The sequence below is a fragment of the Engystomops pustulosus genome, chromosome 1 (assembly GCF_040894005.1).
Source record: "Engystomops pustulosus chromosome 1, aEngPut4.maternal, whole genome shotgun sequence".
Lineage (NCBI taxonomy): Eukaryota > Metazoa > Chordata > Amphibia > Anura > Leptodactylidae > Engystomops > Engystomops pustulosus.
The window spans coordinates 19,305,839-19,416,530 of NC_092411.1; the positions used below are offsets into that span (position 1 = coordinate 19,305,839).

The 110,692-nt window shown below is 45.2% G+C and overlaps 6 protein-coding genes across 14 annotated transcripts; 3 read left to right on the plus strand and 3 right to left on the minus strand.

The window, feature by feature from the left end:
* Positions 1 to 1,747: 1,747 nt before the first annotated feature.
* TTC23L (tetratricopeptide repeat domain 23 like) lies at positions 1,748 to 15,205 on the plus strand. 5 transcript variants are annotated; one of them, XM_072134635.1, is made up of 13 exons: positions 1,763 to 2,252; positions 2,331 to 2,386; positions 2,915 to 2,993; positions 3,884 to 4,064; positions 4,203 to 4,326; positions 5,411 to 5,567; positions 7,026 to 7,151; positions 8,537 to 8,714; positions 8,887 to 8,995; positions 9,496 to 9,623; positions 9,726 to 9,863; positions 12,079 to 12,161; positions 12,975 to 15,205. In XM_072134635.1, exons 3-13 carry the CDS (start codon positions 2,926 to 2,928, stop codon positions 12,994 to 12,996), a joined length of 1,314 nt encoding a protein of 437 aa, XP_071990736.1. In that variant the 5' UTR covers positions 1,763 to 2,252; positions 2,331 to 2,386; positions 2,915 to 2,925; the 3' UTR covers positions 12,997 to 15,205. The 5 variants fall into 5 exon arrangements, 4 of the variants coding, with proteins under 4 accessions (XP_071990760.1, XP_071990755.1, XP_071990736.1 ...); XM_072134645.1 differs by having other exon boundaries at positions 2,344 to 2,386; XR_011853069.1 differs by lacking the exon at positions 12,975 to 15,205 and having other exon boundaries at positions 1,748 to 2,252; positions 9,710 to 9,863.
* Positions 13,071 to 40,833, plus strand: LOC140117673 (tyrosinase-like). 2 transcript variants are annotated; one of them, XM_072134622.1, is made up of 6 exons: positions 13,080 to 13,146; positions 23,837 to 23,944; positions 29,864 to 30,696; positions 35,214 to 35,424; positions 37,223 to 37,364; positions 40,320 to 40,833. In XM_072134622.1, exons 3-6 carry the CDS (start codon positions 29,926 to 29,928, stop codon positions 40,540 to 40,542), a joined length of 1,347 nt encoding a protein of 448 aa, XP_071990723.1. In that variant the 5' UTR covers positions 13,080 to 13,146; positions 23,837 to 23,944; positions 29,864 to 29,925; the 3' UTR covers positions 40,543 to 40,833. The 2 variants fall into 2 exon arrangements, with proteins under 2 accessions (XP_071990716.1, XP_071990723.1); XM_072134615.1 differs by lacking the exon at positions 23,837 to 23,944 and having other exon boundaries at positions 13,071 to 13,146.
* Positions 40,834 to 49,674: 8,841 nt separating this feature from the next.
* BRIX1 (biogenesis of ribosomes BRX1) lies at positions 49,675 to 57,446 on the minus strand. The gene is made up of 10 exons (XM_072134677.1): positions 57,224 to 57,446; positions 56,982 to 57,093; positions 56,780 to 56,823; positions 56,297 to 56,367; positions 54,668 to 54,717; positions 52,434 to 52,507; positions 52,277 to 52,327; positions 52,094 to 52,195; positions 50,922 to 51,050; positions 49,675 to 49,995 (listed from the first exon to the last, which is right to left on the minus strand). Exons 1-10 carry the CDS (start codon positions 57,365 to 57,367, stop codon positions 49,750 to 49,752), a joined length of 1,023 nt encoding a protein of 340 aa, XP_071990778.1. The 5' UTR covers positions 57,368 to 57,446; the 3' UTR covers positions 49,675 to 49,749.
* A 734-nt stretch (positions 57,447 to 58,180) lies between these two features.
* Positions 58,181 to 63,636, minus strand: RAD1 (RAD1 checkpoint DNA exonuclease). Of its 3 annotated transcripts, none has more exons than XM_072134730.1 (6): positions 63,562 to 63,636; positions 62,642 to 62,845; positions 62,011 to 62,119; positions 61,587 to 61,845; positions 60,893 to 60,991; positions 58,181 to 58,926 (listed from the first exon to the last, which is right to left on the minus strand). In XM_072134730.1, the coding sequence occupies exons 2-6, from the start codon at positions 62,834 to 62,836 to the stop codon at positions 58,743 to 58,745; spliced, it is 846 nt and encodes a 281-aa protein (XP_071990831.1). In that variant the 5' UTR covers positions 62,837 to 62,845; positions 63,562 to 63,636; the 3' UTR covers positions 58,181 to 58,742. The 3 variants fall into 3 exon arrangements, with proteins under 3 accessions (XP_071990831.1, XP_071990813.1, XP_071990822.1); XM_072134712.1 differs by having other exon boundaries at positions 63,469 to 63,623; XM_072134721.1 differs by lacking the exon at positions 63,562 to 63,636 and adding an exon at positions 63,379 to 63,464.
* A 130-nt stretch (positions 63,637 to 63,766) lies between these two features.
* Positions 63,767 to 79,918, plus strand: DNAJC21 (DnaJ heat shock protein family (Hsp40) member C21). 2 transcript variants are annotated; one of them, XM_072134691.1, is made up of 14 exons: positions 63,768 to 63,953; positions 64,636 to 64,729; positions 64,815 to 64,938; positions 66,183 to 66,305; positions 67,275 to 67,579; positions 67,917 to 68,059; positions 70,735 to 70,825; positions 71,299 to 71,484; positions 72,187 to 72,226; positions 73,973 to 74,124; positions 74,320 to 74,362; positions 75,921 to 76,072; positions 76,641 to 76,722; positions 78,275 to 79,918. In XM_072134691.1, the coding sequence occupies exons 1-14, from the start codon at positions 63,857 to 63,859 to the stop codon at positions 78,440 to 78,442; spliced, it is 1,800 nt and encodes a 599-aa protein (XP_071990792.1). In that variant the 5' UTR covers positions 63,768 to 63,856; the 3' UTR covers positions 78,443 to 79,918. The 2 variants fall into 2 exon arrangements, with proteins under 2 accessions (XP_071990800.1, XP_071990792.1); XM_072134699.1 differs by lacking the exons at positions 74,320 to 74,362; positions 75,921 to 76,072 and having other exon boundaries at positions 63,767 to 63,953.
* A 388-nt stretch (positions 79,919 to 80,306) lies between these two features.
* AGXT2 (alanine--glyoxylate aminotransferase 2) lies at positions 80,307 to 99,000 on the minus strand. The gene is made up of 14 exons (XM_072112493.1): positions 98,873 to 99,000; positions 94,775 to 94,845; positions 90,712 to 90,896; positions 89,973 to 90,096; positions 87,265 to 87,359; positions 86,903 to 86,996; positions 85,389 to 85,482; positions 84,709 to 84,809; positions 83,132 to 83,224; positions 82,906 to 83,038; positions 82,621 to 82,709; positions 81,686 to 81,835; positions 81,392 to 81,490; positions 80,307 to 80,414 (listed from the first exon to the last, which is right to left on the minus strand). The coding sequence occupies exons 1-14, from the start codon at positions 98,946 to 98,948 to the stop codon at positions 80,307 to 80,309; spliced, it is 1,512 nt and encodes a 503-aa protein (XP_071968594.1). The 5' UTR covers positions 98,949 to 99,000.
* Positions 99,001 to 110,692: the final 11,692 nt, after the last annotated feature.

The following is a 110,692-nucleotide window of genomic DNA, read 5'->3' on the forward strand; positions in this document are numbered from 1 at the left end:
AAACCCCCTTTAAGTCATTAAAAGGGATTGTCCAGCCAGATCACAATTTCCCCTATACACAGAATGAGAGAACTTGCCTATGGGTGGGGGGCCCCCAATTGTGGGACCCCCCCCCCCCCCACACACACACACACTGATGACGTCTGTGCCGTAGACAGTGAATGGAGCAGCAATGCGGATGTCCAACCTGCCTCTCCGTTTCGTTGGGATATAACTGACCCCCATACTTAAAGGGAACCTGTCAGGCCAATTTGGGACACTAAACCACCCACAGGTCCTTCTGGTTTAGTGTTCTGAATGGCCCTGTATGAGTTGCAGGGTGGGGGCAGTAAAACAAATAAACATACGTGATACCGCCAGAGAGTGCCACCGTGTGAGGACGCCCCACCCCACCCCAGTATCCTTAGACAAGCTACAATCCTGGAATATAATTACATATTACACAGTCCTGCTGCAACTATCCCACACAGAGGTATGATCACACATCTCTCCAGGGACGATACCTAACACTGCCAGCACAGAGCACAGCAGTGTGAGGACACACCCCCAAGTGCATTTTATTTTTCTAATGCAATTCTTTCTGATTTATCATCTATTCATACAACCTCACAGTTCACAATATTTGGCTTATACAATGAAAATCCTGCTGTCCGTGCCCTGTGTGCAACTGTAACTCCATATATTACACGGTACAAGAGCTGACCATCAGTCTGCGTCTATGCTGTATATCCTGTGTCTCCCCACTATATGTGCACATCATTGTTGGGGGGCTGCTCCCCAGTCCTCAAAACGTAAGCTAAAGTCCATAAACCTCATGGTCCGTCGTCCTCTATGTTGTCTGATTTATCTGTTCTGTCTAGAAAAGTCTGATGTGTTGTATGGAAATCTATGTCCCAATGTTACAACAAAATTGCTTTGTCAGAAGCTGCTTTTGTGTATGAACAGTGTCAAATAATAAAAATCTGCAAAAGTGTTTGTAGCTTATGGCTTTTTATTTTTTAAAGAAATTTGAAGGCTGTAGATGGTGTTTTTTAAGTTGTAGTGTCTGTGCCGCTCCTGTATATAGCCGACTGTGCTGCTGCTGCTTGTGATGTAGATCTGATCAGGCCGCACTCCTGCCATCCGAAACTTCAGAGAGGGCAGATGACGGGACACCCATACACAGAGGCCCACATAGTCTGTGTATGAGTATAGTGAGAGCGTCCCCTGGAGGAGGAGGGAGGGTATAACTTCAGTATCCATAGTAGGGATCAGGATGAAGTTGTGATGATGCAGGAATGTTGGTGGGGGCAGCAGCATCCTAGTCACACAGATTTCATATACATCGCTGAGCAGGACATAGCAGTGAAGCCTGTACATGGGGGGGGGGGGGGGTCTGCTATTAATGACCTACAAGGGGGAGGGCCGTGCAACAGTAGGGATGGGAGCTACTGACAAGGGGGAGGGGCATGCTACAAAACAGAAGGGAGCTTATCTGCTTATGGCGTCATCTGTATTGTAAAGATGGTGATCAGTGGGGTCGCCCTGTTATAAATTAGGCTATTAAAGGGGTAATACACACATTTTCCTGTATACACAGGATGAAAGAACTTTTCTATGGGGGGGGGGGGGGACTTCAGATGTGAGTCTGATGTGCCTCATCTGACTTGCATCTAGGTAACTACTGTATATATGGGGTTTTTTTTACCTCGCCCACATGCCGAGAGCTCATAAAGGCTGTTTTGGGTCCATGCGCACCTGTATTTGGTTTAGGGTCCCAAAACTGGTGACAGGTCCCCTCTGTCTGCAGGGGTCCCTCACAGATCAGAATCTTGTGGATAGGGGAATGACTTGTTGTGACTGGACAACCCCTTTAATGATTTTCTGTTAGAAAAGCTCTTTAATGAAGACATTACATCAGGATCCTGAAACTTTGTGAACATGAAAATCATCATGGAGCCGGAGCTGTGCTCAATTCTCCATCAACAAGCCACGAACAAGGCTCCCGGCCGCCTCCGCAGGTTTCTCCCGCTCTGCCTCTAAACCTATTCCTGGCAGAGGCCTCACGAAAGATGGAGGACAAGGAACCAGTTCCCACAATGCCCTGAGGCTGTAGCCCCACCCCTGTTGTCATGATGCTCATTCTACCCATCCATAGCAACAAACAGCAAGTGTAAACAAACCAAGGCCACAGAAACACTGCAACGAAGATCAGCTGTGAGGTATAAGGCTCATTGTATCATATCAGGATCCTTAACCCTTTACTGGCGCAGGTATTTGTTTCATATTTTCATTTTGAACGTTTTGAAATTCATAACTTTATCCTTGAAAGACGACGCAATTTGCTTTAGTTTTATTTTGCAGGACGAGTGGTATTGGGGATCTGTTTTTGCAATTATCTTGATTCGTGAGTATTATTTTATTTATTTTTTTCCATGTTTTGCACAATAAAAAATATTTGATTTTACGGAACGTTTTTTTTTTGTCCCACTTCATTTCAGGAGCTGGAACTTTAGAAGTTCCCTTTTCATGAATTTTTTTTTTTTTTTTTTGTTTCTACCATTTTGTGAAAGACTTAAATTATTTTTTTTTTTGGAGTTGTGAATAAAAACATACATTTTTGACTGAAGTGTAGTTTTATATGTGTTTTAACTACTTTTCCTTTAATTGTATCATTTATTATATTTTTTACATTTTTTTTTTTTTTTTTACTTTGATTTTACAAATTTGTGTCTAATTTTTTTTTTGTTGAAGGTTTTTTTTTTCCTTTTAAAGGGATTTGTTGCTTACATTCTGTAATAGACATCAATATGTATTTTGCGTTCCCGTGTTTTCGCCCACCACATACATGACATGACAGACCTAGGGGGTGGGGTCTTCTTTAGGGATAAGAAAAAAACATTCTTGAAATAACGGAGCAATGTTTTTATTTCAGGTTTGTGGGAGATGATGTCGGCCGTCCCTATACGTATCCCTACTGATTCCACCTTTGAAGATTTGGGATCATTGTGCACGTACGTACCTAATATGCTATCAAGGGTAGTAGTTCTCCTAATACAGTTTCAAGATATACACTGTGCAAAGAAATTATATGTCCAAAAATAGCCCCACCCCCTGCACCCCTATAGCCACCAATGCAGGTCCCGATCAGAGGCATAGAGGGGGTTTTCCAGGAAAGTGTAATTACCCTGTGTTACCTCTTCCAGTCTTCCTCCACATCACTCCGGAGGTAAGAAGAGACCTCCTGTGGTTCATGGAGGGCACTTTTTGACCAAAGTGGTTACCCTGACCAGAAGTGGATTATAATATAGGTGGTTTGGGTGGTAGCCCGGGGGCGAGTGGCCACCCAAACCACCCATTAAATTTTAGACTGAGAAGAACCTTCACCCATGAAATCTTTATACATCTGTTCCTGCTCTCAATACACATGTACACAAGAGCCATTTCAGGACCTTTAAAGGTCCTGAAACCACAGATTAAAATCGGGCAGGAGGGACTCATCCTCCATTCCCCAAGAAGCTGATTCTAGTAGCAGATGTAGGAAGTGATCCCAGACTTGTAGGGGCTATAATATTCATACAGCCCAGGAGCCATGGGGGTCTTAATCCTCTCATGACCCCCACCCCTGGCACTGACGTCTCAGCCGGAAGACCAAAATTTACAGATAGCAGAGCAGGGTAATTAGACTTTCCAGGAAAACCTCTTAAAGGGGGTGTAAAGGGTGCTCTTCCTCATATGATGAGACCGATTTTGAATTTGATACATTATAGTTGGGGATCCAGTTTCAGATTCTAAAGACTGGGGTGGCGTCTTGATGGCGGCCATGTTGGTCGTCGCTCAGCGTTCCTATACAACAGGACAGAAGATAAGATTGTGACTCCTCATGTATTTAATGGCTGTACAGGACCCCGAAGACCATCCCTTCCATACATGAAGACGAGGAACGTGGCAGCCTATTGGACTATACAGAGAGGTCATGTGACAGCCAAGAAGCTCCACCCCAAGGCCTGAAGAATCGGGCACTTCCTGTGGATAAATTATCCAGGGCTCAGAGGATGGCGGATCAGTACATCACACACAACGAGGTAACTGTGGGTCCCCCATCACCTGCCGGGTCAGATCAGGGTCCTTCTCTTGTCACAGACGAAGCGGATTTCTCAATATAGTTTATATATGAATTTTAGAAAAAACTATTTAATCTTTTTTGTAACTTTTCTTGGCAGCCGCTCAAGGCGCACAGAGAGTTAATCCGCTGCGTGGCCCTAAGTCGCGTAATCCATGGCGACGGCCACTGGGGGCTCGCTAAGGCCTTCGCTGACCTTGGATACAGTTACCTGACAGTGAGAGGTCAGTAAGTTAATCTGTCACATAGTTACAACTTTCTCTACTGTTTTGGTAGTTTGTTACTATGTATCAGTGAAGGTAAAAACTCATCGAACTAGTAGTCTACATTATGGGGCTCATTTACTAAGGGTCCGTCGGATGCACTTTCGTCGGGTTTCCCGACTATTTCTGTTTTACGCCGAATTGCCCCGGGATTTTGGCGCACATGATCGGATTGTGTCGTATCGGCGCCAGCTTTCACGCGACAGAAATCAGGGGGCGTGGCCATCGGACAACCCGACGGATTTGGAAAAACCGCAGATTTTAAAAAAAATATTTTGTGTCGCAAGATCAGCACTCACATGCACCAGGAAGAAGCAGGTGAACTCCGGCGGACTTCGGCGCAGCAGCGACACCTGCTGGATATCGGGCGCACAACCGTAGTGAATCCCGGCAGACCCGAATCCTCGTCGGACAACGCGCTGTGGGATCGCGACTGGACCGGGTAAGTAAATGTGACCCCATTATCTCTATATACCTTTACATCTGTGCTCATTGTAACCAATGTGGAATATAAATCCATATATCACAGTCCTGCTGCTACTAATATGCACCAGGAAACTGGCATAGAAGCCCTGGAATAATAGCAATGTCTTTGCCTTTATACCACATCCACAACAAAGGGGAAGTGGAGCAGATGGCATCATTTTTGCCACCAATGCAATAACCCACCAGATACTTCAGGAGGCTTCAGCCCCTTGATGTATCCGGTGGTGATGGAGGGCCGGGGCTTCCGTCATATGCCTACGCACAATAAATCTCCCCCCTTGTGTCCATCTACTGAGACCCCTAGGCCCCTCCTGTGATATCCATGTTCCAAGCTTTACAGATGGACAGTGGTTGTCCAGGATGGATAGACCCCTATAACTGCATAGACCACCAGGGATACCATTCCTTTACCTCTTGACCACCAGGACATAGTCAGTATTGCTAAGGGGAATGATCCTAGTGTAAGAAACACAAAAAGGCAAAATACAAATTTAGACGTGCGCAGTCTATGGGGATGTTGGAGTGTTGTGTATTATATACCTTACATTGGTGTCTCTAGGATTACCACTACAAGCCAGACAACATGCCGAATCTGCCAAGAACATCCTGCTGCGAGGGGTGGACATGTCAAAATCTGTGGAAGAGAAGAGAGAAGTCCTGGGAACCCTGGTGACCATTTACTATACCCTGGGGGTGTCCCATCTGCTGCAAAACAAATATCCTTACAGAAAAAGCGAGACGGCCTGGGCAGGACCTTCCCATGGTTTCCCTGGATAAAGGATCACAAATACTTATTGTTATGTTCAGAGGTGTAGAGGGAAGCTCCTGGACCCACATGCAAAATCTGTGTCTGACCCCTAAGAGGCAGAGGGATTATTGGGCCCATCAATGGACACTAGGAAGGTCCAAAGGGTTTGGAGAATATGGGGAATGGGAGGTATGGAGGCACTTGGGAGGTATCGCTGGGACAGGACACATGGCTCAGCAGGTGGTCCAGCCTAAAGGGGTTCCAAGTTCAAATAATTAGATCTTTAGCAGCCTATCCAGAACCAGTGTTTTATTTTAAGAGAAATAGCCCTACTTCAAAGATAACCCTTAACTTTTAAAATAATACCAATGAACCTGAGATGCTCTGGGGGACGTAACCAGAGCCCCTCTATGCTGCCGATACAGAGGCTTCCCCCCTCCCACTGTGTGTCATGAGAGCAGGCATAGGGGGAAGGGGGAGAAAGTGTAACAGTCTGCGAAACTGTGGCATGGAGGGGCTCTGTTAACTTTCCCCAGATTTGTAACTCATTAGCATAATTTAAAAAGATGATTTTAGAAGGAAGGATTTTCTTTTAAAGCAAACTTGTCACCAGGAATGTCACTTTTTGCTAGTGACAATATCCTGTGCTATGCTACCATTATGTTGTCAAGCAGCTGAACAGCTTCTAGATCATGTTTGTTTCATGTCCCAGTGTGGTGGCCTCATCCAGAAAATCCAACTTTGAAGTAAAGTGTTAATTGGTTGTATAAAGTCAGAGAGGAGGAGCATTTAACACTTAGTCAAGCTCTCCCCGCCTCTGAACACTTCCAATTCAACATCTTTCACCATCTCCAGGAGATTTGGTCAATGATGTCCTTGGCTACGGGACCATCAATTACAGTTAAGGCAGAGAACGCTTGACTTCAATGTTAAACTCTCCGCCTCCTTGACTTCATAAAACCATGTAATATCTCACTTCAAAGTTGATTTTCTGAGTAATGCCACCGCGCTGGACCATGCAAGAAACATCACGTAGAAGCTACTAATAAGTGGTTTATTAAGCCACTTTCTGATGACAGGTGCCCTTTAATTTCATATTACCCGGCTCCCTGCCAGCAATGTGTGGTGAGTCCTGGGGGTGGGGACAGCTGCAGCCTGTGTGTGCCTGTGTCTCCTCATACATTCGTCTTCTCCTCCAGCATCCTCCACCATCCCCCTCCCTGCTCAATGCATATGTCAGCTAAAAATGACATTCCTGGTGACAGGTTCCCTTGAAGGTCTTTAACCCTTTAGGCGGGGGACATGGCATTTCTATAGTCCCAGGCACCATGCAGGTCATTGTGCTAACATGGGGAATTGTGGCAAATGACAAAATCTGCCCTACTACATCAAGTTATTCTTTTAACATTCTCCTTAATGTTTATACTGGAAGGGAATCTTATCTCAGTTTGCAGAAAGTGGAAAAAATTGTAGAAGAACTGGAAGAACTTCAGGAGAAGACGTCTGTCCTTGGCAAAATATCCGACAAAGACATAGCCCTGGCGCTGGGGAGGTGAGTACTGCTGTATAGAGCTGCTGATCACTGTATGGCTCACATCTTCATAATTACCAGCTTCTGCTTGTTGTCAATGAATGAGAACTATCTAGTTTCCATTCAGAGGCAGTATCCAGTCTAGACAATGCTCTGTGAGCAAAACAGCCTGGACTGCAGACTGATACATTGGGGGTCATTTACTAAGGGCCCGATTCGCGTTTTTGCAACGGGTTAACCAAAATTTTCCGTTTTGCGACGATTTTCCCTGAATTGCCCCGGGATTTCAGCGCACGCGATCGGATTGTGGCGCATCGGCGCCGGCATGCACGCGACGGAAATCGGGGGCGTGGCCGTAAAAAAACCCGATGGATTCGGAAAAACCGCCGCATTTTTTTAAAAAAAGTGTCGCTTACCTTCACCCACGATGGCTCGGTGAACTTCAGTGCATTCAGCGCAGCAGCGACACCTGGTGGACGTCGGAGGAACTACCTTAGTGAATTCCGGCCGGACCCGAATCCACCGCAGAGAACGCGCCGCTGGATCGCGAATGGACCGGGTAAGTAAATCTGCCCCATTGTAACAAACCAACAGAGAGATCTGTGCAGCTGCTGCTCATGTGTTTAGCTCACAGAGCATTGTCTAGACTGGTTAAAATCGTCTCTACTCTGAGGCGGTGACCCTGTACATAGCTAGTCCTGCTCTCAGCTGAGTAGTGGAGACAATGGGGCACATTTACTTACCCGGCCCATTCGCGATCCAGCGGCGCATTCTCTGCACAGGATTCGGGTCCGGCCGGGATTTGTGAAGGTAGTTCCTCCGCCGTCCACCAGGTGGCGCTGCTGCGCTGAAAATCATCTCAACGCGCCGGAATGCACCACCTCGGACCAGGTGAAGGTAAGCGCTTCCCGAGCGACACTTTTTCGGTTTTTAAATGCGGCGGTTTTTCCGAATACGTCGGGTTTTCGTTCGGCCACGCCCCCCGATTTCCGTCGCGCGCATGCCGGCGCCGATGCGCCACAATCCGATCGCGTGCGCCAAAAACCTGGGGCAATTCAGGTACAATCGGCGCAAATCGGAAATATTCGGGTAACACGTCGGGAAAACGCGAATCGGGCCCTTAGTAAATGACCCCCAATGTATCCAGTCTAGACAATGCTCTGTGAGCTAAACAGCCTGGACTACAGACTGATAGATTGTAATGAACCAGCAGAGATGTGTGCAACTGTGGCTGATGTGTTGAGCTCACAGAGCATTGCATAGACTGGTTAAAATTCTCTCCACTCAGAGGCAGTGACCCTGTACATAGCTAGTGCTGCTCTCAGCTGAGCAATGGAGACAATTGTATCTATTTTTCTAAGTGTCCAAAAGTTTGGCCTCAGTTCCCCTCCCCTTTCCTCTTTTAGGGCCTGTGTGTTGCAGGACAAGCTGAGCTTAGCTATGAATTTCTTTGAACAAGCTGTAAGGATTGTCATCTCCTGTGATGGGGACAGCTCTGCCGAACTGATAAACATCTACCGGGACATGGCCCGGACTGAGCAAATGAAGAAGAGACACGACCAGGCCATTCACTACCTACTGCAGGTCTGTTACCACACCTCACTGCTGCCACTAGGGGCTGCTACTGTATTTGTACAGTAAAATGTAAATTGACTGCATGGAGCTCCCCCTAGTGGTGACTGCATGGAGCCTGAATTCTATCATTGAGCTCCATATCGGAGGTATAGATTTCTCTTATGGTGTTCTGTCTCTATAGGCCCATTCTATATGTCAGGCAGTATATAAAAACCTGAGCGAAGAAGCTGCTCACACGGGGCTGCTCCTGGCTAAGGCGTACGCAGCTGCCGGACAGTCTGATTACAATGGTAAGTGAATATTCTTAGATTATATACTGTATTATAATTTAGTTTGGGTAAAGGATTTGACATTAATACTTTATGAAAGGTGTAATAGCTGAGATAAGGGGAACACAAGGACTGTAGCTTTTCTGAGTGCGCTGAGGATATGTCCTCACACTGCTGTGCTCTTTGCAGCCAGTGTTGGGTATTGTTCCTGGAGAAGTGTGGTTTCTCATTTTGTAAAGATACACCTCACGGGCCCTCTAAGCTTCTTGGGCCCGGTCGTGGCCACACCTTGTTTGATACTGCAGCCACCAATCATATCTGGTAGAAGACGCTGTAGAGTAGTTCAATGCAGAGAGCTAAGAGAACAGCAGTGTGAGGACACGCCCCCAGTACTGCATAATCACAGCTCCTGACAGATTTAATAACCAGAATTGGGGTGTTCCTGGAGTAAATTAGGGTTTGCCTCTTTTTTTTGGAATGTATCCCCATTTGTATAACATTAACCCTTTTCTAATTTCTAGAAAATGCTGATAAGTATTTCACGGAGAGTCTGAATGTTTACCAGGTGGTGCTCGGCCCCGATGACCCTCAGACACTGAACACGTGTGTGGAGTTCAGCAAATGGCTCATACAGATCGGTAAAACTCAGGTACATTGACTCATTGGCCAAACCCTGACAGGGTATATCCCTTTAAGTAATGTGATATATTTTAATCGGATCTTGTACTGTAATAGATCTCTGCTCCTCTAGGAGGCGCACAAGATGTTACAGGATGCAGTGGGCTCAGAGACGGAGTACAGCGAGATAGTGGCCGAAATGCTTAGTATCATGGGCAGCATAAACCTGGCAGACGGGAAGATACAGAAGGGCTACCGCCTGCTGAAAAAGGTGATGATTCTTTAAAAAACAGACAAAGACACAGATGTGTGTATATATAGTAATCTCCTGAGCTCCCCCTAGTGGTGGTGTATATACAGTATGTAGTAATCTCCTGAGCTCCTCCTAGTGGTGGTGTATATACAGTATGTAGTAATCTCCTGAGCTCCCCCTAGTGGTGGTGTATATACAGTATGTAGTAATCTCCTGAGCTCCCCCTAGTGGTGGCTGTATATACAGTATGTAGTAATCTCCTGAGCTCCCCCTAGTGGTGGGTGTATATTCAGTATATAGTAATCTCCTGAGCTCCCCCTAGTGGTGGCTGTATATGCAGTATGTAGTAATCTCCTGAGCTCCCCCTAGTGGTGGCTGTATATACAGTATGTAGTAATCTCCTGAGCTCCTCCTAGTGGTGGCTGTATATACAGTATGTAGTAATCTCCTGAGCTCCTCCTAGTGGTGGTGTATATACAGTATATAGTAATCTCCTGAGCTCCCCCTAGTGGTGGGTGTATATACAGTATGTAGTAATCTCCTGAGCTCCCCCTAGTGGTGGCTGTATATACAGTATGTAGTAATCTCCTGAGCTCCCCCTAGTGGTGGGTGTATATACAGTATATAGTAATCTCCTGAGCTCCCCCTAGTGGTGGCTGTATATACAGTATGTAGTAATCTCCTGAGCTCCCCCTAGTGGTGGCTGTATATACAGTATGTAGTAATCTCCTGACCTCCCCCTAGTGGTGATGTATATACAGTATGTAGTAATCTCCTGAGCTCCCCCTAGTGGTGGGTGTATATACAGTATGTAGTAATCCCCTGAGCTCCCTCTAGTGGTGGTGTATATACAGTATGTAGTAATCTCCTGACCTCCCCCTAGTGGTGATGTATATACAGTATGTAGTAATCTCCTTAGCTCCCCCTAGTGATGGCTGTATATACAGTATGTAGTAATCCCCTGAGCTCCCTCTAGTGGTGGTGTATATACAGTATGTAGTAATCCCCTGAGCTCCCCCTAGTGGTGGTGTATATACAGTATGTAGTAATCCCCTGAGCTCCCTCTAGTGGTGGTGTATATACAGTATGTAGTAATCCCCTGAGCTCCCCCTAGTGGTGGTGTATATACATTATGTAGTAATCCCCTGAGCTCCCCCTAGTGGTGGTGTGTATACATTATGTAGTAATCTCCTGAGCTCCCCCTAGTGGTGGCTGTATATACAGTATGTAGTAATCTCCTGAGCTCCCCCTAGTGGTGGCTGTATATACAGTATGTAGTAATCTCCGCAGCTCCTCCTAGTGGTGGCTGTATATGCAGTATGTAGTAATCTCCTGAGCTCCTCCTAGTGGTGGTGTATATACAGTATGTAGTGATCTCCTGAGCTCCCCCTAGTGGTGGCTGTATATACAGTATGTAGTAATCTCCTGATCTCCTCCTAGTGGTGGTGTATATACAGTATGTAGTAATCTCCTGATCTCCTCCTAGTGGTGGTGTATATACAGTATGTAGTAATCTCCTGAGCTCCTCCTAGTGGTGGTGTATATACAGTATGTAGTAATCTCCTGAGCTCCTCCTAGTGGTGGTGTATATACAGTATGTAGTAATCTCCTGAGCTCCTCCTAGTGGTGGTGTATATACAGTATGTAGTAATCTCCTGAGCTCCTCCTAGTGGTGACTGTCTATACAGTATGTAGTAATCTCCTGAGCTCCCCCTAGTGGTGGTTATATATACAGTATGTAGTATTCTCCGGGGCTCCCCCTAGTGGTGACTGTATATACAGTATGTAGTAATCTTCTGAGCCCCCTACTTGTGGCTGTATATACAGTATGTAGTAATCTCTTGAGCTCCCCCTAGTGGTGGTGTATATACAATATGTAGTAATCTCTTGAGCTCCCCCTAGTGGTGGCTGTATATACAGTAAGTAGTAATCTCCTGAGCTCCCCCTAGCGGTGGTGTATATACAGTATGTAGTAATCTCCTGAGCTCCTCCTAGTGGTGGCTGTATATACAGTATGTAGTAATCTCCTGAGCTCCTCCTGGTGGTGGTGCATATACAGTATATAGTAATCTCCTGAGCTCCCCCTAGTGGTGGCTGTATATACAGTATGTAGTAATCTCCTGAGCTCCCCCTAGTGATGGATGTATATACAGTAAGTAGTTATCTCGGTTCTGTATCAATCCTGTATCTGTATAATGGCGGTGGGGTGATAGTTCTTCTTCCTTTCTTGCAGTGTCTGGAGATCCAGACTGTGGTGTACGGCTCTCAGCACCAGAAGAGCAGAGAAACCCAGAATCTCCTGACCACACTGCAGAGGTAAGTGTTGTTCTCCTATATAAGTGAAGCAAATAATAGCCTTGGATTTGCATTTCTGGGGCCACATGTAAAAGTGTCTGGGGGCCCCAACTGTACAGCTACAGGTCTGCAAAAGCTCCAAGCTGTATTGGCGTCCTGAGGCTGCAGATACAGTGTGTCGGCCTTCTGTTTCTTTAGAGTTTCCTGACCCGGCTGCTTCTCAGCGCTGTGTTAGGCTCATGGTCCCTTGCAGTGGAGTGAGATTTGCTATTGGCAAAACCACTTTTGGGTACAACATGGGGTCTAAGATTATAGAATCTCCCCCCGAGTGTTGAACCCGTAGAACTTGTGTCAAGCCTTAGACTCAAGTCTCCTGACGAAATTGGCTCATAACTAAAACTCAATCACACCTCACTACGCAGCGATCACAAAGACGTCTACTCATATTTATTATCTTACGTCTTGCTACAAGACAACTGGCTGCAGCAGGACCCCCCTCGCACTGTGCTGTCTTAAACTGCTGAAATATTGGTGAGCTATTTTTGGGATAAGTCCAACACTTGGCAACCCGACCTATCATCAGCTCTGGGAATGGTGACTTCATGTCCATCATGGTTTGTAATTCAATTCCCTTTAAAACAATGGGGCTAAGCTGCAATTCCAGCAACAGCCACTATACAAAGTACAGCGCTGTTCATGGTAGACTGTTCGAGTGATTGCCAAAGCTGATGGGAGAGGGTTTTGGACCCCCACTGATCTGATATTGATGTATCTTGGTAGTATGGATGTCTCTGCTGTGTAGTATATGTGTAATGTACCACCTCCCTGTTGCAGGTCTGGAGCAAGTGGGGAATAAAGATATAACTGCACCCAGGATCTACTCAGATCTACGTCCTACAAGAGACTAAAGAATCTCTGACGTCTCCAGGATCCTTACAATATAAAAGAGACGTACAGAGAGGTCCCCGGGGTCTACACCATCCTGTATCCTCCATACCCCAGGATTGTAAGTGACCACAAGAAGAGGACACAACCTATAACCCCGACCATAAATCTTCACCCTACACAGCAGCAGTGATGTATAGATGTCCTCCTAGAGCAGGGGTAGGGAACATGGCTCGGGAGCCATGTGGCTCTTTCTATGGCAGCATCTGGCTCACACACAGACACACACAGCAATGACCACTGGATGTAGACCAGGATGTTACCACTGCCGGCATCCTTTGTGTGACCAAGGTGCAATCGCCACACCATTGCATAGGTGACAGCCCCTGTGTTATAATGCAGAGCAGCATCCACTTCTCTTTATGACCCAGGTGCCATTCCCTAAGCAACAATGGCAGCGGTTCCTGGGTCATAGAGAAGAGCGTGGGAATGATGAGAAGCCGCTGAAGGGAGAGCAGATAGGTAGTCAGAGAAAAGGGAATACTCACCTATCTACTGGGGGCATGTGCTGGAACTACCTATCTACTGGGGCCTGGGGGCATGTGATGGGGCTACCTATCTATATTGGGCATGTGCTGTTACTACCTATATATTGGGGAGCCTGTGCTATGGCTACCTATCTACTGGAAATCATTTACTGTGACTACTTATCTACTGGGGAGCGTGTGCTGTGGCTAACTATCTACTGGGGAGCATGTGCTGTGGCTACCTATCTACTGGGGAGCATGTGCTGTGGCTAACTATCTACTGGGGGAATGTGCTTTGACTACCTATCTAATGGGGGGCATGTGCCGTGATTACCAATATACTGGGGGCATGTTCTGTGGCTACCTATCTACTTGGGGGCATGTGCTGTCTATTTGGGTGCATGTGCTGTGGCTACCTATCTACTGGGGGCATGTACTGGGGCTACCTATCTACTGGAGGGTATGTGCGGTGGCTACCTAGTTACTTGGGGCTGTGAGTTGTGGCTACCTATCTACTGGGGTACCTACTGGGGCAACCTATCTACTGGTAGTATGTTCTGTGGCTACCTATCTACTTGGGGGCATGTGCTGGGGATAGCTGTCTATTTGGGTGCATGTGCTATGGCTACCTATCTACTGGGGGCATGTACTGGGGCTAACTATCTACTGGAGGGTATGTGCGGTGGCTACCTAGTTACTGGGGGCCATGAGATGTGGCTACTTATCTACTGGGGTACCTACTGGGACAACCTATCTACTGGCAGCATGTTCTGTGGCTACCTATTTACTGGGGGGCATGTCCTTAGGTCACCTATCTACTGGGGGGCATGTGCCATGGCTACTTATTTACTTGGGGCCATGTACAAGGGCTATCTATCTACTAAAGGGGAAGTGCTGTGACTACCTATCTACTGGAAGGCATGTGCATATTGTATGGCTCTCACAGAATTACATTTTAAAATATGTTGTGTTCATGGCTCTTTCAGCCCAAAAGGTTCCTGACCCCTGTCCTAGAGGAAGACCACCAGACAACCAGCAGCTGTGGTCACATGCAAAACTGTGGTGTCACTGGGATCATATGGTACCATATGGACACGTTGGGTCATCTCTATGGCACCATTGTTGTAGCTCCCTGTCCCTGGCCAGTTTAAATAACTCTATATACTAAATATTAAAGGACTTGTTGGAAGAGGGATGGGGGAAAAACGGTACTTGCTTCTCTGCGACTCCCCATTCCTGGAGCATTATCCTTGGGTGCCTTATTGACACCACAGTTTTGGCCACAGGTGTCAGTGATCATGTGACTGCTCCGGCCAATCCGTGTCTGCACTGGTCACAGAAGTGGGAAAGGTCCTTCACTGATTTCCCTTCTCATTGGCTGTGGTGGTCACATGATCACAACGCTTCTGGCCCAGTCGGATGTATCAAGACCCCCGAGGAGTGCGGCACAGTACTCTTTCCTTCCTTCCACCATTCCTGTTGGCCAGGGGGTTTTCCTAGATTGCTGCAAACACCTTTAACTATCCAATGGGTGTTACCGTATATCTTTTTATGTATATTTTGTTACAATAATGAATGGGATTGCTTGCATTTTGCTGTATTTCTTTTATTATTTCATTATTTATGTTTTTCTGCCCATTAAAATGGCAGAATGTACATGTTAATTTTTTTTTTTAATAAATTTTGGCTTTTTGCTTATTTTAGACTCTCAATTTTGTAGCAGGACACTCCCGGGCTGTATTTGTTGTCACTTGCCTCACCATTGGGTTCAGAGACACTGATGGGGTAGCGCCAGCATGAAGCTGTACCAGGGTGTACCCGCTAAATACTAACAATGTGCAGATGATGCGTCTCTGTTGCGGCCGGAGCACGGCCCCCTTGGAGGTCTATGGCACCCGGTCACCATGTGCTCACTGCACCGTGACCGAGCCTGGCAGCCACCGTTCAAAATGTACAACATATATATTGTCGTATCACAGCGTGCGGACATTCAGCTTTAAATGGGGAGGGGTGAGAAGTGCGTTACAGCCCAGGCGATCATATGTACGTGTGCATGAGACTTAAATGTGAGGAATAAATAGTGATTTTAAGTTGCATCAGCGTTTGCTGGATCTCCTACTATTTCACCTACGTCGCTACTGTCCCGGCATGGATTTCTTCTATCTTTCCGTGCACCACTGACACCTGGGACCATTGTGTGCTCTTCAACACTGTTCATGCCATGCTTTTGTTGAGCTACTGTTATGCAGGATCAGAAAACAGATCTTAGGCCCTGAGACCAAACCTCCTTTCCAGATTTCCCTGCCTAAGTGCTAGGAGACAACTGGTCGATGTTCCCTTCCTTCACCAAAATGCAGACAGAGAGACAAAGATAAGGCCATGCAATAGGGAGGGTTGTCACCAAATTCAGACCCAAGAAAACAATGCAGTACAAAATCACTAGGCAAATGGATAGTCAGAGAATCAGGCAAAATGGTCAAAGATACCAGAATACAGAAAGAATCCTTGTTAGCCAAGTAAAAAACTATAGCAAGCAAAGAGCCCTAGTCCACAAAACCTTACATGAGATGCCAGAGCCCCGGTCCAGAAGACGATTGGATCCGTTATATGTCACCAGAAAGGTCCGAAATGTGAGATTCAATCACAGATGATTAACTTTTAGTGAACCAGAGCAGAGTTTGCAGGAGACAGATGGGTGTGGCTGAAATCAATCAAACCTGTTAGGAAAGGAATACACCAATGTTCAGACTAACAAAGACAGGACAAAATCTGAAGTCTCTAATGTAATGCACATCACAATACAACAATATCACAGGAATAGGAGAAACTTTGTTTTCTTGATCTGAACACGATTCAACAAATGGTCTTTCACATTTCTCTGTTTACGACGGTAATACAGAACGGGAGTCCTGAAACTGACAAAATCCCCCCAGTAATCCATGACAAACATGTACAATCCAAATAACAGGAAGTTACCACACCAGGAACAAGAAACATAATCCCCAACACCAGAATTACAAGTAGCCGTTCATCTTTCTGTTTGCTTTCTTACACAAGATCAATATACTTAACTTTGTTCCTTCTAAGAGGTTTGATCTATACAATAAATACATCCATCCATCAGAAAACTTACCTTAACCCTTACAAACCATAAAGGTATAGTATGTTGTGGTGCTGTAGTGGCAGGGGTGCACCATCTATGAGGGGAGTTGAGCCTCTTGCCTCAGGCAGCACCACCTGCAGCAAGATGGGGGCAGTCACCTGCTATACAGGAGCAGGACCTGATACCAGAGCCAGATTAAAGGGGTTTTCCCACGAAAGAAAATTCGCACATCTCAATCCCCTAGTGATGTTTACCCAACAAAGATTATTTAAATTCCTAACTTTACAATTTTAGTCACTGTAATTGCTGTTTTAGCTCCTATCACTCTCTAGGCTGCTCAGTGCAAAGGGTTTTGGCGTGGCCTCTCTTAGCAGACACATTATGATCCATCTAGTTCTATGGAGTGACAATGTGGTTAGATTATCAGGGTCCAGGTGTATATACACTTTCATCTGGCTACTGACATTGTAGCGATGATGAGATGACTATTACACAGAGGCTGACAGACTTTTACACTGTCAGCTCTGCTACATCTCTGTTCTCACAGATATGTGCCTGCCTCCTCCTTACCCCGGATCACTTATCTGTTTTTAGTTTGCAGCTTCTCTTTCCTTACAATGGGGCACTTTTGCATGTCTCGCTTCCCCGCTCAGGTCCGCCGGAGTTCACCATCTTCTTCCTGACACAATTTTAATCTTACATTCCGCGCTCAGTCCGAATTGGTCGGATCGTCCGACGGCACGCCCCCTCCATTTCTGTCACATGAAAGCCGGCGCCACTGCGCCAAAATCCGATCACATGCGACACAATCCCCTTCTTAATACCTGTCAAAGCGGCGCAAATCCCAAAAATGTTGGGAAGTCAGATGGAAATGTGACCCGCGGACCCTTAGTAAATAAGCCCCAATGTGCTGTTTGCTGGCAGGAAGTGATTGAGTGTTTGTGAGTTCCATCCTGATCTGCAGGGGGACGGGTCTAGAGACACAGAGCAGATAGAGAGAATCTCAGCACCACGGCTGTCACAGAGGGATCCAAGATGGCGGCCACCCGACCCCAAGTCAGAAGTTACAGGGTCGTGTCTAGGGGCAACTGAAATTGTCTACAGCAGGACTGATATAGATAGGTTAGAATTATATCTGTAAAAAGATGTATTTTTGTTAATAACAGTGAATTAGAGAATATGTTAGAGAATGTGTTATTTTGTTATACTGAGTATATTTAAGAAACTTGTGGGAATACTCCTTTATAGTTGGTGGGGGCCCTCACTGAATGTAGCATAAAACATACTAAATCTTTATGCAGGACTTATAGTTGACTAACCTGGCAATAATTTCTGATGAGCCAGACTGACTCTGCTGCATCAGCAACAAAGTAGCAATACAGTAGGGGTCATTTACTAAGGGCCCGAATCACGTTTTTCCAGCAGGTTATCCGAAAATTTCCGATTTGCACCGATTTTCCCTGAATTGCCCCGGGATTTTGGCGCAAGCGATCGGATTGTGGTGCATCGGCGCCGGTATGCATGCAATGGAAATCGGGGGGCATGGCAGAACGAAAACCTGACGGATTCAGAAAAACCGCCGTATTTTTAAAAAAAAAGTGTCGCTCGACACGCGCTTACCTGCACCCACGATAGGACGGTGAACTTCAGTGCATTCTGATGAACTTCAGCGCAGCAGCGACACCTGGTGGACGTCGGAGGAACTACCTTAGTGAATCCCGGCAGAACCCGAATCCTCCGCAGAGAACGCGCCGCTGGATCGCGAATGGACCGGGTAAGTAAATCTTCCCCAATATGTAGTTCAGAGCATCATCTCAGAAAAGAGACTTGCTCAAGAGAGGCCACATTCAAAAGGCCAAGAACTCATAAGCTTATACTGAAAGACTTTCTAAGTTCTGGAATGTACTGGGGAAGAAGCCAATCATAGCCTGTAAGTCCTCAAGAAAGATACAAAATGATAAAAATATAATATAAATACAATTAACCCTGTCAGGTTGCATACACTGACACTCAAATAATGTACAATGTAATCTCACCAATGTAATCAAAGTATTGTAACCACTTGGTGGTGTTGTAATATGAACTAGGGCAAAGGACCTGGATATCTGAGTTGGAGGGAACCACAGAAAGGTGCCCGGGACTGCTAGCGTGGGCAGCTTGTAATTACTGGAAATTGTAGATGGAGAATGGCTGTTTATCAATTGGAGTCTATTGTGGAGACTATGGACTGTGGGTGCAGTAATGGGTGCAAGGGCCCCCCTGATATACCACAGAACATGGGACATTACCACTTTATAACAGGCCAATGGCTGCTCATGAAGGGTTCGATGGACAGGGCCCATAGGCTGAGCTCTGTATTTTACAAGCAGACCCCACCGCTAACTGCCAGGGGAAGTGCAGGCACCTATTACGGCAGATAACCTGAGGCAGCGGCAAAGGGGCCCTGATTGAGTCTCATGACAGCTGAGAGTCTGTAGGAGTCTCAAATAGCTGTCATTCTGCACCATCCATACAGTTGTATTGCAGAAAATTATATAGGAGATCAGACCCCCTAGGGTTCAAGCACACTAGGGGACATAAAGTTATAGCACATACCAAAATTGTGGATACATGGAGTGATAAAAAAAGGCAGTTTGTTACAATATTTTTAAATAATTATGTTGGAGAAGCGGGCGTGGGGGAAATAAAGGCAGAGAAGTTATGGGAGTATCACAGAAACTGTATATTGAGAGGTGATTTTTGTTATATTAACCCCTTCACACTGCAGCCTTTCCGAGTGCCAATATTTAATATTCCATGCAGTTGCGCCTGTGCAGCTCCAGGCTTTATATTTATGGGTTTCATTGGGGGTCATTTACTAAGGGCCCCATTCGTGTTTTCCCGACGTGTTACCCGAATATTTTCGATTTGCGCCAATTTTCCCTGTATTGCCCCGAGATTTTGGCGCACGCGATCGGATTGTGGCGCATCGGCGATGGCATGCACGCAACGGAAGTCCGGGGGCGTGGCCGAATAAAAACCCGACGGATTCGGAAAAAACGCCGCATTTAACAAAAAAAAAAAAGTGTCTCGCGAGACTCGCGCTTACCTTCACCAGGTATAGGCCGGTGAATTTCAGTGCATTTCGGCGGACTTCAGAGCAGCAGCGGCACCTGGTGGACATCGGAGGAACTACCTTAGTGAATCCCGCCGGACCTGAATCCACCGCAGAGAACGCGCCGCTGGATCGCGAATGGACCGGGTAATTAAATCTGCCCCATTGTGTGCTCCAACCCCTCTATTCTTTGGTTCTATGATGGAGATTCCAGATTTCTATAGAATTTATTATGTTTTAATAGCTTTACAAAAATGTAAATCTTAAAAAAAAAATTGGCATATTCTTACCCCAATAATCTTTTCATACTGTACGGATCTGTGTAAGGTGTCATTTTTAGGGGGATGAGCTGACATTTTCATTGCTACCATTTTGGGATCTATACAACCTTTTGTATTAAAATTTTGGTTAGTGACAAAATGACAGAATCTTTGGAATTTTTTTTCCCCTATTAGCGTTCTGTACAGCGTTCACTATATGGGATAATTATTCTTATGTTAAAACATTTTAGGACGCAGGAATACATCATATTACAACATGTTTAATTTTAATTTTGGTTCTGGGGAAAGGGACTATATTTGAAATTTTCGGTTTATTGTTTAGGTAGCTTATTTCATTTTTTACTATGCGTTTAGGCCTCCAAGGGTGTTTGAACCCTCGCGTAAATCTATTACAGTTCATTCTATGACTGCTATGGGAGATTCAGAGAGATATGCAACAGAAATCGGGGGGCGGGCCGACACATGCAGGATATCGGGCGCACAATCTTAGTGAATCGCGGCACAGGGCATTATACACGGACAATGCACTTTCGGGGAACGCGTCAGGACAGGTGAGTAAATGTGTCTCATTGTCAAAGATTCTACACAATGGATGCAATGTGGTAGCGCGGAGAACTAAAATCATCGGTAATTATGTCTCATCCAATGGGGCACATTTACTTACCCATCCGGAGGAGTTCACAGTAAGTGCATTGTCCGTGTATAATGCACTGTGCCGTGATTCACTAAGATCGTGCGCCCGATATCCTGCATGTGTCGCTTCCCCGCTCAGGTCCCCGGAGTTCACTCTCTTCTTCCTGGTGCATGTAAGTGCATTGTCTTGCGACACAATTTGAATCCTAAATCTCACGCTCAGTCCGAATCAGTCGGATCGTTTGACAGCACGGCCCCCGATTTCTGTCGCATGGAAGCCACACAATCCCAGAGCAAACCCCTGTTAGATACCTGCCAAAGCTGCACAAATCCGGAAAACCATGAATAACCGGACGAAAGTGCAGCACGCGACCCTTAGTTAATAAGAAGTGAAGAAAAAACAGTGACCGTAATTGGTTACAACAGAAGGGATTTTTCAAATGCAATACTTACCTATGCAAATCCTGCACTTTGTTCCACCCTTGAAAACTTTTTCCAGTAATACGGATTTGAATCTTTTTTTTTTTTTAAAGAGATTTTTAAACTGCAAAAGTGATGATGTGGTTTATCAGATGAGACGTAGTAGCTGTTGTAAAACCTATATTGGTAGCAACATATGTAAGTTTAAACAATTGTTATTGGGACATTAGGGACATTACCGATTGGTTTAAAATTAGTCCAGTAGAACAACAAGCAAAAAGAAAAAACTTATCAGGGGTGGCACGACATTTCATTGAACATCATCAGAGCCGGCTAGCATCACTATCGGCCATGGCAATAGAACAGGTTCGCCCACTGATTAGAGCTGGTGATCGAACAAAAATCCTGCACTACCAAGAAGCATATTGGATATTTTGTTTAAACAGTAGATTTCCGGCGGGGATGGACTATAGACATTAAATTATGTTTCCAGGGGCGTAACTAGGAGAGATTGGGCCGCATAGCAGATTTCTGCATGGGGCCCCCCTTCCCCATAAAAAAATATGGCACGTCTGGCGTGCTGGAGAGGAGGAGAGGTGATCGCGGCTCACCCCTCCCTTCATAGAGAACAGAGCCGCATGGTCGTGCTATCTCTTTTGCGGCCACGGCTCGAAACAGTGGGGCACATTTACTAACCCAGTCCAGTCGCGATCCAGCGGCGCGTTCTCCGATGAGGATTCGGGTCTGCCGGCATTCACTAAGGTCGTGCGCCCGATATCCAGCAGGTGTCGCTGCTGCGCTGAGGTCCGCCAGAGTTCACCTTCTTCTTCCCAGTGCATGTGAGTGCTTGATCTTGCAACACAAAACGTTTTTAAAATTCCGTGGTTTTTCAGAATCCGACGGCCACGCCCCCCGATTTCTGTCACGTGAAAGACGGCAGCGATGTGCCAAAATCCGATCGAGTGCCCCAAAATCCCGGGCCAATTTGATGCAGATCGGAAATCGTCGGGAAACCTGACGAAAATGCGCGATTCGGATCGTTAGTAAATGAGCCCCAGTGAGTACTCGTTGTGCTCACCTTACCGAGGCACTATAGACGCCTATGAGGGATGTCTATCCGTCAGCAAATTTGCAGCCAGATATACGTCCCCCATATATTCTTGTGAATGTACAGACATGTTTATACAATTACACACATTTATACACTGATATATACACACCTTTATATACTTATATTCACACACATAAAGTTCCCATACCCATATACATCCATATACATACAAGTATACACTTATACACACACACATTTATACACTAATACACAGAGTATATACAAACTCATAAAGTATATACACACATACAGTATATACACATCACACATACTGCATACACATACAATATATACTGTATATATATATATATATATATATGTATATATACACACATACACTGACCATATATACACATACATGCAGTATAAAAACACTGTATACATACATGTAGTATATACATACAGAATATACACACATACAGCAAATACACACATTCAGTATATACAGCATATACACACACACATGCTTGTTCGGGCGGGCGGGGGCGGGGTCTGGCGGGTGCATGTGCGGGCGGGTGGGTGAGGTCTGGTGGATGCTTGTTTGGGTGGGCAGGGCTGGACGGGGTCAGGCTGGTGCTTGTTCAGGCGCGGGGGGGGGGGGGGCTTGTCTGGCAGGTGATTGTTCAGGCGGAGGGTTGTCGACTTTGCCGTAGGGTGGGGAGGAGGGTCGTGTGGCCTCCCGTGCCACTGTGCAAGGGGATGGGCGAGCGGGCTGTCATCTGTCCCGGGGGGTGGGCGGCTCATGGAGGTGGCGTGGCGGTCACCTGTGCCGGGGGGTGGGTCAGGGAGGTGGTACGGAGGTCACCTGTTGGCCAGGCTTAGGAGTGGGGGCACGATTCAGCAGGCACCCTGGACCACTTACCACAGGACCATGGCAAAGCACCATGGCATCCCTGGGCCCCTAAACCCCACGGGCCCCTTAGCAGCCGCTAAGGCGGTAGTTACGCCACTGCATGTTTCATTACTGATAGATGGTGCGATTTGCATCAGGTCTGTACATACCTTTATTTCCGCTTGCTTCCTTAGCCGCATACAGTTTGGTTATGTGTTTCCTAGTGACTCTGGAGCATGCGCAGTAAAGACATGGTTACGGAATCCATGTGATCCTCTTTAGTGCCTTCGATTGTGCCTGAGGGGTACAAATCGCGATGTTCACACTAACAAAGACAGCCATGACTAAGGGTGCCGCGTGCCCCTGAAACAAGTAGGGTTTTTCCTCTCTATGGTCTAAGGGATAGGCCGAGTATATTTTAAAGAATGTCTCACTAAAGTCTGGACGGACAACACATTCTTACCCCACCACTGGTGCGGAGACCTCTTTCTTCCTTTTTGTTTATGGACATATCACAGCATTTGTGTGAACACATGTGAGCAGTTGGATCAGTGAGCAGTACAATTTTTTCCTATTTTGACCTAACTGGTGGACCTGCTATGGTCAATAGACTTGAGCCATGCTACACTGCAGATGATTCTAATTAGTCCCTTCTTTTGACCCCATTACAGATCCAAGTCCAGATAAGTTATGGCATAAACATGAGGTGATCTACTTGGCCATCCAATATTTGCTCTGTAGTCCGATGCATTGCTTCACCTACAGAAACATGCCAAAGTGATGAGGTCCACTTCCACTTGTTATTGTCAGGAATCGGGGGTCAAAGAACTTTTATCTGATGAACCTTCACAATATATATATGATCAGTGGGAAGTGAAGGTTCTCCAGACGCCTTCATCTTTACTTCTCTGGAATAAGGTAATGGTTGTACATGTTACCTATAGTTGATAACTATAGATAATAAGTATGGTATATCTATAGCGCTGTATTTGAGATGGGGTGTGTGCACATATATTAGACATAAATAGGAGTAGCATCTAGCAAAGATCTGCTCCTTCTGGCACAGAATTTCATAGCGACTTCTCCCAGCTGGGATTTATTGCTGCTAAATTTTTCCCCAGGTGTCTTCAGTTCCCAGAAGCACAATTCCACACTGCATCCCTAAAATTACCCCAGTAACTTGTCACTATGTCTCACACTGAACTGTACAGTGTCCATTTTAGGACATGGTCAGAAGTTAGAGTCATAGATCATATAATGGCATATTTGATACCTAACACCTGAGACTGACAGCTGAGTCTGACAGCTGAGGCTGAGACTAACGGCTGAGTCTGACACCTGAGACTAAAAACGGTGGCTTAGACCTACTGTCTGCCTAGCAAACCTGCTCAAATGATGTGCGAGGCGGATATGTGACAGTCTTCAAACCTCACAGCTCCATGTCAGAGGCTTATACGGCTTATAACACTGCATATACTTCCTGCCTAGCAAACATGCTCAATGGATGTTTGGTATCACTGACCGTGCCCTCTCCTCGATCTTCTCAAACCTTTCCAACCGGACGTTCAGTGTCTATCACTCACACACCACCTCTTCACCTCACCCTCTCTCTGTTGGCGTCCCTCAGGGCATTGTCCTGGGCCCCCTGCTCTTCACCCTCTACACCTCTGGCCTGGGACACCTAATTAAGTCCCATGGCTTCCAATACCATTCATATGCAGATGACACACAGATCTATATTTCAGGTCCAGATATCTCCTCTCTTCTAGCCAGAATTCCAGAGTGTCTGTCACCATATCCTCCTTTTTCTCTTCCCGTTTTCTAAAACTTAACATGGACAAAACAGAACTCATAATCTTCCCTCCACCTAACACGTCCCTCCCACCAGAACTAACCATCACAATTCATGGCTCCACACTCCCCTCCTGAAAGTTCGTTGCCTTGGAGCCACTTTTGACTCAGCCTTATCCTTCAAGCCTCACATCCAGGCCCTTACTACAACCTGCCACCTCCATCTCAAGAACATCTCTCACATTCGACCCTTCCTCAGTCCACAGTCTACAAAATTACTAGTCCCTGCCCTCATCGTCTCTCGCTTGGACTACTGCAACACTCTTCTCTGCGGTCTCCCATATAACTCTCCAATCTATCCTAATCTCTGCTGTCCGGCTAATCCATCAGTCTCCTCGCTCCTCCTCTGCCTCTCCTCTCTGTCTGACTCTCCACTGGTTTCCCATTGCACAGCGAATTCAATTTACAATACTAACCATGAAATACAAAGCCGTCCACAACCTGTCCCCTCCAAATATCTCTGAACTCCTCAGGCAATACCTTCCCATACCTAATCTCTGTTCCTCACAGGACCTTCAGCTTCACTCTATTACCATCCGCTCTTCTCACAATCATCTCCAGGACTTTTCCTGTGCATCTCCTCTACTATGGAACTCTCTACCCAAATGTGTCAGACTGCTCCCCACCTTTCTAATGTGTCAGACTGCTCCCCACCTTCCTAATGTGTCAGACTGCTCCCCACCTTTCTAATGTGTCAGACTGCTCCCCACCTTACTAACCTTCAAACGTAACCTGAAAACCCACCTGTTCAGGAATCATTGCACTGCTCCCTCACCGCATGTCTCAATCTCTTGTCTCCTGATCACTGTAGTTTTGTATTTTTTTTACTTGCACCTGTTTTTGTCTTAATGTACCAAAACTGACCACAATGTGCTATCACATATATCATATATACCCCTCACACCACAGCTCACCACACTGTGCCCCCCCCCACATATATCATATATACCCCTCACACCACAACTGACCACACTGTCCCCCACATATATCATATATACCCCTCACACCACAACTGACCACACTGTGCCCCCACATATATCATATATGCCCCTCACACCACAACTGACCACACTGTACCCCCACATATATCATATACACCCCTCACACCACAACTGACCACACTGTGCCCCCACATATATCATATATACCCCTCACACCACAACTGACCCCACTGTGCCCCCACATATATCATATATACCCCTCAAACCACAACTGACCACAGTGTGCCCCCCACATATATAATATATACTCCTCACATCCCAACTGACCACACTGTGCCCCCCACATATATCATATATACCCCTCACACCACAGCTGACCACACTGTGCCCCCACATATATCATATATGCCCCTCACACCACAACTGACCACACTGTGCCCCCCCCACATATATCATATATACCCCTCACACCACAACTGACCACACTGTGCCCCCACATATATCATATATGCCCCTCACACCACAACTGACCACACTGTACCCCCACATATATCATATATACCCCTCACACCACAACTGACCACACTGTGCCCACACATATATCATATACACCCCTCACACCACAACTGATCACACTGTGGCCCCACATATATCATATATACCCCTCACACCACAACTGACCACACTGTGGCCCCACATATATCATATACACCCCTCACACCACAACTGATCACACTGTGGCCCCACATATATCATATATACCCCTCACACCACAACTGACCACACTGTGGCCCCACATATATCATATATACCCCTCACACCACAACAGACCACACTGTGCCCCCACATATATCATATATACCCCTCACACCACAACTGTCCACACTGTGCCCCACATATATCAAATATACCCCTCACACCACAGCTTACCACACTGTGCTCCCACATATATCATATATACCCCTCACACCACAACTGACCACACTGTGCCCCCACATATATCATATATACCCCTCACACCACACCTGATCACACTGTACCCCCACATATATCATATATACCCCTCACACCACAACTGACCTAACTGTGCCCCCACATATATCATATATACCCCTCACACCACAACTGACCACACTGTGCCCCCACATATATCATATATACCCCTCACACCACAACTGACCACACTGTGCCCCCACATATATCATATATACCCCTCACACCACAACTGACCACACTGTGCCCCACATATATCAAATATCCCCTTCACACCACAACTGACCACACTGTGCCCCCACATATATCATATATACCCCTCACACTACAACTGACCACACTGTGCCCCCACATATATCATATATACCCCTCACACCACAACTGACCACACTGTGCCCCACATATATCAAATATACCCCTCACACCACAACTGACCACACTGTGCCCCCACATATATCATATATACCCCTCACACCACAACTGACCACACTGTACCCCCACATATATCATATATACCCCTCACACCACAACTGACCTAACTGTGCCCCCACATATATCATATATACCCCTCACACCACAACTGACCACACTGTACCCCCACATATATCATATATACCCCTCACACCACAACTGACCTAATTGTGCCCCCACATATATCATATATACCCCTCACACCACAACTGACCACACTGTGCCCCCACATATATCATATATACCCCTCACACCACAACTGACCACACTGTGCCCCCACATATATCATATATACCCCTCACACCACAACTGACCACACTGTGCCCCACATATATCAAATATCCCCTTCACACCACAACTGACCACACTGTGCCCCCACATATATCATATATACCCCTCACACTACAACTGACCACACTGTGCCCCCACATATATCATATATACCCCTCACACCACAACTGACCACACTGTACCCCCACATATATCATATATACCCCTCACACCACAACTGACCACACTGTGCCCCACATATATCAAATATCCCCTTCACACCACAACTGACCACACTGTGCCCCACATATATCAAATATCCCCTTCACACCACAACTGACCACACTGTGCCCCCACATATATCATATATACCCCTCACACTACAACTGACCACACTGTGCCCCCACATATATCATATATACCCCTCACACCACAACTGACCACACTGTGCCCCACATATATCAAATATACCCCTCACACCACAACTGACCACACTGTACCCCCACATATATCATATATACCCCTCACACCACAACTGACCTAACTGTGCCCCCACATATATCATATATACCCCTCACACCACAACTGACCACACTGTACCCCCACATATATCATATATACCCCTCACACCACAACTGACCTAATTGTGCCCCCACATATATCATATATACCCCTCACACCACAACTGACCACACTGTGCCCCCACATATATCATATATACCCCTCACACCACAACTGACCACACTGTGCCCCCACATATATCATATATACCCCTCACACCACAACTGACCACACTGTGCCCCACATATATCAAATATCCCCTTCACACCACAACTGACCACACTGTGCCCCCACATATATCATATATACACCTCCCATCACAACTGACCACACTGTGCCCCCACAAATATCAAATATACCCCTCACACCACAACTGTCCACACTGTGCTCCCACATATATTATATATACCCCTCACACCACAACTGACCTACCTGTGCCACAACATATATCATATATACCCTTCACACCACAACTGACCACACTGTGCCCCCACATATATCATATATACCCCTCACACCACAACTGACCACACTGTGCCCCCACATATATCATATATACCCCTCACACCACAACTGACCACACTGTGCCCCACATATATCAAATATCCCCTTCACACCACAACTGACCACACTGTGCCCCCACATATATCATATATACCCCTCACACTACAACTGACCACACTGTGCCCCCACATATATCATATATACCCCTCACACTACAACTGACCACACTGTGCCCCCACATATATCAAATATACCCCTCACACTACACCTCACCACACCCTGCCCCCACATATATCATATATACACCTCCCATCACAACTGACCACACTGTGCCCCCACAAATATCAAATATACCCCTCACACCACAACTGTCCACACTGTGCTCCCACATATATTATATATACCCCTCACACCACAACTGACCTACCTGTGCCACAACATATATCATATATACCCTTCACACCACAACTGACCACACTGTGCCCCCACATATATCATATATACCCCTCACACCACAACTGACCACACTGTACCCCCACATATATCATATATACCCCTCACACCACAACTGATCACACTGTACCCCCACATATATCATATATACCCCTCACACCACAACTGACCACACTGTACCCCACATATATCATATATACCCCTCACACCACAACTGTCCACACTGTGCCCCACATATATCAAATATACCCCTCACATCACAGCTTACCACACTGTGCCCCCACATATATCATATATACCCCTCACACCACAACTGACCTAACTGTGCCCCCACATATATCATATATACTCCTCACACCACAGCTCACCACACTGTGCTCCCACATATATCATATATATCCCTCACACTACAACTGACCACACTGTGCCCCCCACATATATCATATATACCCCTCACACCACAACTGACCACACTGTACCCCACATATATCATATATACCCCTCACACCACAACTGTCCACACTGTGCTCCCACATATATCGTATATACCCCTCACACCACAGCTAACCACACTGAGCTCCTAAAATATTATATGTACACTATGGGTTACATGTGTTGTGATGGCTTTGTGCTCCTGGCTTTTGTTTCCTTTTCAGCTTTTCTGCTGGTCAGATGTGTCTTGGAAGTTTTCCCTTTTTAATCCAAGAAATTTGACATGTAGAAGATTTACACTGTGAAGACAGACACAGACACTCCATATTTACTCAATATTTAATGTTTTTTTTCCCAACAGGCACATCACCAGAAGCCAAATCCACAGAGGACAAGTCTACTGAACCCCTATTCACAGAAGTCATGCTTCTCCCCCTTCTAATATTGGCTGTTGCCATCGGAGACACCCACGGGCAGTTCCCCCGTGTGTGTATGACCAAGGATGTGTTACCAACAAAACAATGTTGTCCTTTATGGAAGGGAAGCCCCTGTGGTAAACATGCCGGTCGTGGGGTGTGCAAAACACGGCACCAGCTGGAGCTCATAGAAAATGATGACCGCCTGCAGTGGCCACAATATTATTTTATGTCGATCTGTGAGTGTAATTGTAACTTTAGTGGATTTAACTGCGGGAGGTGCAAGTCTGGACACTACGGTGAAAACTGTGAGAAAAGTAAAGTGGTGGTCAGAAAAGAGATTCAGGAAATGTCCCCCCAGGAGAGAAGGAGGGTCTTCAGTTACTTGAATCTGGCCAAATACACCATGAGTAAAGACTTTGTCATCCTGGTCACTGGTGACCGACACCACCGTGACACGTACCGATTTATCAACGCCACCATCTACGACGTCTTCGCTTGGATCCATTATTATTCCATGAAGCCGTTATTGCTGAACAACGATTTTGTCAAAAAAACCAGCTATGCCCACCAGGGACCGGCCTTCCCCGGGTGGCATCGGAGGCTGCTCCTCTTCCTGGAGGAGGAGATCCAGGAGTTGATGGGAGATGAGTTATTCGGTCTTCCATATTATGACTGGAGTCATGACAATACATGCAGCGTCTGCACCGAGGACTTCATGGGAAGTAATGACCTACAAGGAAATATCGATAAGTCATCGTACTTCGCTTCCTGGGGGGTAAGTCAGAGATGTTGCTAACACCTCTGCCCTCATATAGTAGCCTCTGGTCTACCTCCATCTCCCCTCATATTGTGACCTACTGTCCTCCTCCATCTTCCCTCATCTAGTGCCCTCTGGTCCAGCTCCATCTCCTCTCATATTGGGGCCTCCTGTTCTCCTCCATCTCCCCTCTTATAGTGCCCTTCGGTCCACCTCCATCTCCCTTCATAAAGTGTCCTCCTGTCCTCCTTCTTTTCTCCTAATATAGCGGCCTTCTGTCATCCTTCATCTCCCCTCATATAGTGGACTCTGATCCTCCTCCATCTCCCCTTATATTGTGACCCTCTGTCGTCCTTCATCTGCCTTCATATAGTGGCCTCCTGTCCTCCTCCTTTTCTCCTCATATAGCGGCCTTCTGACATCCTTCATCTCTCCTCATATAGTGGCGTCATGTCCTTCTACATCTCCTCTCATATAGTGGCTCCTATTCTCCTCCTTTTACCCTCATATAGTGGCCTCCTGTCCTCCTCCATTTCACCTCATATAGTGTCCTCCTGTCCTCTATCTCCCTTCATATAATAGTGTCTTGTCCTCCTCCATATCCCCTCATATAGTGGCCTCCTGTCCTCCTCCATCTCCCCTCATATAGTGACCTCCTGTCCTCCTCCATCTCCCCTCATATAGTGGCCCCCTGTCCTCCTCCATCTCCCCTCATATAGTGTCCTCCTGTCCTCCTCCATCTCCCCTCATATAGTGACCTCCTGTCCTCCTCCATCTCCCCTCATATAGTGGCCCCCTGTCCTCCTCCATCTCCCCTCATATAGTGACCTCCTGTCCTCCTCCATCTCCCCTCATATAGTGTCCTCCTGTCCTCCTCCATCTCCCCTCATATAGTGACCTCCTGTCCTCCTCTATCTCCCCTCATATAGTGGCCTCCTGTCCTCCTCCATCTCCCCTCATATAGCGGCCTCCTGTCCTCCTCCATCTCCCCTCATATAGTGACCTCCTATCCTCCTCCATCTCCCCTCATATAGTGACCTCCTGTCCTCCTCCATCTCCCCTCATATAGTGACCTCCTGTCCTCCTCCATCTCCCCTCATATAGTGGCCTCCTGTCCTCCTCCATCTCCCCTCATATAGTGACCTCCTGTCCTCCTCCATCTCCCCTCATATAGTGACCTCCTGTCCTCCTCTATCTCCCCTCATATAGTGGCCTCCTGTCCTCCTCCATCTCCCCTCATATAGTGGCCCCCTGTCCTCCTCCATCTCCCCTCATATAGTGTCCTCCTGTCCTCCTCCATTTCCCCTCATATAGTGACCTCCTGTCCTCCTCCATCTCCCCTCATATAGCGGCCTCCTGTCCTCCTCCATCTCCCCTCATATAGTGACCTCCTGTCCTCCTCCATCTCCCCTCATATAGTGACCTCCTGTCCTCCTCCATCTCCCCTCATATAGTGGCCTCCTGTCCTCCTCCATCTCTCCTCATATAGTGGCCTCCTGTCCTCCTCCATCTCCCCTCATATAGTGACCTCCTGTCCTCCTCCATCTCCCCTCATATAGTGTCCTCCTGTCCTCCTCCATCTCCCCTCATATAGTGACCTCCTGTCCTCCTCCATCTCCCCTCATATAGTGTCCTCCTGTCCTCCTCCATCTCCCCTCATATAGTGGCCTCCTGTCCTCCTCCATCTCCCCTCATATAGTGTCCTCCTGTCCTCCTCCATCTCCCCTCATATAGTGTCCTCCTGTCCTCCTCCATCTCCCCTCATATAGTGACCTCCTGTCCTCCTCCATCTCTCCTCATATAGTGGCCTCCTGTCCTCCTCCATCTCCCCTCATATAGTGTCCTCCTGTCCTCCTCCATCTCCCCTCATATAGTGTCCTCCTGTCCTCCTCCATCTCTCCTCATATAGTGTCCTCCTGTCCTCCTCCATCTCCCCTCATATAGTGTCCTCCTGTCCTCCTCCATCTCCCCTCATATAGTGTCCTCCTGTCCTCCTCCATCTCCCCTCATATAGTGTCCTCCTGTCCTCCTCCATCTCCCCTCATATAGTGACCTCCTGTCCTCCTCCATCTCTCCTCATATAGTGGCCTCCTGTCCTCCTCCATCTCCCCTCATATAGTGACCTCCTGTCCTCCTCCATCTCCCCTCATATAGTGACCTCCTGTCCTCCTCCATCACCACTCATATAGTGACCTCCTGTCCTCCTCCATCTCCCCTCATATAGTGGCCTCCTGTCCTCCTCCATCTCCCCTCATATAGTGGCCTCCTGCCCTCCTCCATCTCCCCTCATATAGTGACCTCCTGTCCTCCTCCATCTCCCCTCATATAGTGACCTCCTGTCCTCCTCCATCACCACTCATATAGTGACCTCCTGTCCTCCTCCATCTCCCCTCATATAGTGGCCTCCTGTCCTCCTCCATCTCCCCTCATATAGTGGCCTCCTGTCTTCCTCTATCTTCCCTCATATAGCGGCCTCCTGTCCTCCTCCATCTCCCCTCATATAGTGGCCTCCTGTCCTCCTCCATCTCCCCTCATATAGTGGCCTCTTGTCCTCCTCCATCTCCCCTCATATAGTGGCCTCCTGTCCTCCTCCATCTCTCCTCATATAGTGGCCTCATGTCCTCCTCCATCTCCCCTCATATAGTGACCTCCTGTCCTCCTCCATCTCCCCTCATATAGTGTCCACCTGTCCTCCTCCATCTCTCCTCATATAGTGGCCTCCTGTCCTCCTCCATCTCCCCTCATATAGTGGCCTCCTGTACTCCTCCATCTCCACTCATATAGTGGCCTCCTGTCCTCCTCCATCACCACTCATATAGTGGCCTCCTGTCCTCCTCCATCGCCCCTCATATAGTGGCCTCCTGTCCTCCTCCATCTCCCCTCATATAGTGGCCTCCTGTCCTCCTCCATCGCCCCTCATATAGTGGCCTCCTGTCCTCCTCCATCTCCCCTCATACAGTGACCTCCTGTCCTCCATCGCCCCTCATATAGTGGCCTCCTGTCCTCCTCCATCTCCCCTCATATAGTGACCTCCTGTCCTCCTCCATCTCCCCTCATATAGTGTCCTCCTCCATCTCCCCTCATATAGTGGCCCCCTGTCCTCCTCCATCTCCCCTCATATAGTGGCCTCCTGTCCTCCTCCATCTCCCCTCATATAGTGGCCTCCTGTCCTCCTCCATCTCCCCTCATATAGTGGCCTCCTGTCCTCCTCCATCTCCCCTCATATAGTGGCCTCCTGTCCTCCTCCATCTCCCCTCATATAGTGACCTCCTGTCCTCCTCCATCTCCCCTCATATAGTGGCCTCCTGTCCTCCTCCATCTCCCTTCATATAGTGACCTCCTGTCCTCCTCCATCTCCACTCATATAGTGGCCTCCTGTCCTCCTCCATCTCCCTTCATATAGTGACCTCCTGTCCTCCTCCATCTCCCCTCATATAGTGACCTCCTGTCCTCCTCCATCTCCCCTCATATAGTGACCTCCTGTCCTCCTCCATCTCCTCTCATATAGTGGCCTCCTGTCCTCCTCCATCTCCCCTCATATAGTGACCTCCTGTCCTCCTCCATCTCTCCTCATATAGTGGCCTCCTGTCCTCCTCCATCTCCCCTCATATAGTGACCTCCTGTCCTCCTCCATCTCCTCTCATATAGTGGCCTCCTGTCCTCCTCCATCTCCCCTCATATAGTGACCTCCTGTCCTCCTCCATCTCCCCTCATATAGTGACCTCCTGTCCTCCTCCATCTCCTCTCATATAGTGGCCTCCTCCATCTCCCCTCATATAGTGACCTTGTGTCTTCTCATGAAGTGCCCTCCTGTCCTCCTCCATCTCCTCTCATATTTTAGCCCCCTGTTCTCCCCTGTTCCTGGGTATTTACCAAAAGAAAAACGTTACCACTTTGCCCTGTTCCCGTGCAGTCCAGTTTTCTCCTCTTCTAGCCTTTGAGATGACGGAGGAGGAGGCAGGGCCAGCCAGAGGAGGATCTACCTCCACACATCACTGCTATAGAGCATTACAGAGATGTGTAGAGGGAGCAGGAGCTGTTCCCACCTCCTGGTTCCTGCTCTGCAGCTCTATTGTGTTGGGGCAGGGACCAGGAGGCGGGACAACCCAGCCAGGACTGCCCCGATGAATCTGGGATGGTTGGGAGCTATGGCTCTGTCCACCTACCTAAGTGTGCCCGGCCACACGAAAGTTATTGGAGCAGAGCTTCCATGGCCCTTTAAAAGCCTCCCCAGCCGACCTGATATATTTTTGTAATAGTCTGACAACCCCTTTAACGTACAAACTGGCTGTTTCTTGAAGGGGTTAATAAAACTGACCTCTGAACAGATTATAAAAAGAATACATACCCCAGACCAGTCAGTAATCCATAACACATGAGACCATATGCAATAAAACTCTCCATTATTAACAATGTCCCCCAGATCGTACCCCCCCCCCCCGTGCTGTCCACCCATCAGTGACTAAAGCACAATGATCATCTCTGTACATAGTGGTTCCTATACTCACCTCCTTATTCCTTATGTGATCCTGCAGGCAATCTGTAGTGGCTACTTCTACAATGACGCCTACTGCCGCAGTGCCGGGAGGGGTTACCACGTAGAAAACCTGCTCAGAAAACCAGGACGGGACCCGCTCACTCGTATCCCCAACTATCAAGATGTAATGGACACTTTAAAATGGGAGAAGTTTGACACAGAACCATTTGACAAAACATCCAACCACAGTTTCCGGAATGTACTGGAAGGTGAAGATCCAACATGATTGTCCTCCGGGTTTGGGTTGGGGATGGTTTCACTCTGTGGTAGACGCTGTAGAACAGTGATTTTCAACCTTTTTTTTAGCCGCGGCACACTTTTTATACTTAGAAAATCCTGGGGCACACCACCAACCAAAATAGCACAATATGACACTAAAACAGTCATATTATACATATAGTTAATAATATAGATTCTAAATTTATTTTACTCAATCAGTATGAACCCTGGGCCTGTTTCGATAAACACCAAAGGGAAATCCTGGCAGGAATGGTGGAAAGACACACACGAAGCTCTTCCTCAACAGTTCTCAGTTTCTCCCTGAGAAGTACTATGGCCATGAGGCCAGAGTACAAGTGCCGGCTCGTATACTCAGCATATGGGCTGGTACTTGTAGTACTCCAGCCTCATGACTATAGTATTTCTCATTTTACATTTCTCATTGTTATATGCAGTATACTGCTGGAGTACTATAAGTACCAGCTCATATGCTGAGTATTCTGCCAACAGTTCATATACTCAGGCAAAAGCTCATATAGTCAGCATTATTGGTGGGCATTACCTTGGCGGTGGGCAAATGCGAGAGTCTCTCCGCTCTCAGGATGATGCGCCGGCCTTGGTGATGTCATTTTGTTGCGCGAGGTTCAAAGCTTGCGCATGTGTTATTGTACACGTCTCCTACATTGTAAGAAGCCGCGACTGCGCATCGCTGCGCATTGCCAGGAAACAAAACACAGGGGGCACCATAGTTTGGGGAACTTTCCCTGCGGCACACCCGACCATGTGTCGTGGCACACTAGTGTGCACGGCACACTGGTTGAAAATCACTGCTGTAGAACATCTAGGGCCACATGTATCACTTGTTTTTTCTGTTGTTTTTGTGCCTTTTCATTCAGGCGCACCGTTTTTGCGCCATTTTTGCGATTAAACGCCAAACTAGCCACGCAGCAAAAATAAGCAGCTTTCCCTCATCTATCTTACCAATCCAGATGTTTTGCTGCGCCTAATGATATTCATCACTTGCAACGTTTTCATTTAGGCGCAAAAACGGGCACAAAAACACTCCAGCCCGAAGGTGGCGTTATCTGAGAAGAAAGCACTGAGCCCCTCTGCAGAAGAGCTCATTTCTAGCAGCAGAGCTCAGCCAGACACTAGAACATATAATACAGACATGAGATACTCTGCAGACAGGAGCTGCAGACTCTATTTACAGTTCATCACCTTCTATTTACAAAACATTCTGCAGAATCCTGATCACAGCAAGAGCAAGAGAGAAGAGAACTTTGCAGAAGTTTGCAGAATGTTGCAGAAACTAGTGTCCCCCATGTAATTCTGCACAGTATCACCAGTATATCTGAGGGGGATACTGTGCAGAATTACAGGGGTGCAGCAGGAGACCAGCACTGGGGGATCCCCTCCAGAAGAAGCCCCTGCTGAGGAGGTCACTGGGTGCTGGGTGTCACACACCTGGTTGCTGCTGTGAGTGTTATCTTCATTCTGGGCTGTGGGAGAAGCAGAGAGGAGCTTGTAGCAGGATGACATGTAAGTGCCCGAATGTAACATTGTGCCTAAACTGTTTTAAAGTAATGTGATTAATAAGAGGCAGAAAATTACCTTTTCACAGATGGTTGTAGCTTGTGATAATTCTGCCAAAACAGTGCGCCAGAATTTAGGCGCAACTACTACACTTAGGCGCACAAAAGTGATAAATGTGGCCCATAGTGTGATAGTGGATGGGACTATCATATACAAGGTTTCTAATATTACACATCTGCTCTTTCCTTTTAGGATTCAAAAACCCACATAATGGGGAGGATGACGATGAGAACATGCACAATATGTTCCACGATTATATAGGCGGCACGATGGGGCAGGTGCCAATATCTGCCAATGACCCCTTGTTTATACTACATCATGCCTACATCGATAAGTAAGTCACTTGTAGACAGATATTTCCTCAACTCACTTCTTTCTTACTCCTGACCACCAGATATGAAGGTTCTAATCTCTTGGTACATCCTCTCTGTATCTTCATCAGATCTTTACATCACACCGAGATCCTTTTCCATCGTCTCCTCTTTATAGACTGGAAATCAATATTAGAAAACTATGAATCACTTGATTCTTTCAAAAATAATGTAATCTCCATTGATTAAAATTTGATGGATTTTTGTAAGGGGTCTCCATGCCCCTTGAACAGTGGCCCACATTTATCAAAACTAGCACGTTTTTCATGAATGTGGCACGCCCTGCACTGCTCGCGAATTGTGCATGCAGAATTGTGGCTAAGTAGTAACAGCCCCTATAGGTGCACATTTTTTCTGTCTTGTTGGACACAGGGCAGCAGCAACACAAAACTGGCGCAGACACTTTATAAATACATGTACAGGCAGTCTGCACATTCTTTCTAGTGCAAAGTCAGACAGAAAACTGGCGCAAGTACTTTACTAAATGTGCGCCACTGCGGGTCATTTACTAAGGGCCCGATTCGAGTTTTTCCGACGTTTTACCCGATTATTTCCGATTTGCGCCGATTTCCCCGGGATTTTGGCTTACGGGATCGGATTGTGGCGCATCGGCGCTGGCATGCACGCTACGGAAATTGGGGGGCGTGGCCGAACGAAAACCCGACGGATTCGGAAAAACTGCCGCATTTAAAACAAAAAATCTGTCGCGGAACTTGCACTTACCTTCACTGCACTCCAGCGCGTTCTGATGCTTTTCAGCGCAGCAGCGCCATCTGATGGACGGTGGAGGAACTACCTTAATGAATCCTGGCTGGACCCGAATCCAGTGCAGAGAACGCGCCGTTGGATCGCGAATGGACCGAGTAAGTAAATCTGCCCCAATGTGTTGTCTAATTTTGATCTCCAGTGTATCTTCCACAAGAGGACTTCTCTGCAGTCTTTCCTCTCCCCCTCTTTATTATCTCTTCCCATCTGCCATCATCATCTTTTCACATCCTCCCATTAAAAAATACTTAGGGCTGGGCTGGGGTGGGATAGTTAAACATAATAAACATGTACTTACCTCCTCCGGCGCCGCCGATGTCCCGCGCCGCGGTACGTTTGATCCATCCCCCTGTTTGTTTACAGGGGCACAGAAGCCGCGCACAAGGAGCTTCCTGTCCGCGCTGTGGCCGGCTCCTCCCATCTGTCCCTATCTCTCAACATTGTAAGCGCTGGGAGATGGTGTCGGATGAAAGTGTCCGGCCGGCCAGAAGCTCCCTGTGCGCCCCTGTATACAAACAGGCGCACAGAGGAGACGTGACCGCGGCGCGGGACATCGGCAGCACCAGACGAGGTAAGTACATGTTTATTATGTTTAACTAGCCGTCCCCAGCCCGGCCCTCAGTAATTTTTAACACCCGGATAACCCCTTTAAAGGAAATCTACAACAAAAATCCATCCTGATAAACCAGGGACATTACTCATAGATCCAGGCACAGGGACTGTGGTAATCTTCTTATATTTGTTATCCATGGCCTCTTTCCTACTTAATAATATAATTTTTAATTATGGTAATGAGCCAGAATGGCTCCTGTGGGTGTTACCAGAGCTCCTCTTTGCTGCAGCTTCACAGGCTGTTACACAGGCTCCTCCTCCCTGCTGTAATTTCACACAGTGGGAGGGGGAAGTGCTCTCACAGACTGTGAATCTGCAGCCCTTCTGGCTCATAAGCATAATTTTTAAATTTGATTTTAGAAGGAAGTAGGCCATGGATAACAAATATAAGAAGATACCACAGTCCGGGTGCCTGGATCTATGAGTAATGTCCCTGGTTTATCATAATGGATTCTGATAGATTTCCTTTAATCCTTCCCCCTTCTTCATCATCTCTGTATCCTCCACTTGAGAACTTATATTCCTTTCTCCATTATTCCTCTTCCCCTCCAAACCTCTCCTCTGCCTTCATCATCTATATAACCCATTCTCCAGGACTTCTCTTATTCCTCTTCTTCATGATCTCCCTATCCTTTCCATTATCTTCTATGATTACCTTTTGTCCTCCATAATGCAGCTCTGCTAATAAAAATGGCTGTGCCTCCTCGGGACTACAAGCCCCATCATCCTTTGCATGTTTCCCATAAGCTACCGTGTCCATGATGCACGTTGCTGGAGAAGAGCAGGAGGGCGGGCGAGCGGGCATGTACACAGAGCGCCTCCCCTCCCTCCCTCCCTGTGCACCATCAGAAGTGTTTGCAGGAAATGCAGGTGAACGATTGGCCCCGCAGCACATAGTGAATTATTGCGCATGCGCCACTAGAGCAGGAGAAGACCTACAGGTCGTTACCTACGGGACCTATGAAGAAACTAAAACTAAGATTTGTTCATTGGTTTAAATTAACCATTTAACAAATGTTAAAAGATATAGCTTATTAGGGAATCATAATGGCCGGAGGACCCCTCTAAGTCTCTCCCCTTCTTTATTATCTCCTTTCCTCTTTACCTCAAGAACTTCTCCTGTCTTCATCATGTCTTTAAATTCTCTCCCCTTCCTTCCTTCCCATCTCTTCTCCTCTATAATGTGGCTTCCTCATCTCCTCACATCCTTCCCTTTAGGACTTCTCCTGCACTTTTATTACCATTTCACATCTTCCATGCCACAACTCCTCTCCTTTTCTTCATTGTATCTTCACCTCCAGAACCTCTTCTCTGCATTCATCATGTCTTCACATCATCCTCTCCATGACTTCTCCTCTTCATATCCTGCTGTCCTGGATTTCTCCTGTGCCTTTCCTCTACCTTCATTGCCCTCTTCTCTTCCTCCATCTTTTTCACGTCTCACAGTTTGCCATTCATGGTACTACCATGTGCATCTTACCAGAAATTATTACCATTTTATTTTTCTTTTAACAACCCAATGTCCACATTCTCCTCTCCAGGTTATATGAAGTATGGATACAGAAGTACAAAGCAACTCCGGAGACGTATCCAGTAAACCAGCACCTGGGGCATGGACCTAGAGAGTGCGCCATGCCCTTCTTCCCCTGTGTAAAGAATAGGGATCTGCTGCAGACGTCTACAGCCTTTGGATACAAGTACTCACAGATGGATCCGTATCTCCACCCCCAGGAGCAGGCGGCTTCCTCCGAAGACACACAATAAAACAATATAAAATGTAATTACAGACACACCGCCATACTTACCTGCGCTACCCATCACTAGGCACGATCTCCCTTATTTCCTCTTTTGAAAACTAAATCTGATGGAGGTCAATTCACCGCTGAAACATCACTATTTCTTGGATGTTTGCTGTGAATTTACAATAAAATATTAACTTACACAGCAAAAGTGAACTGGATTAAACTTCATATATAAATTGTAAGGGATTGGATCCCTTTCCAGAGCACCCGTGAACTTAATGGAGTGTGCAGTGAAAACTCTACCGACACAATAAAATTAGTCCATATGCAAAAACAGAATTGCATTTTTTCTTTTACCTTTTCTTAAAATGGATAAAACTGGATCCTGGAAGTCTCATGGTGTGACAATATGTATGGTTATAGGGGGATTCACTAGAGCAAGCCATGCCTGGAGACTTAGACCCACAATCCTGACAACTGACATATGTGACCATATTTCCCTAATTAATGGAAGGGCAGGTGGAGTTTGCTCTATTCATTCTCATAGGGCTTATTCAGATGACCATGGTGGGTCCATGACTTACTCACCATGCAGTAGCCGGATATCAATGAATCAATCACAGGTTGGGACTCCAAAAATATATGATGCAAGGAGAATCTGTTTCCCAATGTTCCACTGACCCGGAGATACAGACCATGCAACAAGTTTGCCCGTTAAGGTTCAGCCCGTTTTTTTTAAATCTGACTTTGTGTCATAATAACTTTTTAACACTTTAACTGAGTTTGTTTTCTCGTGACACATTAGGACACATTTACATACCCGTCCGGAGGAGCTCACCGAAAGTGCATTGTCGGACGATAATGCACTGTGTCGCGATTCACTAAGATCGTGCACCCGATATCCTGCATGTGTCGCTTCCCCGCTCAGGTCCGACAGAGTTCACCTTCTTCTTCATTGGATTGTGACATAATTTGACTGTTAAATCCCGCGCTCAGTCCGAAATAGTCAGACCGTCTGACAGCACGCCCCTCGATTTCTGTTTTATGGAAGCCAGAGCAGCAACGACACAATCCCCTGCTAAATACCTGTCACGCCGCGCAGTCCCCGAAAATGTTGGAAAATCCGATGAAAGTGCATTCGTGGACCCTTGGTAAATAAGCCTCATCGTAGTTTATATTAGTATAATTTTGCTGATTGGTCAGGTTTTTTGGGGGGTAAAAATTCAACATTCAACATTTTAGGAAAAATGGGAAAAAAAGTTACAATTTTCTAACTTTCAAATGTTCTATTTTTTAGACAAAAAGTCATCCCCTTATTTTTTTTTTTTTTGTAGAAAACCATTTGTCTTCTTTCTATTTCCATAATTTTTTTACATTTGCTTATTTTTTAAGAATTTTAGAAGTTTTATAGTTTTAGTAGCAAATTTTCAAATTGCATGCACAACTACCTCCTCCGCACACCACATGCACTACTACATCTTCCGCACACGGTGTGCACTACTACCACCTCCACAAACGGCGTGCACCATTACCACCTCCACTCCTGCACTACTCCTACTTCTACTATAACAACATACTTACAAGTGCGGTTGGGGATAAGAGAAAACGGATAATGGGGGAATAACATAAGGCAAAACGGGCGGTGCTGGGAATAACGCAAGGAAAAATGGATGATGGGGAGGTGTAATAGTGATTGTGCAACAGTACCTAAAGGACAGATCTCTCCAACACCACCAAATGCAGAATGGTGGCAGGCGTTGGAAAGTGGCGGATCTCTCCTGACTTACATATGACGTAATACACATCAGTCAGTCATGACAGAGATTAGCATCACTGGTCCGTCTGCAATGACTGGGCAGTGGCAGCGATCAGCATCGCAGGACCAATCAAATCAGTCCTGTGATGTCAGCGGGTGGTTGTCGCTTTGTAATCCCGCCCTGTCGCGAGACAGGGTGACATCACGGAAGCAGGACACTTTCGCGTCCGGTATCGGATGTTGAGCGCTAAGTCCCTGCGCTCAGCATCCAATGTATTGGACGCTGAGCGTGAAAGGGTAAACACCTTCCTTCTGATGCCCCTTTTTTGTTTTTGTGCTGCCAATTTTTGATGGACCACCGCGGACAATGATACAGTCCGACACCTGGGACCGGAATCTAAGTGGCACCCGGTTTTCACCAGAGCCTGCCGCAAAGCAGATTGGACTTGCTGCGGCGTGGTACCACCAGGTCTTTTCACGATCAGTACAGAGTTGGAAGGCAAGTTCGTGGGCGGGGACAGCCAGGAGGCCAAGACAGGCGGCAAAGGTTCAGGGTCAGAGGCAGAGCAAATGTCAGGGTGGGCCTCGGAGCAGCGTAAATGGGAACAAGTCCGTGGTTACAACAGGGAATCCAATCACAGGCACAAGACAAAGTTTTATCGACGGCATAGAGCACGAAGATCTGGCAGGGAATGCTGGGAAGAGCCGGCTTTTATCTAATTCAGGGAAGTGACCAGTGCCAATCAACGGTGTTCTGGCCCTTTAAATTTGTGAGCGCCGATGCACGTGCATCCTTGGATCCAGGTTGGGACGGGTGCAGGAGTGTGGAGAGGTGAGTGAAGCATGGGTGTGCCTGTGACCCGGGATGTGGCTTGCAGGAGCATCCGTGACAATACAACCCCCCCTTCGGCCTCCCCCTCTTCTTGGTCTGCTTGCCTCTCACTGTCTTCGGAGAGGGGCATGGGTGCGTCTGTGACCTGGGATGTGAGTCGCAGGAGCATCCGTGACAGTACCCCACCCTTAGGCCTCCCCCTCTTCTTGGTCTGCTTACCTCTCACTGTCTTCATGTCCAGAACCTCCTTTACCACGAAGACGTCAGTGAAGTCAGCCTCAGGAGCAGGAGGAGAAGGTTGCCAAGAGAAGCGGTTCAAGATGAAAGGTTTCAGGAGGGAGACATGGAAGGAGTTTGGGATACGCATTGGGGAAAGGAAGATGGAGTTTATACTCCACAGGATTTATGCCTTTCATTACCTCGAAAGGCCCCAGAAAAACGTGGTCCAAGCTTGTAGCTAGGGATTTTCAGCCGGACCTATCGGGATGACAGCCACACCTTGTCACCAGGAGAGAAGACTGGCGGAGAGCTACGTTTCTTATCGGCCTGGGACTTGGTGTGGGCAGAGGCCCGAAGTAGAGACTGACAAGTTTGTTCCTAAATTGATTTTAGGTCCTGCACCAACTCTTCTACCGTAGGAGCTTCCAAGGGAACTGACATAGGAAGAGGTGGGCGTGGAATTCGGGCCGTAGACAACAAAGAACGGGGCTGCCCCCCCAGCAGACTCAGAGTCAAGGGAGTTATAGGAGAACTCCGCCCTTGGCAACAGATTGGACCAGTCATCCTGATGGCAGAGATAACAACCCAAAGTTTGGTTCACCCTCTCCACTTGACCCTTCGACTGCGGGTAATAAGCAGAAGAAAAGTCCAGATTCACTTGCAGCTGGTTACACAAGGATCGGCAGAACTTAGAAACAAACTGAACCCCTCGATCAGAAACGATATGCAGAGGAAGTCCATGAAGCTGGAAGATGTGATGAAATAACAGACTGGCAAGGCGGGGAGCAGACGGAAGACCTAAAAGAGGAACAAAGTTGGGCATCTTGAAAAACCGGTTATTCATCACCCAGATGATGGTATTGCTAGAGGAATGCGGAAGGTCCTTGATGAAGTCCATTGCCACGTGCGACCACGGGCGGCTGGGTACCGGTAACGGCAGTAGCAGACCAGCTGGTTTAAGGCGAGATGGCTTATTACGGGCACAGGAAGTGCAGGAACCCGCAAAGTCCCGAACATCTTTGACCAGGTCAGGCCACCAATAGAATCGGGAAATGAGGGCCACAGAGCATTGCACCCCAGGGTCAATATCAAGTCAATATCCTCTTCCGAAGTGCAGGTCAGACATATGTATTGCCAGGTGGAAGCTGCCGAAGATCCACCGGAGCAGCAACAACCAGTTGTTCAGGAGAAATAATAAGCTGAGGAGCCGGCTCTTCTCCAATGACATCAGAGGCACGGGAAAGGGCATCAGTCTTAATATTCTTCTCCGCAGGACGGAAGTGGATCAGGAGATTGAAATGAGAAAAGAAGAGTGACCAACGGGCTTATGATCTGTATATACCCAGACTGGATGTTGAGCTCCCTCCACAATATAATGCAAGTCTTTCAGGGCAAGTTTGATGGCCAGAAGTTCTCTATCTACTATGGAGTAATTCCTCTCTGTGGTGGAAAAAGTCTTAGCGAAAAAGCCGCAAAGGAGAGTTCGGCTTTCAGGCCCTTTTCTGGTAGAGCACCGCCCCTGCTCCAAGAGGATGTGTCAACTTCCAGAAAAGGCGGTTTTCAACCTTGAGAAGGCTTCTTCAGCCGCAGAAGACCAAAGATGGGGATTGGCGCCGTTCTTGGTGAGCACCACAATGGGGGATAAACTGCCGGTAATAGTTTGCAAAATCCAGGAATCTCTGAATTTCACATAGACCTTCCAGACATGGCCATTGAAGAGCCACAGACAGCTTGGCAGGATCTATCTGGAGGCCTCTGTTGAAGATAATATAGATGAGGAAGGAAGGCTCCGCTGGTAAAATTGACATTTCTTGAGTTTGGCGTAGAGGAGATTGGTCCTGAGGCGACCAAGAACTTGCCGTACGTGGGACTGGTGACACTAAAGATGCGGGGAGAACACCAGAATGTCGTCAAGATAGACCACGACACAGGTATATAACAGATCCCTGAAGATGTCGTTGACGAATTCTTGAAAAACGGCATTACCAAAATCTGGATAATATTGTAGGCCCCAAGAAGGTCCAGCTTGGAGAAGACCTTGGAGCCACTCAGCCGGTCAAAGAGCTCCTTAATCAGAGGCAACAGATTGTCTTTTTAACCGTGACTTTATTAACACCACGATAGTCAATGCAAGGACGGAGTGATCCATCCTTCTTGGTCACGAAGAGGATTTATGTATAAACCCCCTCTGCAGATTCTCCCGGATATACTCCAACATAGCTGCAGTCCCAGGTACAGAGAGAGGATACAGCCGACCCCGGGGTGGAGAAGAACCCGGCAGCAGATCAGCAGGGCAGTCGTAGAGGCAGTGCAGAGGCAAAGTCACTGCTTGTTTCTTGGAGAAAAAGTCCTGATAACAAGTTGGTAGGCCCTCCAGAGACTTGGGAACTACGGAGGAGTCCAAGACAGATACTGGAAGATTAACTTTTATTTGTATAATAAAAAGGAAACTACTGAACCGACCAAAACCAAAAAATGTTTAAAATTTCTCAGACAGTTCTAAACCACAGCTTCAAGCAGTATTTGGAAGGGGATAGTCGGAGACAGATCAGTCTGTGATTATGTCCCACAACGGTGTGTGGTGTGAGCGCTCTAACTATGGTGATCGATTGGGGCTCACACACATTACATTAGGGGTGGCCACTTGATTTCACTCCAGCTTTAATAGCTTAAAGGCCCCATATCACACATCCTCGTCACCCGATGCTCGCACCGCATACAGTCAGTATGGACACACATATCCGCTAACACTGGAACTAAGCGTGCTAAGGGGAGGAGGGAAAGGGGGGAAGGGAGGATTCCTTCACACTTGCCCTTAAGACTAAACACCCACTTCAGATACACAAACAAAAATCAGGCATTTTTAATTTTTATGCTTTTTTTTAATTTATTTATTTTTTTAACCTTTTTTTCTATTATTATTATTTTTCAGACCGCCCTAGGGTACTTTAACCCTAAGTTGTCTGATTGATCCTACCATATACTGTCATACTACAGTGGGGATTTTCCACATCATCTATAACGGGACAGCCTTTGGTCTTTGTGTGACCCGAGGCTGCCATAGCAAGAGATCACCGCTCCCCCATGACATTACAGGAAGTGATGATCTTAGCCAACATGGTGGTGTTCACACATCGCCGGCTTTTCAATGCCGTCAGCAGCTTTGCTGTCGGCAATCGCAGAGTTGTAGGAATCACATATATACACAGACAAACTTAGCCATGGAGGGGGTCAGAAGGGCAGACGTGTAGCTGTGGGCACACAGGGAGCTGGCATACTGTTTTACCATTGTATGCTGTCCCTTTCTGAGCAGTGCAGTCTTCTTCTATGACCCAGCCATGAAGCAACCATGCTCCTTCTCCCTTCTCCATGTTGTCGGAAGACTCTGTAGTCCAAGCACCTACTGGACACAATAATCATCTCTCCTCCAAATCAGAGAAGAGATAATCATTGGAGATTTTGGACAGTCCTTCCCACGGCAGTACACAACCTCCTGCAGGACATGTGCTGAATAGATGGGCCCCTCCTGGCTCACAGGCCCGGTAGCAGATGCTATGGCTGCTGCAGAGGGAGGTACGCCCCTAGTTTCAGTCACTTTGGAATGGCAAAAATTTTTGCAAAGTCAGGGTTATAATTTATTTTTTTTGGTGCACTTAGTTACTGCGGAATATGTGCCACAATCATGCAGCATGAACAAAGCAGTAACAGCCCATATAGGTGCACATTTTTCTGTCTTATCGGACACAGAGCAGCAGTCACACAAAACTGACACAGACACTTTATAAATACATGTATTAGCTGTCTGCACGTTGCTAGAGCCTCTCTTTGCTGCAGCTTCACGGGCTGTTAAACTGTTTCCCTGCTGTAATCTCACAGTAGGAGGGGGAAGTGTTCTTGCACAGTGTTACAGTTTGTGAATCTGCAGCATGAAGGGGCTCTGATAACATCCCCAAGAGCACTCTGGGCTCATTAGCATAATTTTTTAATGTGGATTTTAGCAGGCAGGAGGCTGTGGATAACAAGTATAAGAAGATACCACAGCCTGGATCTATGAGTAATGTCCCTGGTTTATCAGGATGGATTGTAATAGATTTTCTTTAATCCTCTCCATCATCTTTGTACTCACAGATGGACCCGTATCACCACCAAGAGCAGGCGGCCTCCTCCGCAGACAAAAATAGAATTGCAATTTTTCTTTTGCATCTGTAAAAAAAGGAAGAAAACTGGATCCAGGCAGAGTCTTACAGTGTGACAATATTCACTAGGGCGAGCCATGACCCACACTACTGAGAACTCCCGTATGTGGCCATATTCCTTTAAAGGGGTTTTTCCCACAAACAAAAGTTAAGCCCTAACCAAAGGATAAGGCCTAACTTGCTGCTCAGTGGGGTTCTCAGTGCCGAGACCCCCACAGATCACAAAAACGAGGGGTCAGATGGGGTCCACGTACCTCTGTCGGACCCCTCGCCGCTCTAATGACTAACTCGTCAGACTAATGGAGCAGACGGCCGCGCATGACTGTCCTGCCCCATTAACCTCTATGGAGCTGATGGAAATTGTTGAGCACTGAGTTCTCGTGATCTGTGGGGGTCTCATCACTGAGACCCCCACTGATCAGCAAGTTAAGCCTATCCCATGGGAAAACCCCTTTAATTAATGAAAGGGAAGGTGGAGTTTGCCTTAGCAGCTCTATTCATTCTCTAAGGGCTTAATCAGATGACCACGGTCAGTTCGTGAATCACTCACTATGCAGTAGACAGATATGGATCAACCACAGGTTGGGACTCCAAACATCATAGTGATATATGATGTGAGGAGACTGCTTCCCCACGTTCCATTGACTCAGAGATACAGACAGTTAAAGACAAAGCTGGCGTTTTTTTTTTTTTATCCTGCCTGTCTCACTGGTTCCATAGCTCACAGAACCACAATCCTGATGTGGTCTGAAATATTAAATTCTTTTCTTTAATACAACATCAGAAGCAGATTTCTAGGTGCTATAGGCATAAGATAGGGGCATATGAAGTGACAATCCCCCTGCAGCCTCTAAGCTTGTCTAAGCACTGGTAATGGAGTCAGTTTCCAATATTGGAGCTATAGGTTTTCTGTGTAACAAATTGTCCTATATTAAACATGTTTAGGATTTTTAGGTCAAAGGTGATTTTGGGGAAAGGGGAATGATTGTAACTTTTATGTGGTATGGTACTTCAACTCTAGGGGGTCTGATTGCTGCTCCTACCATGAACTGCAATATTGCACTATATGGTGGATTTGCTCATGATCTGTAACAATGTGCCACCGGCACACTGTTACAGCTTTGGAGAAATGAGCATTCAGCAAACAACCAGTATGGTTAAAGAGGGTTCAGACAAGTAATCAATATCAGATTACTAGGGGTCTGAAAACGCCACCTCCAGGTGGAGACTGCTGGTACTGGATCACTGTTGTCCCTGCACTATATAACAAGCACAGTGCCATACATTTCAGAGTGGCAGCACACAGGATAGCAGCTCAGACTTCATTAGTTTCAATGCCATGTGATAAATCAGCAGCGTATGGGCCGCTTTCATTATTGCTTCCGTCAAATAACTGGTCTATTTTACATCGAAGCCCTACCCCACTGAGTAATTTCTTCAATAGTATTTAACACGAAGGCCTGCTGCTCCTTTTGCTCAGAGTTACTGTGGTACAGCTTAATGCAGAGCACAGCAGTGTGAGGACAAGCCCCCTTGCACAAAGAGAAGCTACAATCCTGGAACACAAGTCAATATATCACAATCGTGCTGCTACTAACAAAATATACAAAAGGTGTGATTACACGTCTCTGCAGGGACAATACCTAACACTGGCTGCAGAAAGCGCAACAGTGTGAGGACATAACCCCATTTCACAAAGAGAAGCTACAATCCTGGAACATACGTTAATATATCACAATCCTGCTGCTACTAACAAAATACACAAAAGGGGTGATTACACACCTCTGCAGGGACAATACCTGAACACTAGCTGCAAAATGCACAGCAGTGTGAGGACATAAACCCAAGTGTAATTGAAGCTACAAACTGTTAGCAGAAGCAGGACTGTGAAATACGAAGGTATGGATTACACAACTCTTCAGGAACAAGATCTAGCACTGGCTGCAATCTATATGATCAATCCCTCGAAGGGAAGACTGCACTGAGAGATTCTGGTAGAGTATACCTGTGGATGAAAACCACCATTAACATCATCTACATTTCAATTGGTCTTCAGGCCTAGAATGTAAAATTCACGGCTTTTTCATTCGTTCTTCTGGTATAAACCTGTGTGGAAGTGGATTTTGATGATAAAGACTGAAGCAAAGACTCTTCCTTTCTCCATTTAATGTATAAAACGGACCCCCGAGCCTCGTACACATGTTCCCCCTGCCGGACCCCCAGAGTTCATACACGATTTTTGGCCTGTCTATGGCGTTTGTACATTTTTTTCTCTTTCAGTTTCTTCTTTGGTTTGTGTACGGGCGGCTCCATCTCAACCTCCACAGGCTTCTCCTCAGCCGGGGTGGCGAACACATCCGCCGTGGGGTCGTGGGGGGTGATCTGCGCCTTCTCCTTTGTTTTTTGAAGTTCCTTCACTTGCTGCTTCTCCCGAACTTTTGCCGCCGTGGCCAATCGGATCAAGCGCCGGTGCTGGAAGGAAAAAAAACGTCATTAACCAATGGTACTAGAAGTCAAGGGCAACACATTGCGGGGGAGCTGAAGGATGAATTGGCCCCATGTCTACTAAGGATGGAGCATACTGTACAAATAAACTGCATCGGTCGCCGTAGGTCATATGTGACCCGAAAGCTGAAAAGGTGCCTTTAAATAGAATCTGTCACCAGACTTTACTCAAATAAACTTACAGCTCCCTCAGGTAGGTTATAAAATGTCCTTTCTAGAAGTCACACTAATTTGAAAACCTCCTGCAAAGTCATATGCAAATGAGCAGAAAAGAGTCATATTTTGCCTGAGACGAGACAAGTTTATGGGCTGCAGGGTGAGGGTCTCTTCAGAAACCCCTATCTTCAGTTTTTATAGGATCTAAGAATCTCATCTTTCAGATTGCATCAGGTTTGTAGTTCTGGGAGCTACAGAACCTAAGATACAGACAGTTAAAGACATGATTGGAAATGTTAGCTGCAGATAAAAGATCTGGTTCCTGCTTATGTCTTTTACTGTCTGTATCTCTAGTTCTGTAGATAATAGAACCACAATGATCTGAAAAAAATGAGGTTCAGATCTTTAATATGACACCAGCAGCGGGTTTCTGGGTGCTATAGAACACTAGATAGGGGCGTCTGAAGTGATCCTGCCACTACAACCTATAAACTTGACTCCTCTCAGGCAAAATCTGGCGCTTCTCTGCTCACTGTCCCATGACTTTGGAGTGAGGGGGTTAGGAGTAAATTCTGGTGACTGGTTCCCTGTATAAGAAACACTAAGGGCAAAACATATTTTATGCACCGTGCATGGTCTGACATGTGCCCCGGCCCTTGCACCGAGCAGAACACAGAACAGCAGATTTACTAGCAGTGAGGGATAATAACGCGATGAGGTAATGGCAGGGAACCTACCATATTTGGAGACTGATAGTAGGGGTTCTCGTACAGTGTTGGGCCCCCAAAACTGCCTTTGAACATCTTTATGAGATTTAGCACAAAGCGAGGTCCGATTTCCACCAGAGACGCGTCCTCCTCTATAATCTATGGAGGAAACAGCAAACAGCATTAATTTCTCTCTCCTGTCCTGATATTTTGTTACAATGTATCAGCCCGGAGTCCAGATCCATTGATAATGTCTTGACAAGAGGGGGCAGACATGACATACAATCCGTAGATTAGTAAGAAGTACTGAGCGGCTGGGAGGATGTGAATGCAGGATCTGACTACACAGGGTTTGGTTTGTAGTCTGTTACCATAGACACGCCTAAGAGCTGTAGACACAAATTAAAGACTTGCAAAGCTGGTAGCAAAGGTAGATGTAAGGATCAGGGCACACACTAGTCTTAGAGGGATTGTCCACTATCAGCAAATAATTGATATTGTTTGTGTTATAAAGAGTTATACATTTTTCCAATACTTCATACTTTCTGTATGAATTGTTTCATTGTTTACTTCCTGTGCATAAACTCCGGACCCCGGTCATGTGATGTCTCACAGGTGCACGGCTCGTTATATCCCTGGTCACGTGATGTCACACAGGTGCACGGCTCGTTATATCCCTGATTATGTGATGTCACACAGATGCACGGCTCGTTATACCCCTGGTCATGTGATGTCACACAGGTGCATGCCTCGTTATATCCCTGATTATGTGATGTCACACAGATGCATGGCTCGTTATATCCCTGGTCATGTGATGTCACACAGGTGCATGGCTCGTTATATCCCTGGTCATGTGATGTCACACAGGTGCATGGCTCGTTATATCCCTGATCATGTGATGTCACACAGATGCACGGCTCGTTAAATCCCTAGTCATGTAATGTCACACAGGTGCATGGCTCGTTACATCCCTGGTCATGTAATGTCACACAGGTGCACGGCTCGTTACATCCCTGGTCATGTGATGTCACACAGATGCACGGCTCGTTATATCCCTGGACATGATGACACACAGGTGCAGAGCTAGATATATTGCTGGTCATGTGATGTCACACAGGTGCACAGCTCGTTACATCCTTGGACATGACGACACACAGATGCACAGTGGATCAAGGAAAACCTCAATACGTTGAGCTACTGACCTGATAGTTCCTAAACCAGATCCGATTGTCCGCTACGGAGAAGGTAAACACATGATCCACAAAGGGCTGGCTCCTGGGGTGATATCTGGGGGTGCCAAATGTCTATAACAGAGAGCAGCAGGTTACAGTGAAGTCTGAACAGAGACGTATCCTGTTATGTGCATGCGCGGACGCTGCCATTACCTGTATGAAGAGCTCCTTTAACACGGAGAGGTAGGGGTCCTGATCAAACACCTGCAGAGGGGACATAATAGGTCAATGCAATGTTACCACAGGGTCAGGTGACTCACACAGGATGCTGGGAGTTGTAGTTACAGATAGAAGTTTCTTTAATACCCACCGGATCAAAGGAGAGCAGCGGGCGGGAGCCCTTCAGGCAGTTCCCCGTCATCTTCAGCTCCGCCAGAGTGTGAACTAGAACAAGAGAACAAAACTCATCTGGTCTCTGGCTGTGATATACTAAAGAGTAAAACTAAGGGACAAGAGTTTAAGTGTAATGATAACATCGAGCATGTTAGTATCTGCAGGACTGTGAAATATGGATTGTAGATTTTCCAAGTGCACTGGGTTGTGTCCGCACACTGCTGTGCTCTTTGCTCTCTGCTGTGAGTGTTATGCATTGTCCCTGGAGAGATGTGCAAGCATCCTGTCTGTCTATACTATTAGTAGCAGCAGGACTGTGATATATGGATTGTAGATTTTCCATGTGCACTGGGGTGTGTCCTTAAACTGTGCACAATCTATTGCCCTATTTGAGGGGATTAACCCCTCATCTCCACACTTCCACCGTAATGCCCAGGGTATTTTCAGTTTTTACGTCTTTAATGCCTTTTTTATTTTTGGATTACCATAGCTGAATGGGGTCTTGTTTTTTTTTTTTTTTTGGGATGATATGTAGTTAATAAAAAGCTGAATTTTGGGTTTCATATGTCCTACCGACAAACTTATTAACCCCTTCTGTGCAGTATATTAAAGGAAACCTACCACATGATATGGTCGGTGTAAGCTGTAAATACCGAGCGCCAGCTCAGGGTGAGCTGGTGCCGGAGCTTACTTTCGTTATTGTCCTAAACCGCTGTATCGCGGTTTAAACACTTTTTAATGTTTATATCTGAAGCTGCTTCGGCACACGGTGGTATGCGCTCAGAGCACGCCTACAAAGGAGATACCGGAGACATCACGCAGCACGGAAGCAGCTTCAGATATAAACATTAAAAAAACGGTCAGGTCCCGCTGCATAAAGAGGGCTCACGGGCACCGATCACGGGTGTTATTACAGCGATCGCTGCCGGCAGCCTCAAAAAGATGGCACCGCAATCTGGCCTAGGATCGTCGCTCCTCATGACGTCATTGGGGAGCGGCGCTCCATCGCCATGGTAGCCTCAGGTCATGATAGGATCGATCAGACAACCTAGGGTTAGAGTACCCTAGGAAGTCTGAAAAATAGAAAAAGAAAAAAGTTTAAAAAAAAAATTATAATAAAAAACCTAAAAATTCTAATCACCCTAGAACAGACATAAGTATAAATAAACAGCAAAAATCATAAACACATGCGTCCGGAAAATGCCCGATCAAAATATGATAACGGTTTTTCAATGCGTTTAACCCCGTAACAGAAAATAGCGCCCAAATTCGAAAATGGCACTTTTTTGCGATTTAAAAAAAAAAAATCTATAAAAATGTACAGTCCTAAAAATGATATCATTGAAAATATTATCAAATGTCACAAAAAATGACACCACCCACAGCTCCGTACACCAAAGTATAAAAAAGTTATTAGCGCCAGAAGATGGCAAAAATATAAAAAAAATTTGTACAGGAGGTTTTAATTTTTGTAAGTGTATGAAAACATTATAAAACCTGTATAAATTTGGTATCCCCATAATCGTACCGACCCAAAGAATAAAGTAGACCTTTCATTTGGGGCGCTCAGTGAAAGACGTAATATCCAAGCCCACAAGAAAATGGCGCAAATGCGGTTTTTCACCATTTTCATTACATTTGGAATTTTTTTCCCGCTTCCGAGTACACGGCATGGAATATTCAATACCATCATTATGAAGTGCAATTTGTTACGCAGAAAACAAGCCGTCACACAGCTCTTTATGTGTAAAAATAAAAAAGTTATAGATTTTTGAAGGTGGGGAGTGAAAAATGGACATGAAAAAACAGGAAAGGGCCCGGTCCTTAACCGGTTAAGGGGTTTATATATACAGGGGGTCCCCTACTTAAGAAAACCTGATTTACAGAGGTCCCCTAGTTACAAACGGACCACAGGTGTCTGTAATTAAGCTTTATTGTTAATTCTGGTTCTTATGACAATCCAAGATTTTTAAAATCCAATTGTCACAGAGACCAAAAAAAAAAAAAATTTGTCTGGGGTTACAATTATAAAATATACAGTTCCGACTTACATACAAATTCTACTTAATAACAAACCTACAGAACCTATCCTGTACGTAACCTGGGGACTGTCTGTATACAAAATCCCCCTAGAGGCCTCATTGCTCGAGAGATCGTCTGTCACTTGTACAACTACAGGCAACACAACGCAGCAGAGGGGTCGTCACTTACTGTTCTGAACCAGGAACTTTGCAGAGGGCCCAGCAGGGGAATTTGATATCCTAAAATATAAGAATACATGGGAAGTTACCAGATATTGATACAAACAAAGATTAAAGTAACCCCCCACCCCCACCCCAAACACTAATCAAAATGCATATACGCTGCACGAAAAGATAAAGGGAACATTTACACAGCACAATATAACTCAAAGTCAAACTTCTGTAAAATCAAACTGTCAACTTAGGAAGCCGCACTGATTGATAATCAATACCATAGGCAATTAGCAAGACACACATGTGAAGCCTCCATGTGCCTGTATGACCTCCCTACATCGCTCTGGATGGTCTCCTGAGGGATCTACTCCCAGACCAGGACTGAAGCATCCGCCAACTCCTGGACAGTGCTCAATCGGATTCAGGTCTGGGGAGCGATCGGCCAGTCCATAGCTTCAGTGTCTTCATCTTGCAGGAACTGCTGACACTCCAGCCACATGAGGTCTAGCATTGTCCTGCATTAGGGGGAACCCAGGGCCAAACACACAAGTATATGGTCTCACAAGGGTCTAAGGATCTTATCTCTGTACCAAATGGCAGTCAGGCTACCTTAGTGGGCTGTACGGACCGAACCCACACCATTACTGACCCACTGCTGGTCATGCTGAAGGATGTTGCAGGCAGCAGATCGCTCTCCACATCGTCTCCAGACTCTGTCACGTGCTCAGTAAGAACCTACTTTCATCTGTGAATTCTGGTGGCGAATTTGCCAATCCAATTCTCTGGAAAAAGCCAAGCATCTTGCATGGTGTTAGGCTGTGGATGTTGGGCCCTCTTACCATCGTCATGGAGTCGGTTTCTAACCATTTGTGTAGACACCTGCACATTTGTGGCTGCGGGAGGTTTTTGCAGGGCTCTGGCAGTGCTCTCCTGTTCCTCCTTGCACAATGGTGAAGGTAGCGGTCATGCTGCTGGGTTGTTTCCATCCTACGGCCCCCTCCATGTTTCCTGGTGTACCGAGTTGTCTCCTGGTAGCACCTCCCTGGACACTACCCTGACAGACGCAGCAAACCTTCTGGCCACAGCTCACATTGATGTGCCATCCTGGATGAGCTGCACTACCCGAGCCACTTGTGTGGGTTGTAGAGTCCTTCTCGTGCTACCATGAGTGTGAAAGCTTCCCCACTATTTAACATCAGCCAGAAAGCCTCGGTATGGGAAAGTTGTCTGTGGTCCCCACCTGCAGAACCACTCCAATATTAAGTGCATCAAAGTTGAATCAGCCTGAAGTGTGTTTTTCCACTTTAATTTCAGAATCCAGGTCTCCAACGGTTAATAAATTTGGTTTTCATTGATGCTTTTTTTTTTGCAATTTTGTTGTCAGTACATTCAACTTTGTACAGAACAAAAATATTCAATGAGTATTTCATTCATTCAGATACAGGACGTGTCATTTGAGTGTTCCCTTTATTTTTTTGAGCAGTGTCGATTCCCTGTATTGTAATACTCCAATTCCCTTGCAGGGGGCATTGCGGGGAAGTTGGGAGAATCGGCAGAACACCTTCTAAAAAGCTCAGAAACTTCTAACAGATAGGGATTGTCCAAATCAGAGCGCCCCCTATAGTCAATGAGAGGAATCACGTACCACATATATAGATCCTTTTTCTTCTTTGCTTCAAAATAAACGCATTTGTTACAGTTTTTCATTTCACAGAGCTGCAAAATAAGCCAAAACGTTACATTCAATATGGATTTTTTTTAAAACACAAAACTAATACACATAGGATGGAAGAGGAAACAAACAGCGCCGTCTGCTGTGTGTAGCTCGGTTTCCAATCAAATGAATAGGAGCTGACATGCAGGGACTTGATCTGACCACTATACAGAGAATGGCGCTGTCTGCTTCCTGTTCCATTTTTGTGAATAGCAGCACCTCTCTGCTAAGGATCTGACCATAGGGACCCCAAACAATAAATAGAAGGGGGTCCTGCAAGGAGGGCGTGAATGAACACTGCACCTGTGTTCTGGACTGGCAGGACCCCTCTCGTTGGTTGGGGTCCCAGCAGCAGATTTATCTCCTTTCCTAAAGCATCTCCAGAGGAAAATCCCCTTTAAGATGTGGACGTACCTCGTTGATGACCAGAAGTTTATCTTTCCGATCCATTTTTGTATCTGTAAATATAAGAAAAAAGATAAAGGATCCATTATTAGCGATGGAGGATAGTGCCACCCTAATCACCAGGCTGTGTGTGGTACTGCAGCTCAACTCCATTCACTTTGGTGGAACCAACCAGCAGAACCACTTATTCCATCACTATGGGGGCACTTACCGGCTTTGGAGTGAGGCATCAGCCTTCTCAAGTCTTGCATCAAATGTCTGGTGCGGAAATTAATTCCCCGGGAGGAGAAGATGAGGACCCGCTCCTTGTTCGTCCACTTACCCTACAGCAACAGGAGAAAGAGTGGGACATTATATAGCAGCAGTGCACGATGATAACACGGGGGGTTATGTACTCCTCAGGCACAGGACTGCTCCCTAAAATAAGGAAGGGGGGCAGCAGAGGCTCCTTACCCCGGATACCGGGGGCGGGATGGTGAACTCGTCTCCCGCATCGGCGGCGCCTTCTTTTTCCTCCTCATTCTTCTGTAATTTCGGTTTTTTGCTCTTGTTGGAAGTCTCAGCGCTCAAGCCACGTTTTCTCCGGTACGCGGCCATGTTGCTTTCAAACCGGAAGTTACTGTCTGCGCAGCCTGAACAACTCTATGGTAGTGTAAGCCCTCTGCTGGAGACTGCCGGAAGCGCAGCTGGATGTGTACAGCGCAGGCGCGCCCTCTGCTGGAGACTGTATTAACATCAGCCAGAACTTTGCAGACGTTTCACATTCTGCTTCCTGCTGAAACTTTTGTCTTAATAATAATTCTTTATTTATATAGCGCATACAGATTACGCAGCGCTGTAAAAAGCATGGCAAATTGTTTCCTGTGCCCATGGGGCTCACAATCTAAACAACCTACCTACCTGTTTTGGAGTATGGGAGGAAACCGGTGGACCCGGAGGAAACCCATGCCAACATGAGAGAACATACAAACTCTTTGCAGATGTTGACCTAGGTGGGATCCGAACCCAGCGCTGCAAGGCAGAAGTGCTACCCACTCAGCCACCGTGCTGCCCATTATTGGAAAAATATCCATGTGATCTGTAAGGCTCTTACACACTTTGTGTATCATTCAGACAATGGGGATGTTGGAGGGCTCTGGTGCATTATCTGTGACTACAATCTTCAAAAATTAGTCATGTAACCGTAGCATTTAATGACTAATCAGATGACCCCCAACAGCACTACAGCCCCTTATTGTCAGGATTGGTGGGGTCCCGAAGGAGCTGCAGTGTAAAGCATGGTGGAGGTACAAAGCAGTAAATAGGACATGGATGAATGTGTAAAATAAAAATAATAGAACATAATTATATGATAAATATTTATTGAAAAATACATTTTTGTACTTATTTTTTGTATACAGTCCCGGGTATAACATCAAAATAGCAAAAAAGGAAAATAAAGTTTGTTAGAGAATAAAATAAATTTACATGGATTAAAGAGGTTATCCAAGACTAGATAGTGACTGCCAATTCATGGGATAAGTCATCAATATTAGGTCAGTGGGAGATGAGTGCACCTGATGTTCCCGTTCAGTCTGGAATTGGTCTGCCAGATTTGGACATTTTTACGGATTGGCGGGCGAACAGTTAATCTGGCAAATTGACGCCTCTAGCTACTGGCCATGGCTATGATTGGTCAGGAGGACACAGCTCATCTCTAGTCATGTGCAGTGTACAGCACTGGAAGGAGACAGCGCCATATGCTGTGTAGTGGCCGTGTCGAGTACTGCATCTCAGATATCACAAGTGTCTTCCAATGATCCGATGCTGATGACCTCACCTCAATATCTAATCCAAGACAACCCCGTTAAAGGGCATCTTCTATAGGTGTTAGTGGAGCCTGGAGCCCCTCAGGCTAATCTGCATACAGTCTTTCATCCTGGTGGAAGATGCCCTTTAAGTCCTATTTACATATTAATATGGATAAGAGAGTCTAGGAGTCTCCGTCCTCTACATCCTCGTCTGGGCAGCAGTAATACTCCACAAAGCAGATCTGTCCGTCCTCGTTCCTGACCATGTATTGCAGCGAGAGGAAGCCCCTGTTGTCAGTCCGGATGGACACCTTGCAGGACAGCGCCAGCGCCTTGGTGGACGGCTTCAGCAGGGAGATTTTATATCTGCAATGGAAAAGCATAAAAACCCCATAAATGACCAGAATTCTTTCCATGATATGTAAATACCAGCAACGCTAGTAGTTAACCCCTTCACGCTCCGTGACGGATATATCCGCCACGGAGCTGTGAAGGTTGTATGAAGAAGGCTCACGGGCTGAGCCTTCTTCATACAGTGATGGGCTTTGCTGCATATCGCAGCAAAGACCCATCGCTATCACCCGCGGTCGGTGCTTGCACCGATCGCGGGTGTTAACCTCTTCTTTGCCGCCGGCAAAGTCGCCGGCGGCACTTTAAATTTGGCGGCGCGTGGGCGCCGCCATCTTACCTCCGATCGCCGCTCCCCCGAACGTCATCGGGGGGGCGGCGATCGGTTGCCATGGTAGCCTCGGGTCTTCGTTTGACCCGAGGATACATGGCTTCTGCACATGCATTACAATGAGCCTGTGGCTCATTGTAATGTATAGTGTGCAGAAATGCCATATACTGCGATACAGTAGTATTGCAGTATATGGCAGGAGCGATCAGACCATCTAGGGTTAATGTACCCTAGAGGGTCTAAGAAACAGTGGAAAAAAAGAGAAAAAAAAAAGTTTAAAAAATGTAAAAAAAATAATAAAATATTAAAAGTTCAAATCACCCCCCTTTCCCTAGAACTGATATAAAATATAATAAATAGTAAAAATCACAGACACATTAGGTATCGCCGCGTCCCAAAATGCCCGATCTATCAAAATATAAAAACGGTTACAGCCGGCGGTGACCTCCGGAACGGCAAATGGCGCCCAAATGTCCAAAATGCGACTTTTACACCTTTTTAGATGACATAAAAAATGTAATAAAAAATGATCCAAATGTCGCACAGACCTCAAAATGGTAGCAATGAGAACGTCGGCTCATTTCGCAAAAAATGACCCCTCACACATCTCCATGCGCCAAAGTATGAAAAAGTTATTAGCGTCAGAAGATGGCAAAAAAATTTTTTTCTTTTTTGTACACATTCGTTTAATTTTTGAAAATTTATTAAAACGCAATAAAACCTATATAAATTTGGTATCACCGCGATCGCACCGAACCAAAGAATAAAGTAGGCATGTTATTTGGAGCGCAGAGTGAAAGTCGTAAAAACTGAGCCCACAAGAACATGACGCACATGCAGTTTTTTTCAATTTTTCCACATTTGGAATTTTTTTGCGGCTTCCCACTACATGGCATGGAATAATAAATAACATCATGGGAAAGTAAAATTTGTTACGCACAAAATAAGCCCTCACACAGGTCTGTACACGTAAAAATGAAAAAGTTATGGATTTTTGAAGATGGAGAGCGAGAAATCAGCGAAAATACCCTGCGTCCTTAAGGGGTTAAAGGGGTTGTATTGGACCTGTATTGGACCAATACCAGCACAAACCACAGTCAGCAGAGACGCTGTTTATAGAAGAAGAGACTACATTTTTCAAATCCCAGACTATCCCTTTAAGAGGTTAAAGAGCAGTCCCCCAGGTTCCCGGGAAGTAACAACTACATTTTAACATTGTTAGAAAGAGGGATAAAAAGTATCAATATAAATTCTAGGTTCTAGTTTTGCTTCTGGCAGCCGCAACACTGGGACACGGAGCGGGAACAGGAGGAATTATCATTTGTTTCTTTTCTTACACCTACCTGTCCCAGAAAACCCTTTACATCTGAGTCCTAAAGATCTACAAAAGTTTTGATGCAGTTTTTGATTTTACTGGTCAAACAAGTTAAAAGAAAGAGTCAAATTTGGTAACTGTACAAAAAACCCAAAACAAAACTAAATAAAACACATACATTAAAATCATAATGCAGGTCTAGTGATGCATGTAAATCTGCGCTGTGTGAACGCACTCTAAGAAAAAGCAGAATCCCTGGTCCTGATTTGGAGATCTATGATCCGGATGTCGATGGAGGGGACACATTGTTACTGAGGCCCCCAACACTATCCTATTACCTGTTAGTCTGCGTCTGGGTGCAGTGAAACGCTTCTATCAGATCCGAGTCTTTGGGATAATCCAGGTGGGCGCTTCCCGCGTTTCCAAATGTGGACAATCTGTATCACAGAGACAAAGTGGAAATAGTGTCATACAGAGGAGTAACATACACATGAGAGTGAGAGATGCAAGATATTTATCTTGGGGTTCCCACTAATGTCCCCAGGACAGGCCTGTCCTCTGCATGCAGAAATATTTTGGAAAACCCCAAATCAGATGTATAAGCAGTGAAATACAAACTGTATGTCATCCATATTTTATAGACCGTAAACTGTGTGGGGACTCACAAAATCATAGTTATATATAATGCAGGGAGTCGCTGTCTCCCCTGTGGGTCCACTATTCCCTGTTGCCTTCATGAAACCCTATTTGAAACTTTTGCTGATTCATGTAAACAATGCTTAAAACGCTTGTCCTAAGTGTAAAAGTTATTCCCTATTCAGGACCGGCTGATAATTTTCCTGTCCAGCCCCCACAGTTTTTGAGATATTAGTCCCAGTATCTGACCATTATAATCCTCTCTACTATCAGAGAGGAGGTTCTGGAGCAGAGAAGGGGGCGTGTGTTATTCTAACCTTCCTATATAGTGCAGGAACATGACTGTACTAAAAATATAAAAAATCAAATCAATAAATGAACGCCTGGTGTCGGTACCTCAGATACGGCTTGTCCGGAGACATGGTGATCTGCAGATAGTCACTGCTCATATCCAGTTCTGAGAAAGCCTCCCGGAGCCCTTCTGACTGCAGGATGATCTTATTCAGGACATTGGTGCTGCAGAAATCAAAGTCCAGGGTCTCCTCCGGTTCCTGGGTGTGAATCTTGCACTCGGTCACCACCCCTCCTTCCTCTAGGAATAAGGCGAGGGGGTGGCCGTAGCCCTGGTAACACATCTTCAAGGCAGTGCAAGTAGCTGCAAAAAAGATGTGTATGATTAACCAAGAAGAAGAAGTAGCGGTACTGGCGTTGTATTAATGAATCAGGAGGAGAACAAAGTATAGCGAAGCTGCTTCATTCCTCCTGCTGAGCCCGGGTTTTTAAAAAAGTCAAACACAGTGTCTTCACTGAGTGTAATTACCTGGAACAGCACTTGCCCCAAAAATAGTCAGACAGTCAAGAAGAACGGTCAGATTGATGCGAAACATGACAGAATCCTCACGAATGGTGAATTCCTGAAATATCCCGGCCTGCGAGAGAAGAGTTATATATATATATTCATATCTATCACCATCAGAAGTGGAGAAAATTGTATCCAGTTTACACACTGCTCTGTGAGCTAAACTGCCTGGACTCCAGACTGGTACATTGTAACAAACCAGCAGAGAGATCTGTGCAGCAGCTGCTGATGTGTTTAGCTCACAGAGCATTGTATAGACTGGATACTATTGTCTCCTATTCTCAGCTGAGAGCAGGACTAGCGATGTACAGGGTCACTGCCTCTGAATGGAGACAATTATATCCAGTCTAGACAATGCTCTGTGAGCTAAACACATCAGAAGCAGCTGCACAGATCTCTCTGCTGGTTTGTTACAATATATCAGTTTGAAGTCCAGAATATTTAGCACACAGAGCATTGTCTAGACTGGATACAATTGTATTGAAAGGAGGGTTCTCATTCAGCGACAGCAAGCATAGATATGGAAAAGAATTGAAACATAGAATGTTGTATAACACAGTGGTCATCACACTCACAGCCTAGAAGCTTGTACCTGAATGAATGCGTTGGCCTGTAAACACTTGGCATTTTCCACTGTGACCTTGAGTCCATTGCTGGTGGCGAAGCAGGACGCGTGGTCTTTGAAGTGAATGGCCTTCAGGATGTTGGAGAGGTTGCGGACGTTGTCCAGGCTGCAGGTGAAGACGTACTGCTCCTCGTCCACCTCGGGCTGTGACAAGAACGACATGCTGGAGACCTGAGTGTAAGATAATACGGGCAAACTGATCACTGCGGGGGGGGGGGGGGGGGGGGGGGGGGGACAGCATTGTGGTAATTGCCCTTCCATTCGCTTTGCCATCTCCATCACTCTCAAAGATACTGAACGGAGGCAGGTTTGTTTATGCCTACAGACAGCGCCACCATTGTCACATGGCTGTGGGTGGTACTGCAGTTTAGTCACATCTACTTCTCAGGAGCTGAACCCATGGACAGGGCTGGTGCTGATCCTCAAAAGGACTGCCCCTTTAATCTTTAGGAAACCCCTTTAAGAGCTAATACTTTTTTCTGGGTAACTTTCCTTTAAATAATATCACCTTTTATCAGGCACCGAATATGGAGGCCACAGTTACTACACCACTTTTACATCAATTTGAGGGGCAATAAAGGGACCACCTATGGCCTAATGGGGGGTCACAAACTTTTTGCAATACTTTTTGGGGCTAAGGGCTACTAAATGACAATAGTATAATGGACACAGTACTAATACTGTTGCAGTGTTGGGTCACCTACATAAGTTTACATTAGCTGCACTACAAGTCCCAGCAAACTCTATGTGCACATGCTATAACGTCCTATCTCTACAATACAAGCAGTACTAACCCTTCACTGCTTCCTCCCGCAACACCTTTCAAGTCACCCGCCCTTAATCAGCCACAGAGAGCTCCACAAACTCGGCCGCGGCTGAGCATCTACCTAAACAATCGAGTTATCGTGGTCGGCCATTTTCAAGAAGACCGAATCACTAGAATGAATCGCTATCGGACGCAGCAAACATGGCGCCTAAAGTAAGGACACTATTGTGTATCAGGAATTTCTCCCACGTGATGTGATTGAGCACTGACGCCGCGCAGGCGCATAGGCTACCAGGCGCGCGGTATGCTGGGTAGTCTACGCCTGCTGCCAGTAAGGGGGCGGAGCTACGGTCTTCCATTTCCGGGTTACAGGCACACGTGGGTTGCCGGGGGTCAGCCGGCAAGTTGTGATCGCGATGCGGTGTCACTATGAGGTGCTCGGGCTCCGCAGAGACTGTACCGACGATGACCTGAAGAAAGCTTACAGGAAGCTCGCCCTAAAATGGCACCCGGGTGAGGCTCACAGCGCTGGCTGTTTTTAGTTCTCCTCTGTTATAGGACAGCCTTAAGACTCCTTAAAGGGGCGCTCCATTCATCATAAATTAGCTAAATTTCCCCCTGGAAATAACTTTTTCTATTAAATTATTCCTATTCTTAAGTTTTTACCTCTTTTTGCTGCTATTTTTATATCTTTTGTCGTTGATCTCACCACCTCCTCATCTGTTGAGGTCTTTCTTGTAATCATGTGGCTGTTTGGAATGTCATGTGACGTCACCAAGCTTAAAATATGGCGGCCACCAGCATTGGGAAGCCGCAGGGTCACTAACTGTAGTCAGTGCAGACTGGGATTGATCTTGTCATGTGACTTGAAGGGAGTTGTATGGAGATTTTAAAGGGTTGGTGTAGGTTTGTCATGACAATTAGAGGGGTTCACCTGCTAATGGTCAAGCTCTGGCCGTTGGGACCCCACAGATCACCAAATCTGGGGTCTCTTGGGAATTTCACTGCTGTGGGATCCTGGTTTCCTTCTTTTGGGATTACACAACCCCTGTCCCATCCAGGGACCAGGTCTCTTAGTCCTGCTCCAGCCGTGCAGCGCTGATGCCCATGATCCATGGATTCTTGTGGTGCCCAGATCCGGGTCATGTGTCGTATACGCAGGTGTCACAGTCCTGATCATTCTCTTCTCTTACAGATAAAAACTTGGATAACTCAGAGGAAGCGGCCGAACAGTTCAAGGTGATCCAGGCCGCCTATGATGTCATCAGTGACCCCCAGGAGAGGGCGTGGTGAGTGACCTATAAACCTAGCAATGTACTGGCCACTTACCTACCTGATTATACATGGACCTGACCTTCCTGTATTGTACTCCAGGTACGACAACCACAGAGACGCCCTGCTGAAGGGAGGTGTGGATGGCGAGTACCAGGACGACAGCTTGGATCTGGTCCAGTATTTCACAGTCACTTGTTACTCCGGTTATGGAGATGATGAAGAGGTAAGACTGGGGCAGTATAAATAATACCGTCATATGCTGTAATGACAGGATAAATATAGGTGTTTATTTTTATCAGTGTCATATTTGTATCTCATCAGTTTTGATCATTGCGTACATCCTCATGTTCAAGGTTCCGTCTGGTATCAATAGATACTTTAAGCTCAATCCTTACGTTCTCGTATCAATGTCATGTTGTATCTGTGACCAGTCATAGATTATAGTAGGAGCAGCGCTGGATTGGAGGAGAGGACAGAGCTAAATTTTAGGCTATATGCACATTACATTTTACTCCTCCGTTGTAAGGATATGCCATGAAGATTTCCAAAGTGTCCTTACACGGAGGTTTAAGACATATCCCAGTGTATGCACATATGTTCTGTTCCTCCCCTTCTGCCCTAAATGTGGAAGAACGAGTGAAAAATCGGCAGCAGCCAGTGATTCGCCATTGTCAATGTTCAAGGTGTCCCTATATTTGGACAGTTACATCCCTGGGATCCTCCCGCAGTGGAGGTGTGAGATGGATGTAATAAAGCTGCATCCGTCTCCAGTCGCCCAGCATCTGCTGAGTGTATAGTATTCAAAGTTGCCTTTGTCCTCCAGTATATGTCTATGTACACGTCTAGTGTATATTTTATGGCGTACACCTTGAATGTATCCAAAAACACAATGTGAATAAGTTCTTTTTAAGAGCATGATAGAAAAATTTATCCCAGACAACCCCTTTGGTTAATCTGAGTCATTCATGCCTCCTCCAACCCATCTATTTGAGACCTCCCATCAGTGCTCAAGATGGGAATACAGGCGGCCCCCTACTTAAGAACACCCAACTTACAGACGACCCCTAGTTACAAACGGGCCTCTGGATGTTGGTAATTTATTGTACTTTAGTCCTAGGCTACAATAATCAGCTATAACAGTTATCACAGGTGTCTGTAATGAAGCTTTAGTGTTAATCCCGGTTCTTATGACAATCCAACATTTTTAAAATCCAATTGTCAAAGACCAAACAAAAATTTGCCTAGGGTTACAATTATAAAGTATACAGTTCCAACTTGCATACAAATTCAACTTAAGAACAAACCTACAGAACCTATCCTGTACATAAACTGGGGAACGCCTGTATATCATATGGTTTGAAATTTAGGAAAACAGACTGTGGTCCTGTGTACAATCAGCACAGCTGATGTATTTTAGGACTAATGTGTATTCCAGGCTTATTCATATTTCATGCTCTCGTGTTTCAGGGTTTCTACGCCGTGTACAGACGCATCTTCCAATTGATTGTTAAAGAAGAAATGGAAAGTAAGATAAATGACGAAGGAGAGGAATATCCAACATTCGGAGACTCTCAGAGTGACTATGACACGGTACGAAATACAACATCCATGCATTGCTGACTATTGTCCCTGTACCTTCAGTGGGTTACACTTTGCACCGTTTATATAGGAAACGCTGAGACTCTCATTACTTGGAATTGGATTAGTGTCCCATTGCTCATGGAGTAGACTACTAGTAACACGGCAAATAGATCCTATCCCTTTAAGGAAAACCTACCATGTTAGGAACTTCTCCCCTATCTACAGGATAGGTTACAAAAAGATTTTATTTGATGGACTGACTGTTTCGAGCAATGAGAGCAACGAGAACGGGAGCCCCAGCAATCATTAGAATTGGGGATCCTGGTCTCATTAATGGTTGGAGCAGCAGGTAATACATCTGTTCTGTTGCTCAGTAGTATGGGAGTGTTGGAAATTGCCATGCACAGCGCTCTGCTATTTCTGGCATTTCTGATGGATGCTGGAGATGCTGTGCCCTGTGCTTTGGCGCTCACATAGTATTCTTTGGAGGAGCAGGACTTGTGTTTGACCTTCTACTTCACCCATTAGTGAGAATGGGATCCCCATTGTCCAGATTCTCAGAGATCTTGTTCTCGTGATCAGTAGGGATCCCATGAGTTGGACCCTCACCTTGTTATCCCCTATCCTGTGCATAGGGCATACCTTCCTAGCTACATTCACTTTATGACATGGGAGGTTGTGGTTCTATGAGGGCAGCGCTGACATAATTTTCCCCTAAAAGGATCAATAGGAAAATAAAATCAGACTGCAGCTGCCTTTAGATACTTGTATTTAAGTCATTCGCTAATAGTATTGTGAGAACCTCTTGATATTGTGCTGTGATTTCCTGCTGGGATAGGGGAAGGTAGAGCTGTTCTATATCCGCATTATTTCATAACTGTAACATGGGTATTTCATTGTAAACAGAGGGAGGGTATACCCCATGATGTCTATCATCCTGTAGTCTATGTGTGACTTTGGTTGTGTGGACGCCTGCAGGTGGTGCACCCGTTCTACGCCTACTGGCAGAGCTTCTGCACGGTCAAGAACTTTGCCTGGAAGGAAGAGTACGACACCAGGCAAGCGTCCAACCGCTGGGAGAAGAGAGCCATGGAGAAGGAGAACAAGAAAACCCGAGACAAGGCGCGAAAAGAGCGCAATGAGCTGGTGAGGGAGCTGGTGGCCTTCATCAGGAAGAGAGACAAGAGAGTGCAGGCGCATAGGAAGATGGTGGAGGAGCAGAACGCAGAGAAAGCCAAGAAGGTGGAGGAGCTGCGGAGGCAGCAGAAGCTGCAGAATGCCAAGTACGTTCCTTAGATAGACTAGAATCATTGGCTCCCTGACCCCCGGGGACCCTCATGGGGTCATGTCGCTCGTCTAGCACTGTGACCCCTGGTAACCTAAATTTATACAAAACATGACTTCAGCTCTGCTGCAGGTCACTGCTTTACTGCTGTGCAGGGAAATTCTATGGGGTCCTAGAGGTCACATCCAAAATAATAATGGTCGTGATGGCTCGGCCTCTCCTCTATAGTGTCCTTGGGCAGCAGAAATCCCCTTAGTTCATGTATTTTAGGTCCCTATATAATTCCTTATTTTGTAATGAAAATGCAATCGCTAATATAAGATGATGTTTTCCAGGCTGGCCGAGCAGTACAAGGAGCAGAGCTGGATGGCCATGTCTGAGCTGGAGAAGGAGCTGCAGCAGATGGAGGCTCAGTATGACAAGGAATTCGGAGACGGCTTAGAGGATGGCGAGGAGGAGGGAGAAGAACAGCAGGATGGTAGGTAACAAGGGATCAAGATACTGGGTCCTCTCTGCAAAAACACTGGGGCAGATGACCTGGTAGTCTTAACCCCTTAACGCCGAAGCCACTTTTCACCTTCCTGACACGGCCCATTTTTTCAAATCTGCCCTGTGTCACTATAAGTGGTTATAACTTTGGAACGCTTTAACATAGACAAGTGATTTTAAAATTGTTTTCTCGTGACACTTTGTACTTCATGTTAGTTGAAAAATTTTGGTGGTATGTTTTGCATTTATTGAGAAAATCAGATATTTGGTGAAAATTTGGAAAAATTCTCAATTTTCGAACTTCAAAATGTTCTACTTTTTCCATACATAGTCATAACAGCAAAAAAACTTAATAACTAACATTAACTGAATGTCTACTTTATGTGCACATGGTTTTTTATGCATACTCTCATTTTTGTAGGATGTTATGGGGCTTTGAACGTTAGGTGCGATTTTTCACATTTTCATAAAAACCGCAAAATCCTGCTATGGAGGGACCTGCTCTGGTTTCAAATCACTTTGAGAGACCTAAATAAAAGTAAACCCCATAAATTACCCCATTATAGAAACTACGCCCCTCAACGTACATAAAACAACTTTTATGAAGTTTGTTAACCCTTTAATTGTTTTACAGGGGTTAAAACAAAATCGGATACAATTTTGAAAGTACATTTTTTTTGGCTAAATGAATGTGTTTTTCAAAAAATTTACAAATTTTCAGTGGATAAAATACCAAAACGCTCCACAAAATTTGATACCCAACCTCTCCTTTGTATAACAATACCCCATATGTGGTGGTAACCTGCTGTATGGGCACACGCCAGGGCATCGAAGGGGAGCTGCGCCATTCAGAGCAGATTATGCATTGTCACTTTTTATTGGCTACACAATCTTTATTTTTTTGGCAATTTGGACATATAAGGGCTTATTTTTTGCGACATGAGATGCACTTTACAAATACTTCATTTTAGTGGGTCATTAGCTTATTGATTTTATTAACTCTTGAATGTATGAGTGAAAAGAAAATTGTCAATTTTGGTTTCCTTTCTTTTTGTATCTTTTTGGGGGTCATACACCGTACACTAAAAATACTATATTATCTTCATTCTATAGATCACTACGATTACGGTGATACCTCATTTATATAGTTTTTCATTTATTTTTACAATTTTACTGGAAAAAAAACGAATATAGAGGAAATCTCATTTGTTTTTGCATCGCCATCTTTTTGGAGACGTAACTTTAATATTTTTTTGTTGACAGAGCTAGTTTAGGGCTTATTTTTTACGTGTTGAGTTGTTCTTTCAATTGATACCATTTTGGCGCACATAACATCGGGTTTTGTTTTTACGGCGTTCACCAAGCGGGCCCAATAATGTTTCTGAGTTATTGTACGGATTGTTACGGATGCGACAATACCAAATATGTGGGTTTTTTTTTTTGCGATTTTGTGTTTTTCTCCCTTTATTGCATGAGTATAGGGAATATTTGTGTTTAGGGGACTTTAACTTTTTATTTAATTCTTTTTATTAAAAAATGTTTTTATTAAATGTTTTTAACTGTGTTTTATCACTTTTACAGGTAAGCTTGAACAAGCTATCCACTGATCACTTGTTCAAGCTCTTCTTCACATTACACAGTGTAATACAGATGTATTACACTGTGTAATGTAACATGCTGCGCATGCTCAGTGTGTTACAGCCGGGTTCTGCCAGAAGGCAGGACCCGGCTCGTGGAGGAGGATCGCGCAGCCCCGGGCACTGGCAGTCCCGGGGCTGCGATCGGAACCACGGACCCCCCCGGTAAGCGCCGCGGGGGGTCCGATTCTTGTGAAATGCCCCTAACACGCCGCGGTCTTGGGGGTTAACACCCGCGATCGGAGTAATCTCCGATCGCGGGTGTTAGAGGCGGGTGTCAGCTATAATATATAGCCGATACCCGCAGCTCAGGAGCCGGGGCCAGAAGCTTGACGTAATAGTACTCCCGCCATGCAGTATTATTACGTCAAATGTCGGGAAGGGGTTAAAATCCAGTTTTTAGACCAGTATTTGTGTGCAATCCTATCCACTGACTTCGGAAGGTTTTTCATTATAAGTTCTCCATACTGATGGGCTCTGGGATAGGTCTTGACTATTGGATTCTTAGTGGATGAGACCAGATGACTCTTCTTCATCCCAAACTGCTGAAAATCCATCATGATAAACCATGTGTACTTACTCATAGATCCAGGCACTGTGACTGCGGTAATCTTCTTCTAGATGATATCTATGGTTTCCTTCCTTCTAAAATTAACTTTTAACATTATGCTAATGAGTCAGAAGAGTTACCAGTGCCCCTCCATGCTGCAGATTTGCAGGCTGTTAGGAGGATGAAAAAATCCTGCATGTGTAACGGCCTGTGAAGCTACAGCACAGAGGGGCTCTGGTAAATTGATTTAAGAAAAGATCACAAATATAAGAAGATACCACAGTCCCGGTGCCTGGATCTATGAGTAATGTCCCTGATGAATCGTGATGGATTTATCATAACAGATTTTTAATTTAGAGACAAGGCGCCCACATCTGGTAGTGACTGGTATTGCATCTAGTCACTTGAAAATGAATGAGACTGAGAACTGTGACTCTTATCATATGGTAAAACTTTATGCCATTTGTTTTCCCACAGGGCGAGCGAGCGATGAGGGGGACGAGGAAGAATTATTGTATGACGACCTTTACTGTCCAGCGTGTGACAAAGTGTGTCAGTCCGAAAAAGCGTAAGTGTAAACTTATGTTATAGTATTATATATTGAAAGGAGTATAAGCCAATCCTAACAAGTCAACTTTGACAACTTCAAGTCGTAGAAGGAATTCTAGAGGGAGAGGATCCCCTAGAGGCTTCCAGTTGACCCTAAATTGGGCCCCAGGTGCCATAACAAGCTATTGTTGCCTTGCAAAGGGCCAGTGGAGCTCACATAGATTCTGCAGTTGATATTGACCAAAGCATCTGAGGGGTCAGGATAAGATTTTATCCCATTACAACATGAGCAGCGCCAACACTACAGATTTCTAGCACTGGGTTCTTAGTCCTTGGGGTATGTGACATAACTGAAGTCCCCAAGGGGTTAAAGTGGAAGCTGAATTCATACTGATGTTAGATTGGATTTCGGCAAAGCTTTTTCCCTATTACCAGAAACATTAGATTTACAATTATGTAACCAGTTTCCGTTTTTTTGTCTCATTGAACCAGGATGAGGAATCACGAGAAGTCTAAGAAGCACCGGGAGATGGTGGCGCTCCTGCGGCAGCAGCTGGAGGCCGAGGAGGAAGAGTTCAACAACTCTGTAGGAGAAGAAACCAGCGCCATGGAGGACGAAGACCAAATACTGTCTGAGGAAGAAGATGAGGAGTTACAAGAGGAAACCCCAAAACCAAAGTAACTACACATATAGGGAGCAGACTGCTGGCACTTGTACCGTGTCACTGGTCCAAAACACATTTTGTAACATCCATCTTTACAGATAAAAGCTTTCTCCTCTTATCCGGCTCTTTCTACTCTTTTCCCCCATCCTAATGTGACATTCACTTTTACATTACTGCTAAGTCAGCAGTTCTCACTGTCGGCTCACAGAGGGGTGAGATTACTGCTCTCCATAGAAGTCTCTGGAGAGGGAAGGGGGAAGAGACCAGGGCACAAACTTGCTCCAGCAGCTACGGGTTTTGTATTGGTACCGCTCAGTGCTTTTCTGTGATGTGCCGTGTGTCAGACATATGGGACAGAATCTCCTCCTGTGTGCAGTTTATGGGATACAACTCAGAATTATAGAGAACCCGCGCAGTGGGAAAACTCATATGGTGTTTGTCCCCATAGAAAGACTTAAAGGAACACTCCTCCAATCAAAGCTAATTCATTGGATAATACTTGGTTGCAGGGCCTAAAGGCAGGAGCAAGACTCATTTTCATTGTATTCCCAGAACTTTGCTAGAACCTGAAGTCCTGCTCCTCCCTCCAGGCCCTGCACCAGGTGTAATACACTGGATCAGCTGTGACTGCTGTCTTCTATGTATATAGATATGTTACATTATGATGTTTCATTTGATTTTTCCCCTCTTTTTAAAATTTACAATCTTCTTGCAGGCTCAGTAAAAAGCAAAAGAAGAAGCAAAAATCTTCAAAGGTGAGTGATTCTTAATCGTTGTGTTCTTGCAGAATGTGTAGTTAACCCCTTTAGGCTCCGTGACGGATATATCCGCCACTGAGCTATGAAAGGTGTATGAAGAGGGCTGAGTTCTCTTCATACAGAGATGGGCTGCATATCGCAGCAAAGACCCATCGCTAACACGCGCGGTTGGTGCTTGCGAAGTCGCATGGGCGCTGCCATCTTACCTCGATACAGAAGTATGGCAGTATATAGTAGGAACGGTCAGACCATCTAGGGTTAATGTACCCCAGATGGTCTAAGAAATAGTGAAAAAAAAAAAAAAAAAAAAGTTTAAAAAATGTAAAAAATAAATAAATAAAAAAATCACCCCCCTTTCCCTAGAACTGAAATAAAACATAATAAACAGTAAAAAATTACAGACACATTAGGTATCGCTGCGTCCCAAAATGCCCGATCTATCAAAATATAAAAACGGTTATTGACGGTGGTGACCTCCGGAACGGCAAACAGCACCCAAATGTCCGGAACGCGACTTTTACACCTTTTTACATGACATAAAAAATGTAATTAAAAAATGATCAAAATGTCGCACACTCCTCAAAATGGTAGCAATGAAAACATTGGCTCATTTTGCAAAAAATGACACCTCACACGGCTCCGTACACAAGTATGAAAAAGTTATTAGCGTCAGAAGATGACGAAAATATTTTTTTTTCTTTTTTTGTACACATTCGTTTAATTTTTGAAAATGTATTAAAATGCAATAAAACCTGTATAAATTTGGTAGCACCGCGATCGCACCGAACCAAAGAATAAAGTAGAGGTGTTATTTGGAGCGAAGAGTGAAAGTCGTAAAAACTGAGCCCACAAAAACGTGACGCACACGCGTTTGTTTTTTTTTTTTTATTTTTCCATATTTGGAATTTTTTTTCCAGCTTCCCAGTACACGGCATGTTAAAATAAATAACATTACGGGAAAGTAAAATAAGCCCTCACACAGCTCTGTACACAGAAAAATGAAAAAGTTATGGATTTTTGAAGATGGAGAGCGAGAAATGAGCGAAAATACCCTGCGTCCTTAAGGGGTTAATGGCAGTGAGCAACTCATGAAGGTCGTACTGATGCTGTCCACTATTTTTGATCTGGGACTGAGAGAACAACTTCTGATTTCTCCTGTTTATTTTGATCTCATTCTGGGTGCAGTTCCAAGCACAACCACTGTATAATACATGGCGCTGTGCTTGGTAGAGTCAAGATTAGTCATGTGGTCTCTTCCCTTAGTTGTGTCACGCAAACCCTTTAAAGGTTCTGGTACATTCGGTTTTGCCTGCATCGGGCCAGAAGTTTGAGGGGTCACGTGACCCACTTTGTTTTTCTTTTTCTCCTTTTTATTCCTCCTTTTTTTTTTTTTTTTTGTTCTTTATTTTTCTCTATGGCTCTCGCTTTCTCGCACGCACTTTCTCTTTTGGAAAAAAATATACTTAATACAAACTTTATCCTCTGAAGTAAACGGCCTGCGCTGATACATTGTTACAAACTTCTCTGGACAGAGGAGCAAGTTTTGTTGCAGTCTAGACTGGAAACTCTCAGCTATGAGATCCAAAAACTTGATATGAGGAGATTTATTAAAAACTATATTGTACTTTGTGCATGAAATCCGAGATCCCCTTTAACTTTGGTGTCCAGAATCTACTATGGATTGTAGCACATGATGTGGAAAGTTCTAAACTTTTTTTTTTTTTTCCTTGCTTTTCCCCTTAGTCGCCTGAGGAAAGTCACGCAGTGGAGAGCGATAGGGAAACGAGTGCAGCCGCAGAACCCAAAGCGAACGAAGCCAAGCTGAACGGAGTCACAGAGCAGCAGGAAGACCCCGCACCAGAAGCGGAGGACACAACAACAGCTGAGACAAAACCGTAAGTCTCCCCTTCCCAGTACGGAAAGTTCCATCCTGTGGGTAATGGAAGCTGGATGTCACTGTAGATGATTCTTATTATTGACTGTTGTGTTCCTTTACAGGGGGCGGCTCTATATATATATAGATATGTTACATTATGTTGTGATGTTTCATTTGATTTTCCCCTCTTTTAACATTTACAATCTTCTTACAGGCTCAGTAAAAAGCAAAAGAAGAAGAAGCAAAAGTCTTCAAAGGTGAGTGATTCTTGATCGTTGTGTAGTTAATGGCAGTCGGCGACTCATGAAGTTCTTACTGATGGCGTCCACTCCTGTTTTTGATCTGGAGACTAAGAGAACAACTTCTGATCTCTCCTCTGTTTATCTAGATCTCATTCTGGGTGCAGTTTCAAGCACAACCACTGTATAATGCATGGCGCTGTGCTTGGTAGAGTCACAAGACTACAGTCATGTGGTCTCTTCTCTCAGTTGTTTTGCTTTCTCTGTTTTGCCCCCCGCGCTTTCTCTCTGTTTTGCCCCCCGCGCTTTCTCTCTGTTTTGCCCCCCGCGCTTTCTCTCTGTTTTGCCCCCCGCGCTTTCTCTCTGTTTTGCCCCCCGCGCTTTCTCTCTGTTTTGCCCCCCGCGCTTTCTCTCTGTTTTGCCCCCCGCGCTTTCTCTCTGTTTTGCCCCCCGCGCTTTCTCTCTGTTTTGCCCCCCGCGCTTTCTCTCTGTTTTGCCCCCCGCGCTTTCTCTCTGTTTTGCCCCCCGCGCTTTCTCTCTGTTTTGCCCCCCGCGCTTTCTCTCTGTTTTGCCCCCCGCGCTTTCTCTCTGTTTTGCCCCCCGCGCTTTCTCTCTGTTTTGCCCCCCGCGCTTTCTCTCTGTTTTGCCCCCCGCGCTTTCTCTCTGTTTTGCCCCCCGCGCTTTCTCTCTGTTTTGCCCCCCGCGCTTTCTCTCTGTTTTGCCCCCCGCGCTTTCTCTCTGTTTTGCCCCCCGCGCTTTCTCTCTGTTTTGCCCCCCGCGCTTTCTCTCTGTTTTGCCCCCCGCGCTTTCTCTCTGTTTTGCCCCCCGCGCTTTCTCTCTGTTTTGCCCCCCGCGCTTTCTCTCTGTTTTGCCCCCCGCGCTTTCTCTCTGTTTTGCCCCCCGCGCTTTCTCTCTGTTTTGCCCCCCGCGCTTTCTCTCTGTTTTGCCCCCCGCGCTTTCTCTCTGTTTTGCCCCCCGCGCTTTCTCTCTGTTTTGCCCCCCGCGCTTTCTCTCTGTTTTGCCCCCCGCGCTTTCTCTCTGTTTTGCCCCCCGCGCTTTCTCTCTGTTTTGCCCCCCGCGCTTTCTCTCTGTTTTGCCCCCCGCGCTTTCTCTCTGTTTTGCCCCCCGCGCTTTCTCTCTGTTTTGCCCCCCGCGCTTTCTCTCTGTTTTGCCCCCCGCGCTTTCTCTCTGTTTTGCCCCCCGCGCTTTCTCTCTGTTTTGCCCCCCGCGCTTTCTCTCTGTTTTGCCCCCCGCGCTTTCTCTCTGTTTTGCCCCCCGCGCTTTCTTTTTTCTTTGTCTCTGCCTCCGTCTCTCTCGCACCCCCTGATGTAAGCGACCTGAGCTGATACATTGTAACAAACCTGTCTGGACATGGCAGCAAGTTTTGTTGCAGTCTAGACTGGAAACCCTCAGCCATGAGATCTGAGAACTTAATATGAGAAGAATTACTAAAAACTATATTATACTTTGAACATGAAATCCGAGATCCCCTTTAACTTTGGTGCCCAGAATCTACTATGGATTGTAGCAAATGATATATAAGTTCTAAACCTTTTTTTTCTGCTTTTCCCCTTAGTCGCCTGAGGAAAGTCACGCAGTGGAGAGCGATAGGGAAACGAGTGCAGCCGCAGAACCCAAAGCGAATGAAGCCGAGCTGAACGGAGTCACAGAGCAGCAGGAAGACCCCGAACCAGAAGCGGAGGACACAACGGCAGCTGAGACAAAACCGTAAGTCTCCCCTTCCCAGTACAGATTATCCTGTGGGATAATGGAAGCTGGATGTCACTGTAGATGATTCTTATTAGAATATTTCCCTAATAATGAGCTGGTCATAAAGAGAAGAAGGAGGAGGGTTCTGCAGCAGGAGACTCTACAATAGGTGCTCAGGATTCCTGCAGTGCCCCCACAGGGAGAATGAAGCGATACACTTGCTAGGTCCACCATAATAAGAGACTTTGTCTGTAGACACTCCCCAAACTTTTCATCCACTGCATCAAAATATGTGTCATGTGCGCACGTTACGTATTACGTGCGGATTTACTGCATTGCAATTCTGCAGGGTAATACACTCGCAGAGAAGTGTGTGGGATTTATCAGAATCTTATACCAATAATGTGGAAAGCGCTTGGCTCTCGACCATTGTCTGGTGTCTGCGGTTGCAGAGTTGCTTCGGGGTTATCTGTGGGGTAAATCGTGCAAACGTGTGCTGGTTATAAACCTCACCCCATGCTTTTAGTCCTGTCAGTGCTGCTGTTATCCTCCAGTTGTGATTTGACTGATTTTTGGTTTCTTACAGAACAGCAAAGTTGAAGGGAAAGAAGGCAAAAGAGTTAAAGAAAGCCGCAAAGATGGCCGCCGCGGAGGAGAATCCAGAGCAGGTAATAAGACGATTGCTGTGTGATGAGCCATCGATGCCTCCCAGGGCACTTGTCTTGGGTCTTGTGAGCACAACCCAACATCTATGATGGAAGGCTCCGGCATAAGGCAGGGCACGGTTCTGCGGACACTGTGTGTGGATATATAGATATAATATATATATCTATACAGGCAGTTTGTTCTTAAGTTGAATTTGTATGCAAGTCGAAATCGTATATATATTAGAATTGTAGCTCCAGACAAAATACTTTTTTTGTATTTTGCTAATTTTTTTGCTGTAATGGAACCAAGGATTATTAATAATTTCATTGCATACGCCTTACAGCTGATCATTGCAGTCGGGGGACTAAAGTAAAGCATCCAGAGACCTTTACCAGAGGTCATAGTGGGCAGAGAGGTCCTGTAATTGCTCATCGCTAGGGTGTAGGTTGTACACATTCATAATGTACTGTAGTCTCCCATGGGATGTCAAAGGCTCTTTGCTAGTAGTGATCACATAAGTCTGTGGAATGTGTTTTTTAGGGTTTGTGCACCAAAATTTTGGTGCACAAATTCTGACATAATTGCAATTACTGGCAAACCTTCAGGATCTGCGATTATTTCCCCTTTTTATGAAGGTGGCGCGGGGCATAAACGCCTGGACTCTCGCTGGTAATAAAGCAATTCTACACCAGGGCCTGGCTGTATTGTAGACCGGGGCATGCTGTGCCAGAGTGTGATAAATGTCCCCCTATGTCCTTATCTGTAGCGACTATAGCCGACAGATCTTTCCTTCTTGGTCTGGTCCTTGGGTCTGAAGACCCAAGACCCCTTTTTATCTTGAATCCGTTTTTTATATCCCTCTTCATTGACTTTGAATGCTGAGTCAACCTTTTGAAAATGTGGACAGAGAATTGTTAAAACCCATAGAAACCTAAAAACTTTCCAGCCTCTTGTTACATGGTCTCTATCCCTTTAAAGGAAACCTATTATTTGCTTTGATACATTATGAAGCAAACATACCTTGAGAATGCTGTAGCTACACTGATGCAGGATCATATCCTGGTTAATCCTGAGCTGAGTGGTTTTGCTAAAAAAAAATTATAACATTCAGGACCTTGGGAAAGCTGGGTCAGGCTGGCTGCCTACATAAACAATTTACACGGAGCTTGTAATTACAAATGGAGGTTAGTCAAGACATGAGTAATCATCCCCAGTTGGATCACTCATACGCAGCAGCTGGGGGATGGTGCAGCAATTGATTATTCTGCCTTCAGGCACAACCCAGGGATTACATCATCCTCTCCTGCAGTGAATAACTAGTGTGCTAGGAGAAGCGCTGAAACAGCCATAGAAGTGACAGAGCTTCATTATCATAATGTTATATCTATTTTATCAGCAAAACCACTCATGCAGGATCATATCTTGGTTATTCCCTGAGCTAAGTGTAGCTTCAGCAGTCTCAAGGTATGTTTGCTTCATAATGCTTCACATCAAATGATAGGATTCCTGTAACGGAGGGTATAGTAGACGTCAGCGTTATGAGTGACATGTTATTTGGCTTTCTCATTGCAGGACGCAGAAGCCTCCCTGAGGTGTAACACCTGTGGGAACGAGTTCCCAACCCGCAATAAACTATTCACGCACCTGAAGAACACGGGGCATGCGCTGGCGGTCTCTAACCCATCTGCAAACACGGGCACAGCGTCCAAGTCCAAGAAGGAGCGGCGGAAAAATAAATGACCTGGAATAAGGGGACTCTGCCGAATTGGTGACTGTGGAGTGGAGCTGTGTACCGGGAACGACATGACACTAAATACCACTGCACGGGCTCCAGACTTGTCCGCTGGTGCATGAGATTTTATAGGGTGCTCCTCCCATATTCATCAGGGTGATGTCTTTGAAGCTTTGCCTATAGGAGAAATGGAGTGGACTACTCCACCCAACATCAGTCATGGTAACCTGTGGCTCCAGCTATTTCATACCTCATAGATGGAGGTAGATCTTCATATGCACAGAACTTATATTACACAGGGGATGCGTCATCAGATGTGACCAGGCAGTCAGTGTCCGGTATTGTCCCTGGGGAGATGTGTAATCAGACCTTTGTGTATGTTGTTACAAGCAGCAGGACTGTGATAAATGGATTTATATGGAAGGATTGTAGTAAGGAGACATGTCCTCACACTGCTGTGCTCTCTCCGTTATGCACTGACCTGCTCTCGGGCCTTTCCTTTGTACCGAGTGAATGCTGTACTTGGAATCTGGCTAAAGACTTCAGGAGTAACTCATCTTCTAGAAGGGAGAAGCTGTGGAGCAGCTGAATGCACTAAATTTGGAGCCCAGCAGTGTGAGGACACGCCCCCAGTACAGTCCTGCTGCTAGTAGAGCATAGCAGAGCGAGGACACGCCCCCAGTACAGTCCTGCTTCTAGTAGAGCACAGCCGAGTGAGGACACGCCCCCAGTACAGTCCTGCTTCTAGTAGAGCACAGCAGTGTGAGGACACGCCCCCAGTACAGTCCTGCTGCTTGTAGAGCACAGCCGAGTGAGGACACGCCCCCAGTACAGTCCTGCTTCTAGTAGAGCACATCCGAGTGAGGACACGCCCCCAGTACAGTCCTGCTGCTAGTAGAGCACAGCCGAGTGAGGACACGCCCCCAGTACAGTCCTGCTGCTAGTAGAGCACAGCCGAGTGAGGACACGCCCCCAGTACAGTCCTGCTGCTAGTAGAGCACAGCCGAGTGAGGACACGCCCCCAGTACAGTCCTGCTGCTAGTAGAGCACAGCAGAGCGAGGACACGCCCCCAGTACAGTCCTGCTGCTAGTAGAGCACAGCAGAGTGAGGACACGCCCCCAGTACAGTCCTGCTGCTAGTAGAGCACAGCAGTGTGAGGACACGCCCCCAGTACAGTCCTGCTGCTACTAATAACATACTCAAAGATATGATTACACATCTCTCCAGGGACATGTGTGGCCCCCATGCCCTGCTGTAGGTGGCTCACACCCTGGCTGTGTAGTGTGGGCTCTCTGCTGGAGGTAAGTGCACCCTCGTCCCAGGATTATTTTGTCTCCTCCTGGCCGCTCCTGCTCTTACAATCCTGGAAGGATCGTGTATAATCCGCATCATCTCTTGTGATCTGCGTCGTGTTCCGATAAATTGCAGAATGATGCTGATTCCGGCCTTGTACAGCCAAAAATAAATTATTTTATTAAAACAATGAACTTTTACTTTTTCTTCGTAATCATCTGATATGACTAAACTCAATTTTTCAATGCATCAGGACACTGTTTGGGAACTTTCCAGAAGTTTAATTGACTTGTCATTCTGCGAATGACCGTGTTAAACGGAGGAATTATAAAAAGTGAAGAACCAAAATCAATGCTAAGTAATATACAGTTCAGGTTTCATTTGGGGGGAGGGGGGGTTATTTACCTTTTTGTATTCCAGTTTTTTTTGGGTTTTTTTTTTTCAAATAACTTGAGACATTTTGTGTGACATTTGTAACAAATGTCTCAAAAAGAGATTTGGAAAAAAAAGTGAGATTGATAAATTGCCCAAGTAGGAGACAGACAAAAGACAAAGGCAAAACAGAGATGAGATAAATTTTATTTGTTCACCTCATCCAGGTATTTGGTTATTGCAGCGTCCAGCACCGCCACCGTGAAATCTGCGTCTTCTTTCCGGATGCACATGGGGGGTTTGATACGGAAAACCTGTAGGGAAGAAAAACGGGAGGTTAATTTTCCTGAAATTCTGATGTTTCTCCTCATTTTGCTGAGCCGTCACTTTTGTGTCACTTTTCAGCTATGCTGTGCACACAGGGGGTGGGGTCAGCTCATTACCAGTGGGCGGGGTTGTGATTAAAGGTGACGCCTCTATTGTACAGCTGGGGGCAGATAACACAGGATCCATTGCTGTCTGGTGGTGCTGGGGGGCAGCTAAGCTCCTCCTACTTACTGTCCAGGTTACGGGGGCCGCACTTAGTCACAGGGTGGAGCTTTCTATTCATTTTAGGATTTTTTTTTTTTTTTTTACTATTTCTTTACATTTTTGTAATTACAGAAAGGGAATCTGGGATGATAGAAAGTTGGGGGTTGGCAAAGTAAATTTTGGTGCAGCCGGTCCCTGGTCACAAAAAGGTTAGAGACCACTGATCTACTGTCTCAGTGCAAGGGGCTGAACTCAGTCAATGTTCTACATGGTAAAGGACCTTTGATGATGTCATTATTGGAGAAGGGTAAAGGTCCTGCTCATGCTCTCCTGACAGCAGGAGAACAAATTTTGAAAACATTGCATCCGGTACATCTGGTGGCTGCACATCTTTATAGATACTTGTAACAATGTATGGGACATTACATGGGTCAGAGCAGGACTCCTTGTACAGGGCTCTAGCATACGAGATAGGATCCCTTTCTGTCCCTACAGTACCATGTTCTGTATTCTGTACGCAGCTGAAGCTCCCCCTGGTGGCCACCACTAGATGACTCCTTTTTAAAAAAAATTTAAACAATCTAACATGACCCCCAAAATTAGTAAATTAATCAAAATTTATTAAATAGCAGTTTTTTTTTTTTGTTTTTTTTTATCAGTCCCCATGTGGCAGCAGAGGCTCCTGGGGATGTTTAGTGTACGCATTAAGAGTCTAAATCTAAGATAAGGATCAGGTGTATCAGAGCAATGTGGCGCTTACGTTATTGTAGAGCCCCCCTTTGCCTAAGAGCAGCCCGTGCTCCTTGCACTGCTCCCATATAACGTTCATGTCCTCCGCAGGAAACGGGCGCCTCGTTTTCTGTAAAAGTAAAAAAAAATATATAAAAAACCCACAAAATTGGTATCATAAGCCCATTTTCCACTGCATGATGGAGTGCCCAATATAAGGGATCAATTCTAGTGTATACAGTATATAAGATACATTGTAGTAGGGGCTAGGCATGGATTTTGCATTAGGGCCCCATTGACAAGTTACACCCCTGGTTCCTATTACCTTATCAGTCACCATCTCCACCCCAATCATTAACCCTTTCCCTCGAACATCTCCGACAATTTCAAATTTGTCCCGGAGCTTGGAAAGTTCCAGCAACAGATGTGTTCCCACAGTTTTACAGTTGTCCTGTAGACCGTCCTCTTCAATCACCTGGGGAGAGGGGCGAGAGGACATCTCAAATCCCAATACAAGAAAATTATAACCACAGAAAGGAATTTGTAATATACTTTCTGTATAAATTCCTCACTATTTTCTAGATCTCTAGTCCTAGTCATGTGATGTCATACAGGCGCATGGATAATTATATCCCTGGTCATGTGATGTCACACAGGTGCACGGCTCGTTTTATCCTTGGTCATGTGATGTCACACAGGTGCACGGCTCTTTATATCCCTGGTCATGTGATGTCACACAGGTGCACAGCTCGTTTTATCCCTGGTCATGTGATGTCACACAGGTGCACGGCTCGTTTTATCCTTGGTCATGTGATGTCACACAGGTGCATGGCTCATTATATCCCTGGTCATGTGATGTCACGCAGGTGCACAGCTCGTTATATATCCCTGGTCATGTGATGTCACACAGGTGCACGGCTCGTTATATATCCCTGGGTCATGTGATGTCACACAGGTGCACGGCTCGTTATATCCCTGGTCATGTGATATCACACAGGTGCACGGTTCGTTATATCCCTGGTCATGTGATGTCACATCTCTATGGAGCAGAGGGAGATCGCTGAGCGCAGTGATCACCGATCTCCGTCAGCTCCATAGAGATTAATGGAGCAAAATGGTCATGTGCGTCTGTCTGCTCCATTACTCTGACGGAGCAACGAGGGATCCGACAGAGGTACGTGGGACCCCATCGGACCCCTCGTTTTAGTGATCTGTGGATGGGGCCTAAGTTTTATTCGTGGGAAACACCCTTTAACTTACATCTAGAACAGCTGATCCGATCGTACACGCGATGGGGTTCCCACCGAAGGTGTTGAAGTGTAGCGCTCGAGCAAAAGAGTTGGCGATCTCTGAAATAAGAATGAATTTTCATCAGTCACTATAGAGGACAGTGAGATGAAATGATCCTCAGGGGTGTGGCTTATGCAAATGTGGAAAAAGTGGGCGTTTCTTGGAGGAACCATGGACAACTCCTGGAGGAGCTTTATTAGAAGCAATAATAGAGTCCACCCAGTGACCCTGGGACCGGATGTGCTGGACAATTACCTTCAGTGGTCACCACAGCGGCCATTGGAAATCCATTACCGATTCCTTTCGCCATGGTCACGATATCAGGCATGACCTCATGGGTCTGAAACCCCCAAAAATGACTCCCAGTTCTTCCAAAACCGGTCTGGACCTGTAGATATAGAGGTGTTATCTTGGCAGTGTATGGCAGTATAAGGTAGGTAGAAGATCTGTCTGGCTCTACTCTACGAGGAGAGAGACTTACCTCATCCGCTATACATAACCCTCCTCTTTCTCGCACAACCTCGTACGCGGCTTTTAGGAATCCTTTGGGATACTGGACAACTCCCCCCACACCCTGGAAGAGAAGGGAAACTGTGATACTGCAATACACAGGCGCCATGTTCCCCCTAAAGGAAATCCATCCTGATAAACCAGGGACTGTGGTATCTTCTTATATTTGGCCTCCTTTCTTCTAAAATCAACATTTAAAATTATGCTGCCTGAAGGGCTCTGGAAAAACGTGTTACCAGAGCCCCTCCGTGCTGTAGCTTCATCAACGTCTCCCCAGTCCCTGCTCCCTCAGCACTTCCCCATCCCTCTGTCTGATGTAATCACTCACAGTGGCAGAGTAGAAGTGCTCCTGCACAATGTAACAGCCTGTGAAGCTGTTGCATGGAGGGGCTCTGGTAACGCGTAATTTTAAAAATGTATTTTAGAAATACGGAGACCCTGAATAACAAATATATGAAGATTATCACAGTCCTGGTGCCTGGATCTATGAGTTATGTCCCTGGTTTATCACGATGGATTTTTTTATGGTAGATTTCCTTTAAAGAGGTTTTCATATTTTATGTAAATTATTCCAAATCAAATGAAAAAGTTCTGCAACTTTCTAACAGACTTCATGTATTTACACTTCAGTTGTATTCTAGAGCTCTGCTTGCTGTCAGTGAATGAGAACTCTTCTGTCTCTGTGCAGAGGCAGTGACCCTGTACATAGCGAGTCCTGATCTCAGCTGAGAAGTGGAGACAATTGTATCCAGTCTAGACAATGCTCTGTGAGCTAAACAGCCTGGACCCCAGACTGATACATTGTAACAAACCAATAGAGACATCTGTGCAGCTGCTGTTGATGTGTTTAGCTCACAGAGCATTGTCTAGACTGGATACAATCGTCTCCACTTCTCAGCTGAGAGCAGGACTAGCTATGTACAGGGTCACTGCCTCTGAATGGAGACAATTGTATCCAGACTAGACAATGCTCTGTGAGCTAAACACATCAGCAGCAGCTGCACAGATCTCTCTACTGGTTTGTTACAATGTATCAGTCTGGAGTCCAGGCTGTTTAGCTCACAGAGCATTGTCCAGACTGGATACAAATGTCTCCACTTCTCAGCTGAGAGCAGGACTCACTATGTACAGGGTAACTGCCTCTGAATGGAGACAATTGTATCCAGTCTAGACAATGCTCTGTGAGCTAAACAGCCTGGACTCCAGACTGATACACAGAAATATGTGCCATGTGCTTTTAATTTGTAGAGTGAGACTTTAGTGTTGTTCAGGAACTATGGTAATTTACATCTAAAAACAGCACCTCCCCACTCCACAGGTTGTGAGTGGTATTACACCTCAGTCCCATTGCTATACGTTAATGAAAATAAAGCTGCAATACCACATACAACCTGCGGACTTATGTGGTGCCGTTTCTGACAGAAAGCTATTATGTTTTGTAATCCTGGATCTACCCTTTAACCCTTTGTGCTCCCTTATGGGGTGAATGGTACTATCTAACATTTACATCAATCTGTAATTGTCTGACAATATCTGTAATCTTTTTACCATGATGGGTTCAGCTATAAACGCGGCTATGCTCCTGGCGGCGCTCGTCTCCAATGTCTCCTTTAACTGCTCGATATATTTGTCTTTAGCTTCACAGGAACCTGGAAAAATAGTGATTTTTTTTTTACATTGATGAGTGGAACAGCGACACCTAGTGACCACAATTGAAACAGGTTTTCTTTAATTAAGGGCATTGTCCAGGATCAGAAAAATTGTCTGCTTCCTCTTAAAAGGTTTATGTGATGTTGTAGCGGAGCTGCAATTCCATCTCCAACCAGTGGACACGTGTAGCGCTGTTACCGGACGTTTTTCTCTGGACAACACCTTTAAGATATTAGATCTATCATGTGGATTTCGCTTATGTGGGGTCTCGGCTAACAGACCCCTACTCATTACATATCGGTAGACCCTTAAAGGGGCGGTATGTTTTAGCCGGTCCCATTTTATTTAAAGGGTCTCTATAAATAAGTTGATCAGGAACTACCTGCAGCAATCAGGTTCAATCTGTTGGCGAGCCCAACTGCAGCGCCACCACTGGAGAAGTTGAGTATTGAATAGTACAATGGTATCATTGTAATGCACTGACATCCCGGGTCCTCCAGGTTTGTAGACTTGGATATATTGGGGGGAGGGGGTCCTGATTATTATAAATTATAATATAGTCTGGGAGCAGGTCCTACCAGGAGAACAGGAGCAGGTGCGTGAGGTCTGCACAGGGGAGTCTCTGCAATGACTTCCCCCCCAGATGCCTCGAAAGACGTCAGGACACATCGTCTAGAAAGGAGAAATTACAAAAATTATACAATTTAAAAAGATAAACCAAGAAGCCCCACAATTTCCCACCATCCAACAAGAGGCATAAATTCACCATCAAGATCCATCCTGATAAACCAGGGACATTACTCCTAGATCCAGGCACCGGGACTGTGGTATCTTCTTATATTTGTTATCCATGGCCTCCTTCCTTCTAAAATCAACTTTTATAATTATAAAAAAGCCAGAAGGGCTCTGGGGGTGTTACCAGAGCCGCTCCATGCTGTGCAGGAGCACTTCCCTCTTCCCACTGTGTGAGAATACATCAGGCTGAGGGAGCAGGATGGAGATGTGAAAACTGTAAAGCGTAACAGCCTATGAAGCTACAGCACGGAGGGGCTTTGGTCACGCACTCCAAAATCCTTCTGGCTAATTAACATAATTCTAAAAGTTGATTTTAGAAGGAAAGAGGTAATTGATCACAAGTATAAGAAGATTACCACAGTCCCTGTGCCTGGATCTATGAGTAATGTCCCTGGTTTATCATGAAATTAGTCCGGGGAAGCGCATTCCAGAGAATTGGTGCATTCCAGGAGAAGTCCTGGAGACGTGCATGAGAGGTTCGGATTAAGGTAGAGATTAATCTAATATCACTGGCAGATGGAAGAGCACGAGAAGGGCGATAGACTGAGATTAGAGAGGAGATGTAGGGAGGTGCAGCATTATGCAGAGTTTTGTGGATGAGGGTGATTATTTTAAACTGTATTCAGAAGGAGACGGAAAACCGGTGCAGTGACTGGCGCAGACTGGAGGCATCCGTGTAGCGTTTGGTCTGAAAGACGAGCCTGGCTGCTGCATTAAGAATAGATTGTAGAGGATAGAGTTTAGCTAGTGGAAGATGATTAGTGGGGAGTTACAGGAGTCTAGTCGAGAGTGAATCAGAGCAACAATTAGCATTTTAATTGTAAGATATTGGGGACTCCAGAGATGTTTCCGAGATACATACAAGTCAAGCTGTTCTATTAACATTGAATATGGGACCCCATTCTCGTGATTGGTGGTGACCACAGCAGTTGAACCCCCACAGATCAGTGGACATGAGTTAGCAATTATACTTGGAGACCTCTCCTATACTTCTTTATATACATCTGGTTTTTGTAGTTAGCTGTAGTCTTTATAGGACTGGTTTCTATGTATGGGGATGAGATGCCTCATGGGCCTCCCTAGGGTTCATGGACCGGGTGTACCCACACCGTCACTTACTACAGCCCCCAATACCTCCTCTGCCTCTGATGCCCCCTTTAGGAGCACAATCTTTATGGCTCTATGTTATGGGATGACTTGGGAAACACATGAGAAGATTTGGGTGTAAGAACATGCACATATTTAAAAGTTTTGTTTTTTTTAACATCGGTGATACAGTGTGTAAGTGACATGTTACCGTATGACATCCCAAACCATTGGCCACTCCGGGTTTATAGGCAGAGACTGCAGTCATCCCCAAGGCGTAGGGACTGGCACCGTGATAGCCACTTCTGTAGAGGGAGAAGACATGGAGTTAGTATAGCAAATCCCAGTGTCCCTCGAAACAGGCTGCAAAGTGGGCGGGGCTTTCCGGTCTATTTTGTGGGCGTTCCCAGGCAGGCAAGGGTGGGGTTAAGATTTGTTAGCAGGTAATAATCTGGGAAACCAGAATTGATGGTTTGGGCTCTGACCACAACATCTCTGAATGAAGGGTCTGGTGCACTCACACTCCCCCCATGTATGTAGTGTGGTGTCAGTGCATGTACAGTAGTGACTTACCGTAAACTGATGACATCATAGTTGCCGGTGTATATTCTCGCCATATATAAAGCCAAGTCATTTGCTTCTGATCCGCTGTTGGTCATATAGAGGACCTGCAGTGAGAATGATACAATCTGTGATGTCTATATACAATGGAGATCAGAATTAGAGAACAATCGCTTAGTTTTTTTCATCGGGCACATTTAACGAGGCCCTTGGGTGAGTTTTTTGTCGGACTTTGCATGTTCTTTTAGGTGCAAACTGCTTGGACAGGTATATAAGAAGTGTCTGGGCTACATTTGTGTCGCATGTGACCATTTTGTGCCAAAGCTGCACTAGTCATCATGCGGAAAACAAATTAGGGGGCGTTCCGGGGCTCAGTCGGACCGTGCCCCGGATTTAACATGTAAAGTCAGAATTGTGTTGCACGCCCCATGTTAAAGCTGCACCAAAAAATGTTAGTCGGAGCAGTGCAGGGGGCGCCAGATCATGCACCAGAAATCTTGGATTTGGCGCCCCCTGCACACTACGCAGGTAACTACACATAGTACACACTGCACTGCTCTTAGTAAATGTGCCCCAATGTGACATTTTGGCACAGATGACATTTGTCAAACTGAAAAAGGCAAAAATAATGTGATAATATGCACATGTATACAAATATACAAAGTTGTAGGAGGAAAGTAAAGGTTCAAGTGTAAGCAAAGGAACTAGGGGGCGTCATACAATATTCTGCCATAGAGTAATAAGCTTTTTGTGTTACACATATGCACATATAGGTAGCAAAGAAACCATGAAGGAACATACGTAGTATGTGCAATGATCACTGCATGAATACATGAAGCTTATTACCCTATGGCAGAATATTATATGACGTATGACGACACTTGATCCTTTGCTGTTCTCCTACAACTTTGTATATTTGTACATATTATCACACAATCTATTTTGGCTTTTTCAGTTTGACAAAGGACGACTGTGCCAAAATGTCACGTTATGTTTGCCGTGTCACTTGAATAAAAATAACCTTCAGCATCTACTTAACCCCTTAAGGACGGAGGGTTTTTCTGCTCATTTCTCGCTCTCCAACTTCAAAAATCCATAACTTTTTCATTTTTACGTGTACAGACCTGTGTGAGGGCTTATTTTGTGCGTAACAAATTTTACTTTCCCGTAATGTTATTTATTTTAACATGCCGTGTACTGCGAAGCTGCAAAAAAAATTCCAAATGTGGAAAAATTTAAACGTTCTTGTGGGCTCAGTTTTTTCGACTTTGACTGTGTACTCAAAATAACACGCCTACTTTATTCTTTGGTTCGGTGCGATCGCGGTGATACCGGATTTATAGGTTTTATTGTGTTTTAATACATTTTCAAAAATTAAACGAATGTGTACAAAAAAGAAAAAAAAAATTTTGCCATCTTCTGAAGCTAATAACTTTTTCATACTTTGGTGCACAGAGCTGTATGAGGTGTCATTTTTGGCGAAATGAGGCGACTTTTTCATTGCTACCATTTTGAGGTCTGTGTGACATTTTGATAATCTTTTATTTAATTTTTTATGTGATGTAAAAAGGTGTAAAAGTCGCATTTTGGACATTTGGGCGCCATTTCCCGCCTCGGAGGTCACCGCCGGCCGTAACCGTTTTTATATTTTGATAGATTAGGCATTTTGGGATGCGGCGATACGTAATATGTTTGTGATTTTTACTGTTTATTATGTTTTATATCCGTTCTAGGGAAAGGGGGGTGATTTGAATTTTTAATATTTTATTAATTTTTTTAATTTTTTAAACTTTTTTTTTTCTTTTTTCTTTTTTTTCCCACTATTTCTCAGACCATCTAGGGCACATTAACCCTAGATGGTCAGATCGCTCCTACCATATACTGCAATACTTCTGTATTGCAATATATGGCATTTTTGCAGGTCATTCATTACAATGAGCCACTGGCTCATTGTAACGAATCTCCAGAAGCCATGTAGCCTCATGTCAAACGAAGACCCGAGGCTACCATGGCAACTGAACGCCGCCCCCCCGATGACTTCGGGGGTGCGGCGATCGTAAAAAAGATGGCGGCGCGCGGGCGCCGCCGTCTTTTAAAAGCTGCCGGTGGCAATGACAGGGTTAATAGCCGCGATCGGTGCAAGCACTGACCGCGGTTATTAGCGGTGGGGGTTTTCTGCAAAATGCAAAAACCCCCACCTTTGTATGAAGAGGACTCAGCCCGTGAGCCCTCTTCATACACTCCTTATACCTCTGAAGGTCCCACCAGTCCCGATCAGTAGGGAGTGCACAGGACCTTGCTTTGAGTGACATCTGGTCTGGGGGGGGTCTGTATTTTTTAAGGTCTGGTCTGGGATTTCTATCTATTTACAGGTCTTTTCTGAAGTCTAGATGTATGTGGGGGTCTGATCTGAGGTCTGTATTCTTGTAGGGGGTCTATACTAACCTAGAGGGTCTGTATTTATCTAAGGGGCAAGGGATCTGTATTTATGTAGAGGGCATATATTTACCTAGGAGTCTGTATTTATCTAAGGGGTCTGGGGTCTGTATTTATGGGGGAGGGTCTTTAGTTATCTAGGGGTACTGGGGGAATATATTTATTTAGTTATGTAGGGGTCTTTATTTACTAAGGGGATATGGTCTGGGGTCTCCTAAGGGAATTTTACCAGAAAATAATCAGGGGGGTCAGATAGTTGGGGGGCTATAACTAAGCCATGATACCTTCAGCTTCCCTGGCAGCCGGCTTGTCAGCTTCTCCGCATATTCATGGATTGGAGAATGGAGGTAAATGTTGGTTGTGTGCCACAGACGATCCAGCTGCTTCTTTGCTGCTTCTGTAACCTTCCTGTATAAAAACAGACAGGGTCAGCTTTCGGTATCAGTAGGCCCCTGGACGACGGACCTTCAGTGGGCCCCTTTGCAGTGAACTCACATGGCAGCATTAAAAATTCTGAAGCTAAAACTGTCTCCTGTTCATTGCAAACAGCCCTTATGGATTCAGTATGTGGGCCCCCCAAGCAGCTCTGGGCCCTGGCACTTGCCCAGGTATGGCCAGTGCTGGCACCGTCCCTGAAAATAGATATAAAACCAATGATCGCTGATCCTAAATCACTGATGGGATCCTCCACCCCCACCCTTCATTATGGTACAGGCCTTACCACCCAGGACCTGATATTTATTTCCCTCTTCATACTTCTTTACTTCATCTACTTGTATGTCCCATATTGTTCCTCTGAGGAGGGGTGTTCTGGACAGGTTTTCCCACCCAATAGTGTCCCTCCCTATCCTTCAGAGGAGGGTCTCTCTTACTATTGAGGACTTAAAATATTTGTGCATTACATCACTATCTACTACCTGTAATTCTTCATTTCTCCTGTGGAGGCGCTGCATACAAACTGAACTTTTCTCTTAGCTTCATGATCGGTGGACCAATGAATGACCTATAGTATAGGAAACTTACGGGTGACAATGACCAACGCTAACAGTGACAATCCCTCCAAACATGTCCAGGTAGCGCTGTCCCTCCTGATCGAATAACCACTGCATGTGTCCCTGGTGCAGCAGGAGGGGCTTCTTGTAATAGGTGGAGAGCGCTGCCGAGAGGTTCTTCCTGCGGACCTCCAGTACATGTTCATAGGGAAGAGACTGAGGAGCAAGAGTCACAATGTGAGGAGCAGGTCTAGCCACAAGAATGAAAGTACATTTACAAATCCTTAAATTTACACAGACCCCAGACCAGACCCCTTTAAATAAAAACAGACTAAATTACACACCTCTAAATATTATATCCCTATGTGACAAAGAAAAGAATCACAAATCTAAATAAATACAGACCCCAGACCACCACAAAATAAATAAGGACCCCAGACCAAACCCCCTATGCAGTGTCGGACTGGCCCACCAGAGTACCAGAGGATCCTCCGGTGGGCCCTGGCTCAATCCCAATATTGGACCCCAAAGGTCCATCAAAAAACACCACAATTTGAAGGTTGCTAGAGTCTATTTCCTGGGGAATAATGAAGAGTGGGCCCCCAAACTGATTTTTTTCTGGTGGGCCTAAGGAAACCCAGTCTGACACTGTAAATAAAAAAAAAGCCCAGACCATAACCCCCTATGTAAATATAAAACCCCTAAATATACAGACCCCAGACCATAACCCTCTATGTAAATTAAAAAAAAACTAAAAATACAGACCCCAGACCATAACCCCTGATGTAAAAATAAACCCCCCAAAAAATAGACCCCAGACCACAACCCCCTATGTTATAGACCTCACACCAAACAACTCTAAATAAATTTAGACTAAATTACAGACCCCATAAATACATACAGACCCCACAGACCCTGGCAATAAATGCATAATCCAGACCATACCCTCTATGTAAATACAAAGTCCACAGACTAGACCCCCTACGTAAAAATTGACCCTGCCTAAATAAATACAGACCCCAGACCATTCGTCCTATATAAATATAAGACCAGATCTTTGAATAGAAGAACAGTCAGCCCTGTTACATCTATATGGTAAGTTATTATGGAGATGTTCAGGGTCATAGCCCCGGCCCACTCTATAAACCTTCTACAAACACTGTACATGTTAATAAGTAAGCTGGATATCTGTATATTTACCATTTACCAAAAGTGTTGCTACCCTTTCAACCTAAAAATACAGGCCAGGTTTACAAGGGTTAAAAGGGGTGTTGTTTAGGGTGGGGGTCATGGCTGGGGTCTGTATGATCTGTTGTCTTTTTAGGGGTATGTTTTAATTATTGTCTGGATCTTGGGTCTTTATTACAGGCGGTCCCCTACTTAAGAACACTCGACTTACATACGACCCCTAGTTACAAACGGACCTCTGGATGTTGGTAATTTATTGTACTTTAGTCCTAGGCTACAATAATCAGCAGTAACAGTTATCACAGGTGTCTATAATGAAGCTTTAGTGTTAATATTTATTCTTATGACAATCCAACATTTTTAAAATCCAATTGTCACAGAGACCAAAAAAGTTCTGGCTGGGATTACAATGATAAAATATACAGTTCCGACTTACATACAAATTCAACTTAAGAACAAACCTATCTTGTATGTAACCCGGGGACTGCCTGTATTCCATGATCTTGGGTCTGGATAATTAATTCATTATTTATTGTTTGGCCTGTGATCTGTATTATTAGTCATCGTGCAGATATTTAGGGGGTTCTATTTGATTATATATTGATTTTTGCCTGGACTGGAGTACTGAGGTTTGTGTAATTTCTCATTTGGTCTGGGTTATATATTGGGGCACATTTACTTACCTGGTCCCTGCGCGATCCCTGAGGTGCGTTGCTCGCCGGAATGCCCATCTGATGAGATTCATGAAGATCGTGCGCCCGATATCCTCCATGTGTTGCTTCCCCAATCAGGTCCGCCAGAGTTCACCTTCTTCCTCCCGGTGCATGTAAGTGCATTGGATGTGGCACAAATTGATTTGTTACATCCCGTGCGTTGTCTGAATCCGTCGGATCGTCCATCCGCCCGCCCCCGATGTGTGTCACGTGAAAGCCGGCGCAATTGCATCACAATCCAATCACGTGCGACGCAATCCCCCAAAACATCGGAAAACCCGACAGAAATGTTTGGTTTTCGATTGGTATTATTTATTGTGTGGTCTGGGATCTGTATACGGTACTTCAGTCCTATCTGAAATGTATTGTTTGATGTGTTACTTATATATTTTTTTCAGCATGTGTAGGTAAGGTCTGGGATCTGTATTATATTATTATTTGTTCTGGTCTCTGTGTAATTACTAACTGTAATTACTGATCTTGGCTTTTATTGACTGTATGGTCTGAGGTCTGTATTATTTATTGTTTGGTCTGAGGTCTGTATTATTTATTGTTGGGTCTGAGGTCTGTATTTATTGTTGGGTCTGAGGTCTGTATTATTTATTGTTGGGTCTGAGGTCTGTATTATTTATTGTCAGGTCTAGGGTCTGTATTATTTATTGTTGGGTCTGAGGTCTGTATTATTTATTGTCAGGTCTAGGGTCTGTACTATTTATTGTTGGGTCTAATGTCTATATTATTTAATGTTGGGTCTGAGGTCTTTATTATTTATTGTTGGGTCTGAGGTCTGTATTATCCATTGTTGGGTCTGTTGTCTGTATTATTTAATGTTGGGTCTGAGATCTGTATTATTTAATTTTGGGTCTCAGGTCTGTATTTATTGTTGGGTCTGAGGTCTGTATTATTTATTGTTGGGTCTGAGACCAGTATTCATTGTTGGGTTTGAGGTCTGTATTATGCACTGTTGGGTCTGTTGTCTGTATTATTTATTGTTGGGTCTGTTGTTTGTATTATTTATTGTTGGGTCTGCTGTCTGTATTATTTAATGTTGGGTCTGAGGTCTGTATTTATTGTTGGGTCTGAGGTCTGTATTTATTGTTGGGTCTGAGGTCTGTATTTATTGTTGGGTCTGAGGTCTGTATTATTTATTGTTGGGTCTGTTGTCTGTATTATTTATTGTCGGGTGTGAGGTCTGAAATTATTGTCTAGTCCAGGGTCTATCATTTCAAATGTCTAGTATGGGCTGTGCATTAATTATGGTCTGGTTTTAGTTCTTCATTATCTATTTTCTGCCCTGGTGACATTCTAACATTTTTGATAAGGGTCTGTATTATTTATTGCCTAATCCAAAACCTGCATAATGTTTTTGTACTGTTTGGTGTGTAGATTATTTACTGATCCCCTGGTGTGAGGTTTAATTCTCTGGCAGCTGTACTTTTTATTATCTGTCCATATCCTATATTTCTATTTAATGTCAGCTTTTAAGGTTTGTATCATCTCTTGCATAGTATGGGCTCTGTATATTAATTTGTTATGTTTTCTGTTTTATTACATTGTGTGGTCTGAGGATCTGTATTAATATGTTTTGCCTATTTTGGGGTGTGTATTATTATTTAATGTCTTGGCTCTATAATTTCAAATGTTGTTTGGTTTGTGTATTACCTATTGTAGTGTTGGATTTTGTATTAGCTACTGTCTTGTTGGTTTGAGTTATAACCTGTCTGTGAGGGATCTGAATTACTGACTGTCTTGTATGGAGTCTAGATTATTTACTGGTCTTGGTATTATTGTATTACTTACTGCCTGCTCTGGGATCTGTATTTTTGATTGTGTGGTCTGAGTTGTCTTTTACTTCATTGTTCCAGAGACCTTTCTCAAGGATCACAAGACTTACCTCAGGTCCGACGCCAGCACTGGGAATACCCGGTCAAGTGCCAGGGCCCAGAGCCGCTGGGGGGGGGCCCTCATAAGGCTGCACATAATGAATCCATGTGGTTGAGGGGGGCTGTATCTAAAGAATCCATAGGGGGTGAGGGGGCTGTGTATAAAATAACATGAGGGGGCCGTTTGGGATGATAAACTTGGGAATATTTAAGGTAATAGGGGACTGTTTTAGTTTATGAATTTTTAATGCCGCCACGTAAGGTTCACTGCAACGGTGCCCACTGAAACCTGAAGCCGACCAAGACTTACCTCATATTTTTCTGGTACAAAGGCACAGGGGGGCATCCTCAGCGCATTGCTTGATAAACATCTGCAAGACACTACAAGGTTTCATAATCAGTATCTCCAGGGGCGTACCTTGAGGGGGTGCAGAGGGTGCGGTCGCAACTGGGCCCAAGGGGCCTTGGGGGCCCATAAGTTCTCACTTTCCCATATGAGAAGACTAGTACTATAAACCATACATTATAGTGGGGGCCTGGCACAAACTTTGCACTGATCTATCTATCTCTCTCTAATATCTATCTATCTCATATCTATCTCATATCTATCTCTCTAATATCTATCTATCTCATATCTATCTCATATCTATCTACTGGCCATGGAGCCCGGGCAGCACAGATAGATGTACGTGCCCAGGGAGAGCAGACTGTGCCAACAGTGCCTGACCAGGAGGCCACCGAGGATGAGGTCCACTTCCTGCTACACTGCTCCAAATACTCAGCAGTGAGGGACAATCCCTTCAGGAGACTCTCAGATCTCCTCCCAGGCTCCCCCCCCCCCCCCCATCCTGCTGGGGGGGGGGGGGGGGGAACCACAATGGCCACACAATGGGGCTTATTTACTAAGGGTCCGCGGAGCACATTTTCATCCGTTTTCCCAACAATTTACGTTTTGTGCCGAATTGCCCCGGGATTTTGGCACACGCGATCGAAATTTTGCACAGAAATCGGTGGGTGTGTCCATTGGACAACCCGACGGATTCGGACAAAGGGCCCCAATACGTCACTGCCTGCCATAGACTGAGAGACATGTGATACCAAGGACTGATATAACCCCTGCACCCCATTTCCCCTAACCCTCGCCTTGTCTCCCACAATCCCCTATTCTCTAAATGGTATTATAATGCTCATTTTTATTGTCCCTCCCACTAAAGCTACTTTGAATTGAAATTATCTTTCCATTAATCTCACATCCATGCATCTTTCTCATATCGATCTTTTATCTTTTATCTCTAATGATATGCATTGTTGGGTTATATTATAATTGAGTGACCACTTAGACTTCCATGTTACTCAATTGTAAATAATGGGTACCTGCAGTCCCCAAGAAAGCAGATTGACTATAATGTAGTCCAGTGAACTTCCTTTAGGATCTTGTGGTTGGTTGGACCCTGCGGGGCAGAGGTATCTTTTTAATTGTACCTTCTTTTTTTTCTTTTTGGGCACATGTTGTGTGAATTCCTATTAGTAATGGTGATGTGTGCTTCAGTGGACTATATGATAATAATAATTCCTTTATTTATATAGTGCACACAGATTACGCAGCGCTGCACAGAGCTTTCCAAATCAGTCCCAGTCTCCAATGCAGCTCAGAATCCAATAAACCTATCAGTATGTTTTGGAGTGTAGGAGGAAACCGGAGGACCTGGAGGAAACCCAGGCAAACACGGAGAGAACATACAAACTCTTTGCAGATGTTGACCTGGATGGGACTTGAACCCAGGACCCCAGCACTGCAAGGCTGTAGTGCTAACCACTGAGCCACTGTGCTGCCTTTTTTTGCACCTTTCTGAATCTCGTGTAATCTCGTGTACTGATTTTCCTGCTGTGTGTCAAATTCGTCTTTCAACAGCCCCTGTCCCTAAATTATTACGGTACTTATTTGCGTCTAAAAAGTTGCAAAAAATTACGCAAAACAATCAAGTCCTCACCAAGTGCAAGACACTGTTTATATAGGTTGCACCAAAAATTGGGCAAATAATTTGTGCAAAAAACCCCCCACAAGATTTAACTTAAGGAAAATTGCCCATAGATAAATCAAAGAGCAGAACAGAAATAAAAACCTCGTAGGCGCAAATTGCAAGTATAAGACACATCTGCCGCTGTATATTTTCACTTATTGTTAAAGTTTTTGAGATTTGTTTACAGCGCCCTGCGTGTATCCATCTACAAGAAAAACTTCTAAATCCGGCTGTGTCTGCCGCCCCTTTCACTGTCACTGCCGGGCCTGTTCTGTGAGAATATACTGTTAATATGTAACGTTAATTGTGTGGAAGGAATGGCGGATGCGGGCGGAACGCTCCCTTGTGTTCTGTGTGAGAGCACAGAATCAAGAAAGATAGAAATATATGAGATAGAGATATTTAGTCATTTGAATTAAGTTAGGTGGACTATCTTTTATAATGATTTAGAGGGGATCTATATATATATATATATATATATATATTATAAATTTTGTGTCTAATGTAGTTATTGGGGCTCATTTACTGAGGGGCCAAATTGCCGGGTTTCCCGAATACTACCGATTTGCAACGTTTTTCCCTGAATTGCCCCGGGTTTTTGACGCACGCGATCGGATTGTGTCGCATCCGCGCCGGCTTACACGCAACGGAAATTTAGGGGAGGGGGGGCGTGGCCGTCATAAAACTCGACGGATTCGGGAAAAACGCGGTATTTAAAAAAGAATTTGTGTCGCTTGACATGCACTTACATGCACCAAAGAGAAGAAGGTGAACCCCGGCGGACCTCAGTGCAGCAGCGACACCTAGTGGACATCGGGTGCACGGATCTTAGTGAATCCCGGCAGAACCTGAGACCTCGTCGGAGAACGCACCACTGGATTGCGACTAGACCGGGTAAGTAAATGAGCCCCATTGTCTTTTAAGAGCACAATGTGGGATCCAGGTGGTCACGCGTCGCCAGTGGGTGATTCAAGAGGCCTCACGGCCTGAGCCCTCTCCATAGCCGGTAGGTGTTTGCTGCATATTACTGCAAACACTTACCGGTAACACCTGCGATTAGTCCCGTGACGTCATAGGGGAGCGGCGATCCGTTGTTATGATGGCCTCGGGACACAAAAAAGCTGTCTAGTTTTAGGAAAATCGCTCATTGCAATAGATGTGCAAAATCCGCATATACTGCCATACTGTAGTATGGCAGTATGTGCTAGGATCAATCAGACAACCTAGGGTTAAAGTACCCTAGGGGTCCTAAAAATTGTAAAAAAAAAAAAAATTTAACTAAAAAAACCCTAGAACTGATATAAATAAACTGTAAAAAAAAAAAACATAAACATGTTAGGAATGTCAAAAAAGGTCCAATCTATCAAAATATAATAACCATTTTTCCTGCCGTTTAACCCCGTAACGGAAAATAGTGCCCGAAGTCCAAAATACCCCTTTTTTGCCAGTTATTAATAATAATAAATATTAATAATTCAATAAAAAGTGATCAAAAAGCTGTAAAGTCCTAAAAATGATAGCATCGAAAATGTAATGAAAAGTCGCAAAAAATGACACCACCCACAGCTCCGTACACCGAAGTATGAAAAAGTTATTAGCGCCAGAAGATGGCAAAATGAAGAATTTTTTTTTTCGTGCAGGAGGTTTTAATTTTTGTAAATGTATGAAAACATTATACAACCTATATAAATTTGGTATCCATGTGATCGCACTGACCCAAAGAATAAAGTAGACCTGTCCTTTGGGGTGTACAGTGAAAGGCGTAAAATTCAAGGCCACAAGAAAATGGAGCAAATGCATTTTTTCACAAATTTCACTGCATTTGGAATTTATTTCCCACTTCCCAGTATACAGCATGGAATATTGAATACCGTCACTATGAAGTGCAATTTGTTACACAGAAAACAAGCCGTCACACAGCTCTTTACGTGTAAAAATAAAGATATTATAGATTTTTGAAGGTGGGGAGTGAAAAAACGGAAATGCAAAAACAAAAATGGGCCTGGTCGTTAAGTGACTGTGGTATTTTTAGTGGCATAGTGTGGAAATGTGCTGCACGGAGCGGAATATATCTGCCGGCAATTTCAATAGCAATAAGTCACGTCTGGAGGAATTTAGCTATGAAATTCTGGACCCAACGGAGCGGATCGTCACCTTAGTAGATGCCACCTTGTGTCAATCACAATTAGTGCACAATAGTAAACTGCGTCATATATCGGGGGCTCCAAAACTTTTGCCTCTATGGGACCCCTGAAATTCCTGTCGGCAGCCCTGTATACTGTGCACACTCCACTAACCTCCTGCCTCCAGATAATCCTCTGCTTATGGTGTAATGACTGTATTACTGCAGAGGATACAACTGACAAGTTACACATAATGTCACTTACCTGCATGGAGTCGGAGTGGGCTTAAGAGTTTACAGTATTGTCTAGTGAAGGATCTCATGGTTGCAGCGACCATCATGTCTGCAGACAGAGTGATCGCCTTGTGTACAGTCACTGTCCAGAATGGGAAAGAGGTGGAGATGGGGGAGGAGAAGACACATTCCTCCCCTTACCCTCTACTAGTCCCTGCTGCAAAATCTGAACCTTGTACCCAACATTCCTATCTCCTATCTATCTATCTATCTATCTATCTATCTATCTATCTATCTATCTATCTATCTCATATCTATCTCATATCTATCTCATATCTATCTATCTATCTATCTATCTATCTCATATCTATCTCATATCTATCTCATATCTATCTATCTATCTATCTATCTATCTATCTATCTATCTATCTATCTATCTATCTCATATCTATCTCATATCTATCTATCTATCTATCTATCTATCTATCTATCTCATATCTATCTATCTCATATCTATCTATCTCCGGGGTAGGGAACCTATGGCTCGGGAGCCAGATATGGCTCTTTTGTTGGCTGCATCTGGCTCTCAGAGAGATCTGTAATAAATAGTGATGGCTGCTGTGTGCCTCTTAGACTGATCACAGGACACAGGCAGCGATCGCCTGAGCCTGGGTCAAAGGTAAGAGCGTGGGAGCGATAAGGCGCTAGCTGCAGGTAGCGCTGGTAAGTCAATTTTTTTTTCTGTGACCGCCTATCTACTGGGGGCATGTGCTTTGGCAACCCATCTACTGGGGGTATGTGCTGGGGCTACCTATATACAGGGGGGATGTGCTGTGGCTACCTTTTTACTTGGGGGCATGTGCTGTGGCTACCTGTTTACTGGGAGTATGTGCTATAGCTACATATCTATTGGGGATATGTCCTGGGACTACCTATCTCCTGGGAGGCATGTGGTGGGTCAGGATTTGAAGTAGTGAACCCCCTGGACCACCGCGGACGATGTTGTAAGCAGTCACCTGGGACCAGAATCTAACTGGCACCCGGTATTCACCAGAGCCTGCCGCAAAGCAGGATGGTCTTGCTGCAGCGTGGTATCACGAGGTCGTTCCACAGGCGCGACTTGTTCACAATGGCAGCCGAGGTCAAGGTACAGGATCACTAGGCAGTCTCGTGGTCAGGAACAGAAGGATGGTCAAGGCAGGCGGCATTGATGCGATGTCAGGGATGGAGCAAGAGATCAGGGCTGGCAGCGAAGGAGCAGAATCAGGAACAGGTCCAGGGTCACAATGGGAGGTCAACACTTGGAAAGAAATACTGTGGATAGCTTCCTCATAGGCATGAAGCACTAAGATCTGGCGGGGAATGCTGGGAGCCACCGTTCTTTATAGGAACCCGGGAAGTGGGCAGCGCCAATCAGCGGCGCACTGGCCCTTTAAATCTGTGAGTGCCGGCTCGTGCGTGCTGGCCAGCCGGGATAGGAGCCGGAAAGTGGTCAGTTAAGTAAACTCGGAAAGGGGCGCCACCCCGGGTGTGCCTGCGATCCGAGACGTAGATCGCTTTGACTACCTATCTACTGGGGGGCATGTGCATATGGTACGGCTCTTAAGGAATAACATTTTAAAATATGTGGCGTTCATGGCTCTCTCTGCCAAAAAGGTTCCTGACCCCTGATCTATCTCATATCTATCTATCTATCTATCTATCTCATATCTATCTATCTATCTCATATCTATCTATCTATATCATATATATCTATCTATCTCATATCTATCTATCTATCTATCTATCTATCTCATATCTATCTATCTATCTCATATCTATCTATCTATCTATCTATCTATCTATCTATCTATCTATCTCATATCTATATATCTATCTATCCATCTCAAATCTATCTATCTATTATCTATCCATCTCATATCTATCTATCTATCTATCTATCTATCTATCTATCCATCTCATATCTATCTATCTATCTAAATGAAAAAATACAGCAGCACAATCCTTAGTAGAATAAAGTGAAACCTTTGGGCGCTATCCTACACTCTCACCAAAAAGAGTCCATGGATATCAAAAGGAAAAACGCCAGCACTCCATTGTAGTGAGACAAATGGTGTCTTATCCCCCCCATTCAGCGTTTCAGCCTTTGTCACGCAATGTGTGAGATGTTACATTCAGGTAGAAGTAGGTACAACATAGAGACATCATCAGATGAGCAATTAACATATAAACATACAAAGTGCATGATCGCCATTCATATAAAGTTATTACATACATATTATAAGTACATGCTCCGAATATCAATGTCCATAGATCCACTACAGATCCTACAATAACACAGTACAGTGTAACAAACACCTCTATGTGCCAAGACCTCCTCCTGGCAGAATAACATCGGAAGACGCTAATCGCGTCTCTAAGGCGCACATGCGCATGTCAGTGTTTATCATTACGAATAGAGGTTCTACTGCACGTGTGGCGCATGCGCATTACTAAGCAAACCCCCAGAGGGGCCATATTGGAAGAGGTCTGCCCTCTCTATCCGTAAGTATCTAAAAAAAGGCAATAGCTAGTAAGAAACTATAGCGAATTCAAGCTAACATCGCTAGATAACGTCCTAACCTGGACAATCAAGTGTGTATGGGGGCAAATAAGAAGGTAAGAAGCCATGAACGAAGGCGTCTCATATAGAAGATACCACATATACCATACAAGTCACAGATAATGGGCTAAGTAATCATCCACATGAGAATGGGGAGAAGATCAGAATCCACAGATTCAGGGTGGTTTTTAGGCAGTTTTGGGGATGTTTTTAGGTGTGCGTTTTCAGATCGAACAAAAAAACGCATGCTTTTTTGACCAGTTTGAATTAAGATGATTGGTAAAAACGGCCCATAAACGCCACATGTTTCACCACCCTAAGTGGGTCACCAGAAAGCCAACCCACCAGACTATAGTGGTATCGCCATAGGCACAGAGTTACTGGGGGCAGGCTGGCTGTATACTACTAGGGGCTGGCTGTATACTACAGGGGGCTGGCTGGCTGTATACTACAGGGGGCTGGCTGGCTGTATACTACTAAGGGCAGGCTGACTGTATACTACTAGGGGCTGGCTGGCTGGCTGTATACTATAGGGGGCTGGCTGGCTGTATACTACAGGGGGCTGGCTGGCTGTATACTACAGGGGGCTGGCTGGCTGTATACTACAGGGGGTCTGGCAGGCTGTATACTACAGGGGGGCTGGCAGGCTGTATACTACAGGGGGCTGGCTGTATACTACTAAGGGCAGGCTGACTGTATACTACTAGGGGCTGGCTGGCTGTATACTATAGGGGGCTGGCTGGCTGTATACTACAGGGGGCTGGCTGGCTGTATACTACAGGGGGGCTGGCAGGCTGTATACTACAGGGGGGCTGGCTTTGTACTACATGGGGCAGGCTGACTGTATACTACTAGGGGCTGGCAGGCTGTATACTACTGGGGGCTGGCTGGCTGTATACTACATGGGGGCTGGATGGCTGTATACTACAGGGGGCTGGATGGCTGTATACTACAGGGGGCTGGATGGCTGTATACTACTAGGGTCTGGCTGTATACTACCAGCGTCTGGCTGGCTAGCTGTATACTACTAGGGACTGGCTTGCTGTATACTACTAGGGGCTGGTTGGCTGTATACTACATGGGGCTGGCTGTATACTACATGGGGCTGGCTGGTTGTATACTACTAGGGGCTGGCAGGCTGTATACTACTGGGGGCTGGCTGTATACTACTAGGGGCTGGCTGGCTGTATACTACTAGGGGCTGGTTTGCTGTATACTACTAGGGGCTGGCTGTGTACTACTAGGGGCTGGCTTGCTGTATACTACTAGGGGCTGGCTGTATACTACATGGGGTCTGGCTGGCTGTATATTACTAGGGTCTGGCTGGTTGTATACTACATGGGGGCTGGCTGGCTGTATACTACATGGGGGCTGGCTGGCTGTATATTACTAGGGGCTGGCTGGCTGTATACTACATGGGGGCTGGCTGTATACTACATGGGGGCTGGCTGGCTGTATACTACATGGGGGCTGGCTGTATATTACTAGGGGCTGGCTGGTTGTATACTACATGGGGGCTGGCTGGCTATATACTACAAGGGGCTGGCTGTATACTACTAGGGCTGGCTGTATACTACATGGGGGCTGGCTCGCTGTATACTAGAATGGGGACAGGCTGGCTGGTTGTATACTACATGGGGGCTGGCTAGCTGTATACTACTAGGGGCTGGCTGTATACTACTAGGGGCTGACTGGCTGTGTACTACTAGGGGCTGGCTGTGTACTACTAGGGGCTGGCTGTGTACTACTAGGGGCTGGCTGTATACTACATGGGGGCTGCTTAGCTGTATACTACTAGGGCCTGGCTGGCTGTATACTACATGGGGGCTGGCAGGCTGTATACTACATGGGGGCTGGCTAGCTGTATACTACTAGGGGCTGGCTGGCTGTGTACTACTAGGAGCTGGCTGTGTACTACTAGGGGCTGGCTGTATACTACATGGGGGCTGCTTAGCTGTATACTACTAGGGCCTGGCTGGCTGTATACTACTGGGGGCTGGCAGGCTGTATACTACATGGGGGCTGGCTGTATACTACATGGGGGCTGGCAGGCTGTATACTACATGGGGGCGGACTGGCTATATACTACTGGGAGCTGGCTGGCTATGTACTACTGGGGGCTTGCTGGCTATATACTGGGTGGGGGGGGGGCTGTGACCAATGCATTAATAGTACTTATGGATAGAGAGGGCAGACCTCTTCCAATATGGCTCCTCTGGGGGTTTGTTAACTAATGCACAGTAGAACCTCTATTCGTAATGATACACACTGACATGCGCATGTGCGCCTTAGAGACGCGATTAGCCTCTTCCTATGTTATTCAGCCAGGAGGAGGTCTTGGCACATAGAGGTGTTTGTTACACTGTACTGTGTTATTGTAGGATCTGTAGTGGATCTATGGACATTGATATTCGGAGCACGTACTTATAATATGTATGTAATAACTTTATATGAATGGCGAATGTGCACTTTATATGTTTATAAGTTAATTGCTCATCTGATGATGTCACTAGGTTTTGCCTACTTATACCTGAATGTAACATCTCACACATTGCCAGACAAAGGCTGAAACGCTGCAGAGGGGGGAATAAGAACATCATTTGTCTCACTACAATGGAGTGCTGCTGTTTTTTCTATCTATCTATCTATATATCTATCTATCTCATATCTATCTATCTATCTATCTATGGAATCTACAGCTGTGAACGGTAACAGTGTGACACCTAATCTGCATTCCTGGTCGCCGGGCTTCATGTTGCTATGGGGAACATTTTGGTCGTCTTGTGACTGATCTACCCCCCTCCTTAAAGACAAAACTGTGAATGTTTTTATTGTTCATTTCTTGATTTATTTAAAGAGCTTCCAGGAATTTGAGGGAACTTTTGCAAAACTCTTCACTCTGTCCAAATTGCAGTTCCATCCAGAATATAAAATCATTTCGAAATCACAGCAGTTAATGAAAATGAGTCATTTACATTAGTTTAAGTACTCGCTGTTGCGGAAACAGGAAGTGCGGCCATCTTGGTTATATTTGAATCAACTTTATTGAAATTTCTAAGTGGTTCCATTCTGTTAACTGGTTCCATCAATATAAACTGGATTGATAGAAAGTAGAAAGTAGCCATTATACAGAGGGTACGGAAAGTATTCAGATGCCTTTACATTTTTCACTTCTTGTTTCATTGCAGCCAATTGGTGAGATCAGAAAAGTTTAATGTTAATGTGCATTCTGCCCCCACCCTGACAGAAACAAACAGAAATGTAGATATTTTTGTAAATTTATTAAACAAGAAAAACTGAAATATCACATGGTCATAAGTATTCAGACCCTTTGCTGGTGAGAGAGGTAAAGAAGAACCCCAAGATCCCAGTGGCTGAGCTCCAGAGATGCAGTAGTGGTGGGAGAAAGTTCCACCAAAATTAACTATGAGAAATAAGATTCTCTGCTCTGATGAGATGAAGATTGAACTTTTTGGTGTTAATTCTAAGCGGTGGAGAATACCAGGCGCCGCTCATCACCTGCCAAATACAATCCCAGCAGTGACACATGGGGGGCAGCATCAGGCTATGGGGGCAGGGACAGGACCACTGGGGGTAATGGAAGGAAAGATGAATACGGCCAAGTACAGAGATATCCTGGATGAGAACCTCTTCCAGATGCTCTGGACCTCTGAATGGGCCGAACCTTCCACCAAGACAATGACCCTAAGCCCAGAGCTAATAACAAATGTGCAATAAACAAAAAAGGAGAAATGGGGCTAAAGGTGGGCGCTAAACTAGCCTTAAAAAGGTGGAGTGTCTACACCAGAAATGCCAAATTTAACTGACTCGACACCAAAAGGCAAGGACGTTTTTAATGAGGATAAAAAAGCACTTACAGATTTGCATGGTACAAATAAAATCAGGCCTAAATGTCCAGAGTGATGCGTTTCGGGAGTAATCCCTTCATCTGACTTCAAAAATGGACAATTGTCATTTATCAAAAACACTTTTTGATAAAAAAATAATTAATTAAATAAAGTTAGAGTCCCCTAAACACAAACATTCCCTATACACATGTAATAAAGTAAAAAAAAAAAAAAAATCATCAAAACCCCCCCACATATTTGGTATCGCCGCTTCCGTAACAATCTGTACAATAACTCAGAAACATTATTGGAACCGTTCGGTGAATGCCGTAAAACCAAAACCCGAAAAGCCTGCCAAAAATGTAAATTTTTCATAAAATCCCTTCCCAAAAATGTTCCAAAAAGTGATCAAAAAATGTGCGCTAAAATGGTACCACTGAAAATAACAACTCAACACGTAAAAAATAAGCCCTAATCCAGCTCTGTCAACAAAAAAATATTAAAGTTATATCTCCGAAAAGATAGCGATACAAAAACAAATGAGATTTTCTTTATATTTGTTTATGTTTGTAGAATAAAGATAATATAGTATTTTTAGTGTATGGTGTACGACCCCCAAAAAATACAAAAAGAAAGTAAACTTGACAATTTTATTTTCCTCCATAAATTCAAGAGTTAAGAGAATCTCATCAATAAGCTAATGACCCACTTAAATGAATTATTTGTAAAGTGCATCTCATGTCACAAAAAATAAGCCCTTATATGTCCAAATTGCCAAAAAAATAAAGATTGTATAGCCAATAAAAAGGGACAATGCATAATCTGCTCTGAATGGCGCAGTTTCCCCTTCATGCCCTGGCGTGTGCCCATACAGCAATGATGGGTGAAAAATCGCACCTAACGTTCAAAGCCCCATAACATCCTACAAAAATCAGAGTATGTATAAAAAACCATGTCCACATAAAGAAGACATTTAGTGAATGTTGGTTATTACGTTTTTTTTGCTGTTATGACTATTTGTGGAAAAAGTAGATCATTTAGAATTTTCGAAAGTCGAGAATTTTTCCAAATTTTCACCAAATATCTGATTTTCTTATAAATAAATGCAAAACATAACACCAAAATCTTTCAACTAACATGAAGTACAATGTGTCACGAGAAAACATTTTTAAAATCACTTGGATCTGTTAAAGCGTTCCGAAGTTAACCATTTATAGTGACACAGGGCAGATTTGAAAAAATGGGTTGTGTCAGGAAGGTGAAAAGTGGCTTCGGTGTTAAGGGGTTAAAATATTATTAGTGATGGAAGTTGCAGTTTCGCCTCCAACATATATGTGAACACCGCTTAAAGGAAATCCACCATCACAATCCATCCTGATAAACCAGGGACATTACCCATAGATCCAGGCACCGGGACTGTGGTATCTTCTTATATTTGTTATTCATGGCCTCCTTTCTTCTAAAATCAACTTTTAAAATTATGGTCATGAGTTTGAAGGGCACCAGGGGGTGTTACCAGAGCCCATTCGTACTCTTCACACACAGTCTCCCTGCTCCCTCATCACTTCTCCCCTCCCTCTACCCGATACAATCTCATTGCAGCATAGGAAGTTTCAGCACAAAGTAGGAGGTGGAATTGCTCCTTGCACAGTGTAACAGTCTGTGAACCTACAGCTTATAGGGGCTCAGGTAACAACCACAGAAGTCCTTCACACTCATTAGCATAATTTTAAAAGTAGATTTTTTTTTTAGAAGGAAGGAAGACATAGATAACAAATATAAGAAGATTACCACAGTCACAGTGTCTGGATCTATGAGTAATGTCCCTGGATTATCAGGATGGATTATGATGGAAGATTTCCTTTAAGAAACACATGAAAAAAAACCACACACAAAATAACGCTTTGTCCTCACCTCCTGTACAAGCAGCCACAGAGCGGTGCTAATCATTAAAGGTTGGGGTTAAATCAAGTTCATCCTACGACCTTGTCCCAAAGCGTAGATGAAGATTGATAAATAAGGTTAATATGACAAACCAAGTATAGCGTAAAATGTGAGCGCTCAGCACAATGCCGCGTGCGTGACTCCTGCCGTATACTGTACAGTCTGGGTTATAGGCAGAATTCATCATACTGGCTAGTGAGGTCCAATGGCACACTGGTTCAGATGTGCTGCCTCTGGTTCTGTTCTGTTTCCAGATGTACAGTCAACTGTAATAGAGAATAGATCAGAGGTAAAGCTCCTCCCTCTTATCGAGTAGGCGGGACTTACCATAAAAATTAATATGGTAGCATATAAGTCACCAGCAGCACAAAATGCTGTCCCATGGTGGTCCTAGCGATCCACGTGAAAACATGTGTAGAAAGATGAGTCAAGTGGTTTTATATCTGAAACCGGGCGCAATCCAGGACCACATAAAAAAAAAATATTAAAAAAAATTATAATTACAAGGGTCTCCTGATCCTGGCGCCTGCCCAATGTTTTAGTAGTACTGCTTGTACACGAACCCATCGTGCTGTCAAACACCACGACTCGTCCAACAAAAAAAAACCCTCAGACACGTTGATGGAAAAATAAAAAGTAAAGACCCTCAGTAGTCTACTGACAGAAAAACAAGCTCAAAGTGGATAACATTACTGAGGGAACCCAAAAAGAAAAAAATAGACCATAGATCTTGGGGGGAATTCAATAATTGGGCACATTTACTTACCCGGTCCCTCAGAGTTCCCGAAAGTGCATTGTCCTACGATCATGCACTCTGCTGCGATTCACTAAGATCGTGCGCCCGATATCCTGCATGTGTCGCTTCCCCGCTCAGGTCCACCGGAGTTCACCTTCTTCTTCCTGGTGCATGTAAGTACATTGTCTTGCAACACAATTTGAAAGTTAAATCCCGCACTCAATCCAAATCAGTCCCTGTCCCAGCGGCACAAAATTGAAATCACAGGGATGTCCAACGAAAATGCGGTCCGCGGAGCCCTTAGTAAATGAGCCCCGAATTGTTGCAGGCTTCAACACTACTTAAGTGCTTTGCGCTGTTCATCATTGTGATAATAAATCTGTTGCAGGCTTAGACTGTCGAGTTCTACTTTTAGACCTGCTTTCGGCTGGCCTAAATTGTGCACAATAATGTGGTACCAGACCACGCCCCTTTTCTGTAGACTACACCCCTTTTGAGTCGAAAATGTGCCCAAATGATATAAATGCCTTGCAAATCCACCATCTGGCAAAGGTGATTCATGAATTCACCCCCACACTGTGTCTAGCGTTTTTCACGGGCAAATCGAGATGCAAGTCCGACCTATAATCCTACAGCATTGACTGAGAGTATCGCAAAACAAGGACACAACAAGGCAGGTACCAATTGGCTCACAGTATAGAAAAATTCCTTCTGGAACCCATATTGGTAGTCAGAATAACTGCCTGGATAGCCCCGCCCCTCTTGAACATTGCCAAGTTTCAGCCAATCACCACACTCCTCGTTGCGTAGAGTAAAGAGATGTGTAACTCCTCGTTGCGGTGAGTAAGGAGATGTTGTGATACACCATGTTTCAGGCCTTATTTGTATTTGCTCCATGGTTGTTGATCCTCTTCTTGGGGGTTCGCTCAGTTCTGCCGCTGTACAGGAGACCACTGCTGCATTGTGCAGGCACCAGAACAATGGATACAACTTTTTATGTATTAATAATGTTGTCTCAGGCCCAAAATGGATTTCAAATTTATCTCTCTCTTAAATACGAACCCCACTGTGGAATGGTTAGAATAATTGGGTGAGCTTCTACTATATGCCAATGTGAATTTAAAGGGAACCTGTCATCAGCAATTGGCCTTATAAACCACTACCAGAATATTGTCACACAGCGTAACACCTTCTAACTTTTGTTCCTTTCATGGTCCTGTGTGGTGGCATCATCCAGAAAATCAACCTTGAAGGGAGATGTAAATTGGTTGTATAAGGAGTCAAGGAGGCGGAGAGTTTAACACTGAAGTCAGGGTAGGGGGCTCTGAACGCCTCCTTCTCCGTGATTGACATCATGCATCGGACTTCAGGAGATGTGGTTAGTGATGTCTCTTAATGCAGGACCATCAATTATAGTGAAGAGGACTTTGTGAGGAAGAGAGAGCTTGACTTCAGTGTTAAACTCTCCGCCTCCTTGACTTTATACAACCAATTTACATCTCACTTCAAAGAAGATTTTCTCAATGATTCCCCCACACTGGGTCATGAAAGAAACAAGATCTGGAAGGTGTTCAACTGCTTTTTAGCTTAGGGAGTCTTTTCTTTGGGTGCCCTCTGAATGCCCCTTTATGTGCAGGTTTTTGTGGTGCAGCAGACAATGTGCAAAGAATGCACAAAGACTTCTAAAGTACATGTGCAGGCACTTTGCATCTTCTTTTCATCGCAAAGTCAGACAAAAAACGGGCACAAACACTTTAATAAATGAGGGCCACTGTATACACAGCCACCACTAGGAGGAGCTCAGGAGATTACTACATACTGTATATACACCACCACTAGGAGGAGCCCAGGAGATTACTACATACTGTATATACAGCCCCCACTAGGGGGAGCTCAGGAGATTACTACATACTGTATATACAGCCACCACTAGGGGGAGCTCAGGAGATTATTACATTACTGTATATACACCACCACTAGGAGGAGCTCAGGAGATTACTACATACTTTATATATACAGCCACCACTAGGAGGAGCTCAGGAGATTACTACATACTGTATATACAGCCACCACTAGGAGGAGCTCAGGAGATTACTACATACTATATATACACCACCACTAGGAGGAGCTCAGGAGATTACTACATACTGTATATACAGCCACCACTAGGAGGAGCTCAGGAGATTACTACATACTGTATATACAGCCACCACTAGGGGGAGCTCAGGAGATTACTACATACTGTATATACAGCCACCACTAGGAGGAGCTCAGGAGATTACTACATACTGTATATACACCACCACTAGGAGCAGCTCAGGAGATTACTACATACTGTATATACACCACCACTAGGGGGAGCTGAGGGGATTACTTCATACTGTATATACACCACCAGTAGGGGGAGCTGAGGAGATTACTACATACTGTATATACAGCCACCAGTAGGATGAGCTCAGGAGATTTCTACATACTGTATATACAGCCTCCACTAGGGGGAGCTGAGGAGATTACTATGTACTATATATACAGCCACCACTAGGAGCAGCTCGGGCGATTACTACATACTGTATATACAGGCACCACTAGGGAGAGCTCAGGCGATTACTACATACTGTATATACACCACAATTAGGTGGAGCTCAGGAGATTACTACATACTGTATGTACAGCCTCCACTAGGGGGAGCTCAGGAGATTACTACATACTGTATATACACCA

Excerpts from the sequence above, each read along its gene's own strand:
- AGXT2 (XM_072112493.1), bottom strand. The coding sequence starts at position 98,948 with ATGATGGTCGCTGCAACCATGAGATCCTTCACTAGACAATACTGTAAA. Across the intron at positions 90,097-90,711 it reads AGCGTTGGTCATTGTCACCC|GAAGGTTACAGAAGCAGCAA; the intron begins GTAAGTTTCCTA and ends GTTTTTATACAG. Across the intron at positions 80,415-81,391 it reads AAGGGGGGCTCTACAATAAC|GTTTTCCGTATCAAACCCCC; the intron begins GTAAGCGCCACA and ends TCTTCCCTACAG.
- DNAJC21 (XM_072134691.1), top strand. The coding sequence starts at position 63,857 with ATGCGGTGTCACTATGAGGTGCTCGGGCTCCGCAGAGACTGTACCGAC. Across the intron at positions 63,954-64,635 it reads CGCCCTAAAATGGCACCCGG|ATAAAAACTTGGATAACTCA; the intron begins GTGAGGCTCACA and ends CTTCTCTTACAG. Across the intron at positions 67,580-67,916 it reads CAGAAGCTGCAGAATGCCAA|GCTGGCCGAGCAGTACAAGG; the intron begins GTACGTTCCTTA and ends GATGTTTTCCAG.
- RAD1 (XM_072134730.1), bottom strand. The coding sequence starts at position 62,836 with ATGTCGTTCTTGTCACAGCCCGAGGTGGACGAGGAGCAGTACGTCTTC. Across the intron at positions 61,846-62,010 it reads TGGGGCAAGTGCTGTTCCAG|CTACTTGCACTGCCTTGAAG; the intron begins GTAATTACACTC and ends TCTTTTTTGCAG. Across the intron at positions 58,927-60,892 it reads ACCCAGACGCAGACTAACAG|ATATAAAATCTCCCTGCTGA; the intron begins GTAATAGGATAG and ends TTTCCATTGCAG.
- TTC23L (XM_072134659.1), top strand. The coding sequence starts at position 2,926 with ATGATGTCGGCCGTCCCTATACGTATCCCTACTGATTCCACCTTTGAA. Across the intron at positions 7,152-8,536 it reads ATAGCCCTGGCGCTGGGGAG|GGCCTGTGTGTTGCAGGACA; the intron begins GTGAGTACTGCT and ends TTCCTCTTTTAG. Across the intron at positions 8,715-8,886 it reads CCATTCACTACCTACTGCAG|GCCCATTCTATATGTCAGGC; the intron begins GTCTGTTACCAC and ends CTGTCTCTATAG.
- BRIX1 (XM_072134677.1), bottom strand. The coding sequence starts at position 57,367 with ATGGCCGCGTACCGGAGAAAACGTGGCTTGAGCGCTGAGACTTCCAAC. Across the intron at positions 52,508-54,667 it reads AAAGTTCCTGGTTCAGAACA|TTCACACTCTGGCGGAGCTG; the intron begins GTAAGTGACGAC and ends CTCTTGTTCTAG. Across the intron at positions 52,196-52,276 it reads TAAAGGAGCTCTTCATACAG|ACATTTGGCACCCCCAGATA; the intron begins GTAATGGCAGCG and ends TCTCTGTTATAG.
- LOC140117673 (XM_072134615.1), top strand. The coding sequence starts at position 29,926 with ATGCTTCTCCCCCTTCTAATATTGGCTGTTGCCATCGGAGACACCCAC. Across the intron at positions 30,697-35,213 it reads CGTACTTCGCTTCCTGGGGG|GCAATCTGTAGTGGCTACTT; the intron begins GTAAGTCAGAGA and ends GTGATCCTGCAG. Across the intron at positions 37,365-40,319 it reads CATCATGCCTACATCGATAA|GTTATATGAAGTATGGATAC; the intron begins GTAAGTCACTTG and ends TCTCCTCTCCAG.